Raw genomic sequence first — 144,179 nt, 5'->3', positions numbered from 1 at the left:
TACAAGGGGATGCAGGCCTTCGCTGCGTCAAGTAGATGGGGTATTAATGATCGTTTGTATGCTTTCTGGGATTTGTCAGACGTGTGCAGCAGAAAGAGAGCTGGGTCATCCTGAACCGGGTATTCAGTGAATTTCTGCAACGTCTGTTGGATGGTTTTCCAAAACTCCTCCAACAGAGGACATGACCAGAAAACGTGGAGAATCGTTCCACATTCTCTCTGACATTTCCAGCACAGGTCAAGATTGTCAATTTCAGCTCTTTTTTCCCGTTTGCGCTGAGAGGTAATCTGTATGAGCTTACCCCTATTGACAGCCTTGTGAGTGGCCAAAATATTGCGGGAGAAATTCCCTCAGTGTCGTTCAAGTCAAAAAATGACTTGATCTCTTTGGATAGCATAATAGTCTGTATTGGGTCGCTCAGCAAAGCTTCACTGATGCGCCATCGAAAGGGTCCGCGATGACCCTGGAGTTTCGTAATATCCATCAGGACCATGACATGGTCAGATAGTGTGGAGTCTCTGATTAGTGATTTTGAGATGCATGGGATCACAGTGGCAGCAAGAAAAATAAATGTGATTTATCCTGCCATAGGAGCAGTGTGGAGCTGAGAAGTGTGTATAGTCTTTTGTGGAGGGGTTTACTTCTCTCCATATGTCTACCAAACCGTGGGAATTAACGAGCTTCACTATGTAAGTACTATATTTAGGAGGACAGCAAAGCTGAGCTCGTCTGTTTCCCGACTTATTGAGAGTTTGATCCAGGGCCACATTCGAGTCACCCCCTATGATCACCGTACCTGAAAAGTGTGGGGAGAGAGTCTTTAGCAGGGAGGAGAAAAATTCTGCTTGCCCTCGATTTGGGGCATAGTATGATATAAGTGTAACATTGGAACCATTGATGTTACCCACTAATAAAAGGTACCTACCATTGGGGTCAGTTATCTCTTTAGAGAGGGAAAAGGAGGTATGTTTAGAAAAAAAATTCCGACTCCCTTTAGATTTCTCCTCTGCGTTAAAGAGGTAAAACTGAGGAATTTTATGGTGGATATAAGAGGGTTTGTATCTTTTGGGGAAATGTGTCTCCTGTAATAAAAGCACATCTAAATGTTGGGAGTTGTAGGTTTGAAACAATTTGCGCCTTTTCAATGGGGAATTTAAGCCCTGAACATTATGGAACATTATGGGAAGCTACTCTAATGGGAAATTTGTGAGTTCTGTCAGGCATCATGGATCAGAAGGAGGACACAGCTTAGCCTATGGCAAAGACTTACCTTCCAGAGTGTAGTCAGGCCTGGAAAGTGTCGAAGCAAGACAGCCTGGGAAACAGGAAGTCAGTCTTTGACCTTGTATTAGTTTCCTCGGTGTCTGGGAAGAAGAAAAAGAGAATGTGAAAACGGATAGATAAAAGAGAGCAAGAGGAGAAAGGGAAGAGGGCCATGTAGTATCCACCCCTTGGATACCGCAGGTCCTAATGGAGTGGGAATGGACCTGCCAGTTTCCACATGGGCAGAGTACCTTGAGAGATTCCACCAAAATGGTGGGCAAGGGTCTGCCTCGACCTTAAGGAAAATCCTCAACATTGAGGCAGATGGAGGAGCATGTAATCCGCTCCGGCCTAGACCCATTTTAGTAAATCATACTTCTGAAGAGAACATGGTTTTCTAGGGGTCAGAGGTCACAGGTGTGTGGAGAGTCCCGGCCGGGGCTAACCATCACTGCATAGGTTACCCCAGCCCCAGACAGAGGATGGGATGGTAGGATATCAGGGTGGGGCCAGAGATGTAATTCAGTATATCCGGCTGAACAGGGAAGTGTAAGGAAGAAGTCGACCTTAGAGGAAAAATCTGCCCAGGCCCTCCCTGACAACAGACAACCCTATGAACTGTATAAAAACTGTCATGGGCGAACACACAGGAGGAGACATGCAAACACGCACATCCATATGTATGTACATGCACACCTGCGCACTCGTACACATATTACACCTATACATACACATACACCCACCCGTATACACACCCCTGTAATAATAAAAGAAAAGAATGCATTTCTTAAAATATTTCTAAATAAACAGCAACTACAAAAATGCATAGAGAAAAGGAGCAAAAAAGTGTTCATCAGCGCTGAGCGGATACTTGAGTAAGCATCGAACCAGGCAGTGAATAACCTGGAAAAATAGAAAATTGAAGAACCAGTTTAGTCAAGTGTGGTATCAAGGAGGTTGAGCGTCTTTGGATTATTTGGTGTGCATTAAGAAGCAATAGGGCTTGTTGGAGGAGGTCGCTTGGAAGACCCCAGGATCTTGTAGGAAGAGGGGGATTTGGGCATTACTGAGGGGGCCTGATAGATGAGGCCCAAACGTAGGAGAAGCCGTTCACCTTCCTGAATGGTAGAGAAGTTGTGTGACTTGTTCCAGAAAGTAAAGGTTAGCTTGAAGGGGAATTCCCACCGATATTTGATAGACTTCTGGGATAAGACAAGTAGTAGTGGTTTGAGGGAGCACCTCCTCTGGATAGTGTAAGGAGGTCGGCGAGCACCTGAACGGGGTGACCCTGGATAGTGAGCTGGTCCGCTTCTCTCGATCTCCTCATGACTTCCTCCTTCACATTGTAAAAGTGTGGCTTCACAATGATGTCCTGGGGAGGAGCACGGGGTGGTTGTAGTGCTTTATGGGCCCTATCCAGCTCAAGGCGATGCTACGATATACCAGGTAAAAGGTCCTCGATAAGGGCGCAAACCGCCTCGGAAGTCTCCTTTATAGATTCTGGAAGACCTCTGACTCTGACTGTTGTAGCACCTGGTCCTTTTTCCTGGTCGAATTAGCTGATTCTAATTGATCTTGTAGATCCTGTATGTGAGAGGTATTTTGGTTAGCTCTGGTAAATGTATGCTCTGTTTTTTTGCTCAATGGCCTCTATTTTAGCACCCAGGTTGTGGAGGTCTGCTTGAATAATGGAGGTAATTTGTGTTGCTGTTTGTGCAAGGCCTCTGTAGCGCATCTTAGATAAAGGGCCATGATTGTAGTAAGATCAGTGGGGTTAACTGTGGGAGGCAGGGTCAGGCCAGGACTTCTGTCTATGTCTCCCATAGGGGTTAATATCAGATTGTCCAGTGTTCTCTCTATGAGAGATTCTGTTGAGGCTGGGGATGGGACAGGGCCACTGAGTGTACTCACTGCGGGAATTCCCAACAGGGTGTTTGACTGCATGGAGAACTCAGCGCCAGCATCCATCTCTTTTTCCTCTGCTGCAGTCTCGTTCAGCACACCAGATGCCATCTTGGATCTCTCTGGGGCCCGGGAAACAGCGTTCATTTGACGGGATAAATCCCTTCGTGCACCCCCCCAGCATCCAGTAGTTCCTGGTCCTTTTAGGGATCGGTGGAGCCTGGTATAGTGCGGTGTGGCTCGGTCTTATCGCTGCTAGATGGATCAGACGGCCAGAGCGGGACGGAGTCTCAGAATCAGGTGACTATCACCGAGAGCTCTGCGCATTGCTGTCTGTTCTCCGGTTGAGGGGATTCACCCTCTCTATTTGTCCTGATCATTGAAAGTAAAAGAAAACCCCACATTTTGGGTTGTCCCCATAAAGGTAATAGAGGGCATATCTTCCAATAGGGACCTGGGGGTCACTGACCGCTTTATCGAACAGGCTATTTGCTCGGACCGTGGACAGGCTGACAGCTGGCCTTATTTAGATGGGCTATCACTTTAAATCCCAACTCTGGGCGGCTACTGGGAGACGGTTCCTTTCAGTGCTACCATGCAGAAAAAAGCAACCACTTGGTATGTTAAATTGGTTTACTCTTACCCTACCCTTGCTCCTTACCTCCTGTTTTGTTAGTATTCCCCATAGTAGTGCATACCCCTTAGATACCACATACAGACTCTTGACCCAGTGGATGTAATTTTCAGGAATACTGCTACTTACACTCATGTACCTAGCGGTAGCCTTTTTTGCAATCACACCTGCTTCACAACACCCCCGCTCTAAACAAGCCCTATGCCCTATGAGAGTCACCTCCTGGAATGTAAAAGGGCTCAGATCTCCCCTTAAAAGATTAAAAGTCCTTCGACATCTCAAGAGGTTGAAAAACAATATTGCACTATTACAAGAAGCACTTCTTAAAGCCCCTGATTTTGTACGATTTTGTATGAAAAACTATAGGTGAACACAGTCCTAGGGTCTAAGGCAGTCGGGAGGAAAGCTGGGGTACTCATGTTAATACACAAAAACCTCACATGTGAGGTAACCTCTGTAGACACTGATAACCAATGGCGTTTTATCACAGATAGGAAACAGAGAACTACAGATCTCCCATGTATACACTCCCAATAGTCCTTTTTTTGTGAGTTATCAACCAAACTTTTGACATCCCCCATACCCCTCATCTCATTGGAGGAGACTTTAATACAGTCATGCACCACATTGATGATAGATCCATGTCTAAAAGCCACACTAGAAGGAACACAGACCCTTTGTCAACACCTTTTGCATCTACCATAGACTCTTTACACTCCGGCAGATAGAGAATTCACATTCTTTTCTCCCCCACATAATACACTCTCCAGAATTGATTATATTTTAAGTACTAGCAGTCTTATCCCTCAAATTATAAGTGAAGAGATCCATGACATTGTAATACTAGATCATGCTCCGGTCTCTGTATCAGTGCAAGACCTGGTGTCCCAAAGTAATCCCTGCCTATGGCACTTCCCTTCATACCTATTGAATAATGCAGACTTTCACATTTATTTAAGGACAGCATGGGAGCATGGGAGGAAGTCTCATCCACCACCTCTGCTTACAAAAATAACCCTAACCTTTTTTGGGAGGCTGGCAAAACCTTCCTCAGGGGCCGGGTAATCTCATATACAGCCTCTTTTAGGAAACAGGCCTTGACGCACTATCAAGATGCCAGTTCGCATCTCAATTGAGCTCCCAGTGCATCATACCATCTAATAACAGCCCTATACATAGAACGGAATGGCATGAAGCAAAACAAGCCTTTGACACCTGGGCCGAGAAAAAAGAATTAATGAAACACGCACATATGGAAGCTACCACCCGGTGACCCCGCCCTTCTCTGATGCATGGGGACTTCGCGGGGACTTCACAATGGCTTTCCCCGTGTTGTCAGAGGGGGGCCAGGGTCACCCGGTTATGTAAATGGGTCCCCAAACACTTTTTATGACAATAACTTGCATGTAAGCCTTTAAAATGAACACTTTTGATTATTCATGTTTGTGTCCCATAGACTTTAATGCCCTGTACACACGGTCGGATTTTCCGATGGAAAATGTGTGATAGGACCTTGTTATCGGAAACTGCGACCATGTGTAGGCTCCATCACACATTTTCCATCGGAATTTCCAACACACAAAGTTTGAGAGCTTGCTATAAAATTTTCCGACAACAAAATCTGTTGTCGGAAATTCCGATCGTGTGTACACAAATCCGACGGACAAAGTGCCACGCATGCTCAGAATAAATGAAGAGACGAAAGCTATTGGCGGAGGAGAGTTGTCGGTGGGAGCGGTGGCAGAGGAAGAAGAACACCAGACAAAGAAGACAGAAGAAAGAGCGGAAGAAGAAGCAGGGGGAGAAGGAGAAGACCGGAGGGTGAAGATGCAGGAAAAGATGGAGGAAGACTGGAGGAATAAAAGACTTGTCAAAAACTGTCTACTGTATTTTTTAACACTACACTACTTTTTTTTAGTGAATGGGTAGGGTTACAATGTACTCCATACTCATTCACATAGGGGGGGCGGGATCTGGGGGCCCCCTTGTTAAAGGAGGCTTCCAGATTCCGATAACCCCCCTGCCCACAGACCCTGACAACCACCGGGCAAGGGTTGTTGGGAAGAGGCTCTTGTCCCCATCAACATGGGGGCAAGGTGCTTTGCGGTGGGGGTGCAGAGAATAGACCACTGGCCAGAACTTGCCCAGTATGCAATTGAGCTGCTGGGCTGCCCTGCATCCAGCATGCTTCCTGAATGGACATTCAGTGCTCACGGAGGTTTTGTGACAGACAAAAAGATTGCGTCTGTCCACAGACTCCACTGACCGGCTGACATTTGTCAAAATGAATCAGTCCTGGATTATTAGCAGTTATCAAGCCCCTGATGCCGATGTTGCTGATTAAGTGATATTTCGATCTCAAATCTCTGCAAGTCTGTCTAGGCTACCTAGCTTTCTGGGTATTAATTTTATCTTTAAGAATTTAATTTGGTATAGGTTTCATGGGCACAATTAACACCCAAGGAGCAATTTTTCTACACGTGTTTGACAGGTGCATCAAATAAATTTTTTTTACAGCGATGTCAATTCTTGCTTTTAGCAAGAGTACCTCTAGAAGGTTACGGGGTGAAGGCACCACCAACACCCAAAGACCAATTTTTATGCACCTGTTACTTTTACCCAAAGTCTGCAAAAGAGACACCAAACTTTATTTAAAAATCTTGGCCTAAGTGTACTATAATTTGGCTTCTTTGCAGAAGGCTTACTCACTGTGGTGCAAAAATGTGTTATTTCCATCCAAAGTCTGCCAAAGAGACACCAGAATGTATCCAAAAAATCTCTAATCGTGTTCCAAGTGCACTACATTGTGGCCTCATCATACAAACTGGCTCCCCAAGCCTTTACAAAATAAAAAAAGCTTGCTGGGGACATCAATATAAACGTCATTTTTTTTCTTTATAAATGTCAGTTTTGCTGCAGCAGATTCAATACATGGTACAGATGCGCCACTTTACAGACAGACTAAGGGGACTCTTCAGGCACTATACGTAAAGGAATTTTTCATTTTTATTGTTTCACTTTAACCGCTTGCTGACTGGCTCACGCGGTATACGTCGGCAGAAGGGCACGTAGAGGCATATTAAAGTACCTGTACGTTGCCCTTTAAGAAGCGGCTTGCGAGGCGAGCTCCGTGAGTGTGATTGCGGGTCCCGCGGACTTGATGTCTGTGGGGATAGCTTTGATCGTCTCACGGAGAGGAAAAACAGGGAAATGCTAATGTAAACAAGCATTTCCCTGTTCTGCCTAGTGACAGGACACTGATCACAGCTCCCTGTAATCAGGAGCGGTGGTCAGTGTCATGTCACACATAGCCCATCCCCCCCACAGTTAGAATCACTCCCTAGGACACACTTAACCCCTAAAGCGCCCCCTAGTGGTTTAACTCCTTCACTGCCAGTCACATTTACACAGTAATCAATGCATTTTTAATCGCACTGATCGCTGTATAAATGTGAATGGTCCCAAAACAGCGCCAAAAGTGTCCGATCTGTCTGCCATAATGTCACAGTCATGATAAAAATCGATGATCACCGTCGTTACTAGTAAAAAAAAATTATTAATAAAAATGCCAAAAAACTATCCCCTATTTTGTAGACGCTATAACTTTTGCGCAAACCAATCAATAAACGCTTATTGTTATTATTTTTTTTACCAAAAATATGTAGAAGAATACGTATCGGCCTAAACTGAGGAAAAAAATTTTTTTTTATATATTTTTTGGGGATATTTATTATAGCAAAAAGTAAAAAATAATGCGTTTTTTCCAAAATTGTCGCAATTTTTTTGTTTATAGTGCAAAAAATAAAAACCGCAGAGGTGATCAAATACCACCAAAAGAAAGCTCTATTTATGGGGAAGAAAGGACGTCAATTTTGTTTGGGAGTCACGTTGCACGACCGCGCAATTGTCAGTTAAATTGACACAGTACCGAATTGCAAAAAGTGCTCTGGTCTTTTCCCAGCCAAATGGCTTGGGGCTGAAGTGGTTAAGCATCAGTAAAATCACTGCTCCTTTAAAAACAATCTCTGTTCGGGTCTGAACTTTTGCAATGTTCAAGAATTCTGGGTGCGAACTGAACCAGGGGGGTGTTTGGCCCATCTCTAATGCCTAAGTACAATTCTGCAATTTTGACATGTGTTAGTAAAACTTTAGATATCATCACAACTACTTTGTGCATCCAAGTGGATTATACTTGGCTTTTTTCGGGACACATTGGGCTTTTATTTGGTGGTAAATGGTAATTGATATCTCATAATTTTTTCTATTATCATAGGAAATCTGGCCCCAAATAGTAAAAAAAAAATAAAAAACATTTTTTTTAAATTAGCTCTGTATTTCTTGTCAATACCATAACTCACTATCAAAGAACAAACCAAAATACATTTTCCTGCTCCGGAAAATTGCCGTGATACCATATATGTGTATGTTAGTTGTTGTATGTACCTGTAGTATAGCCCAAACACAATAGTGCGCATTTTGCTTTCTTTTATCCTATCTTAGGCCTAGTTCACATCTATGCATTTTTTAGTGCATTTTCAGTTTTGCAGAAACACACTACAGTCCATTTAACATGGTTTCCTATGAATGTAGTTCACATCTGTGCATTTTCTGGAAAGGACCAGGGTTTTTTTTTTTCAGATTTTTGGTTCTATAGACTTCAATGGTTTAAGGCCCCATTCACACTAGCGCGTTTTTTGATGCATTTTGCATTTTGCAGAAATGCACGGGAATTTTTTAACATGGGTTCCTATGGAACATGTTCACATCAATGCTTTTTTGTATCTCTGCGTTTTTGGAAAGGGTCGGGGACTTTTTTTCATGCAAAAAGCAGCGTTTTGCATGTAATGGTTTTCAATGGACAAGCATCAAAAACGCAAGTGCAGCGTTTTTGCAGCGTTTTTGGTGCGTTTTTGGTGCGTTTTTGGTGCGTTTTTGCCGTTTTTTTTTTATTTTTTTTTTTTTTGTAATTTTTTTTTAAGACTGTAAAAAAAATGAAAAAAAAAAAAAAAAAACGCAAAACACAAATCGCGGCAAAAACGCGGCAAAAACGCCGCAAAAACGCGGCAAAAACGCGGCTCAAAAACGTGGCAAGCATGAAAAAAAAACCTCCAAAAACGCTCAAAAGCAACATGCATAGGTGTGAATCGAGCCTAATGCTGGCCATACACTATACAGAAAATCGGCCGAAAAATCGTTCGTATGGACACTTCGTTCGTTTTTCGGCAAGTTAGTGGGTACAAATCGATAATCGTTTGTGACGTTTTTGTGGAAAAAAAACGAACGGCATGTTTGGAAAATTTCTGCCGAACGTACGATAAATTGCAAGGTTAATGTGTTTCCCGTCCGAACTGCCTGCACTAGGTATATGTAAAAAAACGAACACAAAATTATTTATTCATGTCCACTGAACAGATTATCGGTCATTATATGATGGCACGATCGTTTGCGGTCACGGTCGAACGTTCGTTTTTCGAAAATGGGTTCGGCCGATTTTCTGTATAGTGTATGGCCAGCATTAGGCTCGATTCACATCTATGCATGTTGCTTTTGAGCGTTTTTGGAGGTTTTTTTTGTGATGCTTGCCACGTTTTTGAGCAGCGTTTTTGCAGCGTTTTTACAGCGTTTTGCTGCGTTTTTGCCGCGTTTTGCATTTTGCGTTTTTTTTTACAGTTTTTTTTAGACTGTATACAGTCTAAAAAGAAAAAATGCCAAAAACGCAAAACGCATCAAAAACACTGCAAAAACGCTGTAAAAACGCGGCAAAAACACTGCACTTGCGTTTTTGATGCTAGTCTATTGAATTCTATTACATGCAAAATGCTGCATTTTGCATGAAAAAAGTCCATGACCCTTTCCAAAAACGCAGAGGTACAAAAATGCATTGATGTGAACATGTTCCATAGGAACCCATGTTAAAAAATTCCCTTGCATTTCTGCAAAATGCAAAATGCATCAAAAAACGCGTTAGTGTGAATGGAGCCTTAAGATGTGTATTAAAGGGGGAGTGGCCGGATGTGATCGAGGCAGGACATGTCTTCTGAGAGCTTCGGCTTCCATCCGTTCAATCTATCCTGTTTGCGCCTGACTGACTGGCTATCACTCACTGTAAGTGTGATACACGTATTGTTGTTACAAATGGTCAGGTGCAAGCTTTCCCTTTAAACAGACTACTGCCGGAGACTCTGGTGAAGTTCTCTGGAATTTTTTATAACATCATATGCCGAACTTTCGATTCACAAGGTGGAACTCTCTCAGGTTGGTTTGTTATCGGGATCAAGCTGCATACCGGACAATTTTTCTTTTTCGTTTTAAATTTTTGTTTTGTTTGGTTACAGTTTCTGGTATAATAGCAGGGGGGGTTTTGTCAGACCACTGCCACGGGACTTATTTAACCCTTTCATGACTAAGCCTATTTTTGAAATTTGGTGTTTACAAGTTAAAATCCGTATTTTTTGCTAGAAAATTACTTAGAACCCCCAAACATTATATATATATTTTTTAGCAGAGAATCTAGAGAATAAAATGGCGATTGTTGCAATATTTTTTATCACACGGTATTTGTGCAGCGGTGTTTTAAACGCAAATTTTTGGAAAAGTGACACTTTCATGAATTTTAAAAAATCCAAACAGTAAAGTTACCCCAATTTTTTTGTATAATGTGAAAGATGATGTTACGCCGAGTAAATAGATACCAAACATGTCACCCTTTATAATTGCACGCACTCGTGGAATGGCGACGAACTACGGTACCTTTGAATTTCCATAGGCGACGCTTTAAAATTTTTTTACGGTTACCAGGTTTGAGCTACAAAGGAGGTCTAGGGCTAGAATTATTGCTCTCGCTCTGACGATCGTGGCAATACCTCACATGTGTGGTTTGAACACCGTTTACATATGCGGGCGCGACTTCTGTATGCGTTTTCTTCGCTGCGCGAGCTCGCAGGGACAGGGGCACTTTTAAAATTTTTTTTTTTATTTAATTTATTTATTTTTGTACTTTATAAATTGTGTTTAAATTTTTTTTTTTTTTTACTTTTATTGCTGTCACAAGCAATGTAAACATCCCTTGTGACAGTAATATGTGGTGACAGGTACTCTTTATGGAGGGATGGGGGGTCTAAAAGACCCCCCATCCCTCCTTTACACTTCAAAGTATTCAGATCGCTGAAAACGGCGATTCTGAATACTGTGTACTTTTTAAAATTCGGCGCCATTGGCAGCCGAGTAAACGGGAAGTGACGTCATGACGTCGCTTCCGCGTTTACAACAAGAAGGCTGGAACGAAGCCGCTCGCAGCTTCGTTCCAGCCCGCCCCCAGCCGCCGAAGGCAGCCGAACGGACACCGGGCCTCCCGATCGCACGGGAGGCCCGGTAACAGCTGCAGCTGCGGGCATCATCCCGGTATAACCCCGGAAAGCCGAGTACGCATATCTGCGTACGGTCGGCGGGAAGGGGATAAACTATGCACGTATGTCTCTGATAATGCACATGTCCTCATATGGGGCATATCTATTCTCACTCACAATTTATCCTGAAGGTCCTATGGTGTGTTAATTTTTCTAATGGATAGTAGAATCAAAAATCTGTCATGGAATGTCAGAGGTTTGAATAATAAGTTTAAAAGAGCAGCGGGTTTTCAATACCATAGGCAGATGAAACCACATATCGTCCTCCTGCAGGAGACCCACTTGGAGGGTAGCAAAATTTTATCTCTACGCAAACATTGGATCCAGAGGGCGATACATTCAACATATTCCACTTATGCAAGAGGAGTGTCTATATTGATAAGTAAAGCAATAGCATGTACAATCCATCAGGTGATTTCTGACCCGGGGGGACGATATGTGGTGACCTCCTTAGAAGTATATAATCATAAACTCCTGTTGGTCAATATATACTTATCTCCTTTCCAGGTAAAACTACTATATGATTTAATGGTGACGTTGGATCCATTCCTTCATATTCCTATGCTCCTTATGGGAGATTATAATGCCATTCTGGACCGGGCGCTAGACTCCTCCAACGCCGCCAGGGCGGCCTCGGTGGACCTCTGCTCCTGGGCAGCTATGGCAGGCATGACAGAAGTATGGAGATGGAAACATCCAGATTAGGGATGAGCTTCGTGTTCGAGTCGAACCCATGTTCGACTCGAACATCGGCTGTTCGGTCGTTCGCCGAATTCTGAACGTTCGCGCCAAATTCATGTGGCACGTCACGGCCCATAATTCACTGCGGCATCACAGTGCATTGCTGGCTGATGATTGGCCAAGCATGCACTATGACCCGCATGCTTGGCCAATCACAGCGCCGTCGGTAGAGAGAGCTGTAATTGGCCAAAGCCAGGGTGGCTTTGGCCAATTATGGCTCAGGGGGTTTAGAACACACCCCACACTATATAAGGCCGCCTGCACGGCAGCCCTGTGTAGTGTGTTCCGGCGTGCTTAGAGAGAGAGAGACAGTGTCATTTAATTTGAGTTAGCTAGATTAGGCAGGACAGTTAGTGAGTTAGCTGCACCTACAGTGTATTGTGTATATATATGCATCCCAGGTGTTTAGTTTAGAGTTTAGGAGTTTAGCTAGATCCGTTCCTGTTATCTTCCTACTGACAGGCAGGCTTGCCTTGTTACAGTATTTACAGCTACCTGAAGAAAATTGCTGCTGTTCTTTTGATCCTATTAGTACCACAGTCAGGCAGCTAGACTATTTACAGTTAGTGTAGTGCATCCTGCTCACAGTGTTCAGCTAAAACTACAAGTTAGTGTAGTGAGACCTCTGCACAGTGTTCATCTAAAGCTACAAGTTAGTGTAGTGCGTCCTGCTCACAGTGTTCAGCTAAAACTACAAGTTAGTGTAGTGAGACCTATGCACAGTGTTCATCTAAAGCTACAAGTTAGTGTAGTGCGTCCTGCTCACAGTGTTCAGCTAAAACTACAAGTTAGTGTAGTGAGACCTCTGCACAGTGTTCATCTAAAGCTACAGGTTAGTGTAGTGCGTCCTGCTCACAGTGTTCAGCTAAAACTACAAGTTAGTGTAGTGAGACCTCTGCACAGTGTTCATCTAAAGCTACAAGTTAGTGTAGTGCGTCCTGCTCACAGTGTTCAGCTAAAACTAAAAGGTAGTGTAGTGCGTCCTCCTCACAGTGTTCAGCTAAACCTACAAGTTATTTTTTGCTAGCTCTGCACAGTGTTCACCTAAAGCTACCTGTAGAAGGTTGGTGGTGTTTTCCTGATCCTATCAGTACCGCAGGCAGCTAAATAACCTGCAAGTTAGTTTTTTGTGAGCTCTGCACAGTGTTCAGCTAAAGCTACCTGTAGAAGGTTGGTGGTGTTCTCATACTACAGGCAGGCAGTTGATTTTGCTAGCTGCAGTATCAGTACATATATATATATATATATATATATATATATATATATATATATATATATATATCCCAGCTTAGTGCAGCTACAGGCCATTAGTATGTCTGGAAGGCCAACAAGGAGAGGCAGACAGTCACAAGCCAATAAAAGAGGGCAAGCAGGCTCTGTGTCTAGTGCTGGATCGTGGAGACGGTGCATGCTCATCAGCATGTGGCCGTGGGACACGCTTGGCCTTTTCTTCGGCAGCTGGCTGTGTTGAGCCGCAACATGCAGAAGACTTGGTCGAGTGGATGACCAAGCCGTCCTCATCCTCCTCATCCTCTCTCACCCATGCTCAGGGTACTTTGTCTGGCAAAGCAGCGGCCTCTTCCCTCGGCTCAATGTCATCAGTGACTCCTTCCCTAGCCCCACCATGTCCTCCTGAGGAGTCCCTCGAACTTTTTGACCACAGTGTTGGGTACATGCTCCAGGAGGATGTCCAGCGTTTGGAAGGCTCTGATGATGATACTGAGCTAGATGAAGGCAGTAATGTGAGCACGGACAGAGGGGGTGCCCAAGAAGGACAGCAAACTGGCAGTCATGCTCCCCCTGCTGCAGCATACTGCCAGGTTTGCTCCAGTGAGGAGGAGGGAGGGGATGATGAGGTCACTGACTCAACATGGGTGCCTGATAGGAGAGAGGAGGAGGAGGAGGAGGAGGAGGAGGCGGCACATCACCAACGAGGCAGGATGCCCTCCAGGGGCCAGTCTAAGGGCAGCACAATGACTGCATCACACCCCAAAGCTCCACATGTGCAGGGCGCTGCAGTCTCTGCGCGTTATTCAAAAAGTTCTTTGGTGTGGGCCTTTTTTGAGATGAGTGCATCAGATCGCACCGCTGCTATTTGCAACATATGTCTCAAGCGTATCTCATGTGGCCAAAACATCTCCCGCTTGGGTACCACATGCTTGACCAGACATATGTTGACCTGCCATGCAGTTCGTTGGCAAGCGTATCTAAAAGACCCACACCAAAGAACAAAGAGGACCTCTCCTTGCTCCTCATCAGCTGAGATCTCCAACCCCACTATACCTTCAGTCCTCTCTGAGACCTGCACTGAGAGGAATGAAGGTGTAGATTTAGGTGTGTCACAGCCAAGTACTTGTGGGCAATCTGCTTTCGGTACACCGATGTCAGATTGTACCAGGCAAATTTCCCTGCCCCAGCTGCTGCACCGCCGAAAGAAGTTTGCTCCCAGCCATCCACATGCCCAGTGGTTGAATACTAGCTTGGCAAAATTGCTAGCACGTCAACTGCTGCCTTTTCAGTTGGTAGACTCTGCCCCCTTCAATGAGTTTGTGGAATGTGCGGTTCCTCAGTGGCAGGTACCCAAATGCCACTTTTTCAAACGGAAGGCAATTCCAACTCTCTACCGGCATGTGGAAGGCAATGTCCATGCCTCGCTGGACAGGGCGGTCAGTGGTAAGGTGCATATTACCGCTGACTCATGGTCCAGCAGGCATGGACAGGGACGTTACCTAAGTTTCACGGCGCATTGGGTGACTCTGCTGGCAGCTGGGAAGGATGCAGGACAAGGTGCAGTAGTGTTGGAGGTTGTTCCGCCACCACACCTCCAAAATGCCACTACTAATGATTGTGACACACCTCTCTCCTCCACCCCCTCCTCTTCTTCTTCCTCCATGGCCTCTTTCTGTGCTTTGTCCTCAGAACCAGCGGTGCTCCGTAGGCGTTCAAGGGGCTATGCATGTACGCAGGCCAAAAGATGCCATGCGGTGCTTGAGCTGGTGTGCTTGGGGGACAGGAGCCACACTGGGGTAGAGGTTCTGTCAGCTCTGCAGGGGCAGGTTCAGAGGTGGTTGATTCCACGCCAACTTAAGGCAGGAATGGTGGTTTGCGACAATGACACCAACCTCCTCTCTGCCCTCTGACAGGGACAAATGACCCATGTGCCCTGTTTGGCTCACATCCTTAACTTTGTGGTGCAGCGGTTCTTGGGCAGGTACCCGGGCTTACAGGATGTCCTGAGGCAGGCCAGGAAAGTCTGTGTGCATTTCCGCCGGTCATATGATGCCAGTGCTCGGCTGGCGGACCTCCAAAAGGAGTTTAACCTGCCCAAGAACCGCCTAATCTGTGACATGCCCACCAGGTGGAACTCAACATTGGCCATGCTGCAGCGGCTGCACACGCAGCAGAGGGCCATCAATAAGTACCTGTGCGACTATGGCACCAGGACAGGGTCAGGGGAGCTTGTTTTTTTTCCCCATGCCAGTGGGCCATGATCAGGGATGCATGCACTGTCCTGTCACCATTTGAGGAGGCCACGAGGATGGTGAGCAGTGACAGTGCATGCATCAGTGACACTGTCCCCCTTGTCCACCTGTTGGAGCACACGCTGCGTGGAATAATGGACAGGGCACTTGAGGCAGAACAGAGGCAGGAAGAGGAGGACTTCCTTAGCTCTCAAGGCCCCCTTTATCCAGACAGTGTTCCTGCGTGCCCGCCGATCACACAGGAAGAGGACGAGGAGGAGGATTGTGTCAGTATGGAGGTGGAGCCTGGCACTCAGCATCAGCAGCAGTCTTTAAGGGATCAGTTCCAAGAAACACATGGACTTGTACGTGGCTGGGAGGAGGTGGCTGCGGACCATGTCATCCTTAATGACCCAGAGGACTCGGGACCGAATGCCTCAGCAAACCTACACTGCATGGCCTCCCTGATCCTGCAAAGCCTGCGTAAGGATCCTCGTATTCATGGTATCAAGGAGAAGGACCAATACTGGCTGGCAACCCTCCTTGATCCACGTTACAAGGGTAAGGTTGCGGACCTTATCTTGCCATCGCAGAGGGAGCAGAGGATGAATGATCTTCTGGAGGCCTTGCAGAAAGGTCTGTGCAACGCGTTCCCAGAGACTGGGAGGTTACAAACTCCTGTTTCTGGACGTGTTGCTGAGGCTTCGGTCAGTCAAAGAAGGAGCAGTGGAGAAGGTGGCCGTCTGACCGATGCGTTCAGACAATTTTTTGGTCCGCAGCCCCAAGGTATGATCGGTTCCAGCAACCATCGCCAGCGTCTGTTTTACATGGTGCAGGAATACCTAGGGGCAAGATCTGACTTGGACACCTTTCCCACCGAAAATGCTCTGGGTTACTGGGTCTTGAGGATGGATCACTGGCCAGAGCTTGCACAGTATGCAATTGAGCTACTGGCCTGTCCTGCATCCAGCGTTTTTTTGGAACGCACATTCAGTGCTGCTGGAGGCTTTGTAACTGATCACAGGGTGCGTCTGTCCACCGACTCGGTCGATCGACTGACCTTCATAAAAATGAATCAGTCTTGGATCACCACCAGCTACCAAGCACCTGATGCTGATGTAACCAAAGAATTTTTTTTGAAATCTCAGATCCCTTCAAAGACTGCCTATGCTGATACTGAGTGACTATCCTGAGTAATTATCCTCTTCCTCCTCAATGATCACGCTGATAGCTTGTAAGGACATTTTTGGTTCTGGGCGCCACCACCAGTGCCTAAGGCCCAATTTTTCAGCCCCTGTTTAACAGGGGCGTGTAATTACAATTTTTGATGCAATACTTTGCAGCAGGGCTCGTTCCTGCGTTCCAAATAGAGTATCTGTGAGGGGTTGCAGTGTTGTGGCACCAGCACCAGTGCCTAAGGCCCAATTTTTCAGCCCCTGTTTAACAGGGGCATGTAATTACAATTTTTGATGCAATACTTTGCAGCAGGGCTCGTTCCTGCGTTCCAACTAGAGTATCTGTGAGGGGTTGCAGTGTTGTGGCACCAGCACCAGTGCCTAAGGCCCAATTTTTCAGCCCCTGTTCAACAGGGGCATGTAATTACAATTCTTGATCTAATATTTCACAGCAGGGCCCATTTCTGCACCCACCAAGAGCAAGTGGGGACTTACAGTGTTGTGGCACCAGCACCACCACCACCACCAAAGGCCCAATTTTTCTGCCCTTGTTCAACAGAGGCATGTAATTACAATTCTTGATCTAATATTTCACAGCAGGGCCTGTTTCTGCGCCCACCAAGAGCGAGTGAGGACTTACAGTGTTGTGGCACCAGCACCACCACCACCACCACCAAAGGCCCAATTTTTATGCCCCTGTTCAACAGGGGCATGTAATTACAATTCTTGATTTAATATTTCACAGCAGGGCCCTGTGAGAGCTTACAGTGTTGTGGCTACAACAACACCTAAGACCCAAATTTCTGCTGAGTATATAGGGCAGGCCCCTACTTTCAAACATCTAACTTACAAACGACTCCTACTTGCAAACGGAAGGAGACAACAGGAAGTAAGATGAAATCTACCCCTAGGAAGGGAAATTCTCTCCTGTAAGAGTTAATATGGGAAAAACATTTCTCCTTTCCACTGATGCTTTATCACCAATCCTTGTTTCACTAAAAACCCCAAATTTTCAAAAAACATTTGTCATTGGGCCAAAAAGTGAGGTGAAATCTTCTGAAGAGGAGCACAGACAGCGAAACAAATGTCACAGGGGTGATAACCCTTCCCTATGTTTTTCAAAAAGCTTAAAAAAGATTTTTTGGCTGGAGCTAAACACGTTTAAAATGTACCCGTTCAAAATTACAAACAGATTCTACTTAACAACAAACCTACAGTCCCTGTCTTGTTTGCACCGCCTGTATACTGCTGTTCAGAGTATATAGGGCCTGGTGGCCCCACACCTTTCCTTTTTGTAATTTGGGTGCGGGGTTCCCCTTAATATCCATACAAGACCCAAAGGGCCTGGTAATGGACTGGGGGGTACCCATGCCGTTTGTCTCACTGATTTTCATCCATATTGCCAGGACCCGACATTACATTTAAGCCGCAAGCAGTTTTAAATGACTTTTTTTCCTTGACATTTTGTGCAAGGACTGTTCTAAGCACGGGAAACACGCGCCACTTTACAGGCATACTATAGACACCCCCCAGGTACGATATTTAAAGGAATATTTCACTTCTTTTTTTTTTTACTTTAAGCATCATTAAAATCACTGCTCCCGAAAAAACGGCCGTTTTTAAAAGGTTTTTTTTGCATTGATACATGTCCCCTGGGACAGGGGATTAGCCTTTAAAATGAGCACTTTTGATTTCGAACGTTCGAGTCCCATAGACGTCAATGGGGTACTAATGTTCGTGCAAATTTTTGGTCCGTTCGCAGGTTCTGGTGCGAACCGAACCGGGGGGTTTTCGGCTCATCCCTAATCCAGATACTATCTCATATTCTCACTTATCTTCCACACACAGATCCTCAGCAAGGATTGATTTAGCTTTTGGAAATGCCCTCCTCTTAAAACATGCATGTGCCTCGGAATATCTATCAGGTGGGGACTCCGACCACAACCCTCTTACGATTGCTTTCCCTTCGGGGGCAAAAAAAGGGTGTTGGAAAGGAGCAAGTATGTACACAAGTGCAAAACTCCATAGACGCTTATTGGAAGTCAAATGAGGGTTTGGTTAATCCCACCATAGAATTGGATGCCTTTAAGACCGTAGTGAGGGATGAGTGCATTTCTGCAACCAGGTCGGCCAAAAAGGATCAGAGTCATGAGGGTGAGTTTCTCCTGGCCAAAGAACGGGAGGTTGCACGGCTTCATGCGGACTCTCCTTCAGAGGACAGGTATATATCTTTGTTAGAAACTAGACGCTCAATCGATATACATTTTAAAACATTGGCCAGCAATGAGGTCAGGCAGAGGGTAGAGACCATTTTTGCTGAGGGAGATAAAAATGGTAAGCTTTTGGCCAATCTGATTGCGAAAAAAAAGACGCCGGTTAGTATTCCGGTTGTGAGGGGGGAGGGTGGGAACCTCATTACTGAACCAACGGATATCCTAGAGCAATTTGTACGTTTCTATTCACTGCTGTATTCACCCATACCTCCTTATAACTTACTAGAATTAACTGAGTTACTGCAAAATGTGTCCATGCCAAAATTGTCAGAAGAAGATGCTGCTTTAGAAGAACCTATCTCTGTCCTGAAGTAGAGACAGCCATACTAGCTTTTCCCCCTCAGAAAGCACCGGGCCCGGATGGGTTCCCTGCAGACTTCTATAAGGCATACTTGTCTCAGTTGGCTCCTCGATTGACCAAACTTTTTGCATACTGTTGGGAACAGGGAGCTTTGCCGGCGTCAATGATGGAGGCATATATGGTGCTCCTCCTGAAGCCGGACAAGGATCCCAAAGAGTGTTCCTCATATAGACCTATTGCTTTGCTAAATATGGATCTGAAGATTCTTGCCAAGATTTTAGCATTACGGGTGGCAAAGGTCATCTCCACCGTGTTGGATATTAATCAAACGGGTTTTATGCCTGGCATGTCCACGGATACGAATTTGAGAAGACTATTCACTCATCTCCAATTAAACATCTCTGAGTCTCCAGCTAAAGTCATTGTCTCCATAGACATCGAGAAAGCTTTTGACACAGTAGATTGGTCTTACATGCATAGGGTGCTGGAGGCTTTAGGTTTCGGACCTGTATTTTGTCGCTGGATAGCGATATTATACAGAGACCCCCGGAAGGCAATCAGGTTGGGCTTGACGGTCTCTGATTTCTTTAAAATTGGTAGGGGCACTAGGCAGGGGTGTCCTCTCTCCCCATTTATTTTTGCACTAATGATGGAGCCTATTGCTAAAGTGCTAAGGCAATCCAGTGAGGTAGGAGGGATTCAAGTGGGAACAATTAAAGAATGTGTAGCGCTTTATGCGGACGACTTGCTCCTATTCCTATGAGACCCAGGGCCTTCTCTTAAAGCTGCTCTTCAGATTATGGACAAATTTGCCACCAACTCAGGTTTACGGGTGAATTTGTGCAAGTCGTCTATATTTCCGCTGGGCCCTGAGGCACAGGCCAGGAGAGATGATGCTCTTTCATTACGATGGGTTTCCTCTATCACTTATTTAGGGGTTAAAATCACGGCCAATATACACGAGTATATGAAACTAAACCTTCTTCCGTTGGTGACTAGATTAAAGCAAAAGACCCAAACATGGAAGAAGTTACCGCTTTCACTATTAGGTAGAGTTAGTCTGATAAAAATGAAATTCTTATCTGTTATTTTGTACTTTTTACGCCACTCCCCCACATGGATCCCAAAGGCTTTTTTGTGCCACCCTTAATGGAATAATAGGATCTTTCATCTGGTATCCAAAGTCACCCAGAATTAACATAAAAACCCTTCAAGAACCATGGGGGCAGGGAGGGTTGGCACTCCCAGACTGGCATAAATATTATCTGGCTGGTCAGATGGTGCTTGCCAGACGTTGGCTAACGGCAGATGCTGGAGACTCTGCTAATGTTTTAGAAACGGCACACATGGGTTCGTATGAAAACCTGAGATTGGCCCTTTACAGAGGCCCAAAATCCACCTTCCCTATAACTGTCTCAATGAAAGCCACCATTAGGGCATGGGAGATTACTACTACTTTGGTATCGCCTAGTTATCTGGGAGTCTCACCTTCAGCACTGTTATGGTTCAACCCAAATCTGTCGCACTTTTGCTCCATCCCAGATCCTACAATATGGGCAGGTAAGGGCATTAAGAAATTAGAAGATATCACAAGCGAAGGAGATCTTCTCACCTTCGACCAACTCAAAGAAAGGCACAGTCTACCGAATTCTGCCTTCTTTCGGTACCTGCAGCTGCGCCATGCTTTTCGGGTGCAGTTCGGTGACCGAAGGGTAGAATATCTCCCTTCAACACTTGAAACCATTTTAAAGAAGGAGGAACTAATTAAACCTTTATCAACAATATATAAGCTTTTTTATTTTATATATTTAGCGTTTTTGCGGCGTTTTTGCGGCATTTTGCGTTTTTTTTACAGTTTTTTTAAAACTGTATACAGTCTAAAAAAAAAAAAAAAACGCCAAAAATGCAAAACGCGTCAAAAACACTGCAAAAACGCTGTAAAAACGCTGCAAAAACGCTGTACTTGCGTTTTTGATGCTGGTCCATTGAATTCTAATACATGAAAAATGCTGCATTTTGCATGAAAAATGTCCCTGACCCTTTCCAAAAATGCAGAGGTACAAAAAGGCATTGATGTGAACATGTTCCATAGGAACCAATGTTAAAAAAATTCCCATGCATTTCTGCAAAATGCAAAATGCATCAAAAAACGCGTTAGTGTGAATGGAGCCTAAAAAACATTAACTGACACTGATACTAATTAAAAAAATGCTTAAAAAAATCCTGCCTAAAATATACTGACCATAACCTTTGACCATGACATTTGACCCTTACTTGCCCCAAACACTAACCGTGGGACTGACCTAGATCAATCTTTGATCTAGCTATTTTTTATTTAGTTTTTATTATTATTATTTTTTTTTACACACGCTTGATTTATTTCTCTCTGCAAGGACAACATATCACTCCCCTCCATTCACAGAAAAAGAAACACAGCCAATCAGAGGCTATCACAGTGATAGCCTCTAGTACGGGGACCATGGGGCACCCGCTGAGACCCCGTTCTCTGTGCTGAAAGCGCGTGTGCCCAGATACATGAATATGCGGCCCCGCAGAAAACAGCCCAGTCCACTGAGGCTGCATATCTGCATACTGTCAGCATGAAGGGTTTAATGAATGTTAAGGATTTTATTTATACATCTGTGTCAGTGTATTGCAACACCCAGTTTCTGCTGAAAGAATTATGTTCAGATGCTTTCACATATGACATGGTATTTCGATTATATCCTTGAATGATCTACCCATATAAACACTCTTTCTCAATTTATAAAAATAAATATAGTGCTCACAAACACAATAAATGAAAATAAAGTCCAAAATACAATAGGTGAAAATAAAGTCCAGGGGCGTGGCCAAGATGGAGCTGTGAGCGGACGCATGTCTGAGAGCTCCGCTGTGATCCGGGACTGTCTCCCTCTTTAAAGCAGCTATACAGAGACTGTGAGCGGCAAAAGACCTCTACATGCACTGCCGATCGTCCTGGCCAGCTAGCGGAAGGGGTAAGAAATTAAAATTCCCCCCCGTGCCGGAGAATACAGGGGAGGCCTATACCGACCGCGTGGGGACCGGGAGGCACTCTGTCAGCAACATGGTTTCCCAAACGGAGCAGCCAGAGCAATCCTCCTCCACACAGCCCAGCCTGGCTGATGTATTAGCTGCTATAGGCAATTGCTGGACCTCCCTTACCACCCTTACCACCAAGGTGGATGCAGTGCAATTAGATGTAGGTCTGATAAGGCTTGATATGGACAAAATCCGTGGTAGATTGTCTGCTGCTGAACAGCACCTGGGGCACGTGGAGGACACTGTAGAGAATCATGGAGCTGATCTCCGGGCCCTACATACCAAAATAAGAGCCCTGGAATACAAATCCGAAGATGCGGAGAACCGCAACAGGAGAAACAATCTCCGTATTGTAGGATTGGTGGAAGGGGCTGAGGGACAACGACCGACTGAATTTATTGAGGGCCTGTTCCGCTCCCTCCTCCCTGTGGCTCAATTTTCACCATTTTATGCGGTGGAGCGAGCTCACCGGATCCCCCCCAATCCAGACCCTCCTGGAGCACCACCGCGCACATTTATTTTAAAGTTCCTTAATTTCTGGGACAGGGATGAAGTCCTCAGTGCTGCCAGAGTGCAGGGAGAGTTGAATCACCAAAACAGCAAGCTACTTATCTTTCCTGACTACTCTGTAGAAACTCAAAAGCTCAGACGCTCGTTTGACCAGGTGAAGGCAGCCATGCGTCTCAAGGGCATTCGCTACAGTATTCTTTTCCCAGCATGTCTGAGGGTTCAGGATGGGGAGACTGTCAGGTTTTTTACATGACTGATGAACATTGCCATTAACAAGTGAGTTAACCTTGCACATGTTGTACCTTTTGTAATGACTGCCGGTTTAAGTCTTAAGTACTGTGCCCCTGGTTATGCCAGGTGATATATCTTTCTAAGCCTGCCACTTCAAGAATCTATCTGTGGTCTAACTTATTGCCATCCACTCAGTCCATTTAAGATATTTAAGATGGAGAAGATGGAGGATTATTTGCCGGTCACTGGCCCACAACAGCAATGACAATGACAATGTGTGCTCTTGTAGGAACAGAACATTCCATGGACTGCATGATTCTGGAGGATGGTCACTGGCGGACTCTAGTGGCCATTTCAGCTAGTGCAGGCTCAACTCTCCTATACTTCCTACTTGCACAAAGCGCATATTTACATGCTTACGTCTCTGGGCACCTTACTCATGAGACTTGATCTTTCTACAGATGCCCTGGGATACAAACAGTGCCTCTTATACTTAAGAGAGATCATACTCTGTCATCCTATCCAACTGCATGCTGGAGCATCCTGTTTTTGAACAAAAAGAGGGACTTCCTCACTTCTTCCCCAATTTTGTCTTGGATTTTTTAGTTTATATTTTTCTCCTTTTTTCTATTTGACTGCAAGAGGATAAGATATGAGACGGTCCGAAAACCTTTTCTTGTTGGAACTTTTTCTCCTATTTCCTATTGGCGGCAGAGCCTCTCGTACCCTTCGGGGGACAATTGCTTCCACTAAGTGACTACACCCACTGGTCCACACTCCCTGACCTTGGGTTTTTTTTTTTTGATGTTTGGGGAACAAGGCATTCCTAGGTTGGGGTGGGGGATGCGTGGTGGGGGGGGATTACTATTGGGATTGTTTTTGTTAATTGTTTTTTATTATTTCAGGTGCTTTAATTTGTCTACACTTTTGAAAGGATCTAATGACATAGTGCTGTACACGATGTTGTGTGTGTGGTTGACCTTGGATGCTGCCCTCTTAGCATGGTGCATAACTACATTCCCTTCATACTCCACATTCAATGGCTGAGTTTAGGGTGATTTCATGGAACATACGGGGTCTTAACACAGCTGTTAAGCGCTCCCTAGTGTTTAGTTTTCTACGTACCCATAATCCGCAGATCTGTATCCTTCAGGAGACGCATCTGCAAAACAATAAGGCGGTTTGTCTTAGGAAGGCTTGGGTTGGCCTAAATTACCATTCCACTTTTTCCACGTATGCCCGAGGGGTCAGCATCCTGGTTCACAAGACACTACCGTTTAGGTTTATAGAGGTTAGAACTGACAAGGAGGGGAGATTTGTTATTGTACATGCCAATATATATGATAAAAATGTAGTTCTAGTTGGAATTTATATTCCCCCGCCAGCTTCTGGCAAAATCCTCCATGAGATTATGCAAATAGTGGTGCAATTTGACACCGATTTGGTCTACCTCATGGGGGATTTTAATATGGTTCCCTCGGTGGAACTTGATCGGCTGCAATCCTCGGCCCGGGACACTCCGGATCTCAGGCAGTGGGCAGAAGTATTTGCCCTCACTGACGTTTGGAGGCACATGTACCCAACATTAAAGGTCTACACTTGCCATCCCGCCTCGCACAAAACGCTATCTAGAATAGATCTTGTATATGCTTCTGGCCCTGCATTACAATACGTCCAAGATTTATCTGTGCTTCCCAGGGGAATTTCAGACCATGCACCATTGTGCTTGACATTGACACTGACTGTTCCACCAGGGACTCGACTGTGGCGCTTGTCCAGGTTCTGGGCTAATGATGAGAGGTTGTTGGAACCTCTTGCGGCTTCTATCTGCAACTTCTGGACGGATAATGCAGACTCGGCTGCCCCACCGGTTATATGGGATTCATTCAAAGCTTGGGTGCGAGGGGAATATGGGTTTAGCATTGTCCGACTTAAGCGTGAATCTGCTCGCTCCCTGGATGACCTAGAGACCCGGGCGGGTAGGTTGGAAGCTGACTTTGTCTCAGTTCCTGGGGAGGACAGATACAGGGCGTGGAAAAGGGCTCTAAGAGACCTGTCCACTGCTAGGATGGCCCAGACAAACAAGGCCCTGCTATACTCTGCTCAACGAGTATTCGAACATGGTGGGAAGAACGGAAAACTCCTTGCATGGCTGGCTAAAGGCAACATACCTTTGACCCCCATAGGCTCCATTAGAGACAGTACTGACCAAGTCCTTACCGCTCCTAGTAACATTAATGACCGGTTTCGAGATTACTTCCAGGGGGTTTACTCTTCTAGGGCTGCTGCGTCAGACTCCTCCATGTCCTCATTTTTTGATTCCCTGTCTATCCCTGTTCTATCTGAGGAAGCAAGAGAGGGTCTTGAGGCGGATATCACGCTTGAAGAGATTCAGGTGGCCATGGGACACCTCAAGGGGGGGAAGGCCCCCGGAGCGGATGCGTTACCATCCAAATTTTACCCCAATTTCTCTGAACTCCTTGCTCCTAAGTTGACCTTGTTATTTTCCAAATTTGCAACATTGGAGGCCCTCCCTGACTCAATGAGTGAGGCGGTAATTGTGCTGGTTCCTAAACCTGGTAAGGACCCACTTGACTGTGCAACCTACAGGCCCATTTCTTTAATCAATCTGGATGCCATTGATCAGACGGGTTTTATGCCGGGCAAGGGAACTGACAAAAATATCAGACGTCTATTCCTCAATCTAACTGTCTCGCATGATAACTCGGGGTCCAGAGTTATTGCCTCTCTAGATGCCAGGAAGGCTTTCGATTCTGTTGAATGGAACTATTTATGGGAGGCTTTGCGCAGACGCAGATTTGGTCCCAAATTTGTCCATGGTGTAAGATTGTTGTATCATTCTCCAGAGCTCGCGTTCGTACCAACAACTGGGTTTCGGACTCCTTCAATTTGTTTTGCGGTACGAGGCAGGGATGTCCGCTCTCCCCCAGCCTGTTCGCCCTGGCACTGGAGCCCCTGGCAATTGCTATCAGGAGTGCTCCGGATGTACTGGGCCTGCGGGTGGGTATGATGGAAGAGTGCCTCTCCCTCTATGCCGACGCGCTATTATACTTGAATGACGCTGGGCCCTCTCTTCAAGCTGCCCTGCAAATTTTTGATAGTTTTGGGGGATTATCAGGAATTAAAATCAATTGGACCAAATCGATCTTATTCCCTCTGGACGATGGTGCTACCTCTGGACCCCTCTCCTCCCCGCTGCAATGGGTGAAGGAATTTAAATATCTTGGGGTCATGATTACGAGAAATCCCTCCGACTTCATTGTTAAAAACCTAGCCCCTGTCTTAAACACCTTACGTACAAGATGCTCTGCATGGGAGAACTTACCACTGAATCTTCTGGGACGCATCAATCTCCTTAAGATGATGATACTACCTAAATTTAACTACTTGTTCAGAAACTGCCCGGTTTGGGTCCCTGTCTCATTTTTTAAGGATATTGATCGAATAGTGGGCTCCTTTATCTGGTCAGGGAGGAACCCTAGGTTGGCACATTCCACATTATGGTTACCTGCTGATTTGGGTGGACTAGCTCTCCCTAATTTTCAGATTTACTTTTGGGCGGCTATGTTGGTGACAGTCCACTGGTGGTTTCAGGGTTCCAGAACTAATGCTGCAGTCTTCCTCGAGGCGAATATTCTGGGCTCCTTGACCGACCTCCATAACTTTCCCTACAGAGGGTCTAGGGCTTACCCTGAGGTGCCCGGGCCTACTTAGGCAACATGGAAGGTGTGGGTGTCTGCTAGACGGAGATATTTAAAACCTAGCCAATTGTCTCCTGCTCATCCTCAGTGGGGAAACCCAATGCTTAAACACTTCCGTACGATTCCGGACCCGCAGGTTTGGGCCAGATACGGTATTACCACATTGGGACATATAATGCCTGGGGGACAATTGCTCTCCTTTCAGGAGTTGACAACTAAATTTGGTCTGCCCCGGTGGATGAGGTTCAGGTATCTGCAGTTGAGACATGTGGCCAGAGCTCAATTCTCACAAACCCCCCTCCTGCAGGCAGACCCCATTGAGGACCTCCTGTCTTCTGGAGATGTCTCTAAACCTCTATCTTCTCTATATAATGCGCTTATAGGTAGAGATTCCCCAAAGATAGACAAACTATGGGAAAGATGGCGGGCGGACATACCATCGCTGGATAAGGAGGGATGGGAGGACTGTTTAGAGTATGGCCCTAAATTAGTGATAGCATCTAAGGACAAACTGATTCAGGTTAAATTTATACATAGGATTTATTATACCCCACAGAGACTCCATCGCATATTCCCTGAGAAAGATCCCATATGTCCTAAATGTAAAGCTCAGATTGGTACATTTTTCCATACGTTCTGGGAGTGCCCAGCCGTATCGATATTTTGGTCTGAGATATTGGGAGAAATTAACTCCTGGTTGCAACTGTCCATTCCGCTCTTGCCGGAGTTGGCCCTGCTGGGGGTACATGATGACGAGCAGAGGCCCTATCATCTTAAATTGCTAATTTCCTTCCTTCTCTTCTATGCCAAAAAGGAGATCCTCATGAAATGGATTGACTCTTCCTCTCCATCTTTTTCGGCCTGGGAGGCACAGATTGAGGCAGTTATCCCCATGTATAAAATGACATACATAAACCGTGGTTGCCCATGGAAATTTGAAAAAGTGTGGGCTCTGTGGATGGCCTCATAGGGGCGTTCAGTACATTATGGTCTTGTGCTTATATGGTGGGAGGGTTCTAGGGAATGGGAAGGTGGAAGTTGCTTGGTATGTATGGCACTGCTATCCTTATATGTTACCCTACAGGCTGTACACACTAATTTCTTTATGCTGAGCATGTATTTCCTCCATGAAGTGTATTGTACTATGTCAATTGGTATTTTGTAATTTTACCTTTTTATAACAATAAAGCACCACTGTTTTTGTTAAAAAAAGAAAATAAAGTCCAAAATAAAGTGACTACAGATGCTCCAATCCACAGTGAAGGAAATATAAGGTGCTTCAGAGAAATTCAGGTGTGCAACACCCCCTCATGTATCCCCACTCACCAGATCAGAACGACCCCCAGCTTTTCATCTGGTGGGTCATTTAAAGCTTGGTAAAGAATCCTGGGATGGCGGATACGTTGATATGCCTTCAGGTCCGGAAATCCTTTAAAAAGTTTCTTAGCTGGAACACAGCGGGTACCCAGAAGTAAAAACAGAAGGAAACTGATAGTGAAGTACCATTAAAAAGGTTTTATTAAAGAAGGGAGTGGGTACTTACAACAAGTAAGATAAAAACAAGTCTCAAAATGGAACTGTGGGTGTAAAAACACCATTCCTGGTGTGCATTCCACAGGACCGTAAGTGACGTCAGTGATAACGGAAATAGCGTCAACGTTTCGCCCTCCCACAGGGCGTCATCAAGAAGCACCTTATATTTCCTTCACTGTGGATTGTAGCACCTGTAGTCACTTTATTTTGGACTTTATTTTCACCTATTGTATTTTGGACTTTATTTTCACATTGTGTTTGCGAGCGCTATATTTATTTTTATATGTTTTTCAAGTGATTAGCACTTTGTGTATAGCAACTGCAATTTTTTGTTGTTTGATACACCATTAGCGTGAGCGTATATATTTAGTATATATATTTTCACACACTCTTTGTCAATTACTTGTATGCGGAGCCCAAGATGATGAAGGTGGACTGGCCTCTTGCACACTTCCCATCCAAGCATCCCTGGAAGTTGAAACAGGGCCTGTAGAAGTAATGGAAGGGCACACGTTCAGGGGATGCCGACACTAAAGGCTCGAACTTGGGAGTATTGTTATGAGATGAGCAGGGGTATGACTGGTGGTAAACATGGATATGCCAAATTCTATTATAAGCAGAGCCGAGTCACAAGCTGGAGTAGCAACAGCAAGGGGTGGCCCCGTCCATTAAGGGCACACGGGCGTCACCTCCCCTTTCCATTGCCGCTGCCACCCCCTATTCATGCATCCAGCCCCTTTCAGGACACCAGGCGCATGAATTACAGCGGCAGGGGTTTTTTTTAAGCACATGATTAGAGCCAGAGGCTCTAATAGGCTTCAAAATAGGGTGGGCTTGTGGCGCAGAATATTGAGCTCGGAGCCCACCCAGGTGTGTTAGAAAAGCAAATGAATATTCGCTTTTCTAACACTGAATTGCCTCTCTGCCAATCAGTAAGCGCGGGTCTGATACCCGTTTCCCGATTGGCTGAAAGGACAGGCAATCCTATTGTATGCCTAGGAGGAGGAGGAGGGAGATGCATGGTGGAAGCCGCCGTGATTCACAGGAGGAGGAAGAAAGAAAGCTGCTGCTCGCTGGACACGCTGCCTAGATGGGGTAAGTGTGGGGCTTTGATGTCCCGACCATCCTCACGGGGGGGGGTTGCCACCGACCGACTGGTGGGGGGGTGGCTGTTTGCCGCCCCCTCAAAAGAAATAAAAACATCCGCCACTGGTAACAGCTGAGCAAAAAGACATGCAGGCAGACAGGGGTAATCCAAAAGCAGGTCAGGTGGAAGCCAGGTCAATAACAAGGTAGATATCAATTTTAAGGTCAGGAACACTGGGGCAAAGACTAAAAGACTGTTCAGTAATGATGTTATGCAAAGCTCCGATTTAATTAGTCAGTTGGCACCAGTTGATGTGCCCATACACCCACGTCTACATTGTGTGCATACAACTATGCAAGGATATATTAATAAGTCATATGTGAAATCATCTGGAGATAATTCTTTCAGCAGAAAGTTGGTGTTGCAATACACTTACACAGATTTGTAAATTAAATCATTAACAATAATTAACCCCTTCACGCCAACAGTTAGCAGATATGCAGTCTCACTGGACTGGGCTTTTTTTCTGTGGGGCCGCACATCTGCGTATATCTACTGGAATCGCACACCCATTACCATTTACCACCAAATAAAAACCCAATTTGTCCTGAAAAAAAAACAAGGTATAATCCACCTGTAGAGATGGGCCAAACACCCCCCAGTTCGGTTTGCAGAAGAACTCCTGAACAGCGGAAAAGTTCTAACCCAAACAGCGAACCTCATTAAAGTCTATGGGAGCCAAACAGGATAAATTAAAAGTGCCAATTTGAAGGCTTATATGCAAGTAATTGGCCATAAAAGGGGTATGGGGGTCCGTGTACTGCCCTGGGGGACATGTATCATTGCAAAAAAAATTTAAAAAAACAATTGTTTTTTCAGGAACAGTGACTTTAAAGTTGCTTAAAGTGGAACAATAAAAAATGAAAAATTAATTTAAATATATTGCCTGGGGGGGTCCCCTTAGTCTGCCTGTAAAGTGGCGCATCTGTAGCATGCAACATGCTGCAGCAAACTGAAATTTCGTAAGAAAAATAAAAAATAGTCTAATCACGTTTAAATCGACTTGTGGCTATTGAAAAAAAATAAAGAAAAAAGTGGTGTTGGGTCCCCCCAGTCCTTTGGATGTGGTATGGATTTTAAGGGGAACCCCATGCCAAAATAAAAAAAATTATGTGGGGACCCCCAAAAATTCCAAAATCCATACCAGACCCTTATCTGAGCACGCAGCCTGGCAGGCCAGGAAAGGGGGAGACAAGTGAGTAGCTAGGCCACATGCCCCCAACATCGGGGGGGTGGGTGTTTTGACACCTGTACCTGCACACAGGCAGCACATGCACGGGAGGAGGTACATGGACGCCCTCCCAGCAATTTAGGCCCGTGTTGCAGCCGCCTTTTGGCTATAGGGTGGGCGGGAAGAGGTTAAAGTGGTTGTAAACCCCAGTCTTGGAATTTGAACAAAGCACATATATCTGTAGTGTTTACTTATCTCTCTCCAAAGCTTTGAGTGTCATTTCTCTCTGGTGCTTTGTTCCTCTGTTATCAGCGTGAGTCACTTCTGAGAAGTTTTTCCAACACATGAGATAAATTTGTGTTGGGAGGGAGAGCTCAGAACAGAGGCTGTCTATTCAGAACACAGTTCTTCTGCTGTGTGGAGGGGATGTGTGATCCTTTCCTCCAATCAGCTCACACGGTGTAACTGCAGTCTCTCCGCTCTTTCCTTTTTGCTGCTGAGAGATGAGGAAAATTTTTTAACATGATCTGCACTTTGGAAGGGGTGTAGAGAGGGGAAGACAACAGATAGACATGTGCACACTGAAATATTTTGTTTCGGAATTTCGTTTTCGTCCGAAAAATAAATTTATTTAGTTACTCCCGAAATTCGTTTTTTATTTATTTAGTTTTTCATTAAAAATTGCATTCGTCTGAAAATCCAAATTAATTAAGGTCGAATCTGTCATTGAAGGCTTATGGTATCTGTCGAATGTTCAAAGAAGATTCGACGGAGCAGCTAAACTGTACGACACCGCAATTGTACATTTCCGGTTGAATTTTCTGCCTAAAAGCTAGCTGTAGTAGAATTCTAATGTTGTATGACTAGTAATAATTATATTTATTAATTATTTTACTAGTCAACCAACATTAGAATTTTTCTATAGCCTATGGGCGGATGCATTTGACCGGAAATGTACGATTGCAGCGTCGTACAGTTTAGCTGCTCCATCAAATCTTCTTAGAACTTTCGACAGACACCATAAGCCAAAGATTCGACGTTTGTATGTTTTTCGTTGCTTTATTGAATCTTCGTCGTTCATGTTGAATGGTCTACTCTACCCCAACAGTCAGCCAACTTTTCACAATCTCCAAGTTTAATGGTGGGAGCGGCATCTGACGTTGTGTCAGATATTGATATGGCATTATAATATAGAATCTATAATAATAAATCCCCCCACAACACGGGCAGCCTCTGAGGCTATCACAACACTAGCAACACTAGTATCACTATCAAGTTCACAACACTAACACAATATCAGCAGATTATTATGAAAAAGTTAAGAACTGTAGCTTGCTTCACTATTATTCTGCTGCTGTGCTTATGCTTAATTGCTAAATAATTCAGGTTCTCTGACAAACGGACCAGCTAAGATTGACTGTCTTCTGAAATGATTCAGTGTGTGTGTCTCTCTCTGCTAGCAAATCAAAGTGAAAGTAAGTTGGCTGTACGTGTGTACTTAGTTCTAGCTATTTTACTGCCCCTCCTCTTTGGTTACAATCGGCCAATAACATTCATCATCATCATTATTTTTATTTTAATTCCCCCACCCAATTCCAGCAGCAAATCTTTTCTCTCTATGTCAAATCTTTTCTCTCTATGTCAAATCTTTTCTCTTTATGTAGAATAATCTTGGACTAATACAGTTCAGGTTAGGCACATTCGACCACAGGTTCGATAGACACAGATTGTTATTGTCAGCGTCATGTCAAATCTCCTATCTATATCGAACTGTTGTCGCAACGAAAACAAAAATAAAGCATTTGTTTATTTATAAAAAAATTTATAAAAAAATTGAGCTATGTTTTTCTCTTAATGTATGTAGAGATATTACTGTGTGTGTAACAAAAACTCAACCTCTAATGTCCCAACCTCCAGGGACTCCTGCTGCTCGGTGTGTTCACCGGTCCTCACTGATAATCCTGTCAGGACAGCACTGATTGGCTGCAGGATCCTGTTTAAAGCAGCAGATCACACAGGTCCATGCCTATTATAGGTACTGCCAGGCCTGAAATTATAAATTTGCTGCTCCACTTACAGTCTGTTTGGGCCCCTACCCAGCCCGTAAAAATTCCCTGGTAGTCTTGTGGGCTAGTATCCCTTATATTCCTTAGTGGTTTAGTGTTCTTTAAAATCATTGATGAGCTATTGGCCTTCATAGGACCCTTTTATTATACCCTGTCTATTAATGGATTTAAAAATATTACAATATACTGTATCCCTTAAGAGAAATCGACTTAAACAGATGTACATCCGTGAACATCTGTTTCTATCAACATCGGTTGAACTGAAAGTGGTTGTAAAGGGAGAAAGTTTTTTTATCTTAATGCATTCTTTGCATTAAGATAAAAAAAAAAACCTTTTGTATGCAGCAGTCCCCCTCAGCCTCCCTAATACTTACCTGAGCCCATCTCAATCCAGTGTTGTTGCACGAGAGACTCGGCTATCCGGGACTCTCCCTCCTCATTGGCTGAGACAGTAGCGAAGCGCCATTGGCTCCGGCTGCTATCAATCAAAGTCAGTGAGCCACTGGGAAGAGGGGGGGCTGCGGCTCCATGTCTGGATGGACACAGGGATCTGCGGTGCAGCTCAGGTGCCCCCATAGCAAGCTGCTTGCAGTGGGGGCACTCAGCAGGATGGAGGAGCCAGGAGCACCAAAGAGGGACCTGAGAAGAGGAGGATCGGGGCTGCTCTGTGCAAAACCATTTTACAGCCATTTCACAGAGCAGGTAAGTATGACATAGTTACATAGTTAGTCAAGTTGAAAAAAAGACACAAGTCCATCTAGTTCAACCATAAACATAAATAAATAAATAAAAAATAATATCATACAATCCCATATACCCAATCCTATACCCACAGTTAATCCAGAGGAAGGCGAAAAACCCCAGCAAAGCATGATCCAATTAGCTACAGCAGGGGAAGAAATTCCTTCCTGATCCCCGAGAGGCAATCGGATTTCCCCTGGATCAACTTTACCTATAAATGTTAGTACCCAGTTTTATTTATTATGTACATTTAGGAAAGAATCCAGGCCTTTCCTAAAGCAGTCTACTAAGCTGGCAAGAACCGCCTCTGGAGGGAGTCTGTTCCACATTTTCACAGCTCTTATGCTCCGTACACACGATCGGACATTCCAACAACAAAATCCATTGATTTTTTCCGATGGATGTTGGCTCAAATTTGTCTTGCATACACACAATCACACAAATCTTGTCAGAAATTCTGAATGTCAAGAACGCGGTGACGTACAACACGTACGATGTGCCGAGAAAAATGAAGTCCAATAGCCAGTGCAGCTCTTCAGCTTGATTCTGAGCATGCCAGGAACTTTGTGCATCGGAATTGTGTACACACTATCAGAATTTACGACAACGGATTTTGTTGTCGGAAAATTTGAGATCCAGATCTCAAATTTTTGTGTGATTGAAATTCCGGTGGAAAATGTCCGATGGAGCCTACACATGGTCGGAATTTCTGACAACAAGCTCCCATCGAACATTTTCCATCGGAAAATCCGACTGTGTGTACAGGGCATTACTGTGAAGAAACCTTCCCGTATTTGGAGATGAAATCTCCTTTCCCCTAGATGTAAAGAGTGCCCCCTTGTCCTTTGCGTTGAAGATAAAGTGAATAACTCAACACCAAGTTCACTATATGGACCCCATATATTATTGTACATGTTAATCATATCCCCCCTTAATCTCCTCTTCTCAAGAGAGAATAAATTCAGTTCCTCTAATCTTTCCTCATAGCTGAGCTCCTCCATTCCGCTTATCAGTTTGGTTGCCCTTCTCTGCACTTTCTCCAGTTCCCCGATATCCTTTTTGAGACCTGGTGCCCAAAACTGAACTGCATATTCCAGATGAGGTCTTACTAATGACATGTTTGTTATTTTTAACAGAGACCTTAGTATCAATTGAATGCAAAACTTAGAATATTAGATATGTTGATGTAATGTTAAAGTGGTTATAAGGCAGAAAGATTTTCACCTTAATGCAGTAAAAAAAATGTTTGCATGCAGTTCCCTACCCCCCCTCCCCAGCCCCCCCCCTTATACTCACCTGAGCCTGATCTAAATCCAGTGAGGTGCAGAAGAGCAGAAGCTCCTCATTGGCTCTTCATTGACCTGGACACAGCAGCGGGAGCTATTGGCTGCTGTCAATCACACCCAGTGAAGAGGGATCAGGGGATTGGTCTTATGGACACAGAGTGGGGCTTGAGAGAGAGCAAGCTCGAGTGCCCCCATAGCAATCAGCTTGCTATGGGGGCACTCGGCAGCAGGAGCCAGGATTGCTGGTGGGGGACCCAAGAAGAGGAGGATCGGGCAAAACCATTGCACAGATCAGATAAGTATAACATGTTTGTTATTTTTTTAAAAAATACAATTTAAACCTTTACAATCACGTCAAGAATTATGGCCTTTACATTATGTTTTTTTTTTCCATTACTTTTATCCCTATATGTGGTCTATGCCTCAGGCCCATGTCCCCTCTAGTCATCCAATCTAACTGACGTCATTGCTGTTCTACTTTCTTCCTTTATGTCTATTATAGGGCATAGGTGAAGAGTTTCTTTATGCAGCGATTTTTTTTTCAATGTGTCCTCTCTTTTCTTGATAGAATAACCGGATGCCCTTTGGGTCTTTTGTGCTGTTTACGAGGTAGTGCAATTCAGTTTGCGGCCGTTGAGATATGCACTGCGTGTACCTATGCAGATGGCTTTCTCAAGCCGCTCTGATGTGAAGCCCCTGTGGTCACGCATGCACACGGCATGTCTAGTTTGTTGACTAGCGGTGACATGTTACCCATATGCGTCGGACATTCGGGATGCCTGGGACATCCTGGACATCCTGAATGGCGGGTCGACGTCATTTCCGCTCATGCACACTTGGATCCCCGGTCTCCATTTTGCCCATGGCATCACTTCTGGGTGAGCTCGATGAGCCTCAGCTGGCATTAGTTTTGCCAACCAGATGTAGTTCGGCATTTAGGGGAGAGAGGTCTGTCCTGGGCTGGGGGCACTCCCCTGTGCTCCAATCAGGTTCCTGCCAATGATAGGGACGGCCCTTGGACACACCCATTTGGGCTATAGTAGGTCCAATTCACCACAATGGTGGTGATTCTGCTATGATTGTTTGAAGTGGAAGGTCTTATGTTTGGTTCTCCCGGCTAGGGGTAAGTCAGAAGGAGAAGCTTGCCTGGGTATCTATTATGTGGGATTGATTTGTGACTTCTCTACTGAAATGTGCCCCTGTTAATTAACTTTTAAGTATATGTGACGAACGATGGCGATCACTTGAATGTATCAAGTTCACTTTTTTTTTTTTTTTTTAGACCTTCTGATATTCCACATATACATATTAGCCCAACACTGGGGATCCAATATACTGTACATCCAGTCCATGTTGATAATCCATAACTCATTGGGGTTAGACTTTTACTCCTATGTGAATATATATATATATATATATATATATATATATATATATATATATATATATATAGGCGTATTGTCACTTGGAAATCCTTATTTTTACTGTTGACATATTTTGTGGTATCTATCATCTACCAATACAGTTATGATTGATGACTAACTTCTTGTTTATTGAATAAGCAGGTGTTTGTTTGTTTTGTTTTTTGTCTTTGCTTGAGCAAACCATCTTATTATTTTATAAATGAATGTTAATATTTTTGTGTAATTATATACAGTATCATTTTTTTCTATGATATATTACCTTTTGTTATATCTTTAGTCAGAGCTATACATAGTACTCGATTTATGCGGTTCTGAAGAAGTGGGGGCTCCCGCAAAGCACGTAGACCTGCTTACTACTAAATTACTGTTCAACTGAATTAGACCCCATTCACACTGGGGCGGTTTGCAGGCGCTATTGCGCTAAAAATAGTGCCTTCAAACCGACCTGAAAGTGCCGCTGCTTTGTCTTCAATGTGAAAGCCCCGAGGACTTTCACACCGGAGCAGTGCGCTAGCAGGACGGTAAAAAAAAGTCCTGCTAGCAGCATCTTTCACCGCTCCTGCCCATTGAAATTACTGCAGAGGCGCTTTGTGGTGGTTTTTAACCCTTTTTTTAACCCTTTCTCGGCCGCTAGCGGGGGGGTAAGACCGCCGCACCAGCGGGCGAATACCAATGGTAAAGCGCCGCTAACAATAGCGGTGCTTTACCGCTGGCGCCGCCCCCACCCCAGTGTGAAAGGGGCCTTAAAGCTCTATATCAACTTTATCTTATAACTCTGTACTGAATGGTATATGCAATGACATTGTAATGTCTTTTTTTAACATGTAATTTAATACAATTTTGTAAAAGTTTTTATACAAATCCAGTGTGGACTAAGGGAACTAATCTGAAACTGACGTGAAGACAACATTCATCCATTTTTTTTTTCAGTTCTGTTTTATGCTGTACACAAAGCATGGTGACAATTTGTTTAGTTTCATTTCCATTTATTATTTACATAAATTTGTTTAGTTAAATTTGTTTCAGTCGTTTTCGTAATTTTTTTATTCGTTTTTGGATCGATTGGAAACATTTTTGAATCAAATTCGAATAGTTTTCAAATTTGAAAAGTTTTCGAATTCGAATTGTTTTCGAATTTCCAAAGAGAATAAAATAGAAAATAAAGTAATAGAATATAAAAAAATGAATATAATAGAAAAGAATATAACAGAAAATAAAATAATAGAATATAATAGAGTAAAATAGAACAAAATAGGATAGAAAATAAAAGAATAGAATAGAATAGAATAGAATAGAAAGGAATAGAATATAATTAAAAAAAAGAATAGAATAAAATTATAACCATCTTCTGAATTTCAAATAGAATAGAATAGTATCGGATTTCAAAAACAATAGAATAGAATAGATTAGAATAGAAAGAATATAACAATTTCCCAAATATCAAATAGAATCAATTCAAATTTGAATAGAATAGAAAAGAATAGAGTAGAATAGAATAGAATAGAAAATAACACAATAGTATAGAAATAGTATAGAAAAGTATAGAAAAAAACAACAGAATAGAATAGAATGAATATAACCATCTTCCTATTCTATTCTATTCTTTCCTATTCTATTCAAATTCAAATTGATTCTATTTGAACTTTGGAAAATAGTTATATTCTTTCTATTTTAATCTATTCTATACTATTGTTTAAATTATTTTCTTTTTTATTTGTTTATTCTATTCTAATCTAATCTATTCTATTATTTTATTTTCTATTCTATTCTATATTCTATTCAAATTTATTCTATGTAAAATTTGAATTCCGGAAGATGGTTATATTCTTTCTATCCTATTCTATTGTTTTTATATACTGTTCTGTTATTTTCTATTCTATTCTAATCTATTCTTTTCTATTCAAATTCAAATTGATTCTATTTGAATTTTGGGAAATGGTTATATTCTTTCTATTCTATTGTTTTTTTAATTATATTCTATTCTATTATAGTCGATTCTTTTCTATTCTTTTTTTTTCTATTATATTCTTTTCTATTATATTGTTTTCTTATGTATTCTAATTTAAATGTATTCTATTTGAAATTTTAATTTCAGAAGATGGGTATATTCTTTCTATGTTATTCTATTCTATTTGTTTCTATTATATTCTAAATATAGATACATAGTTACATAGTAGGTGAGGTTGAAAAAAGTCCATCAAGTCCAACCTATGTGTGTGATTATATGTCAGTATTACATTGTATATTCCTGTATGTTGTGGTCGTTCAGGTGCTTATCTAATAGTTTTTTGAAACGATCGATTCTCTCCACTGAGACCACTGCCTGTGGAAGGTAATTCCACATTCTTGCCGCTCTTACAGTAAAGAACCCTCTACGTAGTTTAAGGTTAAACCTCTTTTCTTCTAATTTTAATGAGTGGCCACGAGTCTTGTTAAACTCCCTTCCGTGAAAAAGTTTTATCCCTATTGTGGGGTCATCAGTACAGTATTTGTAAATTGAAATCATAAGTTCAGTGCTTGCAACCTTTCTTCATAACTAATGTCCTCCAGACCCTTTATTAGCTTTGTTGCCCTTCTTTGTACTCGCTCCATTTCCAGTACATCCTTCCTGATGTCTAGTGCCCAGAACTGGACAGCATACTCCAGGTGCGGCCGGACTAGAGTCTTGTGGAGTAGGAGAATTATCGCTTTATCCCTGGAGTTAATCCCTTTTTTTATGCATGCCAATATTCAGTTTGCTTTGTTAGCAGCAGCTTTACATTGCATGCCATTGCTGAGCCTATCATCTACTAGGACCCCCAGGTCCTTTTCCATCCTATATTCCCCAGAGGTTCTCCCCCTAGTGTATATATTGCATTCATATTTTTGCCACCCAAGTGCATTATTTTACATTTTTCTATTAATTTGTTCAGATCTTCTTGCAAGGTTTCCACATCCTGCGGAGAAGTTATTGCCCTGCTAGCTTAGTATTGTTCGTAAATACAGAGATCGAACTGTTTACCCCATCCTCCAGGTCATTTATGAACAAATTAAATAGGATTGGTCCCAGCACAGAACCCTGGGGGACCCCACTTCCCACCCCTGACCATTCAGAGTATTCCCCATTGATCACCACCCTCTGAACTCGCCCTTGTAGCCAGTTTTCAATCCATGTACTTACCCTATGGTCCATGCCAACGGACCTTACTTTGTACAGTAAATGTTCATGGGGAACTGTGTCAAATGCTTTTGCAAAATCCAGATACACCACGTCTACGGGCCTTCCTTTATCTAGATGGCAGCTCATCTTCTCATAGAAGGTTAATAGATTGGTTTTGGCAAGAATGATTCTTCATGAATCCATGCTGGTTACTGCTAATGATACCGTTTTCAATACTAAAATTTTGTATATAGTCCCTTATCATCCACTCCAAGAGCTTGCATACTATTGATGTTAGGCTAACTGGTCTGTAATTCCCAAGGATGTATTTTGGGCCCTTTTTAAATATTGGTGCTACATTGGCTTTTCTGCAATCTGCTGGTATCATTCCAGTCAGCAGACTGTCAGTAAAAATTAGGAACAATGGTCTGGCAATTACTTGACTGAGTTCCCTAAGTACCCACGAGTGCAAGCCATCCGGTCCTGGTGATTTATTAATGTTAAGTTTCCCAAGTCTAATTCTAATTCTGTCCTCTATTAGCCATGAGGGTGCTTCCTATGATGTGTCATGAAGATGAACACTGCAGTTTGGGTTACTGAAGCCCCCGATTCCCTTGTGAAGACTGAGGAGAAGAATAAATTCAATACCTTCACCATCTCCCCATCCTTTGTAACCAGATGTCCTTCCTCATTCTTTATGGGGCCAATATGGTCTGTTCTCCCTTTTTTACTGTTTACATACTTAAAGAATTTCTTGGGATTTTTTTTGCTCTCCTCCGCTATGTGTCTTTCGTGTTCTATCTTAGCCACCCTAATTGCACCCTTACATTTCTTGTTGCATTCTTTATAAGGTTTGAAAGCTGATGATGATCACTCAACTTTGTATTTTTTGAAATCCTTCTCTTTTGCTTTTATATGCATTTTTACATTGGCGTTAAGCCATCCAGGACTTTTGTTCGCTCTTTTAAATGTATTACCCAATGGGATGCACTGGCTAATGCCCTTATTTAATATGCTCTTAGAGCAAACCCATTTCTCCTCCATGTTCTTTGTTCCTAAGATTTCCACATCCGTGATCAGGTCTGTATTGTTGGTAATCAGTAGATCTAGTAACGCTTTATTTCTAGTTGGTGCGTCTACCATCTGACCCATGAAATTGTCCATCAAGACATTTAGGAATTGGCGAGCCTTAGACGAATGCGTGGTTCCCTCCGCCCAGTCTATGTCTGGATAATTAAAATCCCCCATTATGATAGCACTTACCATCCTTGCTGCTAATCCAAATTGTGATAGGAGGTCTGCCTCCCCCTCCTCCCTCAGGTTAGGGGGCCATTAGCATACTCCCAGTATTATTTTCCCCTTAGCTTCATCCCTTTGGAGTTCTATTCTGTTCATTTATTTTCTATTCTATGTTGTTCTGTTTTACTTTTGCCAGTCCTGAGCTAATAGAAGAAGTAATGCTGCCACTGCCCCCCCCCCCCCCTATTTGTCCCAGCTCTACATGCTAAAGGTTCCCATCTATGGTATCACTGGTGTATGTAAACTGGGTCAACATTAATAAATCACAGACTCCAGGACATGCTTGATTATGTCCCACTGTTGGCCCAACCTTTGCAGTCACATCTCAATAATTCAAATGATCATAAGTTGTAAACACATACATTCTGAACATAGTTTCTAGCGCGGCCAAACAAGTCCAAATCAGTACATATCAGATGGAAGAATGAAAGTCAATTCCACTCAGTGCTATAACCAGCACCCTCTTTGTTCACCACGTGTCAATCTAGGTGATATACTGATTACTTATCATCCAGTGAATAGGTGCTCTTTCCATACCCCAGGTATACACTTACCAGAAGCAAGTGTTAAACAAGCAGTCTATGCACTGTGAATCCCACTGATCTCCTCCACCTCCTAATATCCCAGCTATTTGGTCATCATAGTATTTTCACTCCAACATGTTAGAGTTAAAAAGATGCCAGAGAGTGTAATATAGTGTAGTAGGTTTTAATGTAAAAAAATACAAACATACAAATATTACTCACATGTTGCGGGTGCACATGGGACACCAACACAATCAGCTTAGCTGTAATGCTCTACCATTCATTGTCACTAGCTCGCCGTGCGTTCCAAGCTACATGTCCTCATGTTGGAGTGAAAATACTATAATGACCAAAAGCTGGGATATTAGAAGGTAGAGGAGATCCAGCAGCGGGATTCACAGTGTATAGACTGCTTGTCTAACACTTGCTTCTGGTAAGTGTACACATGGGCTGTGGAAAGAGCACCTATTCACTGGATGATAAGTAATCAGCATATCACCTATATGGGCACGTGGTGAACTAAGAGGATGCTAGATAGGTGATGGACTGGCCAAGCATGTCTCCATACCTAAACCCTATTGTCAGAGAACTCACAGTTTCCGTCTCCACGCAGCAGTGACTAACGGCCATGCGCGGTGTCCCCGACAGAGACGAGCGAGTTCGGGATTGAACGTGCACACCCACGCACCCATACGAACATGTGCGTGCACCCGCACAACCATACGAGTGGGTGTACGTTCTCACGCACGTTCACGTCCACCAATCCTGGCGCTCAGCGCCATATATAAACAAAGGCCTTTGCCTGACACTAGTGCTGGATCGTCTTCAGCTAGTTCCTAAGTTCTTGATTCCTGTGTGACCTGTTACCTTGTTCCTGACTACCCAGCTTCCTTGACTACTCTTCTGGATCTCCCTTGCCTGTTACCTACCTCTGCTGATTATACCGACCCTGGCTTGAACTCTCTACTGCGGCTCTGGCTCCTTTCTTTGTACCTTGCTGCCTGCCCGTTGCCGACCTCTGCCTGACCTTGACCACAAACTTGCCTCCTGTTCAAGATACCTCGCTGCTAGCCAGTTGCCAACCTTTGCCTGTCCTGACGTTGCAGTTGTTCTTGAACCCACATCTACCTGCCCGGCTTCTACTAACAGTTCTGGTGATCAGTCTTCCCATCTTCTCCTAGAGGATCCTGAATCTCCTAGTTCCAGTTCTCCAGCTGCAGGCACCTGCACCCTTCCGTGCCCCGGCCCTGCCCTCACTACCAGGGGTGTCAGGACCAGAACCGTGCCAGAGGCCTCCCTCAGCATTTCAGACTCCGCTGTAAGGTACGTGACACTATTGACCATCTGTGGGGCATCCTCAAATGGAAGGTGGAGGAGCACAAGGTCTCTAATATCTACCAGCTCCATGATGTCCTCATGGAGGAGTGAAAGAAGACAGTTGCAACCTGTAAAGCTCTGGTGAAGTGCAGTGGAATCGGCTTTCGTTGTTCCATCTGATATGTACTGATTTCCACTTGTTTGATCTCCTTAGAGACTATGTTCAGAATTTATTTGCTTCTCCCGAAAAAGCAAGATCCTTCACGTGAAACGCGTCAAGACCTAGATTGTTGGCAGTTATCTTCATGGTATACCTAGATTCCATTGAAAGATTTCATATATAAATCTGAATGTAAATTCTCCTATGAACTGATGTCTATTATTCATTTTTTAATATGTGTTGTTTTTAAATGCTTGTTAAATTCTTTATAAATTTTATTGATGATGCTTGAGGTGTGAGTCTGTAAAAGTCCCATGGGCTATTTTGTTTTTTGTTGTGTGCATACTATTGGGGACTGAGCACTACCTCTACCCATATCACATTAGCTCTCCCTTTTTGCTTTGTTATGTATTGTGTTTCTTTCCATTCAAATTTTAAAACTATCGTGTGACATAAAAAAAACACCATTCTATTCTCTAGGCCCTATGCTTTAAAAACTTTTGGAGGTTCTAACACATTTTCTAGCAAAAAATACTGATTGTTTCATGTAAACAGAAAAGGTGACAGAAAAGGCCTGGTCTGGAAGTGGTTAATCCAAGTAAATACATTGGGTTCTTTATTAAAACTGCTCAAGGGCAATGCAAATTTATACATTTATATCCAGCCTGAGCTCTTGTAATGTTTGGCTTGGAACAGATCCAGAAACATATTATTCATTTCCCCAAAACTGAACATTATTATTCTGACAAGCTTATTAGTGGTTGAAACAGGTTTCTCAACATTGGATTCATATTCCTGACACTATGGGATAATTATCTAACAGTGTCTGAAACAATATTGTAAATGTTGTGACATTCATGGCCTCCATCCGTATTGTGTATACAGTATATAGAAAAAAGAGAGAAGTAACTGGATATCGGACTGTGCAGGCCAGAAAACAGGAGTTTTGGTTTGAATATAAATCACACGTTTATTCAATAGGAAAGTTAAAAACATTAAAAGAGAAGTATGTTTTTTTTTTTTTTTAATATTCATACCAATGCTGCAGCTGTCCCCCGCCCCCTCTTCACTGAGAACCAAGCCACCGAACACCTACGATGGCTCGGTTCTCTCCCCTCCCCGAGCGGAGAGATGCTAACTATCAGTCAGGATCTCTCCTGCTCTGCTCTTCAACACTCATTGGAGCAATGAGCTGCGTAGGGGCAGGGAGCGGCTGTCTCAGCAGCTCGCTGAGATGCTGAGACTGCCATCAGTCAAGGCAGCTGGCAGATCCAGACTTCGGAAGTCGGGATGACGCGCTGCCTCGACTGATTGCAGTGACGTCAGCAGAAAGCGGACTTCAGCCCGCTCTACGCTGAAAACGGGTCACAGGAGTGCAAAACTAATTGCACTCCTGTGACCCATAGGAGAAGCCCAGCCTAAAAATCTCAGGCTTGACTTCTCCTTTAACAAAACAAATAAAACCAATTAGTGCTGATAGGTTGTACATTTTAGCAATGCAAGATTAACATTGATCCCTGACTTCTAGCTTGGCTGACTATCCGTTACGGTTACTGAACTTTGGCTATGTTTTGACTATATTTGTTCTTTTTACTTTTATTATTAAACAAGTGTGATTTAACTGTACTTCTGTCTCTGCCTGATTTCATGGTTTCTGACAGCATCTGAAATTGCATTGTATCCCATTGAAGTAACTAGTATAAAAAAGACAATGCTTATTGAGTAATAGTTACAAATGGGTAAGAGGATGCAAATAAATCACAGTTGAGGTCAAGCTATGTGTTGGGAATATGATGACATTGATAGACTCAACGAATTTCATGGCCAGTTGCCACTCATCAGGAGAAAAAGCATAGCGTATCTGAAAAAAAAATTAAAAAAGGTACCAAATAGGTATGATGTAGGTGTGATGTATGATTTTCTTCACTTTGTATCTACTACGCTAATCACTTTTTCAGGCAATAATGGGTGTTGGTTTATAGTTCATGAATACTCTATATATATCCTGGTACTATTCACACTTATTGGTCCAATATCATTTACTCTACAGACATGTCTGAATTTTTTCACCTTTGCCAATTACGTTTAGAGGGTGCCCCTGGGGTGTCTCGGTGCGCTCGCTTCCTCCTTGGATTCAATCCCTCAGCTCCCAGGATAGACTTGCCTCGCAGATCCTGACTAGCAACACTGCTTTTTTAGAACTATTTATACTTAAGTATTCCAGGGAGATACACATCCTGTTTCCCCCTGCTCCTACCTTTCTCACTATCTGGGCAAAACATTAGATCCTATTTGGTACCTTTTTTCATTCTTTTCAGATATGCTATACATTTTCTCCTGATGAGTGGCCACGAAACGCGTCAAGCCTATCAATGTCATCATATAAGAAACAAATAGCTCCGCGCTTAGGTAATAAAGGAACTGCAGCCCCCCCAACACAGAATAACACCAATGTGAAATTCTAAGTAAAGTGGAGTACCAAAAAGGGGTGATTGGCGCTGTTCCACTAAATTTTGTCTGATGTGCAAAAGCTGATGTGGTGTGTCAAGTAAAGTGTGAAAATAAAAGATATATAAAAAATAAACATAAATTATTATATATGTAGGACTGATGAAATTACAGTCGTGTGGGAATTTCTGAAATATATGCGACGAATGCCCACATATATATAAAATGCAACGTGTATTATCTCCTTACTAGACAAAAGGTAATCAAAAACAAAACCTTATAAGTGGGTATATAAAAAAATGTGATATTAATTCCCAAATTCAAAGGCCTCAGATGATGTCTGGATGACAAAACGCGTAAGGCGTGGCCACGTGATACGCATACGTCCTGTCTTTTTGCTTTACTTCCGGGTGTGGAGCGAGCGGTGGAACGCACGCCGCACCGCGCTGCTCTCACCACACTTGGTTTGACTGCCAATTAGGCAGTGGAGCATTGTTGTTTGTTTTATCAACATTTTTTAATAAAGCAATATAGTTTTTACGGATTCACGCGATGGGGCTCGTCTTTGTTTTATATGGATGTGTCTGCGGGGAGTGACTGGAACCGATCCGGATACCAGGAGTGGAGATCCGATTGAGGGACTTTCACCAGGGACCAGTGCTGCAGGATACGGCTGACAGGCTTGATACCCCTGCAGGGGTGAATTCTTCCGGTGAGTGAGGGCACATTGGGGGGCCTTTGGAAGGCTGGAAGAGTTTACATCACTAAGAGCACTGCTAGAAGTTTGAAGAGACTCACCATTTGCACTTTAGGAAGAACGTTCTCAAGATTTTTTATTTTATTTTATTTTATTTTATTTTATTTTATTTTATTATTATTTTTTTTTTTTTTTTGGGACATTCTGTGGACTGATGATTTCATGATTTATTTTTAAACTCTTTTATGATTATAGGGTTCTTATTTTTATTTTTATTTGAGCAATTTATGCACATATTTGCGTTTTTTATGCACATATTTATGTCATTTATGTCATGTTTTAAGGATTTTCTGAAAGGCTTTTTGGGAATTCATATCACATTTTTTTATATACCCACTTATAAGGTTTTGTTTTTGATTACCTTTTGTCTAGTAAGGAGATAATACACGTTGCACTTTATATATATGTGAGCATTCGTCGCATATATTTCAGAAATTCCCACACGACTGTAATTTCATCAGTCCTACATATATAATAATTTATACCCATCAATGTCATCATGTTCCCCACACATAGCTTGACCTAAACTGTGATTTATTTGCATCCTCTAACCCATTTGTATCCATCACTCAATAAGCATTGGCTTTTTATACTAGTTACTTCCATGGGATACTATGCGATTTCAGATGCGTGCATGTACATACATGAGTTCTTCTTTTTTGTATGCCATCACCTTGTGTATATAGCTAAATATACGCATGTTTAATTCTTTGTTTATATGCCAATTAAACAATTTTACAATTTTTCCTACCACGTGTCTTGTGCCTCAGTCAAAGTCCCAAAAACCCCCTTCTTATTTCTGATTTAGGGATGGAGGTGCATGTTATCATGCACCTCATTTAAAGTCCCACAACCCCCTTGCTTTCTATCTCTTGGATCTGGCCACTACCTGACATACTGCCGATAGGAGGTACACTCCTATGTCCCACTGTTGGCCCAACCTTTGCAGTCATATCTCAATAATTCAAATGATCATAAATTGTAAACACATACATTCTGAACATAGTTTCTAGCGCGGCCAAACAAGTCCAAATCAGTACATATCAGATGGAAGAATGAAAGCCAATTCCACTCAGTGCTATATCCAGCACCCTCTTTGTTCACCACGTGTCAATCTAGGTGATATGCTGATTACTTATCATCCACTGAATAGGTGCTCTTTCCATACCCCAGGTATACACTTACCAGAAGCAAGTGTTAAACAAGCAGTCTATGCACTGTGAATCCCACTGATCTCCTCCACCTCCTAATATCCCAGCTATTTGGTCATCATGGTATTTTCACTCCAACATGTTAAAGTTAAAAAGATGCCAGAGAGTGTAATATAGTGTAGTAGGTTTTAGTGTAAAAAAATACAAACATACAAATATTACTCACATGTTGCGGGTGCACATGGGACACCAACACAATCAGCTTAGCTGTAATGCTCTACCATTCATTGTCTCCTATGAACTGATGTCTATTATTCATTTTTTAATATGTGTTGTTTTTAAATGCTTGTTAAATTCTTTATAAATTTTATTGATGATGCTTGAGGTGTGAGTCTGTAAAAGTCCCATGGGCTATTTTGTTTTTTGTTGTGTGCATACTATTGGGGACTGAGCACTACCTCTACCCATATCACATTAGCTCTCCCTTTTTGCTTTGTTATGTATTGTGTTTCTTTCCATTCAAATTTTAAAACTATCGTGTGACGTAAAAAAAACACCATTCTATTCTCTAGGGCCTATGCTTTAAAAACTTTTGAAGGTTCTAACACATTTTCTAGCAAAAAATACTGATTGTTTCATGTAAACAGAAAATGTGACAGAAAAGGCCTGGTCTGGAAGTGGTTAATCCAAGTAAATACATTGGGTTCTTTATTAAAACTGCTCAAGGGCAATGCAAATTTATACATTTATATCCAACCTGAGCTCTTGTAATGTTTGGCTTGGAACAGATCCAGAAACATATCATTCATTTCCCCAAAACTGAACATTATTATTCTGACAAGCTTATTAGTGGTTGAAACAGGTTTCTCAACATTGGATTCATATTCCTGACACTATGGGATAATTATCTAACAGTGTCTGAAACAATATTGTAAATGTTGTGACATTCATGGCCTCCATCCGTATTGTGTATACAGTATATAGAAAAAAGAGAGAAGTAACTGGATATCGGACTGTGCAGGCCAGAAAACAGGAGTTTTGGTTTGAATATAAATCACACGTTTATTCAATAAGAAAGTTAAAAACATTAAAAGAGAAGTATGTTTTTTTTTTTTTTTTTAATATTCATACCAATGCTGCAGCTCTCCCCCGCCCCCTCTTCACTGAGAACCGAGCCACCGAACACCTACGATGGCTCGGTTCTCTCCCCTCCCCGTGCGGAGAGATGCTAACTATCAGTCAGCATCTCTCCTGCTCTGCTCTTCAACACTCATTGGAGCAATCAGCTGCGTAGGGGCAGGGACCGGCTGTCTCAGCAGCTCGCTGAGATGCTGAGACTGCCATCAGTCAAGGCAGCTGGCAGATCCAGACTTCGGAAGTCGGGATGACGCGCTGCCTCGACTGATTGCAGTGACGTCAGCAGAAAGCGGACTTCAGCCCGCTCTCCGCTGAAAACGGGTCACAGGAGTGCAAAACTGATTGCACTCCTGTGACCCATAGGAGAAGCCCAGCCTAAAAATCTCAGGCTTGACTTCTCCTTTAACAAAACAAATAAAACCAATTAGTGCTGATAGGTTGTACATTTTAGCAATGCAAGATTAACATTGATCCCTGACTTCTAGCTTGGCTGACTATATGTTACGGTTACTGAACTTTGGCTATGTTTTGACTATGTTTGTTCTTTTTACTTTTATTATTAAACAAGTGTGATTTAACTGTACTTCTGTCTCTGCCTGATTTCATGGTTTCTGACAGCATCTGAAATTGCATTGTATCCCATGGAAGTAACTAGTATAAAAAAAGACAATGCTTATTGAGTAATAGTTATAAATGGGTAAGAGGATGCAAATAAATCACAGTTGAGGTCAAGCTATGTGTTGGGAATATGATGACATTGATAGACTCGACGAATTTCATGGCCAGTTGCCACTCATCAGGAGAAAAAGCATAGCGTATCTGAAAAAAAAATTTAAAAAGGTACCAAATAGGTATGATGTAGGTGTGATGTATGATTTTCTTCACTTTGTATCTACTACGCTAATCACTTTTTCAGGCAATGATGGGTGTTGGTTTATAGTTCATGAATACTCTACATATATCCTGGTACTATTCACACTTATTGGTCCAATATCATTTACTCTACAGACATGTCTGAATTTCTTCACCTTTGCCAATTACGTTTAGAGGGTGCCCCTGGGGTGTCTCGGTGCGCTTGCTTCCTCCTTGGATTCAATCCCTCAGCTCCCAGGATAGACTTTTCTCGCAGATCCTGACTAGCAACACTGCTTTTTTAGAACTATTTATACGTAAGTATTCCAGGGAGATACACATCCTGTTTCCCCCTGCTCCTACCTTTCTCACTATCTGGGCAAAACATTAGATCCTATTTGGTACCTTTTTTCATTCTTTTCAGATATGCTATACGTTTTCTCCTGATGAGTGGCCACGAAACGCGTCAAGCCTATCAATGTCATCATGTTCCCAACACATAGCTTGACCTAAACTGTGATTTATTTGCATCCTCTAACCCATTTGTATCCATCACTCAATAAGCATTGGCTTTTTATACTAGTTACTTCCATGGGATACTATGCGATTTCAGATGCGTGCATGTACATACATGAGTTCTTCTTTTTTGTATGCCATCACCTTGTGTATATAGCTAAATATACGCATGTTTAATTCTTTGTTTATATGCCAATTAAACAATTTTGCAATTTCTCCTACCACGTGTCTTGTGCCTCAGTCAAAGTCCCAAAAACCCCCTTCTTATTTCTGATTTAGGGATGGAGGTGCATGTTATCATGCACCTCATTTAAAATTCCACAACCCCCTTGCTTTCTATCTCTTGGATCTGGCCACTACCTGACATACTGCCGATAGGAGGTACACTCCTATCGGGGGTATGTTAGCCATATATGAGGGGTCCAGTTTGGCCTCTTTGTCCCAGTGTCTGCCCCAAGAGTGTGTTTCACCTCTGGCTGCTTCCTCTGTTTACTCCAATAATATACTTTTTGGATCCCGGGATGGTCCTGATGAAGCTATATATGAGAAGCATGTTGACCTTGTGGATCTAAAAAAAATATATGTTATGTAAATTGTGCATATACTGTAATTGTTTATTGGAAATTGTGAGAGAATATTGTTGAACCACGCATAAACAAATCCTTTTTTGTTTATTTTATTTTTTAAATATGTTCATTAAAGTTTAAGACAGATAACCACAGTAAGAACAATCCATATCTTGATAAGCATTATCAAGAAATGGGCTACAAAAAATAGAGATGTATATATGGCATACACATATTAAAGGATTAAAGTCTTATATTGCAATATGAAACATAGGCAAGACGATGCTTTCAAAACCACAGTGATAAGCTTTCTCACATGGTATTGACTCTCATTGAATAGAGTTATGTTAAATACCAAAAACTGCAAAATTCTACACATGAGAAAATATGTGCACAATACTAAAGTCCTGATCCTATCATTAAACTAAAGAAAATTAAAATAAAGGGAAGGGGGGATAGGAGGAAGACGAGAATAAGTTAGCACTTCATTGGGATCACAGGTCCTGCCAAGGAGAGTTGGAATAGCCGGGCTGCAGTACGATTGAGTTGAACAATAAGCTTCATGGGGCCGTGATTTTCAATTTGCCCTGGCTGTTTGTCAAGCTGGCCTTGAAATAGCACTCTGTGTATTGGAAAGATTGGGCTAAGGACTCCATTTTCGTAAGAGAGAAGATGTGTTTGAAATAAGAGGGCCGTCTTGTTAAGAATCGATTGGTAGGGACATAGTTCTGTAGTCCTCTGTCCAGTTTTTCTTGGGAGAAAAGTTTTGTGAGATCTTTTTTCACAGCAGTGATCGTTGGTGGGGAATAGGGGAATATTCTTGCGGGCAGCTAAAAGACATAGATGAGTCCATTGGGAGATATGAGTTTTGGCTTTGCCTTGGTTGTATTTGTTCAGGCTTGTTGTGGCTGAATAATAATAAGAGAGGCGTCTTGGGATAGACATTAATTCAACATAATAGATACTACATATTTAATACAAAAAGAAAAGTCCAAAAATGACCTAAAGCTGTATTAACCAAAAAAAAAAACAAAACAAATAACAAACAAACAAATATTCAATATATTGTGTCATACCAATTCTTAGATGTGGTAGCTGCATTTGTTTTCTTTTTTAGAGCTTTCGTTCCTTTACTTCCACATGGTGATCCTTCCAGTAAGGCAAATATTTCTCATCTTCCTTTAACAGGCCCAGCTGTCCATCAAAATTGTGAGTTAGAGGGTTGAGACAAACCATTTACCACGGACAAAGGTGCTCAAATGATCAACTTTTATTCATTAATGGTAAACCTTAATCCCAAAAAGAAAAAAAAAATGTTGCTGTAATAGCTAAAAGCATTTGTAAAGTCAATTTTTTTCTTACTTGCTTGCTCTGTGTAATGGTATTGCACAGAGCAGCCCCAATCCTCTTCTTATTGACTCCTCCTCTTCTCTGTGTGCCACCATAGCAAGCTGCTTCCTATTGTGGCACACCTGCAGGCTCAACCTAGAGCCATGCTGCCTGCATCTATAGACACACACAGTGAGGCTCGACCTCGACCCCTGCTCCCCCATTACAGGATTTGACTGACAGCAGCAAGATTCAAAGGCTCTCATTGCTCTTAGCAAAGCCTATGAGAGTGGGGAGAGAGGAGATAGCCTCTACAGGCACAGTGCTGGATCAAGATCAGGTTCAGGTAAGTATGCTTGTTCAGTACACATACTGAAACATTTTTTACCTGAAAATGGGGGGCTTCACCCAAGAAGGGAATTTCTGCTCTTGCTCCTTTCTATCCCCCCCCCTTCAAACTTGGAACAAATTTTTTTTTGGGTTGAGAGCAGGTGATTTGACAGATACCTGCTCCCCCACTTCCAGACGGATCACTGCGGCCATCCAAGCCAAAGTCCCCCCCCTTTCCCCGCAGCCTTCTGGGACACATCACAGGTTTGAAAAAGCTGTTGGACCAATGAAATAGCACAGCGTGGCTCCTGGACAGTGTCCTGCATACTACTCCAACGTCCAGGGCTTAGCAGTATGTAGGGCAATGTACATAGGTCAGTGATAGGTAGGGCAGTGTACAGAGGTCAGTAGGATGTAGGGCAGTGTACAGAGGTCAGTAGTAGGTATGGCAGTGTACAGAGGTCAGTAGTATGTAGGGCAGTGTACAGAGGTCAGTAGGATATAGGACAGTTTACAGGGGTCAGTAGTAGGTTTGGCAGTGTACGGAGGTCAGTAGTAGGAAGGGCAGTGTACAGAGGTCAGTAGGATGTAGGTCAGTGTACAGAGGTCAGTAGTAGGTATGGCAGTGTACAGAGGTCAGTAGTAGGAAGGGCAGTGTACAGAGGTCAGTAGGAGGTAGGGCAGTGTACAAAGGTCAGTAGGATGTAGGGCAGTGTACAGAGGTCAGTAGTAGGAAGGGTAGTGTACAAAGGTCAGTAGGATGTAGGGCAGTGTACAGAGGTCAGTAGGATGTAAGGCACTGTATAGAGGTCAGTAGTAGGTCAGTATAGAGAGGTCAATAGAATAAAGAGAAGTGTTTAAGGGTCAGCAGTATGAAGAGCAGTGTATAGAGATCAGTAAGGCAGAGGACAGGGGTAAGTAGGTCAGAGCTTAGCAGGGCAGAGAACTGGGGGGTCAATAGGGGACAGAAATAGGGGGTCAGGAGGGCCCTGTACATGGGGGTCAGGAGGACATGGTGCAGGAGGGGTCAGGAGGGCATGGTGCAGGAGGTTCAGAAGGGATTGGTACTGGGGGATCAGGAGGGTACAGTACAGGGAGGTCAGGAGGGAACAGTGCAGGGAGTTCAGGAGGGCACGGTGCTGAGGGAGTCAGGAGGGTAGGGTGCAGGGGGTTTAGAAAGGCACAGTACTTGGGGTCCAGAAGGGCATGGAGGGCTGGGGTACTGGGGGGTCAAGAGGGCACAGATGTTCTTGTTGAATTTGTTTAAAAATGTTTAAACAAAACAAAGGCGAGTTCAGACATACTGTAGTAAAAGACATATGGGGGTTTATTAAAGCGGGGGTCCACCCACACCGCCAAAAAAAAAAAAAATTAAAAGCCAGCAGCTACAAATACTGCAGCTGCTGACTTTTAATACATGGCCACTTACCTGTCCCAGGGTCCAGCGATGTCGGCAGGCGACGGTTTTCGGCAGCTGCCGCCGCCATCCTAGGTGAGGGAATCAGGAAGTGAAGCATTGCGGCTTCACTTCCCGGTTCCCTACTGCGCATGCGCGAGTCGCGCTGCATGTCCCAAGTGGTCCCCGCTCTCTCTTGGGAGCTGTGTGTTTCCCAGGAGACAGCGCGGTGGGGACAGGAAGAGGCGTAGACTCCCATGGGAGTCTATGCCGGAAGTGGGTGCAAATATCTGTCTTAGACAGGTATCTGCACCCCCCTCCCCCCTGAAAGGTGCCAAATGTGACACCAGAGGGGGGGAGGGTTCCGAAAAGCGGAAGTTCCATTTTTGTTTGGAACTCCGCTTTAACTAAAACTGGAGAGTGCATAATCTGCTGCAGATCTGCATAATAAAACAATCAGGTTCCAGGTTTTATTGTCAAAGCTTAATTGAACAAGTTGAAATTAGAAGCACCAGATTTTTTACTCTCCAGTTTTAGTAAATGAACCCCAAAGTGTATCAATATAAAACAGCACCAAAGAAGTAAGAAAAAATAAGGGACAAAGTGAAGCGATCACAAAAACACAACAAAATATGAGCATATGGAAGGTTATTCAGATATACATATACATATATCAGCTGGTGTGACTTTTCTAGATAGGAGGCAAGACTATAACATAATACCAGCAACAAAAGCATAACTCAAGTGTTAGTAAATGGCTAGTGTGGATAATGGTAAACATGAGCATAGTGAGAGGACTGGAAGGATAACCGTGTGGGTAAGGCTAGTGAGAACATGGGGATATAATGCAGACAATCTGATTAGAATAAGTTCAATTACTGCAGCCTGAACCGAAAGGAGGAAAAAAAATAGAAGGGAGGAGAGAGGAGCGATAGAGAGGAGAGGGAAAGGGGAGAGAGAGAGGGACGAGAGATAAAAGTCAAGAGAAAAAGATAGAAGGGAGCAATCCCCAGGGAATGATGGGGCTTCCAAGCACGTGAGGCATAGATAAGGTGTATATCTCCTGAGAAGAACTACTAAGGCATCAACAAAGATTTGTAGAAATTAGGGGGTAAGTAATGTGTCGCTCAAGGATGCTATAATTTCTCATATATATGGGAGGAGCCCAGGGAGTCTAGTTCATACTCTGGCTTTTCTCTTCACACATGCACATCATGTCTCAGAGCTTGTCTCTGTGCACAGTGACATCGCTGGGGGGGTGCAGGCCGCACCCGGGTGACACCCGCCAGAGGAGTGACACCCGTGGGTAGTGGCATCGCTAACACCTCCCACTGCCCTACACTAATCTGCACTTCTCAGATCTCACATCTGTGTCCCTCAGTGGAGCGGACTGAAGCCGCTGCCGCCTCCTCCTCCCACATCCACACAGGAGAAGGAGGAGACCGAGGGACACACACCTCTGTGTGTATCCGCCTGTGCTGTTCTGAGGTCTGTACACTTTACTATGTTTAGTCTAGATAGACATGTGCAGGGAGGGTGCTATGGGATGGCAGAGGGGTGTCTATACTGATGGGGGGGTCTGCACTGAGGGGAAGGGGGTGTCTATACTGATGGGGGGTCTGCATTGAGGGGGATGTTTATACTGATGGAGGGGGTCTGCACTGAGGGGCGTTTATACTGATGGAGGGGATCTGCACTGATGGGGGGTCTGCATTGAGGGGGGTGTGTATACTGAGAGGGGTCTGCATTGAGAGGGGGGTGTTTATACTGATTGAGGGGGGTGTCTATACTGATGGAGGGGCTCTGCACTGAGGGGGGTGTCTATACTGATGGAGGGGGTCTGCTCTGAGATGGGAGAGTGTCTATACTGATGGGGGGGTCTGTACTAAGTGGTCCTACACTGATGGGGAGGTCTGCACTGAGGGGGGGTGTCTAAACTGAAGGAAGGGGTCTGCACTGAGGGGGGTGTCTAAACTGAAGGAAGGGGTCTGCACTGAGGGGGGTGTCTAAATTGATGGAGGGGGTATGCACTGAGATGGGGGGGTGTCTATACTGATGGGGGGTCTGCACTAATGTAGTATATTTTATGTGTGTATACATGTCTATATATATATATATATATATATATATATATATATATATATATATATATATATATATATATATATATATATATATATATATATATATATGCATGTGTGTGTGTATTTTATATATTGTATTATATGTATACCTGTATCGCATACAATCATTCCAGGAAAGGCAGTTGACAAATCCATTTTACACATCAAAAGGATGTTAATGTTCTGCAGGGCCACAATGGTATCTGTTTATCTAATTATGCATTTCAAAGGGGACTTGTTGATCAAAGGGGAAACCAAACAAGATTTACTCAACATATCAGAGGGGACGGATAGTGACTCTGTGCTTTGTTAATATTAATATGCAAGAATGCAAATTAGGGCAGTTTATGACTGCAGCTGCTTACGGCTAGGGGCCATTGTCTGTCACTCTGAAAGACAGGAGCAGATCAAAGGCCTAATAGAAACGGCCAATCGAATTGCTCAGCCCTTGTCACCCATTGGCATAAAAGGAAGTCCATTTTGGCTAAAGGGGTGACAGAAGAAACTGGGTTCTCTGAAGGTGTATGAATGCTGCACAAATAGCCTGTCACCTATTTTATATTTACTGTTGGATTTTGTCATCTGTTGCTAATATCTTATGGACTTTGTTCTGTCTGAAGTTTCAAAAATTGCATCTCTCTGGAAGAATCGGGTTGCTGCTGTAAATGATTTGCATCATACTAATAACAACTAATTAATTATCTACCCACTAGTACATCACTACAACTAAGGGGGTTCATACTGGGGGGGTGTCTTTACTGATGGGGAGAGGTCTGCACTAAGGGGGTCTATATTGATGGGGGGGTCTGCAATGAGGGGGGTGTCTATACTGACAGAGGGGGGTCTGTACTGAGGGAGGGAGGTCTATACTTAGGGAGGGAGGTCTGTACTTAGTGGGGCAGTCTGTACTGAGGGAGGGGGATCTATACTGCAGGAGGGACATCTGTACCTAGAGTGGGGAGGGGTCTATACTGAGGGAGGAGGGTCTGTACTGAGGGGGGACTATAGATGGTGGAGGGGGGGTAACACTGTCTGTGCAATGTCACCAGGTAACTATCTCTGTAATTTCCTCTCCATAACCCAGACTGCACACCACCTTGTTTTCCTTCACCCTTTCCCCTTTGGGGTATTGCATGATGTCCATGCGATTTTTCACTTTTTATTATTTTCTCTTTATATGGTTTGGTCTACTTCATACACTGTCATGCACCATTTTCCCTTTTTCCCTATCTCGCGCACATTTATTAATACACATATCACTCACCTTTTTTCATTATAATTTACTTTTTACAGCCCCAATTTGGTTTCTGCAATCACACACGCTCAGTCATATATCATAGCCTGATGCATGACCATCCTTTGGATGGTTGCCTATTGGGCTGTCTGTCGCCTAACACATCAGCTCAGCTCCCGGAAAAGATGTTCCCCATGTGGGTATACTCATGACCCTCATTACCGTATCAATTGCACATGGATACCATGTATTATATAGGGTGATTTACCCCAATTTTGTTTTTATAATTTTCCACACTTGTGCCTATATTAGACCAACTAGAAATGCAGAATGTATCATTACAGAGATACCCTGCACGTGTGCACGCTTGCTTTTAATGAGTGACATCAAGTCACAAAATGCGTTGATCTAACAGATGTCGTGTTCAAATCATATACTGTATACTACCACGTCATTGTGGATTTTGTTCATGCATTATGTATTTTATTATATTCCAATCATGTGCTATCAAATTTTGAGATTTTCTATATGTATCATGTGCATTTTTTTTTTGGATTATTTATGAATTATGTACTTATGCATGAAATAAAGTTTTTTCTTCAATATTATAATATATGGAGGTATTTAACTATAATGTGTAGTATATAAATTTTCTATCAAATATGAGACAAATGTCCTACTCTTTTACACGTATTATAGATATGGTAATTAAAACTCCAAACAATACTTGACCCTCCGCGTACTTCATTTAACTACTTCCCACACGGCCACTGTACATAAATGGCCAGGTGGGCGCTCTCTCCTTCTGAGTGAACGTTCAGGAACGTCTCTCAGAAGGAGGGGGATCACGCGCGCGCGCGATCCTGATGCACTCGTGTCACCCGGACACGGGGCATCTCCGATCGGCAGGAGGGCTCTGTGATTGGCCTTCCTGATCACATGACGGCCGTGTCCAATCACAGCCATCATGTGATGTAAATACAGAGCCAGTTGCTAGGCAATCAGCTCTCCTCTCCTCACACAGAAGTTGTCGGTGAGGAGAGGAGAGCGGATTGCTGCAGCCGGCTGGTGATCAGTGAGTATGAGCTGTTTTTTACAGCTTTTTACTCACTGATCACCAACCTAGTGTCACCATACAATGTAAAACACACATGTCCCAACACAATGTCCCCAAAACACATGTCCCCAAAACACATGTCCCCAAATAATAAAAAACACCTGTCCCCCACATATGTCCCAGTAAAATCACATGTCCCAATGATTATCTGCACACATATGTCTGTGATCGCGTACATCTGTCCGTGATCACACAAACCAATTATTATACACTAAACAGATATTTTTTTTACCAAAAACATGTAACAGAATACATTTTGGCTTAAATTTGTGACAAAATTCGATTTTATTGGATTTCTTTTAAAATAGAAAGAAGAAAATATAGTTTTTTTTCCAAATTTCCTTTCTTTTTTTGCTTATATCGCAAAAAATAAAAAACTGAGTCATGAATAAATACCACCAAAAGAAAGCTCTATTTGTAAGACAAAATGATAAAAATTTAATTTGGGTACAGCATTGCATGACCGCTCAATTGTCAGTGAAAGTGTGAGAGCGCTGAAATCTGAAAATTGGTCTGGGAAGGAAAGGGGTGAAAGTGCCCTGTATTGATGTGGTTAAAGTCCTGCTTCCTTGTTCTCCTTTGTATAATTTCTCATATTTACAAATTCTATCTTGGCTGATAGCTTCCATTTTGGCATGAATCATGGCTTGATTAGTTCTATTTTTGGTTGCAGCTAAAATAAGATTTGGGGACTTCCAGGATTTGGTGATGGTTTGTTTCACAGATGTAGTGATCTGCAATAAAAGCTTAACCACTTCAGCCCTGGAAGAATTTTTTTTGCGATACGGCACTGTGTCGTTTTAACTGACAATTGCGCAGTCATGCGACGTTGTACTCAAACAAAATGGATGTCCTTTATTTCCCCACAAATAGAGCTTTCTTTTGGTGGTATTTGATCACCTCTGCAGTTTTTATTTTTTGCGTTATAAACAAAAAAAGAGCGACAATTTTGAAAAAAAAACACATTATTTTTTACTTTTTGCTATAATAAATATCCCCAATTTAAAAAAAAATAATAATTTTTTTCCTCAGTTTAGGCTGATATGTAATTTTCTATATATTTTTGGTAAAAAAAATCACAATAAGCTTATATTAATTGGTTTGAACAAAAGTTATAGCGCCTACAAAATAGGTTATTGATTTATGGCATTTTTATTATTTTTTTCACTAGTAATGGCAGTGATCTGTGATTTTTATCAGGACTGCGACATTGCGGCGGACAGATCGGACACTTTTGACACTTTTTTGAAACCATCGACATTTATACAGCGATCAGTGCTATACAGTAAATAGCCACTGATTACTGTATAAATTTCACTGGCAGGGAAAGGGTTAACACTAGGGGGCGATCAAGGGGTTAAATGTGTTCCCTCACTGTGTGTTCTAACTGTGGGGGGATGGGACTGACTGGGGGAGGAGACCGATCGGTGTTCCTATATACTAGGAACACACGATCTGTCTGCTCTCCCCTGACAGGACGTGGATTTGTGTGTTTACACAAACAGATCCACGTTCCTGCTCTGTCACGAGTAATCGCGGGTGCCCGGAGGACATCATGGCGATTCACGCAGGGGAGCCATTCTGCCGCCGTCAGACGACGGTGGTCAGTCAGCATGTGGTTAAATTGGCGACATGATAGACTTGCCAGTCTAGAGTTTACAAGAGCCACAGATATATCTGGCAGAGTAGTAACATCAAATAATTCCGAGATCATATCAAATCAGTGTTAATTTTGGCAGCAAATCTCAATTTAGTTTTAGTCTTAGGACTAAAATGGCATTTCAGTTTTAGTTCCATTTTAGTCTTCTGCAATTGTTTTAGTTTTAGTCGTATTTAGTCGACTAAATCTCCAGGACATTTTATTCGACTAAAACTCATTTTAGTCATCTAAAATCTAATGGGTGTAGTTAAATTGTAATGCATTATTTAAGCATTTCTCTACAATTTCCAAACTCATTATATACTGGTGGAATGAAACATTTAATATGTTATTATTTATGTTATTGAGGTATGAACATGCACTACTGACTAGCGTAAATTTTGACGTCAAATTTCAATTTAGTTTTAGTCTTTTGACTAAAATGGCATTTTAGTTTTAGTCCCAATTTAGTCTTTTGAATAAAATGCCATTTTAGTTTCAGTCATATTTTAGTCATCTCAGTTGTTTTAGTCGTATTTCAGTTGACTAAAATGGTATTAAGTTAGTTGACTAAAATGTTTTAGTCAGTTTTAGTCGACAAAATGAACACTGTATCAAATATAGCCTTCCGAAACTCACGTACCACCAGGCAGTCAAACCAAATATGAAGGTTTGTACCTTGATCAGTACAGCCTCAGAAGCAAGATGAAAAATAATTGGGAACATACTTTGTTATCCTGACAGCGACCAAGTAAGAGAGCATAGAAGTGTTTTCCTTATGCAGAGTGACGCAGGTAAGCTGCCATGGCAAAGCTGCATGTTCTGGCGCTGATCCCCGCCGGCTCTCCTCTCACATGAAGCGCACACTACACACAGTGAAAGAGCTCGGAAGACCCCTGAACCCCGCCGAGCTACTGTATTTTGGAGACTTTCCATGCCCCTCAGCCTCATGTATGCAAGGGGCGGTGGCTGCCTCTGCAGCCTAGGATTGGCTGAGTGCCCATCTGCTCCACTGGGCAGCTGTGAAGCAGAGCACAGGGTCAGCAATGAGGGGACGTGTTCACAATCTACTCGTCACCAACTCATGGTAGACTGGTAGATCACAACTGACAGGTTGTCGACCCCCGCCCTATCCAATCCCAGAAAAAGATAAAAGTACACATATTTATCTGCTTTTAGAATATTTTTTATTCATTTCCCCAGAAGTAATTCTACATCCATCAAGGTATCTATTATCGGGAATATCATGGCAGCTGTAAGGCCCTGCCAATCATTGATTTAACACCTCATGCAGAAGGCCTCTTTCATGGAAATCTGAACATGGCACCAACCTCTGTTGACACTCTAGCGATCTGACGCATGTCACTACTATAATGGTAGCTCTCCTTGTTGTTCAGGTTGCAAAGGCACATAGTGCTGAAGATTCTATAGGATTATGGGATGGAATTTCCTTTGGAATTAATTTATTTGTCTGAAGGATTATTCCAGTTAGTTGAGGCAGTAAATTTATGAAATTGCTGTCTGGGAATACTTTGGAGTACCAAATTCCTTCCACTCCCTTTAAGGAGACAATTTTAGCACCAGAGAGTTTAGGAGGACCTATGAGGAGCTCAGATACAGGTGCCATCTATATACATGGACAAGCTGGTGTTGGTGCACCCTAATGGTGAGGATCTGCATTTTGATTTCAATACGTTTTTATTGAGTTATAAAAACATAGTACAGACATGAGCAACACAGTATGCCTACGGGCGACCAAACATTCAATTCTTGTAAGGCACAGTATGTGTAAAAAAAAAAAAAGAGGTCATTGCATAGTACAAGGATGTAACAAGGCAAGAAATAAGATAATAACAGTAGTAGATTAATAGCAATAGTAAAATACCATACCGGGTATGTATGAAAGGAACATTCAGTGGTGAGTGAATAGATCACAGTCCATATGAAGGATCTGCATTTTTTCATGCATTGAAAGCACCCTGATAAGGGCAAATGGGTGCATTTGCATGATGCAGATTATTTTATTTGAAGTGTCAATTAATATTTATTATCTTTATTGTGAATTGTTCTAGTTTTATTACAAATATTGTTTAAGATTTGTACCTGGTGTTTTTTCAATGCCACTTCAATACAGGGCACTTTCACACCTTCCTGCCCAGGCCAATTTTCAGCTTTCAGTGCTGTCACTTTTTAAGTGACAATTGCGCAGTCCTGCTACACTGTACCCAAACTAAATTTTATATCATTTTGTTCCCACAAATAGAGCTTTCTTTTGGTGGTATTTGATCACCTCTGCGGTTTTTATTTTTTGCTAAACAAATAAAAAAAGACCAAACATTTTGAAAAAAAAAAGGTTTTGTTACAAAATTTTGTAAATAAGTAAGTTTTCTCCTTCACTGATGGATACTGATAAGGTGCACTGATGGGCACTGATGGGCACTGATAAGGCGGCACCGATGAGGTGGCACCAATGAGATGGCACCAATGAGGTGGCACTGATGGGCACTGATAGACAGCACTGATGGGTACTGATAGGCGGCACTGATAGGTGGCACTGATATGCGGCACTGATGGGCATTGATAGGCAGCACCGATGGGTACTCATAGGTGGCACTGCTGAGCACTGATAGGCGGCACTGATGGGCATTGATGGGCACTGATGGTTGGCACTGGATTTCACTAATAGGCATCACTGTCACTGGCAGGCATTTTTCAATGGCACTGATTGGCAGCTGCCTGGGCACTGATTGGCAGCTGCCTGAACACAGATTGGCATTTCCCTGGTGGTCTAGGGTGGCATAACTGGTGGTCCAGTGTGGTGGCCATCCCTGGTGGTCCTGGCAGCATCCTGGTGGTCCTGGATGGGCATCCGAGGGGGGGCTGCACTGATAAACAATCAGCACAGACCCCCCCTGTCAGGAGAGCAGCCGATCGGCTCTCCTCTACTCGCGTCTGTCAGACGCGAGTGAGGAAAAGCCGTTTAATGGCTCTTCCTGTTTACATCGTGATCAGCCATGATTGGACATGGCTGATCATGTGGTAAAGAGTCTCTGTCAGAGACTCTTTAGCTAGAGCAGAGTTGCGGTGTGTCAGACTGACACAGCACAAACAACGATTGCCATGATGCTTACCCCCGGGGGAGCGCAGCAGCTTGATATCCTGGCGACGTCATATCACGTCCAGTCAGGATATTGCAACCACTTTGCTGACGTCATATTGCTATATGGCGGGCAGCATGTGGTTAAGCTATGACTGTAAAATAAACTTAACCAGACCCGATTTGGCTTGTGAGTGCCCTCAGGGTATGAAAGAGTAGGGAATAATAGTAACAACAGAATGCTGGCTGGCAACCCCTCTGAGCAAGCTCTGTGTAATTGTTATCTGAAGGTGTTACCTGAGTCTCGGATGGACTGTGTCATGTCTAAAGTAAAAAAAAACATTGGAAAGGAAGGTCTGACTGGACATCTGGAAGGTCTGACTTCATCCATCCAGTTCAATCAACAGAGGAAATAAAAAGCCACATACAAAAAATACAAAAACCTTCATAAACACTATTCTATACCCACACTTGATCCAGAGAAAGGCAAAGAAAACCCAATAAAGCATGATCCAATTTGCTCCAGCGGGGAAGCAAAGAGGCAATTGGACATGCACATGTTTGCATGCACACATCACAGTATATGTATGGGTGTTTGTGCATGTCCACTGGCACCAAGCTGGCTACTTAAATTTCAGCTCGGCACAAGATCATTGCTGAATGCTCTTCCAGTCTTTGCTTCTGTGTTTCTGATCCTGAAACTTATAATGACCTTGTTATTGACCTGGCTTCTACCTGACCTGCATTTGGATTACCCCTTTCTGTCTATGTTACTGGCGCCATTACTGACCTTGGCCTGGACTCCAGACCAAGATTCTACCCATTGAATTTGTACCTCATTACCTGCATGTTGCTGACCTCTGCTTATTCCTGACTGCCATCTTGCTCAGCTGTTACTGGACCCGGCTTGTGACTGGACTCTGCTTTTAGTCACTGGCGTATCCATGGTGTACTACCAGCCATACCCCTGCTCACCTGATGCCAGCACTCAAAAGTTCCTATCTTTTGCAACTGCACTCTGGCCCTTGTGCCCTTCCATCACCTTCACAGACCCTGTCTCAATTTCCAGGGGTGCTTGGATGGGAACTGTGCAAGAAGCCAGCTTCGTCATCTTGGGCTCCACATACAAGTGATTGACAGGGAGTGTTTATATGGGTAGAAAATTCAAGGATACAATCTACAGTAAAGACCAAAACAGAACGTATCTGGATATATTATTATTATCAGTATAAATTGGGTGTTGACACAGATATGTAAATACAATCATCACCTTTCCTTAAAAGAGAAGTTTAGTTTTGTTTTTTTTTCAGTAATTATACTTACCTAGGTGGTACCAAGCATCCTTCCCCCGCTGGCTCTAAGACTAATAACTAAGCAATAGACCGTTGATGATTGCTCAGTTCTCAGGGCTCCGCGAGCAGAGAGATGGTGAGTGACGGTCACCGGCTCTCTGCCCTGCCCCCCCCATGGAGTGGCTGACTCAGGCTCTCAGCGCTCGCTGAGAGGCTGAGCCGGGTGCCAGTAGGCGTCTGTGTGGATCCTGACCATATGGTTGTGATCCTTTCCAAGCCTGGACTGGCTCTGTGATGTCACCTGACAGCGGGCTTCAGCCTGCTGTCTGCTGAAAATGGGTCGCAGAAGTGAAAAATGAACATTACTTCTGTGTTCCACAGGAGAAATACAGCCAAACAAGCTTTGGCTGTACTTCTCCTTTAAGTAGCAAAAAAAAAAACCCTGTATTCATCTTCATTGGATTTGTAAAACAGCAAGATGAAGATTAAATGAACAGAAAGCAATTATTACAAATTATTATAACACAATAATGGTCCAAAAAATCTCATGTACTGTACATTTATCGCCACTTCCAATTATTCAGTGATTGATCAGATTACCAATTATACATAGTTCAATAAAGCTGGCTATACACTATGATATATTGCTAATTTGACTAATTTGAGTGTCATCAGGATATTATAGCATGTTTGATCTCCAAGATGGCTGTCTTGTAGGGATAGAAACTATAAGTAAACATTGATTATTGATACTTGTAAGGAGCTATGCACATGTATGGCTAAAATTCAGTTCCATATGATGATAAAATGTATATGCCCAATGCCCATTTGAGTTGATGCTTGGTATTTGAATCAATTATGAGATGGTAACAAGCAACATTGTCCTCCATAGAACAGTTACATGGTTTGTAAGGTTTTAAAAAAAGACACTGGTCTATCCAGTTCAACCTCTGTGTGTATGTGTGTTAATTGCTTTTAATTATAAGTGTTGCATAATTCTAGTAATAATAATGTGACTCAGAAGAGATAAAATAATTTATTAAGAAAAGTAAAAACCTGACATAGAATAGAAAAGGGGGCCACAGAAACAGAAATTAAAAAAATGAACTGAAAACAAGGGGAAACAGTTGTTTAATAAATATTGGTGCACCAGAATAATAATTAAAAAAAAAACTAAAAGAAAATCTGGGTAGCAGAAAATTATAGTAGTGAGTGATTGACTGTGTATTGAAATGTTAAAAGTAAGCAGTATAGTGTACATAAAAATCCATGCAGTATAATATAGTCTTCAGAAAATCACACATGTAATAAAAGCAATCCTTCAATAGATCAATTAATGGTCCATATTGGTCTCTATAGAAGACTGTTAAGCTAAATCTGTGTCACATTCAAACTACCAAGCCAAGTGTTAATGGAACAAATTAATAGATAAGAGAAGATTTCTTGTTAATCCACCTTCAAAGTAAGGATTCTAATGCATACACATGATCAGAAATTCTGCCAGCAAAAGTCAGATAAGAGCTTTTGGTCAGAAATTCCGACCGTGTATATGCTCTATCGGGTTTTTGCTGGCAGAATTCCAGCCAGCAAAAGTTTGAGAGCAGGTTCTCTATTTTTCGGTCGCAAAAAAGTTCCTATCCGAAAATGTGTTTGTCTGTATGCAGTTCGGACGTGCAAAAAATCATGCATGCTCGGAAACAATTTGACGCATGCTCGGAAGCATTGAACTTCATTTTCTCGGCTCGTTGTCGTGTTGTACGTCACCGCGTTCTTGGCGGTCAAAAGTTCAGAGAACTTTTTTGTGACCGTGTGAATGCAAGGCAAGCTTGAGTGGAATTTCGTCGGAAAAACCATCCGAGTTTTTTTCTGATGGAAATTCTGCTTGTGCGTACGCGGCATTAGTGATCAAATTGTCTACCACCTATACTGTCTATTAGTGGTCTGACAGACGCACGTATGTGTTGGCTGTACTGACTTGTTGTAAGTAGTTTCCTGCTTTTTAACCAACCCCCCTACCAGCCATTTTAGGGACTGCTAGGGAAGTGGTTATTCTAAAACGGCTTTTTGTTTACTGTTGGTGACTGCACCCAGTGCATAGAATCTTTCCATCATTAGACAGCAGAGAAAGACCCAGAGCCAATCAAAGTTGCTTTGTACCTTGTGATCACTCTGATGGCCAATTACAGTGATCACAAATCTAAACAGTACTACTGCTGTAGAGGAAGGCTTCATTCAAGGTGGGGGGTTAAAGTGCCGCTGACTGCCAATATTGTGGGATTCTTTTAGGTGGGATTTAAAATGCCACTGACCTCCAATGTTGTGGATTATTTTAGGTGGGATTTAAAATGCCACTGACCTCCAATGTTATGAATTATTTTAGGGGGGATTTAAAATGCCACTGACCTCCAATGTTATGAATTATTTTAGGGGGGGATTTAAAATGCCACTGACCTCCAATGTTGTGGATTGTTTGGGGGGCTTAAAGTGCTCCTTATCGCCAGTGATGTGCTGTGGGTTTTTTTTTAAATTCCGCTGACCACAAATGATTTTTGGGCTCTTTTTTTCGGGAGAGGTTAACCGCATCCCGACCAACCGCTGCAGTTATACTGCGACAGGTCGGCTCGTGGGGTTGGGATAGCAGGCACGCGCTCGCGTGCCAGCTGCACAGCAGTGGTGCCGATGCTCGTGGCCGACGGTCACGATAACCGCCGGCCACGAGCGATCGTGAGCAGGAAAGCCAGAACAGGGATGAGTGTGTGTAAACACACACTTCCCTGTTCTGTTCTGACAGGAGTGACAGTGTGTTCCTATTAGCTAGGAACCACAATCCGTCACTTCCTCTAAACAGTCCCCTCCCCTTTCAGCTAGAATCACCTCCCAGGGAACACAGTTAACCCCTAGATCAACCCCTAGTGTTAACCCCTTCACTGCCAGTGACATTTTTACAGTAATCAATGCATTTTTATAGCACTGATCGCAGTATTAATGCCAATGGTCCAAAAAATGTGTCAACATTGTCCGATGTATCTGTCACAGTCACGATAAAAAATTCAGATTGCCACCATTACTAGTAAAAAAATAAAATAAAAATGCTTTAAATCTATCCCCTATTTTGTAGACGCTATAACTTTTGCGCAAACCAATCAATGTACGCTTATTGCGATTTTTTTTTTTTACAAAAAATATGTAGAAGAATACATATCAGCCTAAACCAAGAAAAAAATTGCTTTTTTTAAAAAATATATATATTTAATATAGCAAAAAGTACAAAATATTTTGTTTCTTTTTCAAAATTGTCGCTCTTTTTTTGTTTATAGTGCAAAAAAAAAAAAAAAAAGCAGAGGCGATCAAATATCACCAAAAGAAAGCTCTATTTGTGGGAAAATAGGACGTCAATTTTGTTTGGGTGCACCACCGAAGCAATTGTCAGTTAAAGCGATGCAGTGCTGAATCGCAAAAAGTGCTCTGGTCAGGAAAGGGGTAAATTCTTCCGGGGCTGAAGTGGTTAAAGTACCACTGACCACCAATGTTTGTGAGATTGTTTTGAAGGAGGGTTTATCCATGGCATCTAGCAATTTCAGTGCAATATAATTTCATACTCTAGGAAACCTATTTCAACTAATAATGGAAGATTTGCACTTGGCTTTATTGGGTGGCTTTTAAAGGCAAAGCACCTCAGTGCTAGCATGTTTCTTCATTTTTAAAAATTGTTGCAAAAAAATAACATTACCTTGGTGTGTCCCCAATTTTGGGGTATTTGTAATGTTCTGGCAATTTTATTTTATACTTTTTATAACAGAAAAAAAGGGAACACTATTTTTAAAATGTGTAATATTTTTTATTTTTTAATAAATACCACCAAAAGAAATGTCTACTTGTCTAAAAAAAAAAAAAATAAAGGTTATCTAGGTGCAGGTGATTTTTTTTTTAGTCAAGCTATCACAGCACTAAAAACTAAAAACAGCATTATAAAAAAGAGGGTGAAAACTAAAAAGAATAATAAACTGACGAGCGGGACAACCTTGTGGACCATACCTCTACCTTTCAACCCTTTTTCTTCTTTCTCTTTCCTTTTCTCCACCTTACGATTAAAGCTCATTATCAGAATTTATTTGACCTATATACACTCTACTTGTAAACAATATGTATAGTAGGTATAAATCATTTAAATACCTACAAAAGTAACTAAGGAAATGATATATATCTTTAATTTAGGTTTACGTGAACCCAATGTTTAATATTTGAAATTTCATGATATTTACCTATATAAACCCTACTGTAAAACAATGAGCTTACTTTATAGATCCTTGTAAACTTGCTTTATGTATCTTTATAACATTGTATACTCAATAAACTTCTTTTGACAAGGAAAAAAGAGGGTGAAACATGCCAGTATTGCAGAGTCAGTTAGAAGTTTAATAGTTGCACACCAGTGCTGACTTTTTTTCTATCCCACTTCAGATAATTGCCATCTAAGGACTCATTTACACTTGCTTTGGCTTCAACACACATTAACGGATAGTTTACACTTGCTTCAAAACAAGACTTCGGACAGGCTTGGCTAAAGCTCTCTGAACGCCAATCAAAGCCCCTGTCACTAAATAAAATGGTTAGCTTACAGTCCTGTTTACACCTTACTTTTGCTTCTCTTTGCTTTGGCTTTGCTTCAAAAATGAATCCCCATGTGGCTTCAGTGGTGCTTCAAAGCGTTTTCAAAGCCTCCATAGAAGTTTATGGCAAAGCTCGCTTGAAACCCCACTGAATCCTCATCAAAGCCCCACCAAAGCTCCACCGAAGCCTCACTGAAGCTCCACCGAAGCCTCACTGAAGCTCCACCGAAGCCTCACTGAAGCTCCACCAAAGCCTCATTGAAGCCCCACGAAGACTCATTGAAGCCCCACGAAGACTCATCGAAGCCCCACCTAAGCCTCATCGAAGCACCAAGCAAAAGCAAGGTGTAAACAGGACTGTAAGCTAACTATTTTATTTAGTGACTGGGGCTTTGACTGGCATTCAGAGAACTTTAATAAAGCTTGTCCGAAGCCATATTTTGAAGCAAGTGTAAAATAGCACTTTTATGCAGACAGTCAGAACTCAGGAAGTGAAATCTGTTCAAAAAGACCACCATAGGTTTGCTGGTAGTCCATATTGACACGTACAAAGACAGTAACACCTTCAAATTTACTCTGGCCTTGACAGTTATTTTGCTCTTATGGGTCAATAGTAGGTTTTAAACAAATTCACCCCAGGCCGATTAGGACAAGTAATTATGTTTAACTTAATAATAAATGATACACTATAAACTCGCCCTCACCAATAGTGTAATCAAATAGCAGCGCTAAAAATACTAAAAAGATCTATAAGAAAAACATTTTATATATATATATATATACGTGATACCTAAATTAACATCTGTTTGTTGACAGCGCTAAATAAATAAGTATTTCTAATAAACAGACATAGTGTGACCCATCTGTGTAATAATCTTATATCTAAAGAAAAAATGTTCAACATATAAAGTCCAAAAATTGAGTGAAACGTAGTGAGTAATGGTGATAATATCAAATATATGATCTTCAGTGATAATATCTTCCACCACACCGCTGTGATTGTGACTTCCACTCCCCTTCAGCGAGTAAACTCACCAGCTCTTTTTTGCCTTACACTCTCGTGTTCGGCTCACAGGCTTTTCCCACACAGTAGGGGGCAAAGTGATAACCTCCAATCAATCCCCGTTTAGTTATCCAGAGTTTATATGCAAACGCTCGCTCCACATGAAAGAAAGGAAAAGCGATCCAATAGTGCAGTAACGCAACAAACTTTAATAAAAAATGACACTCTCCTCCACCATTGAACTCACATTTCACAAATTTCAATCAAGCGAATAGGCACAGCAATCATGGTCATCACCAACAACACTTCAAACGGTAAACTGGACGTATGGTGGTCACGGCGGACCCAGGTAGTCTGTTGAACGGTGACACTCTCACTCGTTCCCTGGAGTCTCCCGTAGCCGCTTCCCCGCTCACTCGTATGGCGCTCCCTGTCACAGCGTCACAGCGTCCTACGTCAAGCTTCTTCGATTGCCGTATAGCCACGCTATACGGCAATCGAAGAAGCTTGACGTAGGACGCTGTGACGCTGTGACAGGGAGCGCCATACGAGTGAGCGGGGAAGCGGCTACGGGAGACTCCAGGGAACGGGTGAGAGTTTCACCGTCCAACAGATTACCTGGGTCCGCCGTGACCACCATACGTCCAGTTTACCGTTTGAAGTGTTGTTGGTGATGACCATGATTGCTGTGCCTATTCGCTTGATTGAAATTTGTGAAATGTGAGTTCAATGGTGGAGGAGAGTGTCACTTTTTATTAAAGTTTGTTGCGTTACTGCACTATTGGATCGCTTTTCCTTTCTTTCATGTGGAGAGAGCGTTTGCATATAAACTCTGGATAACTAAACGGGGATTGATTGGAGGTTATCACTTTGCCCCCTACTGTGTGGGAAAAGCCTGTGAGCCGAACACGAGAGTGTAAGACAAAAAGAGCTGGTGAATTTACTCGCTGAAGGGGAGTGGAAGTCACAATCACAGCGGTGTGGTGGAAGATATTATCACTGAAGATCATATATTTGATATTATCGCCATTACTCACTACGTTTCACTCAATTTTTGGACTTTATATGTTGAACATTTTTTCTTTAGATATAAGATTATTACACAGATGGGTCACACTATGTCTGTTTATTAGAAACACTTATTTATTTAGCGCTGTCAACAAACAGATGTTAATTTAGGTATCACATTCAGTAATCACGTATATATATATATACATTTTTTTTCTTATAGATCTTTTTAGTATTTTTAGCGCTGCTATTTGATTACACTATTGGTGAGGGCGAGTTTATAGTGTATCATTTATTATTAATTTACATGATTTTGTATCATTAAGTGGCTGCTTAGAGTGAGGGGCTAGTCCCATGAGCGCAGTGTTTGGCACATAGAAAGGGGCAGATTACCTTTGTACCATATCAGTTATACATAATTATGTTTAACTCAAATATTTATTACATCTTGTGGATCCCCCAAAGAGATTAATATGTAATTTACGATCAAATAAGACAACAAAAAATAAATAAATTAAAGATTTGATTTTTTTAACAGTGGGGACAGGTCGGCAGGAATTCCAATCCATTCTGGGAGAAAAGCCGCTTCATATTTGAAAATTTTAAGATAAGGGGAGTCTGGCAAAGTGAAGTTTGTAAGGTAGATGGTTTCACCACCAGCCAAGTATGCAGCCCAATAGCCAAATGTCCCGATGGTCATAATGGTGTGGTTACAATGTGCCAGGAGGGCAAAATCACGGGCAGGAGAACGTTTGTTGCCATTTCCAGTAAAATGTACATCTCCTAGAGAGGTATTAATGTTCTCTTTACACCAATCCATCCCATTACTGGTCACCACAAAGAGGGGGTTATCATACTTCTTTCTGAAATAGTCCATAGCTTTTTGCATATAGTTTTTGTCAGCTACCACACCTTTCTTTGCCTGAGCCATGACAGATACATTGTCCCCCCTGCGAACATGAACTCCGATATAGGTCACATTTGTTCTATTCCCTTTCAGGTTTGCAAGGTATGAATTTGCCTCTTCCTTAATATGGTCTTGAAAAGTGAATTCTTGTAGAATTTCTTCCCTTATGTGATGATAGAAGGTCCATGAACATGGAGTACCAAACAATTTAACATATTGTCCAGAGATGTTGGAATATTCTGGTGACATCCAGTCATTCAGTTTATATTTCCGCCATTTAATCTGGCCAAGAACATCCTGATGAAGAATAGGCAATTTTATCTTAAATATCCTTCCTAGCTCATTATGCATCTCTGGTAAAATGTACCCTTGGTGTCCATTAAGCTTTGCCAGAGCATAAAGCACTGCATACTCCCCCATTTTGTTTCCAAGGTGTGCAGAAGTATTTGCAGTCCACATGACAGCATCTGATTGTGAGTTGATGGGAAGTGATCTGTTTATGACAAGTAGGTTAATGCAAGAGCTACTCTCATGGTTTGTATAATGGATCTCTGTTACAAGACTTGATTTCCTGGTGACACAATACCAGAAAAATAATACTTTAACAGCAAATAACATTAAAAGCACACTCATCTTCTTTAAATTGAGGTCCATTTCAAAACAGAATTTTTAAAGTCCTAGATATAAATAAGAAGATAAAGAAATCACAAAAGGTTTTTAGACATGACATTGTTACGTTATATACATTAATCCTTTCAAAAGCTAACATACAGTAAATGGTCCTAGTGCATGAATACTACATGATTACTTGCACGGTTGTGACATATGGTGAAGTCAGTAATGTTAATATTGGTGGTTGTCACTAGGGAAGAGAAAAAGGAGAGCATCTAATACAAGTGATACAAATAGATAAGATGCTAGTCTAATTTTAGATGAAAGAGAGGGAGTCATCCCACATTTTTCTTCCTTTCACATAGTGTAAATCGTATATGGTAAAGTCTTTTACTGAGAATATTTATTTCCATGTTCCTCCCAGCCAACTTACGCTTTCCTATATTTTATAACTATATGACTTTATCCACTTGCCTACTGGGCACTTTTACCCCCTTTCATACTTCCTTTTTTTCACACAAATATACTTTTCTTTTGGTAGTATTGTAATGGAAATTTGTAAGTTCTGTATATAATTGTATTGTATTTTGTATGTATTGCACTCTGCCCTCACTGTGCACACGGCACTAATAATGTTTTCAGTAAATGTTTACATTCTTTCGAGTCCTGATTAGAATTAGCCTGCCTATGTAACGCCCCTTGTTACCATAAATGTACAATTGTAATATTAATGTGATACCTACGTAATCATGTGCATAAAAACCTTCAATTGCGTCATAATAAAGCAGAACAGTTATTTGGAAAGATGCTGAGCGTATCTTTTGTGTCTGTTCCCTACTGCAGTAGTTATTATTAATTTGGAACCACTAATCAATATGAGGATAGGGGTTGCCTATCATCAATTTAACCGAGTCAGCATGGCGAGCCAGCCAGGAGGGGATTCCAGGTGACCCTGAGTATCCGAAACGAGGAGCTTGATACGATCCGGGAATTTCTGATAATCAGCCGGCTGAGGTAAGCCTTTTGCTTACATTTGAGTTATCAGACTTCCTTGATCGGTAAGGCATTTTCGGGACAAAGGGTACCTATTTTACTCCCCTTAATCGAACTGTATTGATTGGTGGTTATATGTTATGTTGTCCCTGTCTATTGTCCATTGGAGTGTTATAGATAAGAAAGGGAAGAATAGTGCTGTTCACAGGTATATGTAGTACATCTGCTAGATAAAGTAGTTTAGAGGCAAGAGGGTATAGGCACACGTAGAGAAGAGAGAGAAGACTGGCCAATCATTATGGGCATTGAATTAAGTAAGGGAATGAAGGGTAAGAGACCCTCAAATGCCCAGCGCAAGAGGAGCGCTATATATGAACCGAAGGTGTGGTTCCGCCTATACTGAGCCCCTAGATTAATGGTTAAAGTTGACAGTGATCCACATTGGGTAACTGGGTTACCAAGGTTCACAGGGACTAAGAATCATGCAGAGTAAACAGCTAGAGAAACAGCTATCTATGTGAGCAGGATGGATCAAGGGTGACATTAACACTAGACAGAAAGGGACATTTTCATGTTAAGTTGTGGGATGAATTTGGGGTCAGGCACTACAACTAGTAAAAGTCAGAAACAGAGAAATGAGAGGTAAAACAGAATACTTTATATGTTGTCAGAGAGGGAAGATGGGATGAGCACTCTGGCTGCCCATCTGATCATAGAATCATAGAAGCTAGATATAAAAGTTATTTAAACAAAATAAGGAAAGCAGAATTTATGCAGGGAAATATTAAAGAGTTAAAAGAAAGTGAGAGAATGATATGCATGTGTTGTGTACAAATGGGAAAAATGTAAGCGATTTTAGAGAGATATTGGTGTGTGTGCGAATGCTGGGACCTTTAGTTCTATTGCTTGTGTGTGTCATGTACGCAGATGTGACCCCCTCCTTTGTGCTCTCATGAAAGAAATGTGGCTGGGATGAGAGGTCAGTGATAAGCTGGAAGGACACCATTGCCAATTTCTGTTTTTTAGACAAAACATTTATAACAAAATGTGCCGGGTTAACGAATCTAATGGTAAACAATGTGATCACAATTATTTTGAATCTGTTTTCCAAACATGGTAAAATGAAGGTTACATTTAACCGTGTATTACACAAATTAAATATCCTTTGATAGTGGAAACAGTGCATTTAAAAAAGGGAAATTAAGTAAAATTAAGTAATAATGAGTATTATTTCTAATATGAGTTTAACAATTATATAGATATAATGAAACTGGTTTAGACAACCTTTGGTTGGAAATGAAATCCAGGTTATTGGGGAAATTTGTAAAAATGGGATTAGTTTAGATTAAGATAACAATTTTGTAATTTTACATTTATACAATAAGCCCTTATTGAGAGAAAAAAAGATTAAGATGAGGTTGTTATTTTGAATAAAGCTGCCATAATATTTAACAAAGCCAAGATGGATGGGATACATAAGAAGTTTTTCTACAAAAATGATATTGTAAGGTTTTTGATGAAAACTTGATGTGCGGTCCATGATGTAAGAGTAATAATAAATAAAATTTAAATATAACAGACCCATCACATCAAGTCCACACACCCTGTTAGGATAGATACCACCTGCAACCAGTTGTTTTATAGTTTTTGATGCTTTCTGGTCCATCATACAGATTGGTCCTTTTGTTTTTATTTATTTTTATTTTTGAAATCCAAAGCAGAATGTGTGGATTGTGAAATGATGTGCCCCTTTTTCTTGTAAGTACAGTGGTATAAGCAGAAGAATATTTTTGGATTTATGGACATCTCTGCATGACCGCTGGGTATTGTTATCATTTATTATAATATTGCCAGGAAAAGGTTGTCTTTTGAAACATGAAACTGGAGTTCTTACACAAATAGTGTGATAGAAAACAAGACATTGTAATATATTTATGCAAGCTGGACCCAGTAATGAAGGGTTCACCCCGATATATCAGAGCTGTAGCTCTTATGCAAAGGTGCTATTAGACAAAGTTAGATATTGTTTTGGTCAATGGTCCGACATTCTGTGCAGCAAATTTACAGCTAACTAAATGTTTGTCTAATGAAAGGTTTAAAATATGAGTTTGTTTATGTACAAATCTAATAATGAAAAATGCGTACATTTATTCAAAAGAAAGGAAAAGACGCATGTGTTAAATTGATGACATAGGAATCAGCTGCTGCGAGTCCAGTGCAGGACACACTCCCTGAAGACCCAGATATTTAATTTTTTGTAGATTTGAGTATGCAGTTTATCACCCAGAAGGATACTCTGTATTCAAAGTCATTGGACCCTTTTTGCCCAGCTCAAGAAGCAGAGCTCCATGTTTTAGCAAAGCCTGTGAGCTATAAAAAGAGTGTATATTTATATAGATAGTCGAGATATAGAGAGCTTTTGGTTCCATTTGAAGGGCCAGAAGTTTGTTTTTACTTCGGCAGGTAAACCAACCAAGCATGCCAAGTTAATTTGATCGGCTGTTTTCAGCCTTCCAGCTTCTTGCTGAGGTAGCCATATTAACTTTCACACATGGAAGCAGACCAGGTGACTAAGGATGCTGCATTTACAGCCCCGGACACTTGATGGGTCTGTGCAACTCACAGATTCCACCCTAGTTCTGGCCCAGTATAGCTGGGATTAATAATTCAACTTTAGGGACCCCAGAACGAGAAGAACAAGTGGTCCACAGGGGGCAACTTCTTATGAAACAGGACTTTGGAAAAGGTGATCATTTATGTCTGCCAGCCACTCTTTTCCCTCCAGCTTGACACATGGACCGTGTCATCAGTCACAAGCAGTTATGGCTGCCTTAGTAAATGAGCATGGGATAGAGCCAGGGTTCACCACAGTTGTTTTTATAACATACCACTTCTTGTTTTACCTGTTACCAAAGGTGTTACCAAAAGCTGAACATCCCTTCCAGAGATTAAAAAAAGATATATCCAGATGTCCAAGTTAGGATCTCACAAGTATGTATTTTGTCTGTATGGACATGTTTCTTGGATGTCCAGTGGCAAATGCTACTGCAAAGGCCACAGTAAAAAGTGTTATCAGAAGTAGTTTGTAAGTACATAGTGCAGAAAGTACAGAGAGTAACAGAGGAAATAATTTTTATAGGAGAGTCCTTACTAGAAGTTTTGAGGTTTTATTTTTACACCCCCTACTGTCTACAATATAGCGGACAAAGTAAAGTAAGAAACTAGAAAACTTTTGCCTGAATGTTTTCTTAAATTTTATCAGGCCTCTAAGGGGATATTGGACTCTCTCCCTATGAGATTTGGTTTGGGAGTGTGTTACTCACTTGCTTATATTTTGTCTCAGCAGCTGAAGTCCTCCATTCGGATCTCACGGAGAATGCTGATGATCTTTTAAGGTTTTTTACAAACTCATTTATGTGTTTTCTCCCTAATTCCAGATCCTAAAAGTTTGGAAGGATCTAAAACTAAAGCCAGGTGACTTTTGGATTGTTAAGAGACATTTATATATAAGGAAATGTTTGGAGACTCAATACAGCATGTATTTCATGACAGTTTTTGCAAAACTTGAAGGAAAAGTCACCTGGATCCACACCAGACACTGCAAAAAATGACTAAATTAAAGAAATCTCTGTGTTTGATTTGTTTCCCTCTTGTGATCACAGTCTAGGGTACTTTTTGATTCAATTACTTTAATTGTAAGGGATATATATATTTGAAAAATAGTTTAGCCATGTTGAAGTCATATTTGTCTTTTGTATGTCTTCCATTTCATGTAGAATTGTCTGTGTTTACATATGCTGATAAGTCAGCATGTCCACAATTCAGCTAGAAGGCCATTCTGGCCACAGGAGTGTACAGCCAGTACTCTGTAAATATGTCTTATCAATCATTTGTTTTTCACAATGAAAAGTCATTTTGCAATGAAAAAGTTGCTCAGCTATTATTTTCTCCACAATGGAGTTTTTTTGCCTCTTTGGCCAGGACTACCTCCACCTAAGCGTGTGGAGGTTCCAGGTTAAAGGTGATAGCAGGTATGGTTAGTGATCAAAATATTGATCAAAAGAGGGGAGACTGTAATGGAAATTTGTAAGTTCTGTATATAATTGTATTGTATTTTGTATGTATTGCACTCTGCCCTCACTGTGCACATGGCACTAATAATGTTTTCAGTAAATGTTTACATTCTTTCGAGTCCTGATTAGAATTAGCCTGCCTATGTAACGCCCCTTGTTACCATAAATGTACAATTGTAATATTAATGTGATACCTACGTAATCATGTGCATAAAAACCTTCAATTGCGTCATAATAAAGCAGAACAGTTATTTGGAAAGATGCTGAGCGTATCTTTTGTGTCTGTTCTCTACTGCAGTAGTTATTATTAATTTGGAACCACTAATCAATATGAGGATAGAGGTTGCCTATCATCAATTTAACCGAGTCAGTATTTAATCACCACTAGGTTTTTTATTCTTGCTAAATAAATGAAAAAAAGACCAAACAAAAAAAAAAGTTTTTCATAGTTTGTTATAAAATTTTGCAGACAGGTAATTTTTCTCCTTCACTGATGTGAAGTGATGAGGCTACACTAATGGGCACTGATGAGGTGGCACTGATAGGCACTGATAGGCTGCACTGATGGGCACTGATGTGGCAGCACTGATAGGTGGCACTGATAGGTAGCACTGATAGGTGGCACTGATGGGCACTGGTAGGTGGCACTGGCGAGCACTGAAAGGCAGCACTGATAGATGACACTGATTGACAGAACTGGTGGGCACTGATAGGCTGCACTGATGAGGTGGCACTGATAGGTGGCACTGATGGGCACTGGTAGGCGACACTGGCGAGTACTGAAAGGCAGCACTGATAGATGACACTGATTGACAGCACTGGTGGGCACTGATAGGCAGCACTGGTGGGCACTGTTTGGACTGCACCGATAATCAGGACACTGATAATCAGTGCCCTGATTATCAGTGTACATGTCCCTTTCACACAAGCCGGTTATTGGCTTTCCTCTCCTCATGCTGTCAGCGTGAGGAAAGGAATGCCGGTAACCGGCTTGTGTTTACATCATGATCAGATGTTTTTGGATGCAGCTGATCGTGTGGTAAAGAGCCAACATTTTTTACTGGCAACCTAAGAAATTACAGAACTTGAAAACTAACAGTGAATATTTGAGCAGTATAAATATGATATGGAAACACTGACAATACCTAGAACAGTCATTTGCTTGATTTATACTTAAAAAAGTCAACACAGCATTAAATTATCAGCCCCTGATATTTACTGGCAGTTGTAAAAAAAAATCACTGATTTTTACAAACTGTCAGTACATTTACTAGCGGTTAGCAACCCTGCACACTAAGCTTGTGAAATATGAACTGTATGTTCTACACTCCACTCAACAGAATACAGCCACACACTGCCTACCCCCCCCCCCACAATAAGGATCACAGACTTCTCCTTGTAATATGTAGATATCAGCAGTCACATCCATACACAGGCTGCTATTGTACAATCGCATCTACACCAATATCAACACACTGACCAGGCCAGGCATGAACACTATGAAGGACTACAAGTCCCATCACAGCATTCCAGGACATGCTGAGCCTTGTATTTCACACCGGCTCACCTCATCCATATCATCGTCCTCCTCAGACTCCTCAACCTCACTGAGATCAGTCCTCCTCTTCTCCTCCTCCTTCCATTTCATCCTCCATCTCCTCATCTTCCAGCACAGCTCTCCTCTTCGCATGGGATGCCATGCTGTCCTCTTCCTCCAGGCCCAGCATGCAGAGGCGGAGGTAAACAGGAAGTTCCGCAGACTGTACCATCTCACTACTGGTGGGGGGTGTTCATGGAGCCCGGGTGGGGTTATTGGCTTGTCAGCATTTCGCCCTCGCACTGCCAGTGTGATGAAGGATCAACAAGGACAGAGAACATTACTGGTGTGGGCCGGGTGCAGAGCCGACCTTCTAACCGGACAGGACACGGACTGTACTGCTAATAGAGGTCACCCCCCATTTCCCCATAGACATACAGAGGCCAGGACATGTGTGGTGAGTGGCGGGCTCATGATCGGATTGTCTCGGGAATTTCCAGCGTTAGCGCATGCGCAATTCTCATCTGAGCCTGTTGTAGCCATTTTTACTGGCACCATTCAGCTCCTACAGACATTTACGGGCACCGAAAAAGTGCCCTGTTTTTACGGACTTCCCGTAAATCTATGAGCGGTTGGCAACACTGGTGGGAATGGGGGTAACTATTGATTTTACCACATGCAACTGATGGGTTTTAGATTCCTATGAGTCTAGCAAGTATTTTAAAAAGATCACCAGATTATTTTTAAGAATTATTAATTTTGCTGTAAGGTAAACAATCTACAAGCGGTCTAGATTTCAAATGGTTGCTAATTTGTTCAGGGCTGGCCACCCCAGGAAGTTCAGCCTAAGGTCTGATTGTGTCATGTATCTACAATCATAAAGAGATTGCACCAGGGGCTTAACCACAGGGGTTACAATTGCAACCTGTGTGGCCCCCTTGTACACCTGGATAGGAGGAGAGGCAGATGCATATAGAGGAACTGATCTCTCTATTGGTCCCTGTATATGCAGCCTCCCCTGCTCTCCTCCAGCTTCTTTCTGCTGCCCCCCCGTGTGCTCTCCCCTTGTCTCCTCCAGCTCTGTCAGGATAGAGAGCAGGGAAGGGGCAGGTAAATGTGTAATTTACCAGCCCCTTCCTTTTCTGAGTGGAGAGTCAGTGATCCATACCAGTCACAGGCTCTGTTATTTCATAACTGACACATAGTAAACTGTGTTGAATGTCTCTGTACAGAGCTATTCCTGTCCATTCATGCTTTGCTGCTGAGTCTGCAGAGATGGAGATTGAGGGCTGTGTCCACAATCTCCTTTCTCTGTCTCAAACATATAACATCAGAGGTCTGTTTAGACCCCTGATATCTCACCAAAGTCCCCCAATGGAGATCCTAAAAAAACTGTAAAAAATAAGATTGTAAAATAAAAAAAAAATGGTAAAAAAATAAAATAACAAAAATAAAAAACTACTGACACCAGTGGTGGAACTACTGTGGTCCCCAAGGTTGCACTTATGTTTCACTACCGGCCTCGAGAGAAGGGCCCTAGCTAAGGGTCAGGTGGGCTCTTCATGGATTCTTGCACTGGGGCCCTGAAGGTTCTAGTTAGGCCACTGGATTGCACCAATTAAACCTGCATAGAAGGTATGCTAGGGTAAAGCCTTTGTTGTCCAAAAAGAACATTAGGACAAGACTGCAGTTTGCTATTGAACATACAGTATAGGCAAAGAATCAAAGATAGAGTTTTTGCACAGTAGCAGTGGATGTTTGTCACAAACCAAAGACAGCATTTAAGAAGACCTCATACTAACTGTAAATAATGATGGTGTTAAAGTTGTAGTTTGGGTTATTGGGAAGACAAATAGTGCTGGAAGGACAGATAGAATAATGGTTTCCCATACACATCACACTTCTTTCTAAGGTTTCTGCTAGTTAATGTGGAGGAGATGAGACACAACATTTTTTTTATGTTAGTCCCCTTATGTCCTCTGATTCAGGTGGGATGTTTATGGTCTTCTTGAAACATTAGGTGTTCCATAATTTTTTCCTGTTACTGCAAAAAAGTGCCAGCACCACAGGATTTTTTTTTGTAAGGGATAAATTAATTGTGCAGGGCCACCCCTCACATTTTTGTAAATATTTTATTATATATTTTCATATGACAACACTGAAGAAATTACACTTTGCTGCAAATGTAAAATAGTGAGTGTACAGCTTGTATAACAGTGTAAATTCGCTGTCCCCTCAAAATAACTCAACACACAGCCATTAATATCTAAACCGCTGGCAAAAAAAGTGGGTACACCCCTAAGTGAAAATGTCCAAATTGGGCCCAATTAGCCACCCCCCCCCCCGTGTTACAAGGTCTCAGGTGTGAATAGGGAGCAGATGTGTTAAATGTGGTGTTATCGCTCCCACTCTCTCATACTGGTTACTGGAAGTTCAACATGGCAGAACTCTTTGAGCATCTGAAAAAAAGAATTGTTGCTCTACTTAAAGGTGGCCTAGGCTATAAGAAGATTGCCAAGACCCTGAAACTGAGCTGCAACATGGTGGCCAAGACCATATAGCGGTTTAACAGGACAGGTTCCACTCAGAACAGGCCTCGCCATGGTTTACCAAACAAGTTAAGTGCACATGCTGAGCATCAAATCAAGAGGTTGTCTTTGGGAAATAGATGTATGAGTGCTGCCAGCATTCCTGCAGAGGTTGAAGGGGTGGGGGATCAGTCTGTCAGTGCTCAGACCATACGCTGCACACTGCATCAAATTGGTCTGCATGGTTGTTGTCCAAGAAGGAAGCCTCTTCTAAATATGATGCACAAGAAAGCCCGCAAACAGTTTGCTGAAGACCAGCAGACTAAGGACATGGATTACTGGAACCATGTACTGTGGTCTGATGAGACTGGGGAGCAGGCCCGGATTGGCCATAGGGCAAACCGGGCACTTGCTCGGAGGGCTGCGGCCACTGGGGCCTGCCAGGCTGCAAGTCCTTCCAGGGCCCAAGGCAGCTGGGCTGCTCTTTGAGCTCGTGCTGCTCATCCAGCCTCTCCGCGGCCGTCCGGCTGCCAGTTAAGCTCAGCCATCAGCGCCGGGGGGAGGAGCTAGATGAGACACCTTCGGCCTCTCCGCGGCCGCACGGCGCCCGTATAGGTCAGCTGTCAGTTCTGGGGGGCGTGACTGTGAAGGGGGAGGAGCCAGAGCAGACACCTGTGACCTGCTGCAGACACCTTGGGGCCGGATAACAGAAAACGTGAGTGCGGCCCCCCTGGATAGGAGGAGCAGTGGGGGTGGCTGCATATAGAACAATTATTCTCTTCATCTTCCTCCTGCAGTATCGGAATGCCTGTGACAGGGAGAGGAGAAGCAGGCATTCAGAGACTGCGGGAGGAAGATGGAGAGAACAATTCTTCTATATGCAGCCGCCTCCACTACTCCTCCTTTCCTGCTTCTCTCTGCTGCCCTCCCTGGGCTCTCCACCCCACCCATACTCTTTGCCTCCTCGTGCTCTCCACCTCCCCTCATGCTCTCTGCCGCCTCCCCAGTGCTGTCCACCTCCCCCATGCTCTCTGCTGCCCCCCATGTTCTCCACCTCCCCCATGCTCTCTGCTGCCCCCCATGCTCTCCACCTCCCCCATGCTCTCTGCCACCCCCCATGCTCTTCACCTCTCCCCATGCTCTCTGCCACCCCCCCAGTGCTCTCCACCTCCCCCATGCTCTCTGCCACCCTCCCGTGCGGTCCACCTCCCCACATGCTCTCTGCCGACCCCCCATGCTCTCCACCTTCCTCCATGCTCTCTGCCACCCCCCCTGTGTGGTCCACCTCCCCACTTGCTCTCTGCTGACCCCCCTTGCTCTCCACCTCCCCACATGCTCTCTGCTAACCCCGTGCTCTCCACCACCCCAATGCTCTCTGCTAACCCCATGCTCTCTGCTAACCCCATGCTCTCCACTTCCCCCCATGCTCTCCACTTCCCCCCATGCTCTCCACCGCCCTCCCTGTGCTCTCCACCTCCACCAATGCTCTCTGCCTCCTCAATGCTCTCCGCTGCCCCTCCATGCTCTCCGCTGCCCCCCCATGCTCTCTGCTCCCCTCCATGCTCTCCGCTGCCCCCTGTGCTCTCCACCTCCCCCCCATGCTCTCCGCTGCTCTTCCTGTGCTCCCCACCTCCCCCGTGCTCTCCGCCGCCCTCGCTGTGCTCTCCACCTCCCCCCATGCTCTCTGCCACCCTCCCTGTGCTCTCCGCCTGCCCCCATGCTTTCTGCTGCCCCCCATGCTCTCCGCTGACCCCCCATGCTCTCCGCTGCCCTCTCTGTGCTCTCCACCTCCCCCCATGCTCTCCACCACCCTCCCTGTGCTCTCCACCTCCCCCCATGCTCTCCGCCACCCTCCCTGTGCTCTCCGCCTTCCCCCATGCTCTCTGCCACCCTCCCTGTGCTCTCCACCTCCCCCCATGCTCTCCGCCGCCCTTCCTGTACTCTCCGCCTCCCCCATGCTCTCCACTGCCCCCCATGCTCTCCGCTGTCCCCATGCTTTCCACCTCCCCCATGCTCTTCGCTGCCCTCCCTGTGCACTCCAACTCCCTCTATTCTCTCCGCCACCCTCCCTGTGCTCTCCAGCTCCCCCCATGCTCTCCACCGCCCTCCCTGTGCTCTCCACTTCCCCCCATGCTCTCCACTGGCATTTGCCCCCACTGCTGTCAATCACAGCCAGTGAGCCAATAAGGAGATGGAAGGGAGGTGCAAGAATTGCCGGCATGAGACCCGAGAAAAGAAGGATCTGGGCTGCTCTGTGCAAAATCATTACACAGAGCACGTAAGTATAACATGTTTGTTATTTAAAAAGAAAAAACAAGGTTTTAATATTACTTTAAGGTAGGCCATAGATTATATGATTTTGTTTTCTGCAGCCACAGGTCAAAACTCAAGCTTTAACCCTCAATAAATACTTGGGTGGTGGTAATTGCATGATGGACTCATTAGGTGGATATTTCTATCATTTGAACACCACATAATACCTGTAATGTATGCATGTGTGGGGGACAGGAATGCTTTTACATGTTTTGTTATTTTTATTTATTTTATATAAATGACATGTTTTAACAATTTTTTATTTGTATTTCACTAACAAGCCCCCTATGTAATAACATTGGACAGGTGACAGGTACTCTTTATGGAGACATCAGGGTTCTATCAGATCAGTAATGATTCCCCTGCCCTCAACTCCATCCAAGTTAGCACAGGACTGTGCTTGATCAGCTGTTTACTCCTTTTAGCCAGGATTTTTATAGCTCTGAACCCAGAAGTGCTCAGAGCTGAGCGCTTCCAAATTTACATTCTGTAGGGGACATCAGCAAATGAAGAATCCCTGATGTTCTCCCACTCCACTTCCCAGAGAAGTAGGAGAGACAAGGGACTACAGGGGTGTTGTGGCAAGGGGTCGACACTGCGCAAGTCATGGAAAAGCCACCCAAATCACATTTACTTAAAAGCTTGGTGTTTGCTAAACAAAAAAACCCCAAACAAACAAAAAAAAAAATGCTCACAGCTGCTGTTGCAGCCATGAGCATATTTTAACCATTTGAAAGTCTTGACATACCACACATGTCCAAAGAGCTTAAGTGATTCATATTCCCAAAATATTAACCGTGATACTGCTGCAGTTGAGTGGCTGGCACAACCTTACTTCCCCAAAAACCTAATCTGTACGCATAGATGTAGCATACTTACCAACAGTGGTGGCCTGTCCATTAGGGGCACACGGACGCTGCCCCCCCTAATCCAGGACAGTCCTACTTTTTAGACAGTTGTCTCACAGGCTGTGTCACGGGAAAGTACTGTGCTGAATGAGCCTCATACAATTAGCTATTGATGATAAACAGTCATCAGCAGTGTGTCAGCTCCATGTAACATGAGCTGGGAAGGTTCTGAGGGTGGAATTTGGCACATGTAAACAATTTGGAATTGACAACCACCTGTACTGCGGTAGCCTGACATTGCACTTGTTTTTAATATATATATATATATATATATATATATTTACACTTTTTACATCTTTTTTTTAACTTTATTGCTATAACAAAAGGGCTAACAATAACCCTATGTGATAGCATGGGCGGGTGACAGGTACTCTTTATAGGACATCACGGGTCTATCAGATCTTTAATCAGTGGTTGTGCGTCCATTAAGCCCCCTCTCTCCAGCCAACCCCTCTATGTAAAATTGATAGATTCATGCATTGCATGATCCTATCCATGGCCACTGTAGCCACCCCCTATTCAGGCGTCCTGCCCCTTTTCAGACTCCGGCTGCCTGAATTACAGCGGCGGGGGTGTTTTATTGAAGCACCTGAATAGAGGTGCTTTAATAGGCTCTAATAGGCTTCAAAAAAAGGTAAACTACGAGCGCAGAGCATTGCGCTCTCAGTCCACCCAGGTGTGTTAGAAAAGCAAACTTAGCAGAACAGGAAGAAGAGACGCGGGGAGGACACAGGAGCTATCGCGTTACCCGTCCCACAGCTCGCGCCATGATGGGGTAAGTGTCGGTCAGACAGTGGGTGGGTGGGTGAGTGGGCGAGCACAGTGGCTGCATTTATGGGCACAGAGGCTGCATATAATAGGCAGACTTGGCTGCATTTGCTGGGCACAGGGGCTGCATATGCTGGGCATAGTTGGCTGCATTTGCTGAGCACAGTTGGCTGCAGTTGCTGGGCACAGTGGCTGCATATGATGGGCACAGAGGCTGCATATTATGGGCACAGTTGCCTGCATATGATGACCACAGTTGGCTGCATTTGCTGGGCACAGTGGCTGCATATGATGGGCACATTTAGCTGCATATGATGGGCACAGTTGGCTGCATATTATGGGCACAGTCGGCTGCATTTGCTGGGCAGAGTTGGCTGCAAATGATGGGCAGATTTGGCTGCATATGATGGGCACAGTTGGCTGCATATGATGGGCAGAGTTGCTGCATATGATGGGCACAGTTGGCTCCATTTTCTGGGAACAGTTGGCTGTATATGATGGGCACATTGGCTACATATGATGGGTGTAGTAGCTGCATATGATGGGCACAGTTGGCTGCATATGATGGGCACAGTATATGCATTTGCTGGGCACAGTTGGCTGCATTTGCTGGGCACAGTTGGCTGCATATGATAGGCACAGTGGCTGCATATGATGGGCACAGTAGCTGCATTTGAGGGCACAGTGGCTGCAATTGATGTTCTTGTTTCAGTATTTTTCAGTTCGTTTGCACCCCCCCAAAAATTTTGAGCACCAGCCGCTACTGTCACTAATGATTCCCCCGCCCTCTGCTCCATCCAAATCAGACCTCCAATGTCTTCTCTGCAGCCAAGTGCAGCTTTTCAAACACTGATTGTGTTTGAATAGCTGCATCTGTAGCTACACTAACTGATAAATGACAGCTGTGACCCTGGAAGTGATGTAATACATATAATTTCCAGGGTGATTAGTAGCAGGTGGGATTGGGAAATGGATATGCCCAGAGTTCCTCTTGCATTCAATGAGAAAGCCATTTCCCTCTGTCCCTGGCTCATTGAAGGAACGGGAGAGCCTAGAAACCATCGCTCTTGACGGCAGCGAGTGAGCGCCCTTTGCAAGCCCCATAAAAGTGATCGGGTGGCTCTAGAACCACCCGATCACTTTTATTGGAAAGCCCTGTGTCGACTCCTAGCCACGTGTCTACCATGCCAGTTATAAACGTATTTTAGTAGACAAGTGGTTAATCAAGTTCCCTTTCAATGTGCTAGCCATAGCCAAAACTGTTGGAAACAGCTGTATGCGTTCTGGAGTATAAAATTCTGGTGCCAGTTTTAGTGTGGGGGGGGGGCACAGGAGACTTCCACCATATACATGGTGCTACTGTCTAGACCTGAACTAGCACCAATATGTTACTGTTTTAGGCACTTTACATACCTCTTTATGACCGCCCAACACATATGTGCAGCGGCAAATGGTGGGCTTTAACGCCTGCATGCAGCACATATGTGTCGCTCGGAGGCCACTGCTTATGTTCTAAGAGCTCACTCACTGCACACTCCCAGCACAAAGACTGAGCTGTTTCAGACAGCTCTCGGTCCAGGCTACCAATTGGTAGCCGGTGGGACTGACTTTCCTATCATGTGACCACAGTGACAGTGATTGCAGATCATTCCTGCACCCCGCGCATTCAGAACTATTTAAATGGACACTGGGGCAGGTGGAGAGGGGTTGATGTCTACAGTCCTCCTTTAACCACTTAAGGACTGCCAGATATACATTTACTGAGGCAGGACGGTCCTTAACCACTTAAGGACCGGAAGGATTTGCCCCCTTAATGACCATGCGATACGGTACTGTGTCGCTTTAACTGACAATTGCACGGTCATGCAACGTTGTACCCAAACATAATTGACGTTCTTTTTTTTCCCACAAATAGAGCTTTCTTTTGGTGGTATTTGATCGCCTCTGTGGTTTTAATTTTTTGCGCTATAAACAAAAAAAGAGCAACAATTTTGAAAAAAAATCCAATATTTTTTACTTTTTGCTATAATAAATATCCCCCAAAAAATAAAAATTTCTTTATCAGTTTAGGCCGATATATATTCTTCTACATATTTTTGGTTAAAAAAAAAATCTTAATAGGCGTATATTGATTGGTTTGCGCAAAAGTTATCGTACAATCTATGGGATAGATTTACGGACTTTTACTTTTTTTTTTAATGTTTTTACTAGTATTGGCGGTGATCTGTGATTTTTAGCGGTACTGCGGAGAAATCTGACCCCAAATTACACTTTTTGGGGACCAGTGACATTATATTGATCAGTGCTACAAGAATGCACTGATCAATGTAAAAATGACACTGGCAGGAAAGGGGTTAGCACTAAGGGGCGATCAAGGGGTTAACTGTGTTCCCTAGGTGTATTCTAACTGTAGAGGGGTGGGCTGCCTGGGACATGACAGAGATCACTGTTCCCAATGACTGGGAACAGTAGATCTCTGTCATGTCATCTGCCAGAATGGGGATCTGCCTTTTTTACAAAGGCAGATCCCCATTCTGCCTCTGTACTAGGCGATCGTGGGTCCCACAGTAAGAAAACACTCCCAGGGAACACAGTTAGCGCTTTGATCACCCCTGATGTTAACCCCTTCCCTGCCGTGTAATATATACAGTGATAATGCATTTTTTTGCACTGATCACTGTATTGGTGTCACTGGTCCCCAAAAAGTGTCAATTAGGGTCAGATTTGTCTGCCGCAATGCTGCAGTCCCACAAAAAATTGCTGATCGCCGCCATTACTAGTAAAAACAATAAAAAAAATTAAAAGTCCATAAATCTATCCCATCCTTTGTAGACGCTATAACTTTTGCACAAACCAATCAATATACGCTTTTTTTTTTTTTTATCAAAAATATATAGCAGAATACAAATTGGCCTAAATTGATGAAGAAATTAGACTTTTTTACATTTTTTTATTGAATAAATTTTTTTAGCAAAAACTAACAAATATTGTTTTTTTTTTCAAAATTGTCGGTTTCTTTGTTTATAGCGCAAAAAATAAAAACCACAGAGGTGATAATATACCACCAAAAAAAAGCTCTATTTGTGGGGAAAGGATACCAATTTTATTTGGGTACAGCGTTGCACATCTGCGCAATTGTCAGTTAAAATAACGCAGTGCTGTATCGCAAAAAATGGCCTGGTCAGGAAGGGGGTAAAACCTTCCGAAGTGGTTAAAACCCTCTGTGTTTACATGTTTACTGGTATTACCAGTGTTTTAATGTTGTTTTTGTTTACATTTGCTTTTATATAGCCCCATAACTACAGCCCTCTTGCATATGTTTAATAGTCACGGGAAAAGGGAGCTGGTGTGAGGTGGGTGGAGGTAGTGTCTCAGTTCCAATTATGCCGTGTACACATGAGCGGACTTTCAACGGACTGAACTCCGAAGGACTTTTTGACGGACTTTCGGCGGAATTCCGACGCATCGGACTTGCCTACACACGATCACATCAAAGTCCGACTGATTTGAACGTGATGACGTACGACCGGACTAAATAGGGAAGTTCATAGCCAGTAGCCAATAGCTGCCCTTGCGTCGTTGTTCGTCCATCGGACTAGCATACAGACGAACAGATTTTTTGACCGGACACAAGTCCGTCGGAAAGATTTGAAACATGTTCTATTTCTAAAGTCCGTCTGATTTTTCAACAGCAAAGGTCTGATGAAGCCCACACACGATCGAATTGTCCGGCGGATTCGTTCCGTCAGACCTTTGCTGTAGAAAAGTCTGGTCGTGTGTACACGGCATTAGTATACATACAACAAAAATATTGGGCCCACAGGACTTTTATTGAGTCACACCTCAGACATAGTATATAAAAAAATATGAAAAATGTATTGACATATATTTAAAAACAAAACATAATGAAAAAATGCAATAAACATCAATACATATGTAATGTTCGACTTTGATAAAAAAAAAAAAAACTTTCCATAGAACCTATGTAGTCCATGTAGATGACCACCATCAATCTGAAATAACTGTGCTACCATCTCAATGCGTTTCGCGAGGGAAATCTCGCTTCTTCAGGAGAGGCACAGGAGAGTATCTGGAGATAAAGTACACATGTAAATAAAAAAAAATAAAAATTATAAATAACAAGTATACATATATAACAAATAAATATGTGCATGTAGGGGGGCGTGGCTAGAGCTTGCAGCGGATGGCAGCATAATCCCGGAGCTCCGGAGCATAGAAGGAGACAAAAGCGCCTATTTTTACCACAGATCACCGCCTCACACATCTCTCACCCACCACAGACACCCGCCAACACCAGCTACTTCCTGACAATGTCAAGGAAGAGGCAGGGGGACTGTAAACCTAAAAAGCTCACTGCATACTTCCTCCAGCCCACAGATGGAGCAAGCCAAGATGGCATCGGACCTCCGGCCCCCTCCTCCACGCTACATGACAATCATTACTCAGATCTTCCAGATGCAGAGACCTGGGCCGACAAATGTACTGGGAGATCTTCTCCCAGGAGCTCTTCACTTCATCACAGTCCTCCGTGTGCAAGTCCAGCCAAAGCAAGGATGAGACTGGATACATCAACAGCAGACACACGGGTGAGTTCTGGGTTAACCCCAAGCACAACAAAAACCGAGCTCCAACCCATAGCATCCATCCATAGCAAATTTCCCCACCTCTAACCAGCCTGTACTGGACACACAGCTCAAAGAAATGCTGCTATCCCTGCACCGCTCTCTATATGTTGAATTTGCTACACTCACTCACAAATTCACAGCTGAGCTTTCCTTGATGGGCAATAGAATCAACCAAGTAGAACATATTATCACTAACATTACCACAACAGTCAACGATTTAATTGACACAAACGAGGATAATGAGGAAGAAAGGCTCTGGTTAAGTACCAAAATCGCAGATTTAGAAGATCGTTCAAAACGTAACAACCTGAAACTGAGGGGAGTATCTGAAACTGTACCGCCACAAAATCTCATGCATTACACTAAAGAACTTTTCCATACAATAGTGTCTGAACCCTCCCCCTGGACCTCACCATAGATCACATTTACCACATACCTAAACCTTCTTTCCTACCGAAAGAAGTCCCCAGAGACGTCCTCCTGAGAATCCACTTTTTCTCCACAAAAGAACAAATACTACAGAAATCACGCTCCCTATGAAAGCTTCCAGAACCTCATGCAAACATCCATTTCTATGCAGATCTCTCCAAACACACCTTGGACACCCACAGACATCTAAATAAAATCACCAAGACACTACGTAACAACAATATACCATACAAATGGAAGCACTCTACCAGATTAATCATAGAATACAATGGAACATCGTTCAACATCACTAGAAAAGGCCCTCTCACTTCTGGGAGAATGGGGCATCATACCCATCCAGACCCCCATTACGATACCTGTAACCCTCCAGGCAAGCTCCCCCCCCCGGCTCAATACCCAATCGGGGTCTCGCAACAGAAACTGCTAACATTCAGATAAGTCGGTGATATATGTTCTAACCATGAATAGTCTCTTTGTATGGCTCCCCAGCCATTGCATTAGATCCACTTGAACTGTTTCCCCCTACCCGAATTGCAATAGCCTACTTGATCCCTGTTGAGGCTGTACAGTTATGTCCTCTTTGTTCTGTTCAATTGCTAACCCTTCCTTTGTTTTCCCCTCCATGCATGAGAACTTAGTTATCCAACTACATGACTGTTCTAAAGTGACACCTACCACCAAACCTAAGACCTACTTCGAGATCCGATGCCTATGAACCCATGATGGCAGATCATCTACACCTCATCCCAACTTGATCGTGTGTATGCTACCCATATAACTACATCAGTCCTACAATGACACTTAAAATTCTTTAGCTGAATGTGAAAGGCCTAAACCACCCCGCAAAATGGGCATCTCTTTGGCAGACGGCACACCAATCACATTGCGATATTATCTGTGCTCAGGAGACCCACTTCAAAGACTCGAATACTCCCCTCCTTCATCATAAAAACTTTCCACATATCTTTCTGGCATCTAACCAAACCAAGAAGACAAGAGGAGTACTAGTCGCCATTAACAAATCAACATCGACTTCATACTACACGAGTCAATACCAGATCCTGGTGGCAGATATCTAATCCTTATTAGGGATGAGCGAACGGTTTCGGCCCGAGCATAAGTTCGGGCTGAACTTTGGTTGTTTGGATGTTCTGCGAACACTGAACAATATGCCGTGTTTGGGGAAAATTCGAAACACCGTTAAAGTCTATGGGACACTAACATGAAAAATCAAAAGTGCTCATTTTAAAGCCTTATATGCAAGTTATTGTCATAAAAAGTGTTTGGGGGCCTGGGTCCTGCCCCAGGGGACATATATCAATGCAAAAAAATGTTTTAAAACCTGGACGTTTTTTCGGGAGCAGTGATTTTTTTAATGCTTAAAGTGAAACAATAAAAATGAAATAGTCCTTTAAATATCGTGCCTGGGGGGTGTCTATGGTATGCCTGTAAAGTGGCGCATTTTCCCGTGTTTAGAACAGTACCACAGCAAAATGACATTTCTAAAGGAAAAATTGACATTTAAAACTGGTTGTAGATGTAATGAATTGTCAGGTCTTGGCAACCGTGAGAATGTGTTTCTCAGCGACAGGGTAGTGTATATCTCGCACTGGCTCGCTCATCTGGTAAGGAAAACTGTGTTTTTTCCTTTCGCGATGAGCGGCAAGCATTGCTGACAGGTGTCTGGTATGAATCATGAATCATGAGTGGGAACGCCGCGCCAAATTTTAAATAAAAAACCGACATGGGTTCTCCTCAAGGGGCATACCAGGCCCTTAGGTCTGGTATGGATTTTAAGGGAAACCCCCTACACCGAAAAAACAGCGAGGGGGTCCCCCCAAAATCCATACCAGACCCTTATCCAAGCATGCAGCCTGGCTGGTCAGGAAAGGGGGTGGGGACGAGCGAACGCCCCCCCTCCTGAACCGTACCAGGCCGCATGCCCTCAACATGGGGGATAGGCGCTTTGGGGCAGGGGGGAGCCATGTAGCCCCCCCCACCCCAAAGCACCTTGTCTCCATGTTGATGAGGACAATTGGTTGTCGGGGTCTGCGGGCGGAGGGCTTATCAGAATCCGGGAGCCCCCTTTAATAAGTGGGCCCCCAGATCCCGGCCCCCCACCCTATGTGAATGAGTATGGGGTACATCGTACCCCTACCTGTTCACCTGGGGGAGAAGTGTCCATAAAAAAACACACTAGACAGGTTTTTAAAGTAATTTATTAGTCAGCTCTGGGGTCTTCTTCCGACTTCAGGGGTCTTCTTCCCACTTCTCCGCTCTCTCCGGCCTCTTCTCCCGGTGTCTGGTTCTTTTCCCACTCTCCGGCCTCTTCTCCGCTCTCCGGTTCTTCTGCCGGGCTCCTCCGCTATCTTCTGCTCTTTTGCCGCTCTTTTGCTAGCGGTGGCCCGGTCTTCTCCATTGTCTTGTTCCCTCTTCTCTTCTTCCAATGTTAACACGATGCTCTCTCCCGCTGTAATGCTGTGTGCGAGGTGTGCAACGACTTATATAGGCATGGGGCGTGGTCACCGGGTGATGTATCTCTCAAAAAGCCCAGCTTCCATTTCAAATGTTTCCAAAGTACTGTGGTTGCGCTTCAACCGGAGATACTCTCCATATGGAATGGAACATACAATCGGCGCAGGATGTGCGTTGGTAGCATGCAAAATGGTATTTCCAGCGGTAGGCTTCGGTTATAGCGTGCTAGATACATGTCCCTCACTGTCTTTCTGGACCATAATGTCAAGAAATGGAATCCTATTAGAATCATACGTCACAGTAAACTGTAAATTCCAGTTATTGGAGTTGAGTTTGGTCAAAAAATCAAGACAACCCTGACTTAAGGCAAGAGGATACAGCAAAAAATTTTTGGCTAGAGCTTACAACCGCACCAAGGGCCAAACTAGAGACTCTTTACTTTTTCATAAAAAAACTGTTAAATCTAAAAGTACTGTTAGATTTATTACCCGTTACAATTCTCAGCATGATCAGCTTAAAGCGATCTTACATAAACATGGTATCTCTTGACCCGGGATCCAGTTTCCTCCAAGTTTGTTCCCTCTCCCTGTTGTATATAGACGGGCTGCATCCCTGAGGGATAAGCTGGTGCACAACCATCTTTCAGGGCCTACCCTAAGAACCAATCCACTCAAGGGCACCTTTAAATGTGATGGCTGCTCTTATTGTAAATATATCAATACCGGCAAAAATATCATCTTACCAAATGGAAAACAATTCTTTCCCAAGAAATTTGGTAGTGGTCAAACCCAACGGGTAGTGTGCCTTATGACGTGCGAATGCGGAGCCTTCTATGTGGGGAAAGACCTTCAGAGAGTTCTGGAGACGTATTCATGATCACACTTACGTCATCAAGATAGGAAGGCGTGCTGCCCATGATCATGCATACTGTCCCTTTATTGTACAATTTTTAAGCTTGGAACACATTCCGCAGGATCTGCGATGGGGGACTGGGACAGTTGCATTTACCAGGGAGAAATGAGGTGGATACATTCTCTCAGGGCCACCATTGCCTCTAGGTTGAATGAGGCCACCTCATTTAAGTCCTTTTTACCCATTTAGGGTTTTTTCTTTGAATGTTTGATATATATTTATTCATTGTTATAATACAAGAAACACTATGGGACCTATGTTAGGTATTATAAAAATAAAAAGAAATATCTGCGCTTTGATGGACAACAATAACGTACAGCAGCTAGGCACTATAACCCAGATAGTATGCACATAAGCAGATATATAGCAAAAAAGTGCAGTGCTCTAAATTGATAAACATGTGTATGCCACAGCTAAATATTAACGTGCAATAGTGCAAATAATATCCATGATTTAGAACCATAAATCATGAAAATCAGTAGAATCAATACAGTGCACAACAACAATAGATTAAGTAGGTGTCCAATGCTTCAATAATGCACAAAGTACAAATATCCACATTCGATTAAAGTTGATAAGTGACTTGAGCTCATAAGATAAAATCCTGGTGTGCTGTGAAGTGAATCATTCATAAATAGTGGGACCTAAGATAGATTTGACCATGTGAGACCACCACCACAGAGAGACAGGAGGCTTACCAGAAAGCCAGTGACAGCCCTTACTCAGGGGGGATATAAGGCTTGTTTGATCTGAGATCCTGCTGGAGAAGTGTCCTGGTGATTGGAGCCTGGAGAGATGTCTCAATGAGCTGGGCCTTAACCACCCCATGGTTACCACAGGCGCTGGGCGGTAGTCCAATCCAGTCCCATGACCAATTCTTAGATGTGGTGGCTGCATTCGTTTTCTTCTTTTAGGCTTTCTTTCTTCTGTTTTTATCTGGTGATCTGGCCAGTAAGTCTGTGCTGTGCTGATGCCCTTTTCACTGTCTCTTCTCATTGAAGAGATTGTCTGGTTAGGTATTGTGTGTTGTTATTATTTTATCTAGCCTTATGCATGACAGTATTTAGAGATTTAAAAAAAAATTTGGGTTCCTTTCTGTTTTTTGTTTTTTTTTTATGTTGGTGCCCATTCTAGGTCCTTTGCTGTTTCTACATCCGGGAACTGCATTCCCCCTTGCTTTTGCAGCTATTGGTCATAGTACCCTGGGCCATCTCCTCCGGGGTCATCTCCCCCTGGGGGTTGCGGTGTCCTGGTGTCCCCTGCTGACGCTACATTAATTCACGTCCCCTTCTGCTCTGGGGGGTGTGATTGGCATCATCTTCCCACTACCATTTCTGAGATATCCACAGCCTTCGTTTGTGTGACGTCACCGTGTCAGCCGTCTCGCGCATGCACATTGCATTCCGCATTGCACATGCACGCTGGTTGGTTCTCTCTCATGAGTGGACACAGCTGTGTTCTGCTCGCGGTTTTGACTTGTACCCTTGGCCACATCCTGTGGGGAGGCATTGTCTCCACCTCCCACGACTGATGTGAGCTTATTGGTGGTTCACTGCCATGACACTGGAGGGGTGGGGTTTTTGTTTGAGACCTGGGCTATTTAGCCCAGAGGTTTGTCTCTCAGCATTATTCCACTCATCTGTTGATCAGACCACCAGATATCTCTCTGTCTTTCCCCTTAGGGTAATTATTGTATTTTGTGGCACATTGTTGTTTGTTTTAGATTATGAGTGGCTGCCTTGTTTGGTTGGCCAACTGAGATTTATGTTGGTTTTGTTTGGCTTGTCTATGGGGGGTTCTTAGTCACTTCACTTTATGGCATCTTTTGCTATTCTGGTGTTTTTCTTTGTTAATACACCAGTCATTATGTATTACTGGATTTATTGTCACTATCACCACTCATACACACATTCCACACCATTATGATATATGATAATCATTCACATTGCATGACTCACCAGTCACTACCCAACAAACCATGTGGCTCCAGTTGTTTGACTCACTGGGCCAATCAATCTTTATTTCCTTTTGCAACATATTTATCATTGGATGTAGTCACTTATTATCTTTCACATGTATACATTGTATATATTAACAAGCTGCGTTCCCCACATTTTGGTACATTTTTTTCATTTTCAAATGTCCTTCTTGGTTTATTGATTTTTTTTAAGATACACCAATATTTAATAGGTAGACACATAATAGAGTTGTTTTTTTTTCTCTTAAAATATTTATTGCTTTGAGTTGGCACATTTTTCATTAATTAACACAATTGATTGTTTCAGGTGTGGGGTTATCTCTTTTTTCTTCTAGGATCCGACACCCACCATTTGGGTTTCCTGGTGAGAGCATAGCCATCTTTCTCTCATCTCTCTGCCCCTCCACAGCTCCCAGTGGAAAAATAATGGACCTTCTGGCATTTTTTCTGGCTTTTGTTATTATTATATATATTTGATATACATCCGACTTCAATCTATTCACAAGCCTAACCCCTATTTTGGTGGAAGTTGGCTAGCATCTTGCAACTAATTGTAAGTTGACCACGTGAGATTTTATGTATATTAGTTTTACATAGTTACATGCACATAGATATTTGATATATATGTATACTTGCTTTTTTTTATATATTTACATGTGTTCTTTATCTACAGATAATCTCCTGTGCCTATCCTGAAGAAGTGAGATTTCCCTTGCGAAACGCGTTGCGATTAGTAGCACAGTTATTTCAGATTGATGGTGGTCATCTACAGGGACTACATAGGTTCTATGGAAAGTTTTTTTTTTTTTTTTTTATCAAAGCCGAACATTACATATGTATTGATGTTTATAACATTTTTGCATTATTTTTTGTTTTTAAATGCATGTCAATACATTTTTCATATTTTTTATATACTATGTGAGGTGTGACTCATTAAAAGTCATGTGGGCCCAATATTTTTGTATGTTTGCATATGTTTAACCCTTTCCAGCTGTTTATTTCTTGAGATTACCATAATCTACGACCAAAAAAACAACCCATGTATGTATGTTATTTGTTGTTTCTACCCGTAGTAGGGCCAAGAAACAATAGTGCATATTTAGCTTTTTTCTCCTACCTAAAACACACTGACATTAACTGTCATGAATACTAAATAAAAAAATAAATAACCACTTAAGGGCTACCCTATAGCAGTTTTACTGCTACGGGGAGGCACCTCTGGGCCGGATCACGTATACTGTATATGCGTGATCCAGCTCTTGCTGGTAGGGAGCGTGCATGTGCGCTGCCGCCAGCTCACTCCCGTTGTGATCACACACAGCAGGAGCCCAGAGGTGGGTACCGTGGACTTGATGTTCATCGCCACACATGCCGATCCTCCAGCAGAGAGCTAGGACAGTGGTCTGCCTATGTAAACAGAGCCCCATTCTGACAAGAGGGAAGGCATGGATCCTGTGTCTCTACAAAGCAATAACATGGATCCATGTCTTCTCCTAGTAAAAGCATCTCCCAGAGTACATATAAACACTGATCAGGCACACAGTTAACCCTTTGATTGTCCATGATGTCAGGACAACGTCATCTAGAGCCCAAGGCAAACATACAAAACTGCGCCCCCCCAAGATGCAAAAGCATTATTTGTCAGCAAAACTCCCCCCTCAAAAAAAAATTAGGCACTAATCTGCATGCTTACCCTCTAAGCATAAATCCCCCCTCCTCCCAATCCAAATCTGCCCCCTGCTGAAATCCCACCTGCCAGCACAAATTTTTGCCCCCCCATCCTCCCTCCAAGCTCAGATCTTCTCTCTCTCCAAATCCCCCACGCTCCCCCCAAAAAATCACCCCTCTAGCATAAATTCTCTACCCCTCAAATTTCCCTTTCAAGCAAAACTCCTCTCCCTCCAACTCTGAATCCCCTTTACAGCACAACTACTCCCCCCATTCCCCCCTCCTAGCACAAATCCCCCCCCCCCAAAAAAAAAGTCTTGCAGGAGGCTTTGAGACTGTGTAGAACCCACTGTGCATTTGAAGTGTAGCATCTGCTAGGACATGGAGGAAACAGCTGGGCTCTTGATGATGACACAAAGAAAATGATGGCTTTTGCCAGGTTAGAGCAGAAAAATTCTTAATTTGCTGGGCTGAAAAGTATGCTATGTCAGCTCAACTCATCAAACCAGATAAGAAGTTCATATTAAAATTAACCCTGGGGAAAATGATGAAACTCCTCTTTAAAGTGTATGTAAAGGTAAACCGGCCTCTTCTGGTTTTGGATAGAGAAAGGGGGGGGTTAAACCCTGCAATTTTTTTTGCCATGTCCCCACTGTAGCGGCTACCATCACATAGACAGAAAGTAAGGGGATGTATTGTTTAGAAGCTAAGTGTCACATACCTGGTGTTGCAGGGTCAGGCAAGCCGGGTTGGTTACTAGGGATGAGCTTCGTGTTCGAGTCGAACCCATGTTCGACTCGAACATCGGCTGTTCGATCGTTCGCCGAATTGCGAACGATATGGGCCGTTCGCGCCAAATTTGTGTGGCGCGTCACGGCCCATAATTCACTGCGGCATCGTAGTGCATTGCTTGCTGATGATTGGCCAAGCATGCACTATGACCCACATGCTTGGCCAATCACAGCGCCGCCTTAACAGAGAGCCATAATTGGCCAAAGCCAAGGAGGCTTTGGCCAATTATGGCTCAGGGGATTTAGTACACGCCCCACACTATATAAGGCCGCCTGCACGGCGGCCCTGTGCAGTGTGTTCCGGTGTGCTTAGAGAGAGAGAGAGACAGTGTCATTTCATTTGAGTTAGCTAGATTAGGCAGGACAGTCAGTCAGTTAGCTGCACTTAAAGTGTATTGTGTATATATATGCATCCCAGGTGTTGCATATATATATACACTGTATTCAGTTTAGCTAGATCCGTTCCTGTTATCTTCTAGACTATTTACATTTAGTCCAGTGCGCCCTGCTCACAGTGTTCAGCTAGATCCGTTCCTGTTATATTCCTACTGACAGGCAGGCTTGTCTTGTTACAGTATTTTGAAGAAAATTACTGGTGTTCTTTTGATCCTATTAGTACCACAGTCAGGCAGCTAGACTATTTACATTTAGTGCAGTGCGTCCTGCTCACAGTGTTCAGCTAGATCCGTTCTTGTTATCTTCTTACTGACAGGCAGGCTTGTCTTGTTACAGTATTTTAAAGAAAATTACTGGTGTTCTTTTGATCCTATTAGTACCACAGTCAGGCAGCTAGACTATTTACAGTTAGTGCAGTGCGTCCTGCCCACAGTGTTCTGCTAAACCTACAAGTAAGTGGGGTGCGTCCTGCTCACAGTGTTCAGCTAAACCTACAAGTTAGTGGGGTGCGTCCACCTCACAGTGTTCAGCTAAACCTACAAGCTAGTGGGGTGCGTCCTGCTCACAGTGTTCAGCTAGATCCGTTTCTGTTATCTTCTTACTGACAGGCAGGCTTGTCTTGTTACAGTAAATACAGCTACCTGAAGAAAATTGCTGGTGTTCTTTTGATCCTATTAGTACCACAGTCAGGCAGCTAGACTATTTACAGTTAGTGCAGTGCGTCCTGCTCACAGTGTTCTGCTAAACCTACAAGTTAGTGGGGTGTGTCCACCTCACAGTGTTCAGCTAAAGCTACCTGTAGAAGGTTGGTGGTGTTCTCATACTACAGGCAGGCAGTTGATTTTGCTAGCTGCAGTATCAGTACATATATATATATATATATATATATATATATATCCCAGCTTAGTGCAGCTACAGGCCATTAGTATGTCTGGAAGGCCAAGAAGGAGAGGCAGACAGTCACAAGCCAATAAGAGAGGGCAAGCAGGCTCTGTGTCTAGTGCTGGTCGTGGAGACGGTGCATCCTCATCAGCACATGGCCATGGGACACGCTTGGCCTTTTTTTCGGCAGCTGGCCATGTTGAGCCGCAACATGCGGAAGACTTGGTCGAGTGGATGACCAAGCCGTCCTCATCCTCCTCATCCTCTCTCACCCATGCCCAGGGTACTTTGTCTGGCAAAGCAGCAGCCTCTTCCCTCGGCTCAATGTCATCAGTGACTCCTTCCCTAGCCCCACCATGTCCTCCTGAGGAGTCCCTCGAACTGTTTGACCACAGTGTTGGGTACATGCTCCAGGAGGATGCCCAGCGTTTGGAAGGCTCTGATGATGATACTGAGCTCGATGAAGGCAGTAACACGAGCACGGACAGAGGGGGTGCCCAAGAAGGACAGCAATCTGGCAGTCATGCTCCCCCTGCTGCAGCATACTGCCAGGTTTGCTCCAGTGATGAGGAGGGAGGGGATGATGAGGTCACTGACTCAACGTGGGTGCCTGATAGGAGAGAGGAGGAGGAGGAGGAGGAGGAGGAGGCGGCACATCACCAATGAGGCAGGATGCCCTCCAGGGGCCAGCCTAAGGGCAGCACATTGACTGCATCACACCCCAAAGCTCCACATGTGCAGGGCGCTGCAGTCTCTGTGCGTTATTCAAAAAGTTCTTTGGTGTGGGCCTTTTTTGAGACGAGTGCATCAGATCGCACCGCTGCTATTTGCAACATATGTCTCAAGCCTATCTCGCGTGGCCAAAACATCTCCCGCTTGGGTACCACATGCTTGACCAGACATATGTTGACCTGCCATGCAGTTCGTTGGCAAGCGTATCTAAAAGACCCACACCAAAGAACAAAGAGGACCTCTGCTTGCTCCTCATCAGCTGAGATTTCCAACCCCACTAGACCTTCAGTCCTCTCTGAGACCTGCACTGAGAGGAATGAAGGTGTAGAATTAGGTGTGTCACAGCCACGTACTTGTGCGCAATCTGATTTTGGTACACCGACGTCAGATTGTACCAGGCAAATTTCCCTGCCCCAGCTGCTGCACCGCCGAAAGAAGTTTGCTCCCAGCCATCCACATGCCCAACGGTTGAATGCTAGCTTGGCAAAATTGCTAGCACTTCAACTGCTGCCTTTTCAGTTGGTAGACTCTGCCCCCTTCCGTGAGTTTGTGGAATGTGCGGTTCCTCAGTGGCAGGTACCCAAACGCCACTTTTTCTCACGGAAGGCGATTCCGGCTCTCTACCAGCATGTGGAAGGCAATGTCCATGCCTCGCTGGACAGGGCGGTCAGCGGTAAGGTGCATATTACCGCTGACTCATGGTCCAGCAGGCATGGACAGGGACGTTACCTAAGTTTCACGGCGCATTGGGTGACTCTGCTGGCAGCTGGGAAGGATGCAGGACAAGGTGCAGTAGTGTTGGAGGTTGTTCCGCCACCACGCCTCCAAAATGCTAATGATTGTGACACACTTCTCTCCTCAACCCCCTCCTCTTCTTCTTCCTCCATGGCCTCTTCCTCGGAACCAGCGGTGCTCCGTAGTCGTTCAAGGGGCTACGCAAGTACGCAGGCCAAAAGATGCCATGCGGTGCTTGAGCTGGTGTGCTTGGGGGACAGGAGCCACACTGGGGCAGAGGTTCTGTCAGCTCTGCAGGGGCAGGTTCAGAGGTGGTTGACGCCACACCAACTTAAGGCAGGAATGGTGGTTTGCGACAATGGCACCAACCTCCTCTCTGCCCTCCGACAGGGACAAATGACCCATGTGCCCTGTTTGGCTCACGTCCTTAACTTGGTGGTGCAGCGGTTCTTGGGCAGGTACCCGGGCTTACAGGATGTCCTGAGGCAGGCCAGGAAAGTCTGTGTGCATTTCCGCCGGTCATATAATGCCAGTGCTCGGCTGACGGACCTCCAAAAGGAGTTTAACCTGCCCAAGAACCGCCTAATCTGTGACATGCCCACCAGGTGGAACTCAACGTTGGCCATGCTGCAGCGGCTGCACACGCAGCAGAGGGCCATCAATGAGTACCTGTGCGACTATGGCACCAGGACAGGGTCAGGGGAGCTTGGTTTTTTTTCCCCACGCCAGTGGGCCATGATCAGGGATGCATGCACTGTCCTGTCACCATTTGAGGAGGCCACGAGGATGGTGAGCAGTGACAGTGCATGCATCAGTGACACTGTCCCCCTTGTCCACCTGTTGGAGCACACGCTGCGTGGAATAATGGACAGGGCACTTGAGGCAGAACAGAGGCAGGAAGAGGAGGACTTCCTTAGCTCTCAAGGCCCCCTTTATCCAGACAGTGTTCCTGCGTGCCCGCCGATCACACAGGAAGAGGACGAGGAGGAAGAGGAGGAGGAGGAGGAGGAAGATTGTGTCAGTATGGAGGTGGAGCCTGGCACTCAGCATCAGCAGCAGTCTTTAAGGGATCAGTCCCAAGAAACACATGGACTTGTACATGGCTGGGAGGAGGTGGCTGCGGACCATGTCGTCCTTAGTGACCCAGAGGACTCCGGACCGAATGCCTCAGCAAACCTACGCTGCATGGCCTCCCTGATCCTGCAAAGCCTGCGTAAGGATCCTCGTATTCATGGTATCAAGGAGAAGGACCAATACTGGCTGGCAACCCTCCTTGATAGGGTAAGGTTGCGGACCTTATCTTGCCATCGCAGAGGGAGCAGAGGATGAAACATCTTCGGGAGGCCTTGCAGAAAGGTCTGTGCAACGCGTTCCCAGAGACTGGGAGGTTACAAACTCCTGTTTCTGTTTCTGGACAACGTGTTGCTGGGGCTTCGGTCAGTCAAAGAAGGAGCGGTGGAGAAGGTGGCCGTCTGACCGATGCGTTCAGACAATTTTTTGGTCCGCAGCCACAAGGTATGATCGGTTCCAGCAACCATCGCCAGCGTCTGTTTTACATGGTGCAGGAATACCTAGGGGCAAGATCAGACTTGGACACCTTTCCCACCGAAAATCCTCTGGGTTACTGGGTCTTGAGGATGGATCACTGGCCAGAGCTTGCACAGTATGCAATTGAGCTACTGGCCTGTCCTGCATCCAGCGTTCTTTCGGAACGCACATTCAGTGCTGCTGGAGGCGTGGTAACCGATCACAGGGTGCGTCTGTCCACTGACTCGGTCGATCGACTGACCTTCATAAAAATGAATGAGTCTTGGATCACCACCAGCTACCAAGCACCTGATGCTGATGTAACCGAATAATTTTTTTTGAAATCTCAGATCCCTTCAAAGACTGCCTATGCTGATGCTGAGTGACTATCCCTGAGTAATTATCCTCTTCCTCCTCAATCATCACGCTGATAGCTTGTAAGAACATTTTTGGCTCTGGGTGCCACCACCAGTGCCTAAGGCACAATTTTTCAGCCCCTGTTTAACAGGGGCGTGTAATTACGATTTTTGATGTAATACTTTGCAGCAGGGCTCGTTCCTGCATTCCAACTAGAGTGTCTGTGAGGGGTTGCAGTGTTGTGGCACCAGCACCAGTGCCTAAGGCCCAATTTTTCAGCCCTTGTTTAACAGGGGCGTGTAATTACAATTTTTGATGCAATACTTTGCAGCAGGGCTCGTTCCTGCATTCCAACTAGAGTGTCTGTGAGGGGTTGCAGTGTTGTGGCACCAGCACCAGTGCCTAAGGCCTAATTTTTCAGCTCCTGTTCAACAGGGGCATGTAATTACAATTCTTGATCTAATATTTCACAGCAGAGCCCTGTGAGGGCTTACAGTGTTGTGGCCACAGCAACACCTAAGGCCCAAATTTCTGCTGAGTATATAGGGCAGGACCCTACTTTCAAACAACTAACTTACAAATGACTCCTACTTGCAAACGGAAGGAGACAACAGGAAGTGAGAATAAATCTACCCCTAGGAAAGGAAATTCTCTCCTGTAAGAGTTAATATAAGAAAAACATTTCTCCTTTCCACTGATGCTTTCCAATCCATTGGGACAAAAAGTGAGGTGAAATCTTCTGAAGAGGAGGAAAGACAGCAAAACAAATGTCACAGGGGTGATAACCCTTCCCTATGTTTTCCAAAAAGCTTAAAAAAGATTTTTTGGCTGGAGCTAAACACGTTAAAAATGTACCCGTTCAAAATTACAAAGAGATTCTACTTAACAACAAACCTACAGCCTGTATACTGCTGTTCAGAGTATATAGGGCCTGGTGGCCCCACACCTTTCCTTATTTTAATTTGGGTGCGGGGTTCCCCTTAATATCCATACAAGACCCAAAGGGCCTGGTAATGGACTGGGGGTACCCATGCCGTTTGTCTCACTGATTTTCATCCATATTGCCAGGACCCGACATTACATTAAACCCGCAAGCAGTTTTAAATGAGATTTTTTCCTTTAAAAATGACATTTGGTGCAGGGACTGTTCTAAACACGGGAAACACGCGTCACTTTACAGGCATACTATAGACACCCCTCAGGTACGATATTTAAAGGAATATTTCACTTTTTTTTTTTTTTACTTTAAGCATCATTAAAATCACTGCTCCCGAAAAAACGGCCGTTTTTAAAAGTTTTTTTTGCATTGATACATGTCCCCTGGGGTAGGACCCGGGTCCCCAAACCCTTTTTAGATCAATACCATGCAAATTAGCCTTTAAAATGAGCACTTTTGATTTCGAACGTTCGAGTCCCATAGACGTCAATGGGGTTCTAACGTTCGTGCGAACTTTCGGTCCGTTCGCAGGTTCTGGTGCGAACCGAACCGGGGGGTGTTCGGCTCATCCCTATTGGTTACTAGCAGGCATGTCAGGAACAGAACTGCAGGCAGGAGAGCAGTTAGGTTCACACCGGAGTTGGCAATGGTAAAGCAGACAGGCAGAGATGTGGTCAAAGGGCAAGCCAGAGGTTGGTTCAGGCAAAGTTCAAGTGTGGTCAGATGGATCAAGACGGTAACAGGAGATTAAACACAGGGACAGGTAGAAGGTTAGTAGAATGCTGTAGACCACAAGGCAAAATCCTAGTGCAGCAGTGATGTTTAACTACTTCCCGCAAACCGCTGTCATTGTACGGCGGTGCTCTGATGTAGAATACTGGGGTTATGGCAGCACATAGCTGCCATGACCCTGGTATTTTCTTCAATGGCGGCGGTCCTCTTTTAAATAAAAGTGGTCTCAGTGGCAGATTCGCCGCAAGATCACTTTTATCGGCGGCGGGAGAGGTGCCCCCGCCACGTTCCGGTCGTCTCCCCTGTTTACCGGACCCTCCTGTAGCGGCAGAGACAATCCCGTTCTATCCCTTCAGTAGCATGGAGTCGAGTGAGGGAATTATGGCACCCACTCAGCTCCATAACATTGAATGACGGAAGCAACATCAAACGTCACTTCCGCCCAATAGTCTTAAAGGGGAATTTTTTTTTTTAAAGACGTATTTATTTTTTTTCGTTTTTTTATTACATTTAAGTGTAAATGTGAGATCTGAGGTCTTCTTCACCCCAGATCTCACATTAAATAGGTCCTGTCATGCTTTTTTCTATTACAAGAAATGTAAACATCCCTTGTAATAGGATTAAAAGTGACCCAAAAAAAAAAAAAGGAAAATAAATAAGGAAAAAATAAAATTTAAAGCGCCCCGTCCCATCCAGCTCGCGCACAGAAGCGAACGCATACATAAGTCGCGCCCGCATAGGAAAACGGTATTTAAAACACACATGTGATGTATTGCTGCGATCGTTAAAGTGAGAACATTAATTCTAGCAAAAATCTCTGTAACTCAAAACTGGTAACCCGTAGAATTTTTTAAACGTCGCCTATGGAGATTTTTAAGGGGTTTAAAGTTTGTTGCCATTCCACGAGCTGGCGCAATTTTGAAGCTTGACATGTTGGGTATCAATTTACTCAGCGTAACATTATCTTTCACAATATAAAAAAAATTGGACTAACTCTACTGTTGTCTTATTTTTAAATCAAAAAAGTGTATTTTTTCCCAAAAATTTTGCTTGTAAGACCACTGCGCAAATACAGTGTGACATAAAGTATTGCAACGACTGCCATTTTATTTTCTAGGGTGTCTGAAATAAATATATATTTAATGGTTGTGGGTTCTAAGTAATTTTATAGCAAAAAAAACCTAATTTTAACTTGTAAACACCAAGTGTAAAAAATAGGCATGGTCCTTAAGTGGTTAAATAATCTACTAGGTACCAATCTAGTGATGGGCGTGCATGCCATCATGCCCTCCAGCGCACACATGTGTGCGTGCATGAGCAAGCATATAAGCATGAGTCCAGCTAACAGGTATTCTCTGTTTGAGCATAACTATGCGCCTGGGCACGTTTCGCTTTTACTGACACTAAGATTGCTCTATTATTAGACTAATGAACCTGTATGACTGGTACATTAGCTCAGAACAGGAAATGATGTTACAGGAAATAGGGGAGGGGAAAACACTTGAATAAGCCATGTGCTGAACAAAGGAAGAGGCAGAGTTTTTTGCAGGACTTCAAAGAAGGAATAGTCTTGAGAGATCCTGAATTAAAAGGTAGAAGACTCCAACATTAGGAAGGACCAAGTAAGTGACTGTTTAGTATCAGATTTATTGTACATGCTTATTTGTTAGGAAAAATAGACAGCTTGTGCATGTTGTACGCATATTTTGTAATACTTCACATCGTAATACGTTGTGAATAAGGATGAGCCCGATGTTCGAGTCGAAAGTAAGTTCGACTCGAACATCGGGTGTTCGCCCGTTCTTCGTACGGCAAACAATATGCAGTGTTCGCGGCATATTCGAAAGCCGCGGAACGCCATTAAAGTCTATGGGACACTAACATGTAAAACCAAAAGTTCTAATTTTAAAGGCTTATATGCAAGTTATTGCCATAAAGTGTTTGGGGACCTGGGTCCTGTCCCAGGGGGCATGTATCAATGCAAAAAAAAGTTCTAAAAATAGCCGTTTTTTCAGGAGCAGTGATTTTAATAATGTTTAAAGTGGAACAATAAAAATATATCATGCCTGGGGGGTGTCCTTAGTATGCCTGTAAAGTAGCACATTTCCCCGTGTTTAGAACACTACCACAGCAAAATTACATTTCTAAAGGAAAAAATGTAATTTAAAACTACTCGCGGCTGTAATGTTTTGTTGGGTCCTGGCAATATAGATAAAGATCATTGAAAAAAACAGCATGGGTTCCCCCCCAGTCCATTACCAGGCCCTTTGGGTCTGGTATGGATATTAAGGGGAACCCCCCACCCAAATAAAAAAATTGCATGGGGGTCCCCCCAATATCCATACCAGGCCCTTCAGGTCTGGTATGGGTATTAAGGGGAACCCTGCGCCAACATTTTTTAAAAAATGGCGTAGGGGTCCCCCCAAAATCCATACCAGACCCTTATCTGAGCACGCAGCCTGGCAGGCCGCAGGAAAAGGAGGGGGATGAGAGCGCCCCCCTCCTGAACCATACCAGGCAACACGCCCTCAACATGGGGAGGATGCTTTGGGGTCCCCCCAAACACCTTGTCCCCATGTTGATGGGAACAAGGGCCTCATCCCCACAACCCTTGCCCGGTGGTTGTGGGGGTCTGAAGGTGGGGGCTTATCAGAATCAGGAAAGCCCCCTTTAACAAGAGGACCCCCATATCCCGCCCCCATGTCATTGGGTATCGAGTACATTTGAGGCAGAGTTTTTTCTGTTTATTTTTTATTTTTATTTTTTATTGGGTCATCAGACGCTGTGATCGAAGATGAATGGACATTGCGGGACAGTTTTTATTTTTTATCTTTTAATAAAGGACTTGTCCCAAATTGTCTACTGTCATTTTTAAAATGTTGACACTTTTTTGGGTGAATGTGTAGGGGTACAATGTGTCCGATACCCATTCACATGGGGGGGTGGGATCTGGGGGTCCCCTTGCTAAAGGGGGCTTCCAGATTCCGATAAGCTCCCCCGCACGCACAACCATCAGGCAAGGGTTTTGGGGATGAGTCCCTTGTCCCCATCAACATGGGGACAAGGTGTTAATGGGGGACCCCAAAGCATCCTCCCCATGTTAAGGGCATGTGGCCTGGTATGGTTCAGGGGGGGCACTCTCTCGCCCCCCCCCTTTTCCTGCGGCCTGCCAGGCTGCGTGCTTGGATAAGGGTCTGGTATGGATTTTGGGGGGGACCCCTACCCCTTTTTTTTATTCTGGCGCAGGGTTCCCCTTAATATCCATACCAGACCCAAAGGGCCTGGTAATTGACTGGGGGGGACCCATGCCGTTTTTTTTCAATGATTTTTATCTATATTGCTGGGAGCCGACAATTACTTTTTTTCCTTTAGAAATGTCATTTTGCTGTGGTACTGTTCTAAACACGGGAAAAATGTGCTTCTTTACAGGCATACTAAGGACATGCTCCAGGCATGATATTTTAAGGAATATTTCATTTTCATTTTACTTCATTTTAGCATTATTAAAATCACTGCTCCCAAAAATACGTCCTTTTTAGAACTTTTTTTTTGCATTGATACATGTCCGCTGGGGCAGGACCCGGTTCCCCAAACACTTTTTATGACAATACCATGCATATAAGCCTTTAAAATGAGCACTTTTGATTTTTCATGTTCGTGTCTCATAGACTTTAACGGTGTTCGTACAAACTTTTTACCTGTGCGCATGTTCTGGTGCGAACCGAACCGGGGGGGGGGGGGGTGTTCAGCTTATCACTAGTTGTAAATTGTTTTCCTAAAATTGTAAGTACAGGCGGTCCCCGGGTTACAAACAACATAGGGTCTGTAGGTTTGTTCTTAAGTTGAATCTGTTTGTAAGTCGTAACAGAATAGGTACATTTTTTAAGTGTAACTCCAGCCATAAAAACAATTTAAGCTTTTTGTAGATAGCATAGGGAAGGGTTATCATCCCTGTAAAGTTTGTTTTGCTGTCTGTGCCCCTGTTCAGAAGATTTCACCTCACTTTCTGTCCCAATGACAATTGGATTTTGAAAATTTTGGGTTGTTGTGGATACAAGAATTGGTGATAAAGCATCAGTAGAGACACTGTTTTCCCATAATATCTCTTACAGGAGTGAATTTCCCTTCCTAGGGGTAGATTACCTCTCACTTCCTGTTGTCTCCCTCCGTTTGTAAGTAGGAGTCGTTTGTAAGTAGGATGTTTGTAACTAGGGGACCCCCTGTAGTTAGTATGAACAGCTTTTTGTTTGGTAAAGCATATACACTACAGAGGATTTAATGCTTCCTTGATTTACCGCAAAGTAACCTTAACCACTTGCCGCACAGCCACCGTCAAATAACGGCTGGGCAGTGCAGCTCTCATTCTGGGTGGACATCATATAACGGCACAGCAATCGAGGCTGTGCCATGTTGCTAGAACACGGCACAACCCCGATCTGTGTAGAGAGCCACGACTGCGGGTCTTTAACCATGTGATCGGCTGTGTCCAATCACAGCCGGTCACATGTAAACACAGAGATGCCAGTAATTGGCACGCCTCACCTCACACTGACAGAGTGTGAGGAGAGGAGAGCCGATCAGCGGCATCACCTCACAGGGGACAGCTAGGTATGTAATCAGGGCACTGATCATCAGTGTCCCGATTACAATTAAGTGCCCACCAGTGCCAGAAATTATTGCCCACCACTGCCAGCAATCAGTGCCCACAATTGCCACCAATCTGTGCCCACAAGTGCCAGCAATCAGTGCCCACATGTGCCAGCAATTAATGGCCTTTAGTGATGCCAGTCAGTGCTGGCTATCAGTGCTGCCCATCAATGCTCATCACTGCTGCCCATCAATGCCCATCAGTGCCCATCAGTGCCCATCTGTGCCGCCTATCCATGCCGCCTATCCATGCCCACCAATGCCACTTATCTGTGCCGCCTATCTGTGCCCAGTGCCCACCAGTGCCACCCATCAGTGCTCATCAGTGCCACCTATCAGTGCCCATAAGTGTGGCATATTAGTGCCTCCTCATCAGTGCCACCTAATTGGTGCCCATAAGTGACGCCTCATCAGTGTCCATAAGTGCCACCTCATCAGTGCCCATCAGTGTAGCCTATCAGTGAATGAGAAAAATTACCTATTTACAAAATTTACTGACAGAAACTAAAACTTTTTTTTTCAACATTTTTGGTCTTTTTTTTTTATAAAAAAAAAAAACAGGAGTGATTAAATACCACCAAAAGAAAGCTCCATTTGTGTGAAGAAAATGATAACAAATTCACATGGTTATAGGGCGTACACACGGTCGGACTTTGTTCGGACATTCCGACAACAAAATCCTAGGATTTTTTCCGACGGATGTTGGCTCAAACTTGTCTTGCATACACACGGTCACACAAAGTTGTCGGAAAATCCGATCGTTCTAAACGCGGTGACGTAAAACACATACGTCGGGACTATAAACGGGGCAGTGGCCAATAGCTTTCATATCTTTATTTATTCTGAGCATGCGTGGCACTTTGTCCGTCGGATTTGTGTACACACGATCGAAATTTCCGACAACGGATTTTGTTGTCGGAAAATTTTATCTCCTGCTCTCCAACTTTGTGTGTCGGAAAATCCGATGGAAAATGTCCGATGGAGCCCACACACGGTCGGAATTTCCGACAACACGCTCCGATCGGACATTTTCCATCGGAAAATCTGACCGTGTGTACGGGGCATTACAGTGTAGCTTGACCGTGCAATTGTCATTCAAAGTCTAGAGCGCTGAAAGCTGAAAAATGGCCGGGGCAGGAAGTGCCCTGTAATGAGGTGGTTAAAAAACAAAGCAAAACAGCAAGCAGTGATATCCTTCAATGGGGACATTGCTAAATAAATATATCATTAATTTGGCTGTGTTTCTGTCCTTATTATGATAAATCTTCCTGTATACATAGTATTCTAAAATTAAATTGTATAATACCAAAATAATTTGCTTCTTGTAGAACCATGCCTATTTTAAATGAATAGCCTGCCCACCAGTTAAAGTACATTGTCTGCCTACAATCTATTGCTGGATGCATAGCAAGAAGAGGTATCCCTGAAATGTGTTAATTATAATCTAGGTTCTAACTGAAAAAAAATACACTACTCAGGCACGAGAGCTGAATTAACCAATAGGGATGAGCCCAGGCTTGTTTGGATATGAATCCAAAACTATCCTGCCGGGAAGCTGTCAAAGCATCAAGCCAATTATAGGCAGTGGAGGCAATCCCTGACCCCAGCTGCATGTATGCAAGGGGTGTGTATATGTGCTGCTGCAGAGCAGGGAATGCCCGAACACGTCTGAGCTCATCCCTTTTGCTTAATTTGGCCCTCATGACTGAGTATTCTATTTCTGGAATGATGTGGCTTATTAAAGTGGTTCTAAAGCCTAAAGGTTTTTTACCGTAAAGTGGTTCTAAAGGCAAAGGGTTTTTTATCTTAACTGGCTCACGCAGATATACTGCACCTCAATGGCTCTCCTGGGTAAAATCCCGTATGGGTACATCCTTCCCCTTAGTAGCCGCTGCACGGCGGGGGACGCGATGCGTGTGGCACACGCGATCGTGTGCACGAGCGCCAGCATGGTGATTTGTGTGTGAACACATAAATCCCTGTGCTGTCAGGGCAGAGGAAACATGTTGTTTGTAGGAACAACGATATGTCTCCTCACCTAGTAAGTCACATCCCCCATACAGTTAGAACACGCTGAGGGATCACACATTTAACCCCTTGATCACCCCCTAGTGTTAACCCCTTTCCTGCCAGTGACATTTACACAGTAATCAGTGCATTAGCATAGCACTGATCGCTGTATACATGTCAATGGTCCCAAAAATGTGTCAAAAGTGTCCAATCTGTCCTCCGCAATGTCGCAATACCACAAAAAAAATCAAAAATCACCGCCATTACTAGTAAAAATAAATAAATAAATAATAAAAATGCCATAAAAATGGCATAAAAATGCCATAAATCTTTCCCCTAGTTTGTAGACGCTATAACTTTTTGCGCAAACCAATCAATAAACGCTTATTGCTATTTTTTTTCTTCTTTTTTTACTAAATATGTAGAAGAATATAAATCGGGCGAAATTGATGAAAAAATTTGTTTTTTTCAAAATTGTCGCTCTTTTTTTGGTTATAGCAAAAAAAAATAAAAACCACAGTGGTGATCAAATACCACCAAAAGAAGCTCTATTTGTGGGAAAAAAAGGACGCAAATTTTGTTTGGGTACAGCATTGCATGACTGCGCAATTGTCAGTTGAAGCGACGCAGTGCCAAATTGTAAAAAGTGCTCTGGACAGGAAGGGGGGAAAATCTTCCACGGCTGAAATGGATTAAAGTGGTTCTAAAGGCTGAAGGTTTTTTTATCTTAATACATTCTATTTTAAAATAAAAAGCCTTCTTTGTGCAGCAGCCCCCCTCAACCCCCCTAATACTTACCTGAGTCCCATCTGGATCCAGCGATGTTGCACGAGAGCCTTGGCTGTCCAGGACCCTCCCTCCTGATTGGCTAAGACACAGCAGCAGGTGCCATTGGCTCCCATTGCTGTCAATTAAAGTCAGTGAGCCAATGAGGATAGGGGGTGGGGCCAAGCCACGGCTCCATGTCTGAATCGACACACAAAGCAGTGGCTCAGCTCAGGTGCCCCATAGCAAGCTGAGTGCCAGCAAGGGATCCGAGAAGAGGAGGATCTGGGCTGCTCTGTGCAAAACCTCTGCACAGAGCAGGTAAGTAAGTCTTTTAAACAAAAAAAAAAGACTTTATTATCAATTTAATGCATTCTATGGCAGACAGGGTGGCTCGGAAGCGAGTCCACGAGAGACACCTTAGAAAGCTTCTATGGGGGTACTCGACAAAAAGTGGAGCCATAAAAGTTGGCAGGGGACCCCTGAAGAAGAGGATCGGTGCTGCTCTGTGCAAAACCATTACAGAGCAGGTAGGTATAATATGTTTTTTATTTTATTACAAAAAAGTAAAGCTTTACAATTACTTGAAGTGTTCACAATTAAAAATGTACTCCTCAAATCAATAGTTTGGCCACCACGGGTAGGAATCAAAATAGAATATTGTGGAATTGTATGCTTTATTAAAAAAATAATAAAAGTCAGCAGCTACAAATACTGTCCAGGTATCCCGCAATGTCGGCACCACTAGCCGATTAGTCCATCGGCTTCAGGTACAGGCGTCAGCATACTTACTAAGGGTAACAGGAAGTGAAGCCTTGCGGTTTCACAGCCTGTTTCCTACTGCGCATGCGAGAGTCGCGCTGCACTTTCTGGTCCTGCTGTCTTCTGGGACCTGTGTGTCTCCCAGTACCTGGTTTTGACAGGTATTCGCTCCCCTCCTGCCCCCCCAAAAAAGTGCCAAATGTGGAAGTGGAAAGGGGGGAGGGTGTGAACAAGCAGAGCTTCAACTTTTGGGTGGAGCTCCGCTTTAAATGTCCATCATTAAAAATATACTCCTCAAATGAATAGTTTGGCTACTCGGGGAGGGATCAGGTTTGATCAATTTTTACATATATACCGTAGTTTGTGGACTCTATAACTTTCCTACAGACATACATAATATATACTGATTTGGGTTATTTTCACCAAAGAAATGGAGCAGAATACATTGTGGCCTAAATGTATGAAGAAAGATCATTTATGTGAAATATTTTATAACAGAAACAAAGAAAAACACTTTGTTTTTCAAAATTTTCAGTCTTTTTAAAAAAAAATTATTTAGCAAAAAATAAAAAAAAAACGGTGGTGATTAAATACCAACAAAAGAAGGCTTAATTTGTCTGAAAAAAAATTCATATGGGTACAGTGTTGCGTGACGACGCAATTGTCATTCAAAGTGCAACAGCGCTGAAAGTTAGCCTGGGTAGGAAAGTGCCCGGTATTGAAGTGGTTAATTAGTAAGCATTAGTGGGCATAGTTCTACAAGAAGCAAATTGTTAACCTATTTTTTAATCTCATTTTGAAACACTATATGTCAAGGATTTTTTTTTTCATAATGACAGAAACACAGAAAGTGTTGAATTAATGATGGCAGGTTTAGTCTCTAACTCTGTTAATCGAAGAACAGGATTTATTAGAAACATCATTAGAATGTTAAAGAACCAAATATTTAAACACATCCTAACTAAATATAAGGAGACATAGACAAATATAATCAAAACATATAGTACATAATGACAACAAGCGTATCTACCGTATGATGTGGCATAGAGATCCCTCGATGTTGGCTTGCTCGCTTCCTTTCTCTACTTAATGGTAAATTATTTCAGGCGGTGTACAGATAAATTGAACCTCCGCCCTATAACCTAAATACCAAAGATATTATTTATAAATAAATCCTGTACAATGATATAAAATGTGTGCATGTCTGAAACCCCATAAATTACTAATAATGTACTTCTATAGATTTATACTGTTTATCTGTACACTGTACACATACAGTATCTCACAAAAGTGAGTACACCCCTCACATTTTTGCAAATATTTTATTATATCTTTTCATGTGACAACACTGAAGAGATGATAGTTTGCTACAATGTAAAAGAGTGAGTATACAGCTTGTATAACAGTGTAAATTTGCTGTCCCCTCAAAATAACTCAACTATAGGGATGAGCTTCGAGTTCGGGTCAAACTCATGTTCAACTCGAACATCGGCTGTTCGCAAGTTCGCCGAACAGCGAACAATTTGGGGTGTTCGCGGCAAATTCGAATGCCGCGGAACACCCTTTAAATGTCTATGGGAGAAATCAAAAGTGCTAATTTTAAAGGCTTATATGCATGGTATTGTCATAAAAAGTGTTTGGGGACCTGGGTCCTGCCCCAGGGGACATGGATCAATGCAAAAAAAGTTTTAAAAACGGCAGTTTTTTCAGGAGCAGTGATTTTAATAATGCTTAAAGTCAAACAATAAAAGTGTAATATCCCTTTAAATTTCGTAGCTGGGGGGTGTCTATAGCATGCCTGTAAAAAAAGTCATTTAAAACTACTCATTTAAAACTACTACCCCAGATCCCGCCCCCCCCTGTGTGAAATGGTAAGGGGGTACAAAAGTACCCTTACCATTTCACTAAAAAACTGTCAAGAATGTTAAAAATGACAAGAGACAGTTTTTGACAATTCCTTTATTTAAATGCTTCTTCTTTCTTCCTTCATCTTCTTCTTCTGGTTCTTCTGGCTCTTCTGGTTCTTCCTCCGGTGTTCTCGTCCAGCATCTCCTCCGCAGCGTCTTCTATCTTCTTCTCTTCGGGCCGCTCCGCACCCATGGCATGGGGGGAGGCTCCCGCTCTTCTCTTCATCTTCTTCTCTTCTTCATCTTCTTCTCTTCTTCATCTTTTTCTCCGGGCCGCTCCGCATCCATGCAGGCATGGTGGGAGTCTCCTGCTGTGTGACGCGTCTCCTCTTCTGACGGTTCTTAAATAATGGGGGGGCGGGGCCACCCGGTGACCCCTCCCCCCTCTGACGCACGGGACATGACGGGACTTCCCTGTGGCATTCCCCATGACGTCACAGGGAAGTTCCGTCAAGTCACCGTGCGTCAGAGGGGGCGGGGTCACCGGGTGCCCCCCCCCGGTTATTTAGGAACCGTCAGAAGAGGAGACAGGTCACACAGCGGGAGCCTCCCACCATGCCAGCATGGATGCGGAGCGGCCCGGAGAAGAAGATGAAGAAGAGAAGAAGATGAAGAAGAGAAGAAGATGAAGAAGAGAAGAAGATGAAGAGAAGAGCGAGAGCCTCCCCCCATGCCATGGGCGGCCCAAGGGGAAGAAGAAAGAAGACGCCGCGGAGGAGATGCTGGACGAGAACACCGGAGGAAGAACCAGAAGAGCCAGAAGAAGAAGAAGAAGATGAAGGAAGATGGAAGAAAGAAGAAGCATTTAAATAAAGGAATTGTCAAAAACTGTCTCTTGTCATTTTTAACATTTTTGACAGTTTTTTAGTGAAATGGTAGGGGTACTTTTGTACCCCCTTACCATTTCACACAGAGGGGGGTGGGATCTGGGGGTCCCCTTGTTAAAGGGGGCTTCCAGATTCCGATAAGCCCCCCACCCGCAGACCCTCACAACCACCGGCCAGGGTTGTGGGGATGAGGCCCTTGTCCTCATCAACATGGGGACAAGGTGTTTTGGGGGGCTACCCCAAAGCACCCTCCCAATGTTGAGGGCATGTGGCCTGGTACGGTTCAGGAGGGGGGGGCGCTCTCTCATCCCCCCTCTTTTCCTGCGGCCTGCCAGGTTGCGTGCTCGGATAAGGGTCTGGTATGGATTTTTGGGGGGACCCCACGCCATTTTTTTTTTAATTTTGGCGCGGGGTTCCCCTTAAAATCCATACCAGACCTGAAGGGTCTGGTATGGAATTTAGGGGGACCCCCACATCATTTTTTTTTACATTTTGGCCGGGGTTCCCCTTAATAAAGATACCAGGCCTGAAGGACCTGGTATGGAATTTAGGGGGACCCCCACATCATTTTTTTTTTAAATTTTGGTTCGGGGTTCTCCTGTGGGGAATTCCCATGCCGTTTTTATCAATGAACTTTTATGTGTATTGTCGGACCGGCAATGCAATAGCCGCGAGTAGTTTTAAATGACTTTTTTCTTTGAAATGTCATTTTGCTGTCAGACTGTTCTAAACACGGGAAACATGCGCCCCTTTACAGGCATACTATAGACACCCCCCAGCTACGAAATTTAAAGGAATATTACACTTTTATAGTTTGACTTTAAGCATTATTAAAATCACTGCTCCTGAAAAAACGGCCGTTTTTAAAACTTTTTTTTGCATTGATCCATGTCCCCTGGGGCAGGACCTAGGTCCCCAAATACTTTTTATGACAATAACTTGCATATAAGCCTTTAAAATTAGCACTTTTGATTATTCATGTTCATGTCCCATAGACTTTAACGGTGTTCGCGTGTTCGAACGAACTTTTTTCCTGTTCGCATGTTCTGGTGCGAACAGAACAGGGGGGTGTTCCGCTCATCCCTACTCAACACACTGCCATTAATGTCTAAACCGCTAGCAACAAAAGTGAGTATACCCCTAAGTGAAAATGTCCAAATTGGGCCCAAAGTCTCAATATTTTGTCTGGCCACCTTTATTTTCCAGCACTGCCTTAACCCTCTTGGGCATGGAGTTCACCAGTGCTTCACAGGTTGCCACCAGAGTCCTCTCCCACTCCTCCATGGGGACATCACGGAGCTGGTGGATGTTAGAGACCTTGCGCTTCTCCACCTTCTGTTTGAGGATGTCCCACAGATGCTCAATAGAAGTGGCGGCTGGTGAAGTTTTAGGATGTGGGGGCGCCAGACCCTGCCCTTCCTTTTTTGACCCCTCCCACTTGATTAAAATGGGCATGGTTTCAGCTAAATAGTGGGCGTGGCTCTAAGGTGGTGTGGTTAGCGTCTGAGATGAACGAGGGATGGAGGGAGAGAGAGGGAGAGAGGGAGGGACAGCATGCCCAGATCCTACACAACAATAGAAATATGTGCATTCTAGAAAGTTTAACAATCAGCAGATGAAGATACTCCAAACACCTTGTGTTAACACTGCAATCATCCTGGCACCATGGTTGTTATGGTGTCAAGATGATCGAAGCGCATTATTTCTATTATTACATTGTAATTTAAAATGAAATCCTTCAACTCACCATAATGCAGAATCAGTGGGAGCCCTGAGCATGTCACTTGCCACGTCGCCTGCCACCAGATGCCATCAGGTGCCCCCAGCAGAGTCCATTCTTTCATCAGGTGCCCCCAGCGGAGTCTGTCCTAACATCAGGTGCCCCCAGCGGAGTCCGTCCTTACATCAGGTGCCCCCAGCGGAGTCCGTCTTTACATCAGGTGCCCCCAGCAGAGTCCCTCCTTACATCAGGTGCCCCAGCAGAGTCCCTCCTTACATCTGTTTCCCCGTCAGTGGAGTCTCTCCTTACATCTGTGTCTCCATCAGTGGAGTCCCTCCTTACATCTGTGTCCCCGTCAGTGGAGTCCCTCCTTACATCTGTGTCCCCATCAGCGGAGTCCCTCCTTACATCTGTGTCCCCGTCAGCGGAGTCCCTCCTTACATCTATGTCCCCAGCAGAGTCCCTCCTTACATCTGTGTCCCCAGCGGAGCCCCTCCATACATCTGTGTCCTCAGCGGAGTCCCTCTTTACATCTGTGTCCTCAGAGGAGTCCCTCCTTACATGTGTGTCCCCAGCGGAGGCCCTCCTTACATCTGTATCCCCAGCGGAGCCCCTCCATACATCTGTGTCACCAGCGGAGCCCCTCCTTAAATCTGTGTCCCCAGCGGAGCGGAGCCCCTCCATAAATAGTTACATAGTTAGTAAGGTTGAATAAAGACACCAGTCCATCCAGTTCAATCTGAGTGAGTGTGGTTGCGTGTCTACAATTGTCCCTAACCCTGTACATCGCACACACTCACATCATTCCCTACCCTCAATCCAAGGTCCCCATTCATATACTAGGGCCAATTTTGGGCAGAAGCCAATTAACCTACCAGCATGTCTTTTGGAGTGAACATAAAAGGAGGAAAACAACCTTAAAACCCAAACACACTCCCCCAATCTCAGCGCTATGTATGAACAGGTCTTACGATATTAAAGACAATAAAGTTGGTATACACTAAAATATAAAGTGATAAGTGCAGTAAACACTATTACATGTACAAATACATTAAAGAGGAGGTTTCCCTCAGCAGCCACTAAAATCAATGGAAATAGTAAAGAAATGTTAAAATTAAAACCTCAAAGGAGATAAAAATAAAAACATCAAAGCGGCGCTGCTATCAGACAGCAGATGTGGATCGATTGGATTGTAAAAAAATTACAAAACTGAAATAAATTAAGAGTCTCTAATAGGTATAGATGGTGTAGCAGGTAGCATATTGATGGGTGCACCGTTCACCAAATACTTCAACACCGCGTGTTCCTTACATCTGTGTCCCCAGCGGAGCCCCTCCTTACATCTGTGTCCACAGCAGAGTCCCTCCTTACATCTGTGTCCCCAGCAGAGTCCCTCCTTATATCTGTGTTACCATCAGTGGAGCAGTAGGGTCCTCCTCATATCTGTGTCCCCGGCATCACAGCACTCCTTCAAGCTGCATCTGTAGCTAGTTCCTGGCTTTCTCCATGTGTTCAGTGGAGAGGGGAGGGGCCTCCCCTCTCCACTGAACGCAAGGGGATTAGTGCTCACGGCGGCCATCTTTTTGTAGCACGCCAGAAGTGACTTTGTTCTCACACTGAGAACAAAGCACCAGGCCTGTCGAATGCTGCTCGGCACGATGGATTGCTCTGCAAAGCAGCTCCAAATACCACCAATCTCATGTTTGCATTGGCGTAGCGCTTCCCATAGTGCACTGTGTCCGGCGCCTGAACTTAGTGCACTTAGTTAAAGGACACTTTTTTCAAATTCAAATTTTTTTTGGTGACTACAACTTCTTTAGCAAAGCAGTGGTTGTCTTGGAGGTGTGTTTGGGGTAATTATCATGTTAGAATACTGCCCTGCGGCCCAGTCTCCGAAGGGAGGGGATCATGCTCTGCTTCAGTATGTCACAGTACACGTTGGCATTCATGTTTCCCTCAAAGAAACTGTAGCTCCCCAGTGCCAGCAGCACTCATGCAGCCCCAGACCATGACACTCCCACCACGATGCTTGACTGTAGGCAAGACACACTTGTCTTTGTACTCCTCACCTGGTTGCTGCCACGCTCGCTTGATACCATCTGAACCAAATAAGTTTATCTTTTTGGTTCAGATGTGGTCATCAGACCACAGGACATGGTTCCAGTAATACATGTCCTTAGTCTGCTTGCTTTCTTGTGCATCATCTTTAGAAGAGGCTACCCTCTGGAATGACAGCCATGCAGACCAATTTGACGCAGTGTGTAGCGTATGGTCTGCGCACTGACAGGCTGACCCCCCCCCACCCCTTCAACCTCTGCAGCAATGCTGGCAGCACTCATACGTCTATTTCCCAAAGACAACCTCTGGATATGACGCTGAGCACGTGCACTCAACTTCTTTGGCCGACAATGACGAGGCCTGTTCTGAGTGGAACCTGTCCTGTTGTATTGTCTTGGCCACCATGCTGCAGCTCAGTTTCAGGGTCTTGGCAATCTTCTTATAGCCTAGGCCATCTTTATGTAGAGCAATTCTTTTTTCAGATCCTCAGAGAGCTCTTTGCCATGAGGTGCCATGTTGAACTTCCAGTGACCAGTATGAGAGAGTGAGAGCAATAACACCAAATTTAACACACCTGCTCCCCATTCACACCTGAGACCTTGTAACACTAACGAGTCACATGACACTGGGGAGGTAAAATGGCTAATTGGGCCCAATTTGGACATTTTCACTCAGAAGTGTACTCACTTTTGTTGCCAGCGGTTTAGACATTAATGGCTGTGTGTTGAGTTATTTTGAGGGGAGAGCAAATTTACAATATTATACAAGCTGTATACTCACTACTTTACATTGTTGCAAAGTGCCATTTCTTCAGTGTTGTCACATGAAAAGCTATAATAAAATATTTACAAAAATGTGAGGGGTGTACTCACTTTTGTGAGATACTGTATGTGTCCAGTGTACAGATAGACAGTATAAATCTATAGAAGTACATTATTAGTAATTTATGGGGTTTCTGACACGCACACATTATACACATATACATACTGTATAATATATATATACACACACACACACACACATATATATATATATATATATATATATATATATATATATATATATATATATATATATATATATACACAGTACATATTTCTGGGCAATGCTGCTAGGTATGAGAGACTACAAATGTACATCAGAAAATACACATGACAAAAGTACTGTAGTATAACCTAAATGATATAAAAAATGTTTACATACATGCAGATCAATGCAAAAGGGTTATTGTTAGCGATATTTCCCAAAGCTGATAAGGTTCAGTAGAAGATCTTCACTTGCAAATAGTGAAGTCTAGGATGGGAACAATTATGAATGAAGAGACAAACCAAATGTAGCTTTATATTTATGTGCCCTCTATTGACAATTTTATTTATTGATCTTCATAGGTCTGTTTCTACTGTTGTATGTTACCTTGGGTTGTTCCTATTAGAACAATCTTTTTATTAAAAAAAAATTATTATTAAGTACTGACCAAAACTTTTGATGGGTTTAATGTAATACCAGGCCGCAAGGCCTAGCCAAGGCACTTTTTTTTATTTTGACATATTTATTTTTGCTATCCACATCCATCACTTGCACTTATTTCCATTTTTCACTTAGGATGGAGGGTATGGGTACACGGAGCTACCCTGAAGTCTGGGAGGAATAAGCGCTAGCAGCGCGAAACACATTGACTGTGTTTCCTTGCTCCCATGGTGTCTACTGTTGCTGTATATGGCGTTTTAAATAGACATGTGCACCCCCCGAAAAATGTTTTTGTTGAATTTGTTTTTTGTTTTATTCAGAAATTTGAAAATCAGAAAATTTGGAATTCGAAAGTTGGAAAATCCGAAAGATCGGAAATTCGGAAATTCAAAAAAAAATAGGAAATTCTAAAGAACGATAATCCGAAATAATAACTAACTAATAATAACTATTAAATTATAGTTATTGGAATTTCCTATCAAATTTGGCTGTTAGTGAATGTAACGAATACAAATTTATCTGAAGTTACAAATTAACCGAAATAATGAATGCCACATCTAAACAAATGGAACGGAATTAAATAATAATAAATAATAATAAAAATATGTTTTTATTATTATTGTTATTTATTATTATTAATTTGTTGCGTTCTATTTGTTTAGATACGGCATTAATTATTACAGATAATTTGTAACTTCGGATAAATTTGTATTCGTTACGTTCACTAACAGCCAAATTTGAAAGGAAATTCCAATACCTATAATTTAATAGTTAGTAATAGTTAAGTTATTATTAGTTATTATTTCAGAATTTAAATTTTAGTTCTTTTGAATTTTTGGATTTTCAAATTTCCAAATTTCCTGAAAAATTCGGAAAATCAGATTTTTCCGAATTAACAAATTTGTCTAAACTCGTTAACCGCTTCAGCCCCGAACCATTTGGCAGGCCAAAGACCAGAGCACTTTTTGTGATTCGGCACTGCATCGCTTTAACTGACAATTGCGCAGTCGTGTGACGTGGCTCCCAAACAAAATTGACATCTTTTTTTCCCCACAGATAGAGCTTTCTTTTGGTGGTATTTGATCACCTCTGCGGTTTTTATTTTTTACGCTATAAACAAAAAAAGAGCGACAATTTTGAAAAAAATCAATATTTTTTACTTTTTGCTATAATAAAAAATCTCCCAAAAAAAATATAAAAAACATATTTTTTCCTCAGTTTAGGCCGATACGTATTCTTCTACATATTTTTTGGAAAAAAAAAAATTACAATAAGCGTTTATTGATTGGTTTGCGCAAAAGTTATAGCGTCTACAAAATAGGGGATAATTTTAAGGCATTTTTATTATTAATTTTTTTGGCAGATTTTTATTGTGATTGCGACATTATGGCGAACACATCGGACACTATTTTGGGACCATTCACATTTATACAGCGATCAGTGCTATAAAAATGCTACAAAAATGCATTGATTACTGTGTAAATGTGACTGGCAGTGAAGGGGTTAACCAGGAGGGGGCGCTGAAGGGGTTAAGTGTGTCCTAGGGATGTGTTCTAACTGTAGGGGGGATGGGCGCGTACACTGATCACTGCTCCCGATCACAGGGAGCTCTGATTAATGTCCTATCACTAGGAAGAATGGGGAAATGCTTGTTTACATCAGCATTTTGCCCGTTCTTCCTCTCCGTGAGACGATCGCGGGTATCCCTGCGGACATCGAGTCCGTGGGACCCGCGATCACACTCACAGAGCCCACGGCGCGTGTCCACAATGCCGCGTCTTAAAGGCAACGTACAGGTACATTAATATGCCTGTCCATGCCATTCTGCCGACGTATATCGGCGTGAGCCGGTCGGCAAGTGATTAAATGAATTCGGTACTAAACGAAGTGCACGTGTCTAGTTTTAAAGATTATTATAAAGTGGATGCTTTTTTCAAGTGTGCAGCCCTTTGGATCCTATTGCATTTGTTACACATGACTGGAAGAGCGGTGTTTGCACGTGAACACATTGGAGGTGAAAGGGACTGTGTGGCAGAGCCACTTGGTACAGCAGCATACACATTAAGTCTGGGAGGAGGATGTGTGGCCATTTGGTTTCCTCCTCCCCTACCTTGGGATGGGTATCTCTTCTTTTTGGGAGAGCCCTTCACATAGTATTCATTGTTTCGGCTTTGGCTGGTCCAAGGAGAAGGCTCCACTAGGAATTTTTGCTGGATGGACCTGAGTGTGCTTTAACCCTGTTAGGAGCATTGCACCCCAGGGGGTCAGGAAGGGTTTCTACTTCAGAAGGTGGACCAGAGACACACCCAAATTGTACTTTTTCATTTGCTGGTGTTTAGTTTTTTGTGCACCCATCGTGGGCTTAAAAAAGAATGTAAATATTTTCCTTTTTCCCAAACAAGATTTATTCAAAGAAAAAATGTTTTGGTACATACAGTATAAGAATGTCAATCACATAGTTATACAATTAGTGTGTTGTAAAAATCAGCATGAGGAGTATTACAGATAAATCAAATTGCCAACCAAGGAGCCATCATTGCACAAAGACAAGGAAGGCAGCATGTGTCTTTTCTGACAATGCACAACAAATAACTGGGAAAAGCCCAAACAAGAAAATAATGAGGATATTTAAAGAATAAAAAACAAAAAAAGGGGGGGTTCAATGGGGGGAAGTCAGTGAAAAACATGTTTAGTTGAGGTAGGAGTCGAGGTTTGTCAGGGGTATAAAAAGTGTGAAAAGGAGACTAGATACAATGGACAATTAGACCCTCCTGACAGGGGCTAAATTGATAACTGCAATAGGGAGAGAGGTACAAAATAAAAGGGGGGGGGGGCACTTTGGGTTAATAGGGATTAATAGTGGGGGGGGGGATAAGGGGTAAGAGACATGTTAAGGGTAAGGAGGGAAGATAGGCCATCGCAAAATCTCTCTGATGGGGGGTCTCTCCAATCTTCCCATCGCGTTGGAGAGGTGTTGCATATGGATCATTCAGAAGGTCTTTAACTGAATCTAAAAAAGGGGGGTGGAGGAGCAAGGCATTATCAGACATGGAGATTGTTTGCCCATTTGAAGGTTAAACCTTGGAGACTACAAGGCTTTTGTACTGGTCAGTGGTGCAGGCTTAAGTGTCTGTGAAATTGGAGGGGGGAGTCCCATGCCAGGCTGATGAGTTCTTCCATATCAGTGATTTTCTGAAGGCGGATGAACCATTCTGAGAGTAAAGGAGTGTGAGTCGTGTTCCAATAAATCGGTATACACAGTTTCGCTGCATTCACCACGTGCATGGCGAGTGATTTAGGATAGGCTCTGTGGGTAAGAAACGTATGGTGAAGAAGAAATTGAGTAGGTGAGTAGTCCAAGGTGTAGTTCTTCACATGGGAGATCACTTTTTTATTGCTTTATATTTATAAACTATCCATCTGCGCTTAGAAACAAATATTCAAAAACAAAGACTGCAGCAATACAATATTAGAATACACAGAACAAACTAGTAGCAAAAAAATGGATGCACTGTTTAAGTGAAATGCTGTGTACAATAATTAATCATGCGTTATACAAAATAAAATGAAAATAAAATAAAAACCCCACTTATTCTGTTAAAAAAAAAAAATCAATTCTTATCAGATATAAATCAAACTGTGATAGGAAAATTCATATACATAAATTCATCACATAAACACATATCCGGTGTAATCAGTAAATGCATACCATACACATTATAAGTATAAGTGAATAAAGAGCAAATGTGCAAAAAGTAAAATATAAATAAATAATTCATTCATTCAAAAGTCCAACAATTCATGAAATACTCCAAGCTGATAACGCAAAGAATCCACCCAAATATGAAACCACTCTGAGTGCTCCACCACATTCAAGTGAACTCTCTAGATTACAGGAGGTTTATCTGGCATGAATGAGATGGACCTATGGTTTTACAGCAGCAGCCAGGGATGTAGCAACAGCAGCCCGTCCCTTTAAATGGCTTTAGTATACTCAGCCATGGAGTTTTTATTTGTTTTCTTTGGGTAACCTATAATCCAGGCACCTGTGGACATCGCTGGATTTAGATGGGGCTAAGGTAAGTATTGAGGGGGGGGGGGGGGGCTGATGCACACAGAAGGCTTTTTATCTTAATATATAGAATGCACTAAAAGGGTTGTAAAGGCAGAAGGTTTTTTTATCTTAACCACATCAGCCCTGGAAGGATTTACCCCCTTCCTGACCAGGCCATCTTTTGCGATTACGGCACTGCATCGCTTTAACTGACAATTGCGCGGTCATGCAATGTTGTACCCAAACAAAAAAATGGAGCTTTCTTTTGGTGGCATTTGATAACCTCTGCGTTTTTCTAGTTTTTGCGCTTTAAACAAAAAAAGAGCGACAATTTTGAAAAAAAACACAATATTTTGTACTTTTTGCTATAATAAATATCCCCAATTTTTTTTAAAAAAAGCTAATATTTTTCTCAGTTTAGGTTGATATGTATTCTTCTACATATTTTTGGTAATATATATAACAATATTTTTTACTTTTTGCTATAATAAATATAAAAAATAAATAAAAATAAATAAAATAAAAATGTAAATAAAAAAAAAAAAGTTCTTCATCAGTTTAGGTCAATATGTATTCTTCTACATATTTTTGGTAAAAAAAAGATTGCAATCGGTGTATATTGATTGGTTTGTGGAAAAGCGTCTATAAAATAGGGGATAGATTTATGGCATTTGTATTATTTTTTTTTTTTCCTAGTAATGGTGGTGATCAATGTTTTTTAGCAGGACTGCGACATTGTGGCGGACAGAACGGACACTTTTGACACTTTTTTTTTGGACCATTGACATTTATACAGTGATCAGAGCTAAAAATAGCTACTGAATACTGTAAAAATGTCACTGGCAGGTAAGGGGTTAACACTAGGGGGCCATCAAGGGGTTAAGTGTTCCCTAGGGAAGTGTTTCTAACTGTGGGGGGATGGGACTGCCTGGAGGAGGAGGGAGATCTCTGTTCCTAATCATTAGGAACAGCAGATCTCTCTCTACTTCCCTGACAGAATGGAGCAAACCCCCTCAGCCCCTCTAATGCCCCGTACACACGGTCGGATTTTCCAATGGAAAATGTCCGATCGGAGCGTGTTGTCGGAAATTCCGACCGTGTGTGGGCTCCATCGGACATTTTCCATCGGATTTTCCGACACACAAAGTTGGAGAGCAGGAGATAAAATTTTCCGACAACAAAATCCGTTGTCGGAAATTCCTATCGTGTGTACACAAATCCGACGGACAAAGTGCCACGCATGCTCAGAATAAATAAAGAGATGAAAGCTATTGGCCACTGCCCTGTTTATAGTCCCGACGTACGTGTTTTACGTCACCGCGTATAGAACGATCGGATTTTCCGACAACTTTGTGTGACCGTGTGTATGCAAGACAAGTTTGAGCCAACATCCGTCGGAAAAAATCCTAGGATTTTGTTGTCGGAATGTCCGAACAAAGTCCGACCGTGTGTACAGGGCATAACACTTACCAGAGGTCCATCTCTGTCCAGCGATGTCCCCAAGTGTCTCAGCCGTCTGAGATCCTCCCTCCCTAATTGGCTGAGACACAGCAGTGTGGCGCCATTGGCTGCCGCTGCTTTCAACTAAAGTCAGCTAGCCAATCAGGAGAGAGAGGGGGCGGGGACGTGTCGGGCTCCATGTCAGAATGGCCACAAGGAGCTGTGACTCATGTTTTGCGCCCCTGTAGCAAAGCTGATTGCTGTAAAGCACTGAACAGGAGGAAGGGGCCAGAAAAGGGACCCGAGAAGAGGAGGATCCAGGCTGCTCTGTGAAAATCCACTGCAACAGAGTAAGTACATCATGTATGTTTTTTTTTTTCTAGGGAAAAAACAAGACTTTACAATCACTTTAAGATACAAAAACCTTCTGCCTTTACAACCCCTTTAAGTTTACATTGTTGAGATTATAAAAAATATCCCTTCTCCTATTGGTAAATTTTCCTTTTTATATTGTACCCTGCTTCTTGCACTATATTCTCCGGTCCTCTTCTTGCTGGAATGTAATTTGTAATTTGTTCTCGTATTAAAACATTTTTTCTCTCTGTTTATATATGTGTTACTTATGATCAAAGTTCCTCTGAAGATAATTTCGTTGCTTTGTTGGAAATCTATTCTATCTAATAAATTCCTGATAATCTTTTAATACATCCGTTGTATGTTGTATGTGGGTATCTCATCATTACCCCTTCATATTTTCAAACTGAGGTCTTTTTATGCCTTTTCCTTGGTTTATTTGAACCCACTTCTTGGTATTTATGTGTGTTTGACTTTCCCCACACTCATATATGACTATCAAACCCCACCTGCTGTAAATGATATCCCTGATATTTTAACCCCTTCATGATGGAGGGTAAAAAAATCCTAACACCTGAACACAGTTTAGCAACTTTGACATGTGTTACTAAAACTGTGCATATCATTGAAATTACGTAGTGTATACAGTTAAAAAAAAAAATACACAAAGGTATAATTTATTATAAAATGAAAACTGGCGCAAAAAAGTAAACAAAACATAATTTTTTTTATGTAACTGTGTATTACCATGAAAAACACACACATAACACCCCATGCTCAGGAGAAAAAAAAGTGATGTAGTCGGTAGGACGAAACGCATCGGGGCATGGATACATGGCAACCAGAAGTGGCGTCAGAGCTGGAACCAGAAGTGAAGCTGCGGGAGTGGCCCAACATTAAGGTGGCAGTGAGAGATTGAGCCAGTCACTGCTCACTACTAGGGATGAGCTTCGAGTTCGAGTCGAACTCATGTTCGACTCGAACATTGGCTGTTCGCAAGTTCACCGAACAGCGAACAATTTGGGGTGTTCGCGGCAAATTCGAATGCCGCGGAACACCCTTTAAAAGTCTATGGGAGAAATCAAAAGTGCTAATTTTAAAGGCTAATATGCAAGTTATTGTCATAAAAAGTGTTTGGGGACCTGGGTCCTGCCCCAGGGGACATGGATCAATGCAAAAAAAAGTTTTAAAAACGGCCGTTTTTTCAGGAGCAGTGATTTTAATAATGCTTAAAGTCAATCAATAAAAGTGTAATATCCCTTTAAATTTCGTACCTGGGGGGTGTCTATAGTGTGCCTGTAAAGGGGCGCATGTTTCCTGTGTTTAGAACAGTCTGACAGCAAAATGACATTTTGAAGGAAAAAACTCATTTAAAACTACCCGCGGCTATTGCATTGCCGACAATACACATAGAAGTTCATTGATAAAAACGGCATGGGAATTCCCCAAAGGGGAACCCCGAACCAAAATTAAAAAAAAAAAATGACGTGGGAGTCCCCCTAAATTCCATACCAGGCCCTTCAGGTCTGGTATGGATATTAAGGGGAACCCCGGCCAAAATTAAAAAAAAAAAATGACGTGGGGTTCCCCCTAAATTCCATACCAGACCCTTCAGGTCTGGTATGGATTTTAAGGGGAACCCCGCGCCAAAAAAAAAAAACGGCGTGGGGTCCCCCCAAAAATCCATACCAGACCCTTATCCGAGCACGCAACCTGGCAGGCCGCAGGAACCGTACCAGGCCACATGCCCTCAACATTGGGAGGGTGCTTTGGGGTAGCCCCCCAAAACACCTTGTCCCCATGTTGATGAGGACAAGGGCCTCATCCCCACAACCCTGGCCGGTGGTTGTGGGGGTCTGCGGGCGGGGGGCTTATCGGAATCTGGAAGCCCCCTTTAACAAGGTGACCCCCAGATCCCGGCCCCCCCCCTGTGTGAAATGGTAAGGGGGTACATAAGTACCCCTACCATTTCACGAAAAAAGTGTCAAAAATGTTAAAAATGACAAGAGACAGTTTTTGACAATTCCTTTATTTAAATGCTTCTTCTTTCTTCTATCTTCCTTCATCTTCTGGTTCTTCTGGTTCTTCTGGCTCTTCTGGTTCTTCCTCCGGCGTTCTCGTCCAGCATCTCCTCCGCGGCGTCTTCTATCTTCTTCTCCTCGGGCCGCTCCGCACCCATGGCATGGGGGGGAGGCTCCCGCTCTTCTCTTCTTCTTTTCTTCTCTTCTTCTCTTCTTCTTTTCTTCTCCGGGCCGCTCCGCAATCCATGCTGGCATGGAGGGAGGCTCCCGCTGTGTGACGGCGCTCCTCGTCTGACAGTTCTTAAATAACGGGGGGGCGGGGCCACCCGGTGACCCCGCCCCCCTCTGACGTACGGTGACTTGACGGGACTTCCCTGTGACGTCACGGGGAATGCCACAGGGAAGTCCCGTCAAGTCACCGTGCTACCCCAAAGCACCCTCCCAATGTTGAGGGCATGTGGCCTGGTACGGTTCAGGAGGGAGGGGGGGCCGCACTCTCGTCCCCCCCTCTTTTCCTGCGGCCTGCCAGGTTGCGTGCTCGGATAAGGGTCTGGTATGGATTTTTGGGGGGACCCCACGCCGTTTTTTTTTTTTTTTTTTGGCGCGGGGTTCCCCTTAAAATCCATACCAGACCTGAAGGGTCTGGTATGGAATTTAGGGGGAACCCCACGTCATTTTTTTTTTTTAATTTTGGCCGGGGTTCCCCTTAATATCCATACCAGACCTGAAGGGCCTGGTATGGAATTTAGGAGGACTCCCATGTCATTTTTTTTTTTTTATTTTGGTTCGGGGTTCCCCTTTGGGGAATTCCCATGCCGTTTTTATCAATGAACTTCTATGTGTATTGTCGGCAATGCAATAGCCGCGGGTAGTTTTAAATGAGTTTTTTCCTTCAAAATGTCATTTTGCTGTCAGACTGTTCTAAACACAGGAAACATGCCCCCCTTTACAGGCATACTATAGACACCCCCCAGTTACGAAATTTAAAGGGATATTACACTTTTATTGTTTGACTTTAAGCATTATTAAAATCACTGCTCCTGAAAAAACGGCCGTTTTTAAAACTTTTTTTTGCATTGATCCATGTCCCCTGGGGCAGGACCCAGGTCCCCAAACACTTTTTATGACAATAACTTTCATATAAGCCTTTAAAATTAGCACTTTTGATTATTCATGTTCATGTCCCATAGACTTTAACGGTGTTCGCATGTTCGAACGAACTTTTTTCCTGTTCGCATGTTCTGGTGCGAACCGAACAGGGGGGTGTTCGGCTCATCCCTACTCACTACTGCCTGACGCCACTTCTAGTGTGAAATGAGCTTGAATTGTTTGACTATTGTGAGTGGCTTTATTTAAAATGAAATGGTTGTTGATGGTTTTACTACACCATTGGAGGCTGTCTCTTTTTCTTCCTTATATGATTTGGTGTTTTATGAACCAGATGGAGTGACCCAGTGCTGATGCATCCCAGGAACCTGTGCTAAGTTGCACAGGAATTCCCAGGAATTTGTACTAAGTTATACAGGCACTTTTTTGCCAGTCATGAGAGTGAATGGCACTTTTTACTGGTGAGTTTCTTTCTGGAGGGGGAGGCGTCTCACATGCACAACTGGTGATTTATGATAACTCCTGTTGGATGTGTTCATTTTTCTGCACAATTTATCGACTTTGTATGGACTTTATATGGACTTTGTTATGAACATCACACTTTATTCACTTTAATACTATTAAGGTTGTGGTTATGGTATGTCACAATGCAGTTTTGAGGTGGGAGTAATGAGTGATTTTTTGCTCTTCTTTCAAGTTGTATTGAATATTGCCATGACCTACCAGTAAAGAACAACCCAACACAAATTTTCCTGCTCCTGGTGATTGCAGTGATATGTGTATGTTATTTGTTGTTTGTACCTATAGTAGTGCCCAGAAACAATAGTGCACATTTTGTTTTTTTTTTATTCTACCTAAAACACTAATGCCCTATAGACACGGTCGGACTTTGTTCGGACATTCTGACAACAAAATCCTAGGATTTTTTCCGACGGATGTTGGCTCAAACTTGTCTTGCATACACACGGTCACACAAAGTTGTCGGAAAATCCGATCGTTCTGAACGCGGTGACGTAAAACACGTACGTCGGGACTATAAACGGGGCAGTAGCCAATAGCTTTCGTCTCTTCATTTATTATGAGCATGCGTGGCACTTTGTCCGTCGGATTTGTATACACACGATCGGAATTTCCGACAACGGATTTTATTGTCTGAAATTTTTATAGCCAGCTCTCAAACTTTGTGTGTCAGAAATTCCGATGGAAAATGTGTGATGGAGCCCACACACGGTCGGAATTTCCAACAACACGCTCCGATCTCACATTTTCCATTGGAAAATCCTATCGTGTGTATAGGGCATAACTGTCACGGATATTAATGCTTTGATTTTAAACCTACTTAAAATACACTGACCCTGACCTGTGACTCTGACCATGGCACTGACCTAGATCCAACCCTGATATAGTTATTGTTATTTTTAATATATTTTATTTTTTATTTTTATTTATTTTTTACACACTTTTTTTGTTTACATTTTTTCTTCTCTAGCAAGAAGAAAAAATGCAATGTATTATATAATGTATGCTGTATGTATTCAATGGAGTTAATTTACTAAAGGCAAATAGCCTGAGCCCTCAGCAACAAGGGCAGATTTAATAGGTCTAAAGATGAAAAAATGACTGAAGGTCCACTTTAAAGCAGAACTACACTGCGTCTGACCACCACAAACAAAAAACAATATTTAATTCATCTTTAATATTTGAAGCAAAACCACCATCCATCCATGTCTCCATCCTTTATTTTTCTGGGAAATCACTTTGACCCTCCACCCCCCAAGGCATTTCTGGCCATGGCCTTCTTGGGTAAGAGTAGATGATTATTTAGCATTAACTTCCCAGAATTTATCTGCCCTTAGCTCAGGCATGCAGGCAGGAGGGTATATTTAGCTGAGAAAGTCCTCTTTCCCATGAAGACTCCTGGAATGTATGACATAATTTGCCTAGGCAAAAAACCAGGATGCAACTGAAGCGTGAAACAAGTAAATATATTATATTTTCCTATCTCTTTACAAATGCTAGCAGCATAAGGAGTAAAATAAGGAGGGGTCTGTATGCCATATAAAGAAAAAGCCAGCAGAGGAATGTCATTTCCTGACAAAAAAAATGTTTTTCCTTTGTAAATGTCATTGCTGATGAAGAACTTTCTGTACATCACAGAGATGCACCCCTTAAGAGACAGGATTAGAGTGCTCCCCATGGATATTATTTAAAATGTTTTTTAATGTATTACTTGAAGCATATAAAAAAAAATGTCCTCATTGAATTGAATTTTCTTTTAAAAAATGTTTACATTGGTACGTGTTAGTGCATTTTTTTCCAACCCCTTTCCAATTAGCCCAGAAAATGGGTATTCTTGATTTGACAGACTCGGCTCCCATTGATTTCAGTAGGGTTTGGGTTCAGCAACCAAACTTCTTTGAAATGCACTGAAGCCTGCTTAAACTGAATCCAGTGTATTATCCCCAGGCATGTACTGGCCATCGGGACTACTGGGAGTTTCTCGAGTGGCTGATGGCTCAGTGGGCCAGTTTCAGTGACAGCCTGTCAAAGTAATGGCTGCACGGCCATTTGAGCACCGCTGTACTCTCTATAAGCAGTGGCTTCGGCGGGGGGGCTGACCAGGGCTATAGCCCTGAGTGGGCCCCTAAAAAGCCCTGGGTCTCGGCATTCATAACAGAACTATTAGCCCCGAACCATTTACAAAGAGAGCGGGGATCGATCTCCTGCTTACCGAGCGCGGCCGGGTGACATACACAAAGTCCCGCCTCCTGGACCCAGCGGAGCCTAGCCTATGATGGAAATCACACTGATCCAATGCCAGGACCGCGGGATGTGTGACATCCATTATAGGCGCCGCTGGGTCCGGGAGGCGGGAGTGACACTGCGGCCATGCCGGGTGGGAGATCCCTGCTCTCACTTTGTGTAGGCGGGCGTGCAGGCGAGCGGCCAGCCGGCTCTCATATCCTATCCTATCCTGGCTCTGGCTACCTATCTGAGTGGTCACTGCCTGGTCATGCATGGGATGGGCACACTAGCACACTACAGGTAACCTTATGCACAATTAAGGTATTGTTGCCTTTTCATGCAATCACTAATTAATCACATGGATTTTACAAAAAATGCTGCCTATCAGTCTAAATTTAAATCCCAGACTGTCTGATATTCACAAGGAATGTTTGAATTGGTTTCCTTGCTTGCAATATCAAACCAGATCCTAGCCTTAAGCTTCCCACAGACATGACAATCTCCTGATTTATCTCATATCTATTAGGGAAGAGCAGACAATGATGAACTAGACCTGCTGTGGGGACAAGTGACTGGACATTTTGGAAATCCTTGTGTCTTTGCTTCTCTATCCCATTCTGAATCTGTATCCATCACCATTTATGTTCCCATCCATCCCCTACCCCCTGTGTATAGTTTATATACTGTTTTTGTGCGTGTTTGCAAAATTCAAGTGGGCAGGTCTGGATGAAAACCAGGGTCAAATTTTTGTCCCAGTCCAGCCCTGCTCATCCCTAGTTATGATGCAGACATCATGATCTGGTGCCTTTAGGCATTGAGCTCTACTTTGTAGCCTTTCCCAAGCTTGTATATGGCCTACCTAATTGCAGACTGTACCCTTATTTCTAGAGCTGTAGCACAGCGCCAAACTACACTATCCTAATAAATATCCTCAGGATACATTGTGGGGTTTCCAGTTCCTTGTGTACCGTGTCACTCTCTATTTGTGTGACCTCTCTGTAGTGTTTACATAGGAAATGATGTAACCTTACTACACTAGACTCTACCTCATGTCGGTTGTCAGTCCTTTGTGTAATAGATTAATGAAAGGCAGCCTAATTTCCAGTTTTACAGCTATGGCAGATCTTCTTAGCTGCTAGTGTCTCTGTCAGCTCCTTTAATTATTAAGGCAATACAAGCCGCAGCAGCTGAACTACCCAACAGCTGAGGAAGCAGTTTTTCTTAAACATTTCTATCCACTGCTATGGTTGCTTTAAAGCTTTGTTGATCATCTGCTCTCTTATGCCGCGTACACACGAGCGGACTTTCTATCCTACTTGGTCCGGCACACTTTCCGACGGACTTTGTCCGCCAGGTGCGCCGGACTTTAAAACGGACGGACTTGCCCACACACGCCGGGACTTTCCGGCGGGCTAAGTCCGCCCGTCTTTCCGACGGACTTTCGCCGGAGTTCCGGCGGACTTTCAGAATGAACGGACTTGCCCACACACGGACAAGTCCGTTCATTTTGAACGTGACTCAGGTGCGACGGGACTAGAAAAGGATGTCAATCTTGCCGCTTTTATCGGCGAGATTGACACCTTACTAGCCCCGTCGCGGGGCATACCAGGCCCTTAGGTCTGGTATGGATTATAAAGGGGAACCCCGCTACGCCGAAAAAACGGCGTGGGGTCCCCCTAAAATCCATACCAGACCCCGATCCGAGCACGCAGCCTGGCCGGTCAGGAAAGGGGGTGGGGACGAGCGAGCGCCCCCCCCCCTCCTGAACCGTACCAGGCCGCATGCCCTCAACATGGGGGTGGGTGCTTTGGGGGAGGGGGGCGCCCTGCGCCCCCCCCCCAAAGCACCTTGTCCCCATGTTGATGAGGACAAGGGCCTCTTCCCGACAACCCTGGCCGTTGGTTGTCGGGGTCTGCGGGCGGGGGCTTATCGGAATCTGGGAGCCCCCTTTAATAAGGGGGCCCCCAGATCCCGGCCCCCCACCCTATGTAAATGAGTATGGGGTACATGGTACCCCTACCCATTTACCTAGGAAAAAAGTGTAAGTAATAAAACACACTACACAGGTTTTTAAAATATTTTATTAAACAGCTCCGGGGGGGGGATCTTCCTCCGGCTTCGGGGGTCTTCTTCCGGCTTCGGGGGTCCCTCCGCTTCATCTTCTCCCGGCGTCCGGTTGGTTCTTCTCCGCTCTCTTCTCCCGGTGTTCCTGTTCTTCGGCCGGCTCCTCTGCTGTCTTCAAGTAGCTCTCTTGCCAGCAGAGGTCCGGACTTCTGGGCTTCTGGGCTTCTGGGCTTCTGGGCTTCTCTTCCCCAGATGTTGACACGACGCTCTCTCCTGCTGGACTGCTCTCCGAGGGCTGCGTTGTGACTTATATAGGTGGAGACCCCGCCCCCTTTTGATGTCACAGTCCCTGGGCATGCTGGGACTGTGACGTTTTAGGGGGCGTGGTCACTGGGTGATGTTGACCACGCCCCCTAAAACGTCACAGTCCCAGCATGCCCAGGGACTGTGACATCAAAAGGGGGCGGGGTCTCCACCTATATAAGTCACAACGCAGCCCTCGGAGAGCAGTCCAGCAGGAGAGAGCGTCGTGTCAACATCTGGGGAAGAGAAGCCCAGAAGCCCAGAAGCCCAGAAGCCCAGAAGTCCGGACCTCTGCTGGCAAGAGAGCTACTTGAAGACAGCAGAGGAGCCGGCCGAAGAACAGGAACACCGGGAGAAGAGAGCGGAGAAGAACCAACCGGACGCCGGGAGAAGATGAAGCGGAGGGACCCCCGAAGCCGGAAGAAGACCCCCGAAGCCGGAGGAAGATCCCCCCCCCCCGGAGCTGTTTAATAAAATATTTTAAAAACCTGTGTAGTGTGTTTTATTACTTACACTTTTTTCCTAGGTAAATGGGTAGGGGTACCATGTACCCCATACTCATTTACATAGGGTGGGGGGCCGGGATCTGGGGGCCCCCTTATTAAAGGGGGCTCCCAGATTCCGATAAGCCCCCGCCCGCAGACCCCGACAACCAACGGCCAGGGTTGTCGGGAAGAGGCCCTTGTCCTCATCAACATGGGGACAAGGTGCTTTGGGGGGGGGGCGCAGGGCGCCCCCCTCCCCCAAAGCACCCACCCCCATGTTGAGGGCATGCGGCCTGGTACGGTTCAGGAGGGGGGGGGCGCTCGCTCGTCCCCACCCCCTTTCCTGACCGGCCAGGCTGCGTGCTCGGATCGGGGTCTGGTATGGATTTTAGGGGGACCCCACGCCGTTTTTTCGGCGTAGCGGGGTTCCCCTTTATAATCCATACCAGACCTAAGGGCCTGGTATGCCCCGCGCTCGCCGCAATAGGAAAATGTGTTTTTCCTATTGCAGCGAGCGTGAGATGCAATACCCTGCCCTCGTGTTGTATCTGGTCCGTCGGACCAGCCTACACACGAGCGGGCTTTCCGTCGGACCAGCACACACACGAGCGGACTTTCCGCCCGAAACTGAGTCCGGCGGAAAGATTTAGAACTTTCTTCAAATCTAGGTCCGGCGGGCTTTTGGGAAAAAGTCCGCCGGAAAAGTCCGCCGGTGCCTACACACGGGCGGATTGTCCGGCACACTCTGGTCCGCCGGACCAAGTATGCCGGAAAGTCCGACCGTGTGTACGCGGCATTAGTCTTGAGCAGTTGCGGCCCATCCATCAGGGGCGCACGGGCGCAGCCCCCCCCATGCATGTTTTCGCCCCCCTAATCTATATGCGGGGCGCCGGACGCATAGATTCCAATGGGGTTTTTTTTTTTTTTTGGAAGCGCGTGATTAGAGCCAGAGGCTCTAACAGGCTTCAAAAAAGGGTGCCTTACATGTACCATAGTGAGCCCTTCTTCCTGCCTTCCATGTACCATAGTGATCCTTCCTGCATTCCATGTACCAGTAATCATTCCTTCCTTTCTTCCATGTACCATAGTGATCCCTCCTTCCTTTCTTCCATGTGCCATAGTGATCCTTCCCTCTCTTAAATCTCCCTAGGGGTTGGTTCACACTGGTACACGGTGCAGGAAAGGAGCATTCCGTGTGCATTTCCCGCACTGCATGCAACCATGCTGCCCTTGTGAGACACATGCGGGTGCAATTAATTGTTAATGGCAGTATGTTTGCAGCCACCAAACCACATGGTACTGCATTATTATGCTGTTTGGTGTGGTACGATTTGAAGAAGCAGGGCTTTGTAGAGCGTTTCCATTCACTTGAATAGGTTGCGGTCAGTGGGCTGTAGTGCCCACCAATGCATCAGGGCAGTTAGCTCCTGATGCAGCCATGAAGCAAAGCATTGCAGCATACATTATCTCACAAAAGAGAGTACACCCCTCACATTTTTATAAATATTTTATTCTATCTTTTCATGTGACAATACTGAAGAAATGACACTTTGCTACAATGTAAAGTAGTGAGTGTACAGCTTGTATAACAGTGTAAATTTGCTGTCCCCTCAAAATAACTCAACACACAGCCAATAATGAGTACACCCCTTTAAGTGAAAATGTTCACATTGGGCCCATTTAGCCATTTTCCCTCTCTGGTGTGACTCGTAATGCGCGTACACACGCTTACACTTTACGGAATACTTGGTTCAGCGGACCTGAGTCCGTGGGACAATTTGATCGTGTGTGGGCTCCAGCGGACTTTTTTTCCCCAAAAGTTTGACGGACCTAGAAATGAAACATGTTTCAAATCTTTTCGACGGACTCGAGTCCGGTCGAAAAGTCTGCTCATCTGTATGTTAGTCCGATGGACAAAAACCGACGCTAGGGCAGCTATTGGTTACTGGCTATCAACTTCCTTGTTTTAGTCCGGTCGTACGTCATCACGTACAAATCCGTCAGACTTTGGTTGATCGTGTGTACATACTGAAGCAGAGCATAATCTCCTCCCTTCAGAGACTGGGCCGCAGGGCAATATTCCAACATGATAACGACCCCAAACACACCTCCAAGACGACCTGTCTTGCTAAAGAAGCTGAGGGTAAAGGTGATGGACTGGCCAAGCATGTCTCCAGACCTAAACCCTATTTAGTATTTTGGGGGCATTCTCAAATGGAAGGTGGAGGAGCACAAGGTCTCTAACATCCACCAGCTCTGTGATGTCATCATGGAGGAGTGGAAGAGGACTCCAGTGGCAACCTATGAAGCTCTGGTGAACTCCATGCCCAAGAGGGTTAAGACAGTGCTGGAAAATAATGGTGGCCACACAAAATATTGACACTTAGGGCCCAATTTGTACATTTTCACTTAGGGGTGTACTCACTTTTGTTGCCAGCGGTTTAGACATTAATGGCTGTGTGTTGAGTTATTTTGAGGGGACAGCAAAAAAACAGCAAAAAAAGATATAATAAAATGTGAGGGGGTGTACTCACTTTTGTGATATACTGTGTGTGTGTATATATATATATATATATATATATATATATATATATATATATATATATATATATATATATATAATTTGCAGACACCCTAGAGAATAAAATGGTGGTCGTTGCAACTTTTTATGTCACACGGTATTTGCGCAGCAATTTTTCATACGCTTTTTTTTGGAAAGAATCTGTTTCATGAATAAAAAAATAAACTAAAGTTAGCGTGATTGTTTTGTATAATGTGTAAGATGATGTTACGCTGAGTAAACAGATACCTAACATGTCATGCTTTAAAATTGTGCACCCTTGTGTAATGGCACCAAACTTTAGTACTTAAAAATCTCCATAGGCGACGCTGTAAATTTTTTTACAGGTTACAAGTTTATAGTTACAGAGGAGGTCTAGTGCTAGAATTATTGCTCTCACTCTAATGTTCGCGGCATATGTAACCTGTATGTATCTGGTTCTGATACTAGCCAGTGCCTCACCAGCCACTGACCTCACTGCACATCCCTGCTAAAGAGGGAGCACTTGGGGAGACAGTAAATCCTTGTGGTTGAGCCGTGGTTTTGCCATCCCTACAACCACTAGTGTGAATGAACCCTTAGTGTTATAGTGCATATTTCAGACATTTGAGTTATGATTACCTTCTGATGTTCATTTATTCAAGCAATGCTGCACTGTATACAGCAGGGGTAGGCAACCTCGGCCCTCCAGCTGTGGCAAAACTAAAAGTTCCATAAGACATTGCAAGACCCTGACAATCACAGGCATGACTCCTAGAGGCAAGATGTGATATGTAGTTTCACCACAGCTGGAGGGCTGAGGTTGCCTACCTCTGGTATACAGCAACTAGGCTCAGCTTCTGTTTAACCATCCCTCTTTAACCACTTCTGCCCCTGAAGATTTGGCCCCTTAATGACCAGGCCATTTTTTGCGATACAGCACTGCGTTGTTTTAACTGACAATTGCGTATTCATGCGTCATTGTACAAAAACAAAATTGACCTCCTTTTTTTTCCCACAAAATAGAGATTTGTTTTGGTGACATTTGATTACCTCTGCGATTTTTTTTTTTTGCGCTATAAACAAAAAAAAGAGACAATTTTGAAAAAAAAAAAACAAAACAAATTTCTTCAGCAGTGTAGGCCGATATGTATTCTTCTACATATTTTTGGTAAAAAAAAATCGCAACAAGCGTATATTGATTGGTTTGTGCAAAAGTTATAGCATCTACAAAATAGGGGATAGATTAATGGCATTTTTATAAAAAATGTTTTTTACTAGTAATGGCGGTGATCTGCAATTTTTAGCAGGACTGCAACATTGCGGCGGACAGATCAGACACTTTTGACACTTTTTTGGGACCATTGACATTTATTCAGCGATCAGAGCTAAAAATAGCCACTGATTACTGTATAAATGTCACTGGCAGGGAAGGGGTTAACTCTAGGGGGCGATCGAGGGGTTAAATGTGTGTTCCCTGGGTGTGTTCTAACTGTGGGGGATTGACTGACTGGGGGAGGAGACTGACCCTTGTTCATACTTAGTAGAAACACATGATCTGTCTCCTCTCACCTGACAGAACTGGGATTTGTGGTTTTACACACACAGATCCCGGTTCTCGCTCTGTCACGAGCGATCGCGGGTGCCCGGAGGTCATCACACTCGCCAGGCTTGTGCATCAGCTCCGGGGACACACTGCGGGTGCCTGCTACAGTGTCTTAAAGAGCCAACGTACAGCTACGATGGCTCACCCGGGGGAGCCATCCTGCCGCAGTACAACTGCGACGGCTGGTCGGGAAGCAGTTAAGCCACTCCCACTGTTAGGGCATCATTTGCTACTATGTGCTACACATACTGCAATACTTATTCTTTGGCTCCATCCCAGGTCCCTCATAATCCTCTATTTATTATAAGTTCTCTGCCTATTTTCAGTGTATACAAAATCAGATGTATTGGAAGTAATTTTCTAAATGATTGTGTTGAGGTTTATATGTATCCCTGATGCCGCGTACACACAAGCAGACTTTTCGACGGACTAGGTCCGGCGGACCGGACTTCGTCGGACAATTCGATCGTGTGTGGGCTCCAGCGGACTTTTTTTTCCCCAAAGTCCGACGGACCTAGAAATTAAACATGTTTCAAATCTTTCTGACGGACTCAAGTCCGGTTGAAAAGTCTGCTCGTCTGTAACAGACAAAAACCTACGCTAGGGCAGCTATTGGCTACTGGTTATGAACTTTCTTATTTTAGTCCGGTCGTACGTCATCACGTACGAATCTGTCAGACTTTGGTTGATCGTGTGTAGGCAAGTCCGTTCATTCGAAAGTCCGTCGGAAAGTCCATCAAAGTCTGCCCGTGTGTACGTGGCATAAGACTCCAGCTTGTGGCACAGCAATTTAAAGCATATTTTATAGGTATAAGGGAAAGGCCAGGTTTTGTTTAACCACTGCCATTAAGCCCCTCCCACTATCATGGTTGGCCACACCTACTATTGGTCACTATTTCGCTGAAATGTCCCTCATTCTCAAGTTCAAAAGTTTGGAGGTATATAAATAGGTGTAACAAGTTTTACATTTAAATTGCATTTCAGCAGAAAATCCAAACACAAAAGATGAAAATCCCTTTAGAATAAATTGCACAGGACAAAAGTTTTTTTGTTAACCACTTATGGACCGCCCGCCGTCATTATACGGCGGAACTTTGAAGAGGGGTATCGTTGTTATGGCAGCAGTTAGCTGCCATAACCCCAGTATCCTCTTCTTCAGCGGGTGGTCCGCTTTCAGATAAGAGTGGTCTCTGTGGCAGATTCGCCGCAAGATCACTTTTATCAGGGGCGGGAGAGGACCCCTCCCTTCTGCTGCTCTACAGTGCCCTCCGCTGCTTACCAGAGCCGTCGGCAGCGGCAGAGGCGATCGGGTCCGCTGTCCTCTGAGGTATGGAGATGAGTGAGGGGAAGATGGCCCACCCATCTCCATAGCATCGCAGGGCAGAAGCGACATCAACACATCACTTCTGCCCATAGCTTCTAAAGAGGCATTTTTTTTTAATTTTTGATTTTTAGTGCATTTAGTGGGGTCTTTTTGACCCCAGATCTCATATTTAAGAGATCCTGTCATGTATTGCATTCCTTGTAATAGGAATAAAAGTGACACAACTTTTTATTTTTTTTTAAAGAACAGTGTAAAAATAAAAAATAAAAGGTAAAATAAATAAGAATTTTTTTTTTTTAAATGTAAACCCGTCCCACCAAACTCGCATGCAGAAGCAAACGCATACGAAAACGGTGTTCAAACCACAAATGTGAGGTATCACCGCGATTGTTAGAGTGAGAGCAATATTTCTAGCCCTAGACCTCCTCTATAACTCAAAACATGCAACCTGTAAAAAAATGTAAACGTTGCATATGGAGATTTTTAAAGGTAAAAGTTTGTCGCCATTCCACGAGAGGGCGCAACTTTGAAGCGTGACATTTTGGGTATCAATTTACTCGGCGTAACATCATCTTTCACAATATAAAAAAAAAATTAAAAAAACTTTACTGATGTCTTATTTTTTAATTTAAAAAAGTGTATTTTTTCATAAAGTACGCTTGTAAGACCGCTGCGCAAATACGGTGTGACAAAAAGTATTGCAACGACCGGCATTTTATTCTCTAGGGTGTTAGCTAAAAATATATACAATGTTTGGGAGTTCTAAGTAATTTTCCAGTAAAAATGATTTTAACTTGTAAACAAGAAGTCTGAAAAATAGGCAAGGTCTTAAAGTGGTTAACTGATCCAGTTATATGGAAGCTGTCCAAAGCAAACAAGGCCATTTACAGTTCTGTTTTTGATTAAACATTACCCAAACCACTCAAATAAATAGAAGTTAACTACAAGCAGAGTTCAGCCAAACGAAAAAAGGAATCTATGCTCGTCAGAGGTTAAACGGTTTTTGGGAGGATTTTGCTAGTGCTGTTTCATTACTCCTCAGTTATGTACACTTATTGTAGAATACATTGACTGGTGATGGCTCACTATTTAGTGGTGGATGTACCAGGTGTAGCTTCTGCAACTTGCTATAAGGATTACTTTTAATTAAGTTATTCTGACTCCGATTGTTGTGAAACGATTTATCCCTTGTGAGACCTCTATGCCTGGCCTGTATAAGCAGATATAATCATTGAGGACAATCCTCATCAGATAGCTTGAACTCACCAATACCGATTTCCATCCACAGATGTTTTATTCTGAACATCAGATTACAGCAGATGACAGGATACAAACAGATGAATAGGTTGTAGTAATTTGCGGTAAAAAGATGATATTGTCTGTAGCTTACAATGGAGAATACATGTGCTCTGCTACATGTGGCTTGTTAACTGCATAGATGACACAGGAAGTATAAAACACAGGAAGAAGGGTGGAGCATTACATTTAAAGGAAGTGTGTCATAACATAAGGGAAATAAACTAAGTGCTTTACCACAAAGGGTCACTAGATGGCAGCATGTAAAACAAACATAAAGGTCAATGAAAATTGTTAGAAAAACAAAATATATAAATTCTATGCCCTGTTGGGGCAGCACACTCCCCGTCTGGCATTGGTAAATGTCACTATATATATCAGAACGGTAGTGATACAACTGCAAATAACAACAGTGTAATTTGCTGGATGTCTTGAAGACCTGAAAGACATAAAGAACATGCATATAATGCAAAAACAACAACTATTAATTCAAGGCTTCAGGATATGTCAACTTAAGTCCAAGACACTTTCTTCTTGAAGTCGCAGGTAAGATCCAGCAGCGTAGGCAAACAAGTTCATTCTCCAAAGGGTAAGAGCAGAATAAGTTCCCTGATAGGTCTGATGAAAGTCTTTACAGTCCCTTGTCTTGAAACCTTCACCTCCACCTTGCGTACCTTACTGCCATTACTAGGAACGCTCTTTACAATAAGTCCCATGGGCCATTCGATTCTTTCAGCTTGCTGGTCCTTAAGCAGAACAAGATCTCCAACTTGTATGTTAGGGTTCAGGCGTTGCCATTTCCTGCGTCCTTGCAGAGTAGAAAGATACTCCATCTTCCAACGATTCCAGAAGCAGTTGGCGAGGTGTTGTACTCGCTTCCACTGGTCATAGCAAAGGTTTCCTGCTTTGAAGTTTCCGGGTGGAACAGGAACAGACCCAAGCTTCTGGGTAAGAAGAGTAGCTGGAGTAAGGATAGTTGGGGTCTCTGGATCTTTGGACACTGGAACAAGTGGTCTTGAATTGATAATGGCAGATGCCTCTGCCAGAAAAGGTAGTTAGAATCTCGTGGGTAAGTCTTGTGGAGTTAAAGTCCATAAGCATAGAATCCAATATTTTACGTGTGATACCTATCATTCTCTCCCATGAGCCACCCATGTGGGAAGAATGAGGAGGATTGAAAATCCATGTACAGCCATTTTCAGCTAACAGGTCTTGGATTGGCCTAGAGTTGAGCTGTAGCTCTCGACAGGCTCCAACAAAATTAGTTCCACAGTCAGATCTTAGTGTCTTGACTGGTCCTCTGATGGCTAGGAATCGTTTTAGAGCATTGATAAAACTTGAAGTATCCATAGATTCTATTACTTCAATGTGTACTGCACGCACACTCATGCAAGTGAACAGCACTGCCCATCGTTTGCTATTTGCTTGGCCACCTCGAGTTCTGCGGGCTGTTACCATCCATGGCCCAAAGACATCCAGACCAAAATGAGTGAAAGGTGGGTCAGTAATTAACCTGACATTTGCTGTTGCTGGTGTTTCCCTCTCAGTTTGCGGCACTGAACACAGCTGTGTAGTGTAGCTGTGATCTGTCTTTTTGCTCCTATAATCCAAAGGCCTGCAGCTCTTATGGCACCCTCTGTGAAGTGTCTACCTTGGTGCTTAACCCCTTCATGGTAGTGCTGTATGAGCAAAGTGGTGATGTGATGGCGAGCAGGTATAATGAGAGGATTCTGTTCTTGCTCACTTAACTCGGCCTTGTTTAAACGTCCACCAACCCTTAACATACCATAATTGTCAATGAATGGATTCAGGTTGGCAATTGGGCTGTTTTTTGCAATGTCCCTCTTGTCACGGATACATTTAATTTCTGAGCCAAAGACTCTCTGTTGTACACTTCTTATTATGATCAGTTCACCTTCAGCAATGTCTTTTGCAGAAAGAAGCTTTTGGCACAAGTGCCAACCTTGACAGTGAGCATCTGTGGGCTTTGTGTGGAAGCAATCTGCAATATGAAATAACTTTACGATGGTGCGTACAAGTTTCTCCTCTTGGAGAAACTTCAAAGTCTTGACAGCCCAAGGCGAGTCTTTGTTCAGTTCTGGTGAGGAGGGTTTTAACTTCAGGATGAATTTCTGGATCCTTGTCAGGTTCTAGAAGACTGAAGACATCAGCTGTGGTTTCTTCTGGATGATCCAGCAGGAATTCAGGCCCTGTTAACCAAGAAGAATTTGCGAAGACACTTGCAGACACTGGCCTGGTGGCATGATCTGCAGGGTTAATTTCAGACGGAACATAATGCCATTGTTCAAGTTTAGATGATTTCCTGATTCTCTCTACACGGTTGCTGACATAGACATAGAAACGTTTAGTCTGGTTGTATATGTAGCCCAGAACAACATTGCTGTCCGTGTAGAATCTGACGTCATCTATCTGAATGTCTAGCTCACGCAGTATGAAATCTGCTATTTCTATGGCTAGCACAGTCCCACAAAGTTCAAGCCTGGGAATCGTGTGTTCAGGTTTAGGTGCTAACTTAGCTTTCCCAAACAGAAACCCTATGTGGGCTTGATTAGAAGAATCTCTTACCTTTAGGTAAGCGACAGCTGCTATAGCCTCAGTAGATGCATCTGAGAATATGTGAAGCTCTTTCCTCTGACTTGTGGCAAGGGAGGCAGAAGTGCAGCAGCGTGGTATATGGATTCCATCTAAGGCATGTAGAGATTGTTTCCAGGACTCCCACTTTGAAAG

General features: G+C 43.4%; 1 protein-coding gene across 1 annotated transcript; it reads right to left on the bottom strand.

The window, feature by feature from the left end:
- Positions 1 to 70,513: 70,513 nt before the first annotated feature.
- LOC141139124 (galactoside alpha-(1,2)-fucosyltransferase 2-like) lies at positions 70,514 to 113,208 on the bottom strand. The gene is made up of 2 exons (XM_073624945.1): positions 113,145 to 113,208; positions 70,514 to 71,678 (listed from the first exon to the last, which is right to left on the bottom strand). Exon 2 carries the CDS (start codon positions 71,653 to 71,655, stop codon positions 70,609 to 70,611), a length of 1,047 nt encoding a protein of 348 aa, XP_073481046.1. The 5' UTR covers positions 71,656 to 71,678; positions 113,145 to 113,208; the 3' UTR covers positions 70,514 to 70,608.
- Positions 113,209 to 144,179: the final 30,971 nt, after the last annotated feature.

This window comes from Aquarana catesbeiana, linkage group LG04 (genome assembly GCF_042186555.1).
Source record: "Aquarana catesbeiana isolate 2022-GZ linkage group LG04, ASM4218655v1, whole genome shotgun sequence".
NCBI lineage: Eukaryota > Metazoa > Chordata > Amphibia > Anura > Ranidae > Aquarana > Aquarana catesbeiana.
Note: the sequence above shows the minus strand (reverse complement) of the source record. Positions and strands in the feature narration are given on the sequence as shown.

Excerpts from the sequence above, each read along its gene's own strand:
- LOC141139124 (XM_073624945.1), bottom strand. The coding sequence starts at position 71,655 with ATGGACCTCAATTTAAAGAAGATGAGTGTGCTTTTAATGTTATTTGCT.